The 130898-nt window shown below is 45.1% G+C and overlaps 1 protein-coding gene across 5 annotated transcripts; it reads left to right on the plus strand.

Annotated features, from left to right (window-relative positions):
- Window positions 1-17715: 17715 nt before the first annotated feature.
- CREM (cAMP responsive element modulator) lies at window positions 17716-98453 on the plus strand. 5 transcript variants are annotated; one of them, XR_007354902.2, is made up of 9 exons: window positions 17719-17871; window positions 29368-29491; window positions 57147-57293; window positions 63939-64036; window positions 64345-64487; window positions 73354-73542; window positions 88184-88340; window positions 96923-97090; window positions 97334-97457. XR_007354902.2 is itself a non-coding variant. In XM_048837708.2 (8 exons), the coding sequence occupies exons 2-8, from the start codon at window positions 29372-29374 to the stop codon at window positions 97892-97894; spliced, it is 999 nt and encodes a 332-aa protein (XP_048693665.1). In that variant the 5' UTR covers window positions 17716-17871; window positions 29368-29371; the 3' UTR covers window positions 97895-98453. The 5 variants fall into 5 exon arrangements, 4 of the variants coding, with proteins under 4 accessions (XP_048693665.1, XP_048693664.1, XP_048693667.1 ...); XM_048837708.2 differs by lacking the exons at window positions 96923-97090; window positions 97334-97457 and adding an exon at window positions 97750-98453 and having other exon boundaries at window positions 17716-17871; XM_048837707.2 differs by lacking the exon at window positions 96923-97090 and having other exon boundaries at window positions 17768-17871; window positions 97334-97881.
- Window positions 98454-130898: the final 32445 nt, after the last annotated feature.

Here is a 130898-nt window from a genome sequence, read left to right on the forward strand (position 1 = left end):
CCGAGCGGCAATGTGTCAAGGGAGGCACAATTTATATGCTTTTTTTTTTTTTTTAAAAGAGCTCTGGCTGTCCGGGGGAGGGTGTAAGCGACTACAGACACAAAGAAGGGGGGTGCAATCAAATAAGTTTGAGAACCACTGCGTGTAAGTAAACAAAGATTAAAAATGGTGGCAAGATTTCTAATGGCTGACAAAAGGAAACTATATTGTGAAGGTGGAGGATGAATAGGTCTTCGGTCTGCATCTAGTATTAAATATGGAAGAGAACATAGATATTGCTGCTTTGTCAATGAAAGATGAATTGGACGAAAGTTTGTGATTGTGTAGGGAGCACATATATAGTAGAGTATTGCATATTTTAGAGTACCCAAAATAGTAAGGATGTGGAACAGCGTAGTGGCTCTTCGTGTCAACAATGAAGATGTATGGGATGCAGACATAAGATTGTCTCATGCATTTGGTATAGGGCCAGATTAAAGTTGAATTACCTCTGAATTTTGTAATTTTTTGGTTTTTATTCTTTACATTTTTAACTCAATGGAAAATTGATTGGCTTTCCAATATTTTTTTCAATGTTAACACTCTTGAGGTTTTTCCGCTAAGCAATTAATACAAACTTGACTCCCTCTTAATTTTTTTCTAAATATGATTTTTTCTAAATACTTTACAATATTATAAAAATAAGGAAATAAAGAGAATCAAAAAATGAATAGTATGTGTATAGATGTGAGAACCCCCCAAAGATATCCTTTATCACTGGATACATCCTTTTACACCCATTTAAAGTGGTTTACTTCACACTCTGTTGGACTGTGCTGCTTATGAGTCAGCTTATAAAATAATATTGAGCAATTGTTTGATAACATATATACATTTTTCTCGATTATTATGAGGTCTGTTGATAATTAGGAGCTTAATACAATATCAGGAATCTCCAAGCCATCAAAGTTCCTATCTTCAAACCACCTCAGCTTACTGCAGCACTAAGAACCATGGGATACGCCCCCCCATAGAAGTCCTTGTGCCTCACACAAGTGAGTACAGCACCCAGAGTGGATGCAGCTGAGTGGACACACTCAAATATGGGTTTGCAGTGTAGCTGCTCTCACTCTGGCTAATTTAAACCAGGTGTTACACACCCAAGTTAACTCTGCAGGGAAGACATACCCAAAAAGATTAGTTTAGAAAGTTACCATTTGACAAAACTATAAGCAACTAAAATCACTGTTAGGCAGTCATAATAGTAGGTGTTGCTACACATACTGTCCATAATAAATATCCAGTCATTTTACGAATTCCACTAAGCATATGAACTCAATGGGTACATCTACACTGCAATAAAAGACCTGTTGCACAGCTGCAGCTGGCCTGGGTCAGCTGACTCGGGCCCACGGTGCTCGGACTGCAACTTAACAATTACAGGGTAGACATTCAGGCTCTGGCTGGACTCTGAATCCCTGCATGTGGGGAGGGCATCATAGTCCAGACTCCAGCCCAAACCCAAACATCTACCCTGCAATTTTAGCCCAGCAGCCCAAGCCCCATGACCCCAAGTCAATTGACCTGGGCTCTGAGATTTGGTTCTGTGATTTTTTTTATTGCAGTATAGATATACCCAATGATATCTTGTGTAAGCAGTAACAGCTAATGGAGTAATTGGATATTGATCCTTATCACATGCTATGGGTATAGTGTTTTGGACCCTGACCTAGGGCTTGTGAGTTGGCCCAGGAAATAGAGATCAATTTCTTATCAGCATTCCTGTGTGTTAGACCTTTCATAATTACAACAGTGAGTACCACAGGTCAGTTATGTGTCTCATGAACCTGCAGGCACCTCAATAACTTTAAATAAATAATAGTAAATAAATAGACTGGCTCGGTGCTGAATGTGCCAAGAGCTGTCTGTGTGCCATCCATTGTTTTTGTAAACCTCCTCCTCCCTATCTGGGCTGTTTCCCTCCCACTCCACTTGTGTCTGTCTTTCCATGTTGCTTCCAGGTTGAAGGAGGGAGTATGACATAATGACTAGATTCTGCAGCATGTTACACTCTTCTCTCCTTCCTTCCCCAGTTTCATGACATCAGTATTAGATACTGTGATAAATTGAAAATTAGGCAGCTCCCCAAAATATGTGAAAAACACTCACAGAGTTTTCATTGAAATAAATATTAAAATCAGCAACATAGACAATATTGTTGAAACGTAATTTTTCTAAATATTTATCTATTTCATGTTGCCAGAGTATTTCCAGTTTTCTGCAGAAATGAGCTCCAAAAATCATGGGTCTTGCCACAAAACACAAGTAAAGCGTGTTACAGAGTATAAAGGCTAACATCATATCTGAAGGAGGATGAATCAGGTTCTTAAGAATTTTATGGATTATGGTTTCTGAAAAAATACTGCGTAAATTGCATCACTCACTAGATACGTTGTTTTTTAGTTAAATTGCTTTTCTTTGTTACTCAGAATGTAAAATATCCTATGCCTGTTGCCAGTCCATTTCTGATAGCAAGTTTCTATTTGTTTCCTACTGGGATCTGTACAATATATACTTAATATCCATGGGTCTGGTAGATATTTCTTGGAACTGTTAAGCCAAGGTTTGAGAAAAGAATCAAGAATAAAGTTTTTACAATTCAGTACCCACTTATCCATAGAGCACTTTTTAGAGAACACTGACCCAATGTAACATAAGGCAATAAGAATAAGCCAAGATTTTTCTCCATATGTTCAAAGAGAATTGTCAGGGTTCCCTCCCCACTCTGAACTCTAGGGTACAGATGTGGGGACCCGCATGAAAGACCCCCTAATCTTATTTCTACCAGCTTAGGGTAAAACTTCCCCAAGGCACAAACTCTTTGCCCTTGGAGGGTATGCTGCCACCATCAAGTGATTTAACAAAGAATTAGGGAAAGGACCACTTGGAGTTCCTATTCCCCCAAAATATCCCCCCATGCCCTTACACCCCGTTTCCTGGGGAGGCTTGAGAATAATATCCTAACCAATTGGTTATGAAGTGATCACAGACACAAATCCCTGGGTCTTAGGACCATAGAGAAATCACTCAGGCTCTTAGAAGAAACAGAACTTTATTGGAAAGAAAAAAGGTAAAAGAAGCACCTCTGTAAAATTAGAAGGGAAGCTTAATTCACAGGGCAATCAGATTTAAAACACAGAGCATTTCCCTCTGGGCAAACCCCTTAAAGTTACAAAAAGAAAACCCGGAATACACCTTCCTCTCAGCACAGAGAAAATCACAAGCCAAAACAAAAGTAAACTAATGCATTTCCTTGCTAGTACTTACTAATTCTAATGGAGTTGGATTGCTTGCTTTCTTGATTTCTCTCCGGCAAACACACAGAACAGACCGACCAAGCCTTTCCCCCCATCTAGATTTGAAAGTATCTTTTTCCCTTATTGGTCCTTTTGGTCAGGTGCCAGCCAGGTAACCTGAGCTTCTTAACCCTTTACAGGTAGAAGGATATTGTGCCTCTGGCCAGGAGGGATTGTATAGTACTGTATACAGAAAGGTTGTTACCCTTCCCTTTATATTTATGACAAGAATAATTTCAGAAATTTCTTCCTGGGTTGTAGTTTCAAGTCCCCTCAGTGATTAGTAATGCTTTTGTGGCTTATGATTCTGAAGTTATTAGAAAATGTAAACATTTCAGCCAGTCCAAATAATAAATAAATAGTAATAATAATATCCTCACAAATGATACTGAAATCAACATGTGCCCAATCAAATCAGTCCCTTTCTGAACAGACTAGTCCTCTAATGATTGTTAACTTTTCCGCTCTGTCTTCACTTCTACGTGGTTTAGATTCATTTGAACAATTATTCACTTAAGCCTCAATCCCTCAAGCCAGTGTTTCCCAAACTTTCGAAACTTTCCCAAACTTCAGATATGAGTATCCTTTCAGAAAAATGAAACCTCCCTTCGACCATACCATGTATTGGTAAAGGCTCGCTCATTTTAACTTATATGTCTTACACACCCAAGCTAATCCCTCAAGCCTCTTCCTTCCCCCTTACTTCAAGAAATGCTTGTGTAGCATTTTATAACACGGTGTAATGAGAAGTGATGCAGTTAATGTGGATATTTAAAGTGTGATCATTGGCATCTGAATTAGCACCTATTGAACTAAATGGGGCAGATTACCCTTTGGAGCTCTTGCTTCAGTCTGTCTGCAAACTCAGGAAGACACTGCTGCCTTGGTTACACTTGGGGTCACACATTTTGAAAGTTGTCTTCATAACCATAACAGTTGGAAACTAATTTAAAAAAAGAAGCGGAGACTCTGGAAAATAATCAAGAGGTCTGTGTATGCTTTTCTTATGTCACCCGCCCCCCAGTTAGGCCTTTGGGAAGATGTGTCTCACATGTTGGGAAATGTTTCCATAAGTGACATCAGTGGAAAACACAAGAAATCAGCAGCACAGAACTTTCAAAGCCTCACAAAGAAAACATGGGTTCCTTTTAAAATCTTGTTTTTGTCAGCCTCTTTTGTCCATCATAAGATAACATTTATATAATTAGAGTATAAGTGTAGGACAGATTTTGTGGCTATCCAAGATCCTTCGGAAGAAATGTGTTGTTCTTGTAACTTCTGCCATGGGAAGTCAATTAAGAAGTTAAATAATATGATAATTTCAGCATGCCTTTTTAATGCAAGTTTCTTTTTACTCTTTTCAAGAAATGGTAAATAGCAATCCAGTTATGTCCACTAGATGGCAATACTAAGTAGTTGAGTTGGAATTCAATAAATAGATAGTAAACCAGTGATATAGATATTAAACAGGATATTTACTGTTCATGAAAGAGGTCTGACGAACAATACTGAAATCTCAATCTATTTAGCCACAAAACAGGAAAAGCAGGAGTCCAAGTTTCTCAACTGATGTGAATTAGTCACCCCCATCATCTTTAATGGTGAGAGTGTTAGTTCACTTTCCAGGGCTTCCTCGGTCTCTCTGCTGAGACTGCCAATTAGGGTTCCAACAAACATAATTTATGATGTAAACAAATATCTTTCCTCGTTGAATCTAAGACCACAACTTATTTTACATGGGCCATGTAGTCAGCTAAAGGTTCCATACCTCTTTAGCAACCCCCTGAACTAGTCTCTCCTTGTAATTTCCCCAAATTTTTTATATTGCCAATGAACACAGATCTGGAATATATTCTATTAATGAGTAAATTAGAATCCTTTAGTACCATTGTGTATTTAAGTTGTGTACTTTTAAAATGATAAAACTTTATAATGAAATGCAGTATTGAATTTAAGTGAGCAAAAAGCAGTTTTTAGAGGACATTGAATACATAAAATGCTGTTTGTGCCAAGTTTTATCAGAACTGTAAATGATTTTAGAACTTTCAATTTTCCTATTTCAAATATTTAGATCTTTGCTGCTCTCTGGATATATTAGATATGTCCACAACTGTCTCAGCATGAATGCTCAGTTGCTGAACAAGGTACATTCTGTTCTGTTGAAGCCATTTTAATTTGGTCTTATTACAGTTAGTTGCTTGCCTAGTTCATTCAAGTTCCTGGACAAGGATTGCCGCTATAAATCTTGGAATGGTATAAATATTTACATCGAAAGATCACGGTAACCAGCAGAAAAAAATGCAACCCTCATGGTTCTTCTGAGAAACTTCAATTAGTGAACACACCTTGCTAACACATGCCTGTGGATATACCCCGTAAGTATTTCAAGGGTAAAATTATCCTTCAGCCTTGTATTTCCATGAATCATGCCCAGTATGAGATCAAAGTGCAAAAGCAATTCTGGGTGTATGCAAGACTTCAGAATATAAAGTAGAAAGAATCCACTACTTCCTATCCTGCTATCCCTATTTTAAAAATAATTGTAAATTTTGTTTTAATGATCTTTTAACTACATTTTTTAACATTATTACTTTTCATAATATATTAGAAGGGTTTTTTTCTTGTTCCACAAGGATTGTCCTTTTTTATTTGATCTGTAATCTGAATGGAACTGACATTAAGACAAAATTGTGTAGAAAAACTTGGTTGTTGAAGCCCTGGTTGTAACTAGTGCTCTTAGTCAAATTTCCATAAATTGTGTGCGTGCGTGTGTCCGTCCGAACTCCAAGCCACTTCCCATCTTTTACTTCAGGGCTGGCTTTATTTCAAAACCAGAATGAATCAACTCAGACTACTGGGTAATAACCAACCCAGGCTTTTCTAGTTTCCGTCAGCTGGGAAGAGAGAAGACACACCCTGTCCTTATGTTAGTGTCCATTGCAACAGTTTCTCCTTTCCTTTTATGTCTGCCCAAATCAGCTATGTGACAGACAGGAACCCAGTAGCTTCTTACATGTCAGAGCAAATGTATACCTTCTCAGGTGTATTTATGTAAATTAGATATGTTCAATATCTATTCAAGGGACACCATCATAGGACCTAACCACATCAGCCACACCATCAAGGGCTCATTCACCTGCACATCTACCAATGTGATATATGCCACCATGTGCCAGCAATGCCCCTCTGCCATGTACATTGGCCAAACCGGACAGTCTCTACGCGAAAGAATAAATGGACACAAATCTGACATCAGGAATCATAACATTCAAAAACCAGTAGGAGAACACTTCAATCTCTCTGGTCACTCAATAACAGACCTGAAAGTGGCAATTCTTCAACAAAAAAAACTTCAAAAACAGACTCAAATGTGAAGCTGCAGAACTGGAATTAATTTGCAAACTGGATACCATCAGATTAGGCCTGAACAGAGACTGGGAGTGGTTGGGTCATCACAAAACCTAAACTTAATTTCCCCAATGCTAATTTCTCCCTACTGTTACTCACACCTTCTTGTCAACTGTCTGTAATGGGCCACTCTCTTACCACTTCAAAAAGTTATTTTTCCTCCCTTGGTATCCTGCTGTTAATTGATTTATCTCGTTAGACTGACCTCACATTTGGTAAAGCAACCCCCATCCTTTCATGTATTTATACCTGCTTCTGTATTTCCACTCCATGCATCTGATGAAGTGGGTTCTAACCCATGAAAGCTTATGCCCAAATAAATTTGTTAGTCTCTAAGGTGCCACAAGGACTCCTCGTTTTTTTTGTAAGAATATAGGAAAGCAGGACTGTGCTTAACCTGTCCCAAATGTGGGGGTCACCTTCAGTTGAAAGAACCTCATTAAGCCAGGGTCTTAATGTCAGAGCCCTGTGAAAGTAAGAGGGGGTGGGACAGGTATTCCCAACCAGGAGGCTGCACAGTCTCAAGGGTCCTCTCTAGAGTGGTTTAACCTGTTCTTCCCCACTGCTCAAAGAATAGAGCTAAATAGGTTTCATTAGGAGCCTCTTTGTTAGGTTAAATGCCCAATCAGAGCTGAAATCAGTTGTTGTAGGACTGTGTTTCTGCCCTACCTGCTAAGAGCTAAAAATCACTGAGAGCTGAAATCACTTGAGATCATAGATTAGGGTTGGAAGAGACCTCAGAAGGTCATCTGGGGCAGTGTTTCTGCCCAGTCTGCAAAGAGCTGAAAATTACTTAGAGACTGATGTGCAGAGGTCACAACAGAGAGGCAAGTGGCAGCAGCAGGTGACTGAGAGGCAGCTGGTGAACAAGGGGCTGGTGTGGCAGAGAGGTGTGATATGCGGCAAGCAGGGTCGCCGGCAGAAAGGGGTGGCAAGTGAGTGCCCGAGCAGCAGTGTGAGTAAGGTATCTCTTTACCCCACCCAGGGCGGGAGGTGAACTCTGCAGATGCACCTCTGAAGTTTGGGTCTGCACTAACCAAGGACAGCAACTGTGAGTGGGATGCAGAGAAGGGGCAGGCACATGATAGGGACTTTTGGGTTGCTGGACTTAAGAACCTGAAGGGAAAAGGACACTGCCCGACCTACTTGGAGGGTGGGTCTTTTACTAATGCTTTATGTTTATGAACTCTGTTTGCGGTGTTTTCCAAAATTAATGCCAAATTAGTTCCCTCCTTTAATTCTTTTCTACACTCAGACTCTGTGCTCACGAGTAGGGAAGTATTGTCTCTCAGCTGCGCCCAGGGTTGGTGTGTTAATTTTCCAGGTTACAGTGTGGGAGCTCGAGCCAGTTCTAGGTTGTATGAATGGAAAGGAACCCCTAGATATTGAACCTGGCCCTGGTTGCTGCTGGCTCCACCTGGCAGAAGGGTTACATATATAATCTAGACAATCTCTTCGAGTTTAATGTTCTCATTGAGAATTCTCACACTTATTTACATGAAGCCCATTAGATGTTGGAAAACTCCCCCCAAAATCCTGATTCCTTTCAAAGCATGGTATGTCTGCTGTAAACACTACCCATCTACATATGATCTGTTGAACATGACATTACAAAATTCAAAGCTCTCTCTCCCACCCTCCCCTGCCATTTATTTTTATTAATCTTTTGAAATATTTACAGGTATGCACTCTTTCAAAGGAGAAAATTTTGGCACTGAACAACAAATCATGTAAGTCAAAACCAGGATAAAAAGCTCTGCTAGAAAAATCCAAAACAATGAGCTCCGTAGAAACAGTTAAGTCAGGGGTGGCTAACCTGAGCCTGAGAAGGAGCCAGAATTTACCAATGTACATTGCCAAGGAGCCACAGTAATATGTCAGCAGTCCCCCATCAGCTCCCAGGCGTCCCCCGCACTGACAGCCCTGCTGATCAGCGCCTCCCCCTTCCTCCCGATCAGCTGTTTTGTGGCATGCAGGAGGCTCTGGAGGGGAGGGAGAGGAGTGAGGGCACAGCAGGCTCAGGGGAGGGTGTAGGAAGGGGTGGAGTGGAGGCAGGGCCTGTGGCAGAGCCAGGGGTTGAGCAGTGAGCACCCCCCGGCACATTGGAAAGTTAGCACCTGTAGCTCCAGCCCCGGAGTCAGTGCCTATACAAGGAGTCGCATATTAACTTCTGAAGAGCCACATGTAGCTCCGGATTCACAGGTTGGCCACCCCTGAGTTAAGTGAAGATAAAATACTGGGCATTTTTTGGCGAGCACTTACCCCAAAAAATATAACAGAGGTTTCTGGCATAATAAATAACATAGAAGAAACTACAGAAAAACAAAACATTACAAGATACTCAGGATGCATGATATATCAGACTTCAACATCTGAATTACAGCTGTCTTTTTATCCGAGCAAAAGCACATTTCACAATGTCTTAATGTGTACAACATCTGAAACTAGTTGGAACAGCGGTTCTGTAACACATCTAGCCAGTATAAATTTACAAAAGTATATAAAACTTAAATACTTAAATAAAGTTTGCAGTCATTGAAACAAGCAGCCAGGAAGCAATTACAGTAACTCCTTGCTTAACGTTGTAGTTATGTTCCTGAAAAATGCGACTTTAAGTGAAATGATGTTAAGCGAATCCAATTTCCCCGTAAGAATTAATGTAAATGGCAGGGTTAGGTTCCAGGGAAATTTTTTTCACCAGACAAAAGACTATATTATATATATATATACACACACACAGTAAAAGTTTTAAACAAACAATTTAATATTGGTACACAGCAATGATGATTGTGAAGCGTGGTTGAGGTGGTGAAGTCAGAGAGTGGATATTTCCCAGTGAATGCCTTTCTGCTAAATGATGAACTAGCAATTGGCTGAGCCCTCAAGGGTTAACTCGTTGTTATGTGTAGCCTCACACTCTACAAGGCAGCATGAATGGAGGGAGGGGAGACAGCATGGCAGAAAGAGACACACACCCTGTGTATGAGAGAGAGATGTGTATTGCTCCTTAAAGTACGCTGACCGCGCTCTAAATACATTGCCTTTTTAAGTACATCAGCAAGCTGAGATGGCAGCTGCTGCCAGGAAGCTTCCTCCGTCCTGAGCCCTGTTGTGTGTCCCCCTGCTCTGTGGAAGATGGGGTAAGCAGGTGCAGGAGCAGGGGGGAGGGGGACACCCTGACATTAGCCCCCCTCTTCTCCCTGCCCCCCTGACTCCTTTCCCCCCCCCACACACACACAGCAAGCAGGAGGCTTCCGGGAGCAGCTCCTAGACAGAGGGCAGGAGCAGCACATGGTGGTGGGGGAAGGGACAGCTGAACTGCCGGCAATTGATAGCTTGCTGGGCGGCTGCCACACAGGAAACTTAGGGGAACAGGGAGCTGATGGGGAGCTGCGGGTCCACCCTGGTTCCAAGCCCCCACCAGCTAGCTGCAACGGGCTGCTCTTCCTGCAAGCAGTGGACAAAGCAGGCGGCTGCCAAACGACGTTATAAGGGAGCATTGCGCAATCTCTAATTGATCAGTGTTGCACAATCTCTAATTGATCAGCAATGTAACAACAAAACAATGTTAACCGGGACGACTTTAAGTGAGGAGTTACTGTACTACAATGCATAACAAAACAAAATTCTTTAACACAGTACTGTTGCAATAATAAGCACCAAATCTTTATTTTCCTGTCAAGCATTACAATGCATAATCTCAAAATGGCCAAGAACTGACCCCCTAAATCCTAATAAGAAAAGTCTACAAACAGTGTTTTTATATACAATGTAACCCCTTTTCTAATGCCATGTAACCCTCCACAGACTACAAATTTTCTAGAATATTTTACCGCACCCACATTTCAGCAGGTACATTTCACAAGAGTACAATCAATAGGACCCTTATATGTAATTGAAATATACATGGGTTTTATTAAATTGATTTAAAAATCTGTATAGTCATAAGAACATAACATAACAACATAAGAATGGCCATACTGGGTTAGACCTAAGGTCCATCCAGCCCAGTATCCCATCTACTGACAGTGGCCAATGCCAAGTGCCCCAGAGGGAGTGAACCTAACAGGTAATGATCTAGTGATCTCTCTCCTGCCATCCATCTCCACCCTCTGACAAACAGAGGCTAGGGACACCATTCCTTACCCATCCTGGCTAATAGCCATTAATGGACTTAACCTCCATGAGTTTATCCAGTTCTCTTTTAAACCCTGTTATAGCCCTAGCCTTCACAACCCCTCAGGCAAGGAGTTCCACAGGTTGACTGTGAGCTGAGTGAAGAAGAACTTCCTTTTATTTGTTGTAAACCTGCTGCTCATTAATTTCATTTGGTGACCCCTACTTCTCATATTATGCGAACAAGTAAATAACTTTTCCTTATTCACTTTCTCCACACCACTCATGATTTTATATACCTCTATCATATCTCCCCTTAGTCTCTTCTTTTCCAAGCTGAAAAGTCCTAGCCTCTTTAATCTCTCCTCCGATGAAGTGAGCTGTAGCTCATGAAAGCTTATGCTCAAATAAATTGGTTAGTCTCTAAGGTGCCACAAGTACTCCTTTTCTTTTTGCGAATACAGACTAACACGGCTGTTACTCTGAAACCTGCCAAAATGTAGAAACTCTTAAACCAGTTTAACCCATTGCTTACACTGATTTAGCTTTCTTTGGTAAATTACCAATTAGCACTAAAGCAATACAGAGCCAGATGAAGGCACAGACACTAAAGGCCAGAGGTGGGCAAACTACGGCCCGCGGGCCACATCCGGCCCGCAGAACCATCCTGCCTGGCCCCTGAGCTCATGGTCCGGGAGGCTAGGCTAGGCTAGGCTAGCCTCAGGCCCCTCCCCCGCTGTCCTCCCTCCCACACAGCCACACCGCCGCGTGTGCAGCACTCTGGGCAGCGGGGCTGTCTGCTCATGCAGGGCAGCGCAGCAGCGTGTCTGGCTCTGGCCGGGCGGTGTGGCGGCCAGATATGCTGCTCTGAGCAGCATGGTAAGGGGGCCGGGGGGTTGGATAAGGGGCAGGGCTTTCCGGGGGACAGTCAAGGGACAGGGGGCGGTTGGATGGGGCGGAGGTTTGGGGGGGCAGTCAGGGAATGGGGAGCAGGTGGGGGTTAGATGAGGGTGGGGTCCCGGGGTGTGGTCAGGGGACAAGGAGTTGGGGAAGGAGGTTGGATGGGTTGGGTGCTTTGATGGGGGCAGGCAGGAGGCGAGAAGTGGGAGGGGGCAGATAGGGAGCAGGGGCCAGGCTGTTTGGGGAGGCACAGTCTTCCCTACCTGGCCCTTCATACAGTTCCACACCACGATGTGGCCCTCAGGCCAAAAAGTTTGACCACCCCTGCTATAGGCCATGCTAAGGGCCGTACAACCTACATTTATATGATTACATTGGACGCTTAGCTTTTATTTAATAACAAAAGTTTTTAGCCCTCATCATTGCTCAGAAACTTGAAAACATGGACTGGGTGTTATCAAAGCACTGATGCTTGCCTGAGTGTGCAGAGGCACCCTGTTCATTACTGAGAGCCCCTTGTCTCTCTGTGAGAACAATAAGGGACCTGTTCTGACACTCCTGGGTGGAGGAGGGCAGCCCCTTGCTACTCCAGGCTGTGTGCAGGCCCATGGTGTGCGACTGAGGACAGAGCAATAGCGGGTTCTGTGTTGTGGTGGTACTAAGTTTCCCTCAATCCTGGACATATGGTTACACTGAAGTGAGCTGTAGCTCATGAAAGCTTATGCTCAAATAAATTGGTTAGTCTCTAAGGTGCCACAAGTACTCCTTTTCTTTTTGCGAATACAGACTAACACGGCTGTTACTCTGAAACTGGTTTGAGTGTTGCTATATTAGGAATTTGCACTTATTTGTAAATAGGATAATTTTAAAAGTGATTTTAGTTAAACTGGTACACTTCTCTAGTACAGCGGTTCTCTACCGGGGGTCCGTGGCCTCCTGGGGGGCCACAAGCCCTTTCAAGGAGGCCGCAGGACCCCCGCAGCTGAAACCCAGAGCCTGAGCCCCGGCGCCCCCCACCATGGGGCTGAAACCCCGAGCCCTGACATCCCCTGCCAAGAGGCTGAAACTCCGAGCCCCGGCACCACCCCCCACCACTGCAGTGCCAGAGTGGAGCAGTCCTGGGGGCAGCTCCACACCCCACTTCCTCCTCTCTCCACCCCCCAGGCCCAACCCTCTGGCTAGGTCGGAGCAGTGCAGGCAGCTGCTGCTCTGACTGGTGTCATGAAGCAGGGAGTCATCTGCTGCTGGTGCCCGGGGTTGCGGCTGCTCCTTAGCTCATGCAGCCGGTAAGAGCTGCCTAGGCAGGGGGACCCCAGTCTGTGGCTGGCAGAGCCCTTGGGGAGTATTGCCCACACGGGAACCCTCCCAGTACACAGCTCCTAGCTACCCCCGTCCCTGTACCCTGAGCTACCCTCCTGCCTGCACACAGCTCCTACCTACCCTCTCCCTGCACCCTGAGCTACCCCCCTACCCACACACAGCCCCTCACTACTCCCCTGCCTGCACACAGCCCCTAGCTACGCTCTCCTTGCAGCTTGAGCTGCCCCCACATCCCACACAGCCCCTCGCTACCCACTCCCTGTACCATGAGCAACCTCCCTGCCTGCACACAGCCCCTAGCTAACCTCTCCCTGTACGCTGAGCAGTTTTCAAACTTTTTGAGCTGAATCATCACCACACACAACCCAGACAGGCTGGGTGGCCTGCTGAAGTGAGTCAGGGGGTGAAGGCGGCACTGTGTTTTTGGACCCTGCTGTGCAGAGCTGGCCCAAGCCCCACCGGCCCCTGCCCTTAAAAATAGAAGTCAAACTATGCTTATGCCCAAGGGCCCACCCCTGGCTTGGAGTCCTGAGTTCCCCCCCGTCCCCTGCTGGGTCCAGGAGTTTTCATAGCATGTTGAGGGGGGCCTCAGAAAGAAAAAGGTTGAGAACCCCTGCTCTAGTACATGCAAGGTCTGGGTCTCAACTAAGAAAATACAGATACTGCCCCAAACTTATCAGTGCAAGAATACAGCAATTTTATTCCTCACCACCTTTCCCCCCTGTTCATAGCTCTGATCCTCTTAGCTAAACTTAGCTCTGGCTCTGATGGGCACAGCTCCACTGGCTTCAATGGAGCCGTGCCCATTTATACCAGAGCTGAATTTGGTCCATCCTCTCTGCTGCTCTAGAATGCAATCTCTTTGGTTTCTTGTCTCTTGGCTTTCATTGGAGTTTCAGAGGCTGGGGTCTCAGTTTCCAGGTTACCATTCAAAATCTACATTCAATTAAAAACATCTGAGGCAAGATCATACTGGAATGTCAAACAAAGTGGTATAAATAAAGCTGTAACTTAACTTTAAATTAACTTTTAAGAGCCTAGTTTTGAAAGTTGCAAGGTGCTAGCAACTCATTGGGAAGAGGAGAGATGATTTATATCCATCACTTACCTAGCGTATTATACAGAAGATAGGTGTTTTTCTCTTTTTTAACTTCATACTGAAGGGCAGAAAACCTAAGCCTGGTTCAAGTGAACATGAAACCCACTCAAACTCATTCTTTTATTTAACATTGTCACTTAAATTCCTAACTACATTTCCAAGAAAAAGCTTTTGATGACATCTCAATCACACCCATGTAAAATTTTAGGTCAAGCTTAATATCGCATTAAAGATTCTGCTCTTTAAAACAATATTAAGCTTTACACGTAATGTATAATGATGCCATTTAAATAGCTGACTTCAAACTTTTCAGGCTTGCTAGTTCCTTAGAGTCTTAGCTGCATATTCAGTTAAATATTTTCTAATTGACATAACATTTTAAATCAAATTGTTTGATCCAGAGCTTGGCCTTTCAATTAGTTGCCATAGGGCCTAGTGCAGGGGAAGGAAAACTATGGCCTGTGCGCCGGATCTGGCCCAACAGGGCTTTCAATCTGGCCCGTGGGATTGCCAGCCCCGTGGTGCAGCGGGGCTAAGGCAGGCTCCCTGCCTGCCCTGGCCCTGCACCGCTCCCAGAAGCAGTTGGCACCACGTCCCTGCAGCCTCTGGGGGAATGGGATAGGGGGGCAGGGGGCTTTATGTGCTGCCCTCACCTGCAGGCACTGCTCCCCGCAGCTCCCATTGGCCGGGAATGGGGAGCTTTGGGAGTGGTACCTGTAGGCGAAGGCAGCGCACAGCGGAGCCGCCTGCTCCACTCCAGCCCCAGGAGCCACTGCCGGACATGCTGGCCACTTCCACGAGCAGCGCAAGGCCAGGGCAGACAGGGAGCCTGCCTTAGCCCTGCTGCACAGCACTGCCACCCCAGAGCCACTCAAGGTAAGTGGTGCCGGGCCAAAGCCTGCACCCCAAACGCCTCCTGCACCCCAACCCCCTGCTCTGACCCCCCTAAACTCCTGCCTTGAGTCCCCTGCCACACCCCAACCCCCTGCCCTGAGCCCCCTCTCGCACTCCGCACACCTCCTGCACCCAAACACCCTCTCCTGAACCTCCTCCTGCACCCCACACACCTCCTGCACCCCTTGCCCTGAACCCCTTCCTGCACACCGCACCCCTCCCACACCTTGCAATCCCTCCCGCACCCCAACCTGCTGCCCCAGCCCTACATTCATGGCCCTGCACACAATTTCCCCACCCAGATGTGGCCCTCAGGCCAAAAAGTTTGCCCACCCCTGGCCTAGTGGGTTAAATGACTACTATACTAACAGGAAAAGGTTAGGGTAAGAAAGCAAGGAAACACTAACACAAAACCCCCAAAAGCGAAGCACACAGGAAGTCACAATGAATAAGAGAAGGTGGAAAGAACTGAAAACAGGAAGGGGATGTTGTTCAATATTTCAACAAAGGAAATGTAGGAGGAGAACAAAAGCATTTCAAAAGTGATAATATTTAGGTTACTACAATTACTTTATTTGCATTGTGTTGTACTTTTGACAATTTTACTAAATAACATTTTAATAGAAAAACATCTACTAGGAACTGATTACACAAAGGAAAATTAACAAACCTAAAGCTGACCATTTGATAAATGTCACTTTGTTTGTGCCTCAACAGTGCAACCAGTGGTGGAGCCAGCCAATCATGATCTGTAAACAGGATAGATGCCCAGATTTCTTCTCCCACACTCAGTGAATGAGACTGAAAACCTGACTTACTTTCTTGGGAGGATGGGAATGGACAAAACATAACCAGTCCTGACAATTTCCAACTCATTAATCATAGTAATTTATCTGAAAATTAATTCAGACCTTTGCTTTTTTAAAAAAACCAAACCACTACTGAATAGGTTTTCAAATACTTAAGCAAGCACATAGAAGAAATTCATTATTATTACACACCATATTGGTGGACAGTGCATTAAGAGGTGACTCTTCAGAATAAAAGTTGCGTACTGTATAAACATGCTATGTAAAACATATGGTATAAACACTTGAGTCTCAAATATTACAATTGGCATACTACTTGCAGAGTTTATATCCTTAAAATTTTGTACATTGGGATATTTGTACTTATCGGCCCCCATTAGTGTCTTATCTGAGCTCTTCAAAATCTGTACTGTGTTTACCCTCCCAATGCCACTGTGAAGTAGGGAAGTATTATCCCCATTTTACAGAGGCCTTATTGGAAATCCTGGGAGGTATTTGGGGGACTAACTCCCATTGATTTCATAAGAGTTATGTGCCTAAATATCTTTGAGGATCTGGGCTTAAGTGACTTGTCCAAAGTCACACAGAAGTTGTGATGAAGCAGGTAAATCAACCCCAGGTCTCACAAGTCCCTAAGTTAGTGCCCTAACACAGGATCATCCTTCTTCTCTTTTTGTATACTGTGAAACAACAAACATTTGTACGAGAAGACAAACTAGAACAGTAGCAATAATCTCCATGGCCCAAATATTTACATAGAATTTAGGCATAATCAAAATTAAGGCTACCAATATTATACCTTCCAGAATACAGCAAAGATGTCAAATGCACAGTAAGTACCAAATATTATTTATAGTCACTAAATGTATCTATTTGGTTCTAGGGGGAGAGAACATAAACTTAGCCACCAGTCTCTCTTTTATCTATTGGCAACTTTCTGATATACTATACTAACATTTTGGGATTTTTAAAAAATATAAAATAAATACTGTATTATGTGTGATTAAGACCCCTAAACAAAAACATTTCTTAGTAATGCAGTGTGAATTAAAGGATAATTTTTTTGGTATACAAAGATATTCCACAAGTGTATCCTTGAGCAGGTCACTTAACATCTTGCTGAACTGTCCTCAGTACTTTGATATCTTCAGATGAAAAGAAATATATAAGAACTTCTCAGACAATTCGGTTTCCTAATACAACAAGCAGGTTCTATGATATAGAAAGGAAGTGGCTTCCTGGTGCCCCCCCCCCCCACAAGTATTTTAACGTGCTCAGACATCTTAGGTAAGAGTTTACACCCATTTTACAGAAAGGTAAACTGCGGCAGAGAAGCGATGAGCCAAAGTCACAGAAACCAGCAGCAGAGCTCGGTATAAAACCCAGCAGCCTCGATGCTAAACCCTCTGCCCTTCCCACTGGGGTCCAGGGCGTGGGGTGACTGTGGGGCTGGGGCACAGTTACACCCTCCCCAATGCCTGTGTGTTAGGGGAGTTACACCCTCCCCGGCCTGGCTCACAGAGGAGATCACACCCCCGCCAATGCCCATGGAGGCTGTGCGGGCGCCCCGCCCGCACCCCTCAAGTTACCCGTGCCTCTGAGGAGGGGATGGGGTCAGGCCCCAAGCTAGCGGGGTGCGATGCCCAGAGACACCCACCCTCCCCAAACAGAGAGAGGGGAGTCCTGGGAGAACAGACGCCTCCCTCCCGCAACCAATCAGGTGCCTGGCTGGTGGTCCCGTGGCGGCGGTTGGCGCGGCGCCGGCCGTTGACTCTCGTTTGTAACCAATCGGCGCGGGCGGCTCCGGCTGCCTCGGCCTGGGCTCCTCCTCCTGTGACCGCGGGGCCGGGGAGCCGCCGCGGGCGCCATTTCCTCAGCGCCCCCGCGGCGGCGCGGCTGCATCAGTGCTGACGTGGAGGCGACGTGCGGCTCCGCCCGGCCCAATCCCCCCCACCCCCCTGTGACGGGGGCATCACGTACAGGGCGGCGGGTGAGTGCGGGAGGGGGCGGGGACACGTGTGTGTGTGTGCGCAGCCCGACCCCTTGCCGGCCGGGGGTGGGGGGAGAGGCCTGGCGAGGGAGACAAGCCCCGGGGTGCGGAGAGGAGGGAGGCATGAGGGCAGGCATGGCCGCGAGAGGAGAGGGCGGGAGCGGCCGCCCTGGCTCTGTGTGTGTGTGTGTGTGTGTGAGTGAGAGAGAGAGAGAGAGAGGGAGAGAGCGAGACGCGCTGTGTGTGCCCCCCCCCCCAGTCCCCAGGGGGCTCCGTCCGGAGGGGTTTGTTTACCCAGCCGCCTGCCTCTCCGTAGAGGGTGCGATTCAGCCGAGCAGCTCGGCTCCCCACCGCAGCACTCCCGGGCCCACGCGTGCCTTTCTCCGAATCTCTGGGCTTCGCTCCCTCCCCTTTAAACACCCTCTGTCAGCAGGTCAGTTTCACGGCGATAGGGTGCAGGCGCTTCAGTCTGGTGGGGGGAGGTTCATCGTCACATCACCCGGGGAGGCCGGGAATGGGAAAGTGCTGCTCTTACCCCTGAGGATCGGGGGCGCGGAGAGACTGAGGGTGGGTTCCCCAAAGGGATTTAGACACCGCTGAGCATCACAGCACCTAACATTTAGGTACCTAGAAAATTACAGGAACAACAACGCCAGCCCCAAAGCGGAGTCCCGCGCCTGGACTCCCACTAGGATACACGAGGGGAGAGAGGCGCCCTAGGATGCGACCCACAAACGCCAGCCAGCTAGAGCAAGAGCCGCCTAAGCGAGCCCGGCCAGAGGGGCATGTGCTAACCCCACCCCTGCTCACCGAGCGAGGCACCTCCTAAGGCCGTATCTAGAAGTCTTACAGGGGCACAGCTGCAGCTCCCCTGGAGTAGCGACAGTAGCGGAGACACTGATTACCGTGACGAAAGAGGTTTTCCCGTCACTGTAGTAAATCCACCCCTTCGAGAGGTGGTAGTTATGTCAATGGAAGAATTTTTCCATTGACCTAGCAGCATGTGCGTTGGGGGAGAGGAGGTGTTAGGTCAACCTACTATGTCGCACAGCATGAAATTTCTCACAGCCCTAAGCAATGTGTGTAGACCAGGCATAAGTCAGACTCCTCCCTGCAGATCAATCTCTGTTTATCAGCCCATGAAGGGAAACCAACTGTCCGGGCTCACTGCCTAACCTGTTGCTTGAAGAAATAAGTTAGGTGCCTGCTTCACTCCACACAAACGGCCAGAGGAAGTGGTGTCCCCAACCGTATAACTTTCATCCCAGTGTTAAAAGAAAAGGAATACTTGTGGCACCTTAGAGACTATCAAATTTATTTTAGCATAAGCTTTCGTGAGCTACAGCTCACTTCATCGGATGCATTAACCTCACTTCATCGGATGCATTAACCTCACTTCATCGGATGCATTAATGCATCCGATGAAGTGAGCTGTAGCTCACGAAAGCTTATGCTCAAATAAATTTGTTAGTCTCTAAGGTGCCACAAGTACTCCTTTTTTTTCTTGCGGATACAGACTAACACGGCTGCTATTCTGATCCCAGTGTTAGAGCACTTGCCTGGGATGTGGGAGATTGAGGTTCAATACCAGCCTTCTCTGCTCAGGAGAGTTTTCTAACCACTGAACTGTGGGAATTTTCTGATGTGGGGCTCCCTTAGTGTCTCCTGTTGAAGCTGTTCCCCTATGGATAAATAATGTAAGAGTGATTGGAGCCAGGGGACTGGGCTGAAATCTCCCCCTCTCAAGTGGACGCCCTAATCACGGCATTTCAGTGTCATTCTCTCTTTGGTTTGTTATTGAGAGAGAGAAGAGAGTTATTCCCACGCTGTAGCATGGAGCAATAACAGGGTCCATGCTGATGTAAAGGGTTAGCCTTGGATGCCCTGGCACACGACATGTGTACAACTGGCAGCAGGCCACCAGTACTTGGTGTGATGTGTGTGGGAGGGAGCACAGTGTTTGTATAGGGCAGTGGTTCTCAACCAGGGGTACAGAGGCCTGGGGGGGGGTATACCTAGGTCTTCTGGGGGTACATTAATTCATTTAGATATTTGCCTAGTTTTACAACAGGCTACATAAACACTAATGAAGTGTCAGGGTTCCTTCCCCACTCTGAACTCTAGGGTACAGATGTGGGGACCTGCATGAAAGACCCCCAAAGCTTATTCTTACCAGCTTAGGTTAAAAACTTCCCCAAGGTACAGACTTTGCCTTGTCCTTGAACAGTATGCTGCCACCACCAAGCGTTTTAAACAAAGAGAACAGGGAAAGAGACCACTTGGGAGTCTTTCCCCAAAATATCCCCTCAAACCCTACACCCCCTTTCCTGCGGGAAGGCTTGATAATAATCCTCACCAATTTGTACAGGTGAACACAGACCCAAACCCTTGGATCTTAAGAACAATGAAAAATCAATCAGGTTCTTAAAAGAAGAATTTTAATTAAAGAAAAGGTAAAAGAATCACCTCTGTAAAATCAGGATGGAAAATACTTTACAGGGTATTCAGATTCAAAACACAGAGGATCCCCCTCTGGGCAAAATCTTAAAGTTACAGAAAACAGGAATAAACCTCCCTCTTAATACAGGGAAAATTCACATAAAACAAAAGATAAACTAATCCGCCTTGCCTAGCTTACCTATACTGGTTGCAATATTGGAGACTTGGATTAGGATGGGTTGGAGAAGATGGATTTCTGTCTGGCCTTTCTCAGACCCAAGAGAGAACAACCACGTAAACAAAGAGCACAAACAAAAGCCTTCCCCTCCCCAAGATTTGAAAGTATCTTTTCCCCTTATTGGTCCTTTGGGTCAGGTGCCAGCCAGGTTAGCTGAGCTTCTTAACCCTTTACAGGTAACAGGATGTTGCCTCTGGCCAGGAGCGATTTTATCGCACTGTATACAGAAAGGTGGTTACCCTTCCCTTTATATTTATGACAGAAAGTCGCTACAAACTAAAATTTCATACAATGATTTGTTTATACTGATCTATGTACTGTACACTGAAATGTAAGTACAAAGTATTCCAATTAATTTATTTTATAATTATATGGTAAAATGAGAAAGTAAGCAATTTTCCAGTATTAGTGTGTTACGACACTTTTGTATTTTTATGTCTGATTTTGTAAGCAAGTAGTTTTTAAGTGAGATGAAACTTGGGGGGACGCAAGACAAATCAGACTCCTGAAAGGGATACAGTAGTCTAGAGAGGTTGTGAACCACTGGTATAGAGGGAGTAAGGGCACACTGCCTGCGGGAGGGGCTCAGCAAGGTCTTCTGTGATTAGGGTAGGAGTAACACTGCATATATGCATCAAGAGGGGATGGGGGGCACAAAGGATGGTATTATGTGTGGCAGGTTATGGGGGAAGCACTTTGTGGAAGTGGCTAAGGTAAATTGCAGACTCTCAAGCAATATGTGTGTCTGTGTATTACTGGGGATACTCCTGTTTTGTATAATATTTCGGGTGAATGGCACTGAGTCACCGTTTTTCTTGGTAGCCTTCCTTGGCAATTCTCTGGGAAGGGATCTGGATGGGCCTGATCCCTTTTAACTAGGGTATAGCCTTGCGGGCAAGGGCAGAGAAGGTCCCTGTGGGATTGATAAGAAACAGGTCTCTTTCCGAAACTTTGAGTCAGTGTCTTGGCTCCAACTCTGCTGTTGTCAAGCTTTTATGCAGGCCTGAGTCCAGTTGTATCTCATGCAGCTGAACAGCTGTTCCAACCAGATCTTCACATTAAACGGTAATCTCATCTACACTGTAACTGTAGATTGAACTCCACTTTGTTCTTTGACACAGCTGTTGCATGTCTAAAAATCACAGCAGGCCTAATATTGAATTTTTCTCACCTGTAGTATTAGGTGAGCAGGTGTGTCCTGAGTGACATGTATCATCTTACCTGCCCCAATACCAGTGACTTCCCTCCCTCCCCCTTTTTGCTAAGATTGTTACAGTCCTCAGAGAAAAGGAATAGAATGGAAAAATGTTGGAATATGGGAGAAGATGAAAAGTGGGGAGTGCTACTAAAAATGGAAATTAATCTGAGAACTACTGTCTTGATATGAAATGAATAGAATGATGCTATTAAATAGAGAGAGCTGCAGGTGGTGCTCAGTTTGCATGACAGATACATGTTCCTGAACACTATTTCTGTCTGGTCCCTGCTTGTTGGCCTGAAGAAAAAATAATAGCCTTGAAATCCATAAAAAAATGGATTCTGAGTTTCCTATCTGCAGCTTTCCCTCAAACACAAGGCCTTGCACTCTGTGGATGAAGTTTACAGGGTTGGTAGCCAGAAGAAGAAAACCCTTAAAATGTGTAAAGTTCATCTGACATTTGAAAAATTTGCAAAGGCAGAAAAATGATGCACCCAGTGAGACATCAGTGGAAGTGCTGAATCACATAGCTTATCTGCTTTTTATTTAGTAGCAGTTTCTTTACTACTAAGCAACCTTTGTTGAGAATTTATACATTCTGATATTTTATATCATAAAAGTGTACTGGAATAAACTAAATTATTTTACAATGGCTCTGTGTATTTAATTAAGGTATCTGATGCTTCAGGTCATACTGAATTCTGGAGCAATTTGATTACTGGTTATGCAGCTAAATCTCATCAACAAATATTAAAGATTAATTTTTTGTTATAAGGATTTCAAAATTAAAAACAGCATGCAATTATTTTCCTCAAAAGTATTTTGTTAATCTTTATAGGGCTAAGCTTTTTTTTTTTTTTTTAATCAGTCTCCCTTCAGTGGGAAAGAAAAAGTTTCAAAATAAAGGTTCGTGTCTCCAAATTTGAGTGGCATCTGCCTATCTTGCATCCCATGATTGGAGCCCTGCGCAAAAGGTACAAAATTTGTATCTGCATCCAATCCACGATCCACAAATATGGTCTGTGGATACAAAGTGGATATCTACAGCTTTGCAGGGTTCTAGATATAAAATTTGGATCTACATCTGTCAGGGTTTCCCCTCACACTCTGAACTCTGGGGTACGGATGTGGAGACCCGCATGAAAGACCCCCTAAGATTATTTTACCATCTTAGGTTAAAACTTCTCTAAGGCACTAATTCCTTAGACTGATATTGCTGCTACCACCAAGTGATTTACACAAAATATTCAGGGAATGGTCACTTGGAATCCTTATCCCCCTAAAATATCTCCACGAGCCCCTTCACCCCCTTTCCTGGGGAGGCTTGAGAATAAACTACCAACCAGTTGTCTTAACAATGTGAGCACAGACCAGACCTTTTGTCTTCAGGACACTGAAATCAATCAGGTTTTTAAAAGAAGAACTTCATTTATAAAGTAAAAAGTAAAAGAATCACACCTGCAAAATTAGGATGCAAGTTAACTTTACAGGGTACTAAAAAGATTTAAAACAGAGGATCCCTCTGGGCTCAACTTCACAGTTACAAAAACAGGAATGAAACTACCCCTGTAGGATAGGAAAATTCACGGGCCAAAACAAAAGATAACATGTTTCCTTGCCCTACTCACAGTTTCTGTGGTTTTAGATGGATTATTCCAGGTATATTTTCAGGAGATATTGTACCTGCTTGGCTTCTCCCTCCATCCAGAGAGGGAACAACAAACAAATCCTTCCCCCCCAGTTCAGTTGCCAAGGATACATAAAGGTTGCTACCCTTCCCCCTATATTTATGACAGCATCTATCCACAAACATGATCTGCGGTTATCCGCATCCATAGATGTAGATATCCGTGGATATCTGCAGATTTGCATGGCTCTACACATGATCAGCTTTCCCTTCTAGCAATGCTACTTCTACTTGGCTTTTATCCAGTAATGCTGTTTCTGTGGCTCATAAGGCTGAGGTTTCTGGTGGAATGAATTTTCTGGCTGTGAAGTTTATTTTGGGAGGAAGGGTAGAAGAGGGTTACTTCTGCCTCTCGTTTTTCTCTTTTACATGTCTGACATCTTTATTGATGCTGTTTTCAAGCTATTTCCACATATAAAATCTCTTGTCAGTAACACTCTTAATGTACTGGCATTTTCTCAATTGAGCAGTATGTCAACATAGTTCTGATATGAGGCCAGTGCCAAACATCCATCCCACAAGCTGAAATAAACTTCAAAAACACTCGATTAAAGAAACTGATACATAAACGAAACAAATCACAATGCAATATAATTTAATATGTTTTCAAACAGTAAAAGCATTTCCTTAGAGGAGTTCAGATTTCCTGACACTCTGAGAAAGTTAAGTACTGCAAATTTAACAGTAAAGACACAGATAAACACATTTCCAAATGCAGAGTGTACCTGTTACTCAAACTGCAAAATCTCAATACTAGGTACACAATAAACAATGTCACAATAAGTTATTACAGTGTCATTAGTGAGACAGAGAAAATAGGCATATATGTTTCCAGCCCTGTGATTTTTCCTCACCATCTCCAGGCAAAAAAACACATACGTTTGCCTTACATTAAATTACAGAATATATTTTCAACCATAATTCATGGAAGTGCAGTCATGTAACTTGTGTGTGTTAATATAAAAATCCCGCCGAATTAATATCAATGAATTGCCTCGTAACTTTTGAAAGGTAATAAGCAACCCAGATGAAAAATATAACAATCCTATTAATATTTAATATTGAAATAAATCTCATGATATGTAGCTGATTTGTAATTAAACCATGTTTATATAAAATCAATTTTTGAATTTAGGGTTAAGTCCATATGCAAGGCCTATAAAGTTATAATGGTTTGAAAGATCAGTCTTCCTTAAAAAACAAATAGAAACTGTTTATTGTTCCTGATTTTCCAGACAATGTGATCTCTGTCATCAGGTACCACTCCCAAAGCTCCCCATTCCCGGCCAATGGGAGCTGTGGGGGGCGGTGGCTGCAGGCGAGGGCAGCGCACAGAGCCCTCTGCTCCCACACTCCCAGGGGCTGCAGGGACGTGGTGCCAGCTGCTTCCTGGACTGACGCAGGGCCCGTGGCGCCCTGGGGGCATCAATCCTGGGGGACAGATACAAAGCACTGACGGGCCGGATCTGGCCCACGGGCTGTAATTTGCCCACCCCGATGTAGAGCCTTGTTTTAAATTTAGGAGCAGTGGATCTGCCAATACATTTCCTTTGTCATCGGTGGTTTGCTTCTAATCAAAACTCTGCTTACATTATAGGAAGAAAAAGTCTTCCATTTTGGTAGAGTCTGTACTAAATTAATAACTGTCTGTTTCATGGTTGCTTGATATTGAGAACAGTTTTAATAGTCTTTTGGAAAAACATATCACCTGCCTTGCTATTTTCAGATATGCCAACCAAAATAGGTCCTTTGTCTTGCACTATGTCTTTATATTATGCAGCTGTTATACTGCAACTTTGTTTTTAGTCAGGCCTTTTATACAAGTTTATGTCAAGGGGACTTAAATGGCTATTTACCTTTTTGAAGCTTTGTCTTTTACAGGCCCAAAGTTTCAGGTTTCATTTGACCTTCATACTTGGAGAAGGCAATTTCTGTGCTCAGTTTAACATTTTGTTCAACAAGTGCATGCGTTCACACGCTGTTGACATTTAAATTAATTTCCTCTTGAAAATAATAACAATAATGGCTTGGCCAGAAGTGATGTTTTAGGAGAGCAGTGGTATTAACAAATCTCAGGAATACCAGAAAAAAGACAATATAAACAATTCTAGTGCTATTTAGCTGTGCTGAAGATTAAAAATAGTAAATCATCTGTCTACCTAAAATCCAGAGTATATTCAGCTGTATCTCTGGAGAATACATTTGAATAGATTCCCATGCTTAGGTGTGGCTAAAGTGTATTTTAATTGTGTTCTGCATCTGAGATTTGCGTTCTAATTTCCCATGAGTTTTAACTAAAATCTAGAGCATAATAAAAATACAGTCCTCTTTCTTGTCATATTTTGTAAGGCTGCAGATATCAGAGAGATACTTTTTTAAATTTTTTAGTTGTCTTCACTATTTACAGCAGTACAGTTTAACTGTACATACATCTAATAACAGACACGTGAACTGAAATTAGTTAAGTGTTTAGCTGTCTATACTACATGAAAGACTTGCCCTTAGAAAGATCTGGAAGGATCATGGAGGTGTCAAAAACAAATGGAATAATACAACTTTTCTGTAGGAGGAGCACCTTCAGCAATCCATAAGGGATTAAGTCCCTATCTGGGAAATAAAAGATACTGTCAAGATTACAGAACTAGATAGGCATTTTCCTCAAACACTTTATTGCTTTTGTTTCAATGATACTTAGAGCAACAAGCAATGACATTCAACAGCTAATGGAGACTGTCTTTTCACCAAAGCGAGAAAAGTGCTACATTTCTAACTAATGGATGTATGGGTCCAGACTTAAATCAAGCCCAAAGCAATAAAGTAGTAAAATTGGAAACATGTCACTTTCTACAGCATGATAGATGATCCTTGCCAAGAGAAGCCAATGGAACATTTTCCGTGGGACGGGGGTAAAATTAGTAATTTTGAACTAAACCTTATCTCTGAGCGACAGACAATCTTGGATATGAAATATGAAGGTATGATTTTGGAGCTGCATCGGGTAAAATAATCAGGATCCTACTCTTAATTCCAGAAGAAAGTTTTAGTGACTATGTTGGTAATGCATACTAACTACATTATTGATCCTGGTATTTAAGCTGTTTTGATCTACGGGGACATCCTTTTGGATGTACATATTAAACAACTAGTGTCCTCAAGGCTGAGTCTTGGGCCATAGTGAAATTTCTGGGAGAAAGACTATTTCTTCCCAGATTGTTGCCTATTACTGTACTGGGTATGTGTATAAGAAGTACAGTAATTCAGCAAGATACTCTTCTCACTTACATGTGCTGTAGGAAGAAGTGGCTGGATACAGTAGGAGATCTTCAGAGTAGCCTATGAGTCAATCCAGAATTGCCCCATTTAAAGTTATACACTCTCCTCTGATTAAGTCCTTGGTGCAAACTGAGCACCAGTGCTCTCAACAGCCAAAGATTTTGACTGTACTATTATTTTAGCTTTATTTCCAGGGGAAAGGAATTCACAAGAAGAAACAGGAATGCAGGAGGTACCATCTGGATAAATATTGAATACTGTATTATTATGGATTGAATTAGAACCGCTGTTGATGTATTAAATTTTTCTAACAAACTACACAAAAGATAGACTACTGTAATACATTCCTCATTGTGTATACACTGACACCATTTGGAAACAAGCTCGTTTAAGAGGAACTTTACTTTAACAGTGTATGAATGCTAGCACTCTGTGAGCTGCAGTAGCTTCCTGAGAATTTTCTGATAGAATTCAAGCTGGCAGTTTTAACCATTAAAGCCATAAATAACTCAAGACCTACTTACTAAGAGACTTACTGAAACCTGAGATCAGCACGGGGGGGGCTTGAGATGGAAGGAGGCAGGCATTTTTGTGTATTTGGTCAAGATGGTATTCTTAGAGATACGAAAATTACCTGTAATTCTGCTTCTCTGATGATATCTTTTAACTTGATTCCTTCTCAACCATAGTGGAAGACAAACATTTTGATGACTTATTTTGGACATAAATTATGTGTAGTGTTTAAGGAGCTATTTGTTTCTCACTCCAAGAAATAACAGAGAGCATTGAGATACTAGGAGTTGGCTTGTGCATTAAAAATATGTATGGGTTCTTCAGGGGCCTCAAACCATTGAAACAGGGAGTTCCTGCTTGTCTCACATGATAGCAGAAGACCCAAGAATAGGAACCCTGTCATATTATATCTTCAGAAAAATTAGAACAACAAATAGGTGATTTTCCTTTCCTTGTCTGGTCTTTTCCTGCATTTCCTATAATATTTGGTATGTTTGAACAAGATCTCTCTTTTAATGTCACACTTCTCCTTGAGCCTGCAGTGAAAGCTGTATACTGTTTGTGACATTGGTTTGTTGCTATGGTGATGATTGTGACATCACAACTTCAACATCATAACTTCACTGCAGTGTTCAGTAGGTGAGAAAGTGAGCTGAGGAAAACCAAGCTCTTGTTTTAAACACTCCCACCATCCATTATGAGCAAGTGTGTCAAGAAATATCATGGAAAAACAACTGTAAGGTAATTGTGTTTTTGTGTAGCCGATATATTTGAAAGTTTTCTCCACTAACAGAGTCTTTCGGTTTATGTGTTTCAATTGATGTAAAATACCCAAGTGTAGGTTTAAGATTTACAGGATAAAAAATCACAAGAGAGTTGCTGATACCAATTTAAAAATTAAGTGTTAAACATCTGTCATTTGGTTCAAAACAAAATCAGTTCAGTGTCCTGAATATGAGATCTTCATGTTTGGAATTACTGTTAGCAAAAGAGACAAAAGTACATAATACAATTATTTTTTGTCTAAAGGAGGATGATATTTCTATTTAGTGGGACAGAACAGTAGGATTTATGTACAATATTTCTGTCAACACTTTTCAGATGTCTCAATATTTTAATAATTTCCTACTCTGGTATATCTCTCCAGTGGCTAATTTATACAAATAGGAATTGAATGAGGTTTTGCTTTCATCACAAAACAAAATAAAACACAATCCAGACATGGTAATCCAGAATAAATATTCACTTGTTAGGTATAATCTTGTGGATCTGATTGTGTCCATTGCAGGATACACAGTATTATGACTTATCTAACCCAATTGAATAAAGAAAAGATAAAAATTTCTAACCAATTCTTCCTGGATATCTAATTGTCACTTCCACTTATACTATACTGAATCTATGCACTACTGCTTCTTTTATAGATCTGACTGAATAAATAGTTGCCAGATATTTTTCCCTCAGGGTTCCTCAGAATGGTCCTCTTATTTTTCCCAAAAAGAAAAGGAGTACTTGTGGCACCTTAGAGACTAACCAATTTATTTGAGCATGAGCTTTCGTGAGCTACAGCTCACTTCATCAGATGTATACCGTGGAAACTGCAGCAGACTTTATATACACACAGAGAATATGAAACAATACCTCCTCCCACCCCACTGTCCTGCTGGTAATAGCTTATCTAAAGTGATCAACAGGTGGGGCATTTCCAGCACAAATCCAGGTTTTCTCACCATTTTTCCCAGTTTCTCTTCTCATCTTCAGTTCCCCTTGTTTTAATGTTCCTTCCACTCCCCTTCCCCATATGGAAGGGCTGGATAGGTCTCTTCCTGGAATCAGCAGCGCAAGCTAGTATCTGGACATAATGGGTTGCTAGAGAATGAGGCTTTGATTTCCTTACTCAGTGCTGGGAGTATTGCTTACACGCTGCATCTAGTCCTTGCTAGCCAAGAGAGTGAGCTTGATTCCTAATTTACAGGTCATGCATGGCAACACACTGTGATGCTAGGATACTGTTGGGTTGCTCTTTTGTCAGATATTTTAAAGAGCTGAAATTGGGAGTTGAGGAGAAAAATAATTTAATAGAGTTGAAATAAATATCCCTTCTTCAGGTCTGAATTCATTTCCTTGCACTATATTATTTATTTTTAGACAAATGACCATGGAAATGGTTGAATCGCAACAGGATGGAAGTGCAACAGATTCTGTGGCAGAGAGCGATGCTGTTTGCATACAAAATCAGCCAGGCCAAAGTCAGATTCCCCCCATAGCTCAGGTAATTTGACATACAGGAAGCTAAGAAAAACAAAAATGATCATTTATAATTGTTACTTGCTTTTGGGTGAACATGATACTTTTCTACAGTTCATCATTAAATCCCCCTATCCTGTATCAGTCTTTTGTTCTTGGAGTAGTGATTTCATATTAAAAACAATAAAGATATAGTCCCAAACGATGACTGCTATGTTATGGACATAGCAGAATAAGGGCCACAGGTAGTACAGCACATTATTACAGGTTTCAGAGTAACAGCCGTGTTAGTCTGTATTCGCAAAGAGAAAAGGAGTACTTGTGGCACCTTAGAGACTAACCAATTTATTTGAGCATGAGCTTTCGTGAGCTACAGCTCACTTCATCGGATGCATACTGTGGAAAGCGTAGAAGATCTTTTTATACACACAAAGCATGAAAAAATACCTCCCCCCACCCCACTCTCCTGCTGGTAATAGCTTATCTAAAGTGATCAATCTCCTTACAATGTGTATAATCAAGGTGGGCCATTTCCAGCACAAATCCAGGGTTTAACAAGAACGTCTGGGGAGGGGGTAGGAAAAAACAAGGGGAAATAGGTTACCTTGCATAATGACTTAGCCACTCCCAGTCTCTATTCAAGCCTAAGTTAATTGTATCCAATTTGCAAATGAATTCCAATTCAACAGTCTCTCGCTGGAGTCTGGATTGACCAGAGAGATTGAAGTGTTCTCCGACTGGTTTATGAATGTTATAATTCTATCAGAGGCTCGTTCACCTGCACATCCACCAATGTGATATATGCCATCATGTGCCAGCAATGCCCCTCTGCCGTGTACATTGGTCAAACTGGACAGTCTCTATGTAAAAGAATAAATGGACACAAATCAGATGTCAAGAATTATAACATTCATAAACCAGTCGGAGAACACTTCAGTCTCTCTGGTCACGCGATTACAGACATGAAAGTTGCGATATTACAACAAAAAAACTTCAAATCCAGACTCCAGCGAGAGACTGTTGAATTGGAATTCATTTGCAAATTGGATACAATTAACTTAGGCTTGAATAGAGACTGGGAGTGGCTAAGTCATTATGCAAGGTAACCTATTTCCCCTTGTTTTTTCCTACCCCCCCACCCCCCGACTTTTTTGTTAAACCCTGGATTTGTGCTGGAAATGGCCCACCTTGATTATCATACACATTGTAAGGAGATTGATCACTTTAGATAAGCTATTACCAGCAGGAGAGTGGGGTGGGGGGAGGTATTTTTTCATGCTTTGTGTGTATAAAAAGATCTTCTACACTTTCCACAGTATGCATCCGATGAAGTGAGCTGTAGCTCACAAAAGCTCATGCTCAAATAAATTGGTCAGTCTCTAAGGTGCCACAAGTACTCCTTTTCTTACAGCACATTATTGTAAGTCATTCACAGAAGTAACACTTCAAGAGTTTCTCAGGATAGCACTGTAATGGAAGCCAGTAGGCTGTCTTTCCATGTTCTTGGAAGTACTGCTATCCAGTAGTTAACTGATAACGGTGTCCTATTAAGTTGAGGCAGCTACAGGATTAGAGGGAGGAGATGAACCTCATGTATCCTAGAATTTGGAGATGCTTGATTTAGCAATTTACGATAATGGGTGAAGATAATTTTTGTTTTTTTCCCCCAGTCTTCTTGTTTACTCAAAATGAGTCCAATTCTGCAGGCAAAACATCTTAGAATCATTGCTTATGTTTCTTCCCTATGCACTTGATGGCACTTTCTGGATTTTTTTTATTTTTTAAAAAACTTTAGATATTCTCTGGAAAAGTGTTTTGCTGATTAATAGAATGGAGGTGACAATTAAAAAAATCAAACTTTAGTTTGATATATTAGGTGAGCTCCATAAAAGCTTCAGGTTTTTCTCTATGATCTTCATTTAAAGGAAATTGCTACTAACATTCCAGTATGCTGGTCAGTATTTATATCCTGATCCTTTGGAATACTACAGTACTTCAGTGCCATTCAACTCCTATGGCTTTCCATCACATGTTTATTTTTAATCCAGACAATGCTTCTGAGATGCCTATTTTATCCAAATACAGTTTATTGGCATAACCCCTGTGTGAGCAGGATGCATTCCTGTGTTAGTCTCTGGCTCCCTGTGGACTGTGCCAACTGCTCTGCCGTAGTACCTACTCAAGTGACCTGTCCTTTTTGTGTGCTTATCAGGTTAGTGCTTGTGATATTGTGAAAGGACTCAGATTGGCAGCACCCAGAAGGGTGTTGTATCTGTTTCTCCATAGAAATTGTGTATCAGCTGCAATCCAAACTTCTCCATATTGCCCATGCAGTTTACACACACACCAGACGCACCCATTCATCCCTGTTCTCTTCAATCTTGACTTGGAAAGTCAGGTATAAAGGTTAGAAGGTAGTTCTTTCTGAAAACTCATCCTATTTTTGGCCTTCTCTACTTTAACTAATAAAGGTCCTATTTGTGGTAGTGATTTCTGTGACATGTACACAGTGACAGGGTTGGGCCAGATGACTATAGGAGAGTAATAGAAGGCAGATATATTAGCCCCAGGCTAAGTAGTTCCCTTTTCCCTGAGTAAGGTAACAGGGAAGGTTCCAGAACAATCAGGAACCTTCTGGAGACAATTAAGACAGGCTGATGAGAACACCTGCAGCCAATCAAGAAGCTGCTAGAATCAATTAAGGCAGGCTAATCAGGGCACCTGGGTTTTAAAAAGGAGCTCACTTCAGTTTGTGGTGTGCGTGTGAGGAGCTGGGAGCAAGAGGCACTAGGAGCTGAGAGTGAGAACGCGGACTGTTGGAGGACTGAGGTGTACAAGCATTATCAGACACCAGGAGGAAGGTCCTATGGTGAGGATAAAGAAGGTGTTGGGAGGAGGCCAGGGAGTTGTAGCTTTCGCACAGCTGCTCCAGGAGGCACTCTAGACAGTTGCATTCCACAGGGCTCTGGGCTGGAACCCGGAGTAGAGGGCAGGCCCAGTTTCCCCGCAAATCCTCCCAACTGCTGGTCAGACACAGGAGTCGTCGATCTGGACTGTGAATTCAGAAAAACGGCCAAGCTGAGGGCTGCCGTGAAGCTCCCAGGCGAACAAATCTGCCAATAAGTGCAAGACCCACCAAGGTAGAGCAGGAACTTTGTCACAACACCTATGAATTAAAAACTGAATTGAGACTACCCACTAAATATAGGGCATTGTTTTGGGGTGGTGGCTGCACCCATATGCCTCCTGCTGGCTGAGCGTGGCACTATAGGTTCTTCCTACCTCAATTTCCCGTAAGAATGCCACACAGTCCAAAAGAATGAAAAACAAAGTTCCCCTGTTGTGGTTCTACTTTATTAAATCGAAATATATTTGAAATAGAAAGTCTCTCCTATTGAGTTTGGGGTTTACACAGCCCTCCTCTGTGGGGCTTGTGGTTCTCTGGGTCCGGTCCGGTCTCTACCTTAATCTGCTGCAGCACTCACCTGCAGCCACTTTTGTCCAGCCAGCTGCAGCCCCTCAGACTCCTGGCATTATTCCCTTTCCCTTTTCATTGTTATCATCCCTTCTCCTCCTCCTCCTCCTGCTGCTGAGGAGCTATTCTCTCTGAGAACACCCCATCCAGATTCCTTGCTCTGGTGTGCTCTCCTGAGAGCTACTCTTCTCAGGCACTTCCTGTTTTCTAGAGCCCAACTGAGTGCTAGTAACCCTTAATGAGGCACATTAGCTAAACAACTGGCAATAAGTCACTTAAGGATTTAGTTGGATCCCGGTGGGTATAAGTTGGCTCATTTTTTGTTACAGGAGTTTGTCACAGGTAGGTGGGTCCCTGATTCCCTCTTAAAGGATCAGTCCTGTGACAGGCACCACATAGGCTTCAATTGGTAATTACTTCAATTGGTACATTACCAGCCAGTGAAAGTCACCAGATCCCTAGACATGAATTTGGGTGAAGTCCTGGTTATGGAAACTAGATGGCTAACATAGTCTCTCTCCTACTTCCAGCTCTTTCTGGGTACTAGCTTGTCTGTATTTTCACTGAGCCTTATTTACATCCAGGGAAGTTATGCCCCATACTTTAAGTGTCCACTGGGTCTTAAGTTATCTATATATCACCAAATCTGTTCACAGTTTCTTTCTTCTTTGGGGGCATATGCATATGAGATCAGGAATCTGTCCATCACAGTTCAGAATTTGACTCCAGTGTGACTGTGTTTCAGAATTGCTGTGACCTGGCAGATGTTCGTCCACCAGGAGATATAATATGCCTTCTGATGGTCTTCATCTTAACATTTTGTAAAGCTGCTACTTGAGGCTCTATGTGGGATTTAAACCGTTTTTTCCCCATTCAAATGAAGCCTGATTTGGGAGAATGAGGTTGCAATCCTGTCATGGGGACTGTCCTCCAGCACACACCCTTGTGGCTCCTCACCTCTCTGCTGGTGTATCTCACTCAGCGCTTCCTGGGTTCTTTCAATCAATTACCCAACTAGATTTGTTCAAAACATGTAGCCCCTTTCTGGGGTCTGCTTTATTGAGTGTTTATTAAGTCTACAGTGTAACTCACTCAGTCATCCCAGTTCACACTCACTTTTGGTCTCTTTAAAAATCCTTGTAATCATTCTTGCTCCTTCTGGGAGCTGGGGTAGTACTCTAAGGGTATGTCTACACTGGCAGAGTTATAGCGCCGGCAGTTACAGCACCGCTCAGAGAGCGCTGACGGGAAACCGCTGTTGTGTGTTCACACTGTCAGGTTCCTGCGCAATAGTGTGTTCACATTTGCGGCACTTGCAGCGGTATTCGGAGTGGTGCACTCTGGGCAGCTATCCCACAGAACACCTCTTCCTCTTCAGCTGCTAATAGTTGTGGGAAGGCGGAGAGGGTCATGGGGCATCCTGAGTCCTGTCCCAGTGCCCCGTGATGCATTGCTTTGCATCCCAGCAATCCCTGTGCTTCTGTCTGCATTTGGCGCCATCTTTCAACGGTTTGTGTACTGCGCTCCCTGCCTTTTCGGGCTGCAGGAATGTATCCCAAACTGTTGACCAGTATGCTGCTCACTCTGACCAACACGTCACGCATGGCAGTGGAGTTATTCCTTAAACTACAAAGGCAAGAGGAGTGTGACTGATCTCGCCACGCTTCCTAGCTACAACATGAGATTGCTTGTAGCTTTCACGGAGGTGCTGACCACAGTGGAATGCCGCTTTTGGGCTCGGGAAACAAGCACTGAGTGGTGGGATCACATAATGATGCATGTCTGGGATGACGAGCAGTGGCTGCAGAACTTTTGGATGAGGAAAGCCACATTCATGGGACAGTGTGATGAGCTTGCCCCAGCCCTGCAGCGCAAGGATATGAGAATGAGAGCTGCCTTTCCGTTGGAGAAGCGCGTGGCGATTGCTCTGTGGAAGCTGGCTACTCCAGACTGCTACCAATCAGTCACTAACCAGTTCAGAGTGGGAAAGTCTACCATTGGACCTGTGCTGACGGAAGTCTGCAGGGCCATTAATTGCATCCTGCTCTGAAAGACCGTGACTCTGGGCAACGCGCTTGACATTGTAGATGGCTTTGCACAAATGGGCTTCCCCAACTGTGTAGGGGCGATAGATGGCACACATATTTCAATTCTGGCACCAGACCACCTATCCACAGAGTTCATTAATTGCAAGGGGTATTTCTCAATGGTTCTCCAGGTGCTTGTGGATCACCATGGGCGTTTCACAGACATTAACGCAGGCTGGTCCAAAAAGGTGCATGATGCACGCATCGTTTGGAACACTGGCATGTTCAGGAAGCTGCAAGCAGGGACTTTCTTCCCGGACCAGAAGATCACCGTAGGTGAAGTCGAAATGCCCATTGTGATCCTGAGAGATTCCTTCTAAGCCTTAATGCCGTGGCTTATGAAGTCATACATGGGGCAACTTGACAGCAGCAAGGAGCAGTTCAACAACAGGCTGAGCAAGTGCAGAATTACTGTTGGGTGTCCTTTTGGCTGTTTAAAGGCCCACTGGCGCTGCCTCTATGGGAAGCTGGACCTGGCCGATGACAATATTCCTATGCTTATAGCCACATGCTGTACGCTCCATAATATTTGTGAAGGGAAGGGTGAAAATTTCACTCAGGGCAGGAGCGCAGAGGCTCAGTGCCTGGAGGCTGAGTTTGAGCAGCCAGAGACCACGGCTATTAGAAGGGTGCAGCACGGGGTCATAAGGATCAAGGATGCCTTGAGGCAGCAATTTGACACTGAAAGCCACTAATATTTGTTGCTATGTTTGGGAGTGCAGTGCCTGTAATGCTTGGAGATAATTGGTGCAGACAATGCAATATGTGGGCTTAATATAATTGTATGTTGCTTTGCAGGGCTCTTTTTGCTTTCAATTAATAGAATAAAGATTGCTTTCAAACCAACACAATTTTTTATTAAAAAGCAACAACTGGAGGAGAGAGTCAAACAAACAAAAAAGTCAGCAGTGAGAGGGATGCGGGAAGGGAAGGTCCCAGGAGGAGGTGGGGTCCTGGGATGGCTAAAGATTTGTGTATGTCCAGGGATCAGATCCAGCCTTCTCCTTTGGAGTACAGTGCAGCAGGTACAGTACTTCAGCAGGGCCAAACTGAAGAGTTAAGGGTGTTGAGTGCAGTGTGTACTGGGAATCCACAGTTCTGGCCTGTGAGGAGGAAGGAATGGAATGCTGTGGGTAGAGACTGGAGCCAGAACGTTGATAAGAGTGTGTTGGCGGTATCTGGAGGACACATGGGAAAGAGTTTTGCGACAGCAGCTGCAGGGGAGGACGGGAGCGGAGAGCTCTGCTCGGTTTGCAGAGCTAGTATTGCCTGGAGTGTCTCTGCTTGGCACTCCATAACCTTTAAGAGCCGCTCCATGGCTTCATTCTGGCATGCCGCGTTCTCCTTTCGGTTCCTCTTCTTGCTGTCCCGCCACTCCTTCAATTCCTGTTTCTCGGCGGCGGAGTGCATCATAACATCATGCAGAAAGTCTCTTTAGTTCTTCTTGGCCGCTTTCTAATTCTGTGCAGCAGTTCAGTCGCTGATAATAAAGAAGGAGGCTGGGCTCCCAAGGTCATCTCTGTGAAGTTTAAATGCAACATTGTGCAGAAACCGTATTGTTTGCAACACGGAGAACACTGAATCAGTAATTTAAAATACAGCCAGTACTCTCACACCTGTCACTAACTGGCTGACCCTAGGCAAGCACACATGAGCCACAAGACCCCCAAAATGGTAAGTAGCTGCAGGGGCAAGGTAAATCACTCTTCCCAGACCCTGCTGTACACTGGGCACGTGGCTCTTGGGGAGAGCCAGCACTGTAGGTGAGGCCTGATAATCATTCCTGTCCCCACACTTTCCATAGGATGTGATCATTATGGAAGATATCTCGCTGCTGAGGGTGAGCAGGGAATCAAGGGAGAGTCTTCTCCAAGACTGTGGCTTCTGCCCTGGCCCCTAAGTGGCTTGCCTGTGTGAAGCAATGGTTCCTCCCCCTCACCACCTATAATGGCACAGTGGTGCGGGAAAGTTACCATTAATGGGGCAAGAAACAAAGCAGCTCTGCCGAGGAACTTGTGGCAGCGGGTTGCTCAGTATCTCCACGAGAGTTTCCTGGAGATCTCTGAGGGAGATTCCTATGAAGTGAGGGAGTCTATCAACAGCGTGTTCCGCTGCTCAAAATAGGCATGCGGGGGGAGACAAGCCTGATTTCTGCAACCCTTCTGCCCCCAACAACTCGCTTCAGCGATTTCCCATATCAAATCCACTTACCAGGGGCCTCCTTTCCTGTTTGCACTTCACCAACATCTGACAGCTGTGACTGGCTGGCCTCCTTCGGGGTAGAAAAGAGCTCCTGGCTGCATCTCTGACCTCCAAGTCATTCTCTGCCTCTGGGTCCCCCTCCCCCTCCACATCTTTGTCCAAGATTTCCTCCTCCTGGCTCGGTCCAATCTCAACTGGCATGCGAGCCACCGAAGTATCCACAGTGGTCTTCGCAGTGGACGTGGGATCGCTGCCGAGTATCGCGTCCAGCTCTTTGTAGAATTGGCAACTCGTGGGCGCACCACCAGAGCGTCAGTTTGCCTCCTGCGCCTTGTGGTAGGCGTTCTGCAGCTCCTTCACTTTGACCCTGCACTGCAGTGTGTCCTGGTCAGTGTCCCTTTCTGTCATGCATTGTGAAATCTGTCCGTAGGTATCATAATTCCTATGGCTGGAACACAGCTGGGACTGGACAGCCTCCTCTCCTCTCCAGCAGCTCGGCATTGCTCTAAGCAGGGGATCGCCTAGTGCATGGAGCAGGCATAGCCACCTGGAAAAATGCGCTGAGACCACTGCATGCATCACCGAGCAAACAGGAAGGGACTTTCAAAATTCCAAAGTAATTTAATGGGGTGAGGATGACCGTTGGTCACCTGAGGGCAGAGAAGTAGTGTTCAAACTGATGACCAGAGAGGCGAGAACAGGCATTTTGGGACATCTCTTGGAGGCCATTTGCAGCGCTGTAATCGACCAGGGTGTCTACAGTGGCACCGCAGCCCTGTACCCCCAGCGCAGAAAGCTGTACGCCTCTCGTCGGGGTTTTTTTTTTAAAAGCGCTGCTGCTGCGCAGTTTCTACGCACTAAGTGGCTTGGCACTGTGTACACCTTGGGAGTTACAGTGCAGAAAGCTGCTTTACTGTGCAGAAACTTGCCTGTGTAGGCAGGGCCTAAGGTTGGGTCTACAGTACAATCCAGGGGTGTGATTGCCCTGCTTGGGTACACTCTGACTGAGCTAGTATGAGTATCAATAGCAGTGTAGCCAGGGTATCACAGCAGCAGAGTCCTACCCATCAATTTCAGGTGGGTTTCTGCTCAGCAAGCTTAGCTAAGCCTCTACTACCATGGCTATGCTGCTGTGTATACTCATGCTAGCTTGATGAGAGCTAGCACAAGTAGGTGTACACGAACAGGGGAATCACACCTCTAGCTCATAGTGTAGTGGTAGCCTAAATGGTAACCCTCTTTTAAGACAGAAGTCACTATATCTCCTCCCCAAAATTGGATTGAAACTTAGGCAGTCTCTCTGTTTCTCCTTAAGGTAGGCGTCTCCAGTTCTCCTCCCTGGAGCTGGGTTGTAATTTAGGCCTTCTATAGAACCTTAGCCAGTTTCTCCTCCAGCTGGCCCCTTTCTCCCAATTAGTCCTCGGACTTGGAGGGTTCAGTAGGCAGCCTTCTACTGCTGGCGTCTACCCTGCTGAGGGGTGGAGGTAGCATATATGCCAGTCTCCTTCTTCCAGCTCATCCCCAGTAGGTTGCCTCACCCACTCTGCAAGTTCACTAGTCCTGGACCCTTAAAGAAACAGTTACTGACTTTCTCCCACATTTTGTTTATTGCCAGGACTTCTTCCTCTCCAGCAATACCTCTTATTTCCTAGATCCTTGCATACCCCCAAACCTCTCAAAACATTAAAGGACCATGCCATATAATTGGGTGGTGGGCTGACCCTTTGGCACCACTGCCCTTAAAGGGCAGACTAACCTGTCACAAGTCCCTTCTAATACTCTCTGGACCTGGTATCCAGAGCTGTTGTTCATTTTAGCAGTTCTGAAGTTCTTGTTCACCTAGAACATCTGTGCCCTTTTTTGGGGTGGTACTGTTACCAAACTTCTACAAATGAAAATATGTGGACTACCTCAACGTGACAGAAGTTATATTTCCACAACTATAATTATTAGGCCAGGTCTACACTATAAACTTACATCTGTATAACTGTGTCTCTCAGGGTTGTGAAAAATCCACACCTCTGAACAATGCAGTTATACTGACCTAAGCCACTATGCAGACAGTGGTATGTCAACAAGAGGGCGTCTCCTTTCCATGTAGCTACAGCCTCTCGCAGAGGTGGATTAACTACACCGATGGGAGAAGCTGCTGCAGCATTTTAAGTGTAGATCTGCTCTTAGATAGTGTTACCTCTGCATATTCACATTCCTCTCTTGCTTTCTTAACTTCTTTAGATTTTGGGTTAAGAATTCCTGCGTTAGTGAAAAGAACTAAAGGGTGGCTGAGACCATTTCCCCTTTTATACTTTTGAAACCCTGTGTGAAGCAGTGTGAATAGAAAGAGCGAGTATCTCCAGTAAACACTACTTTCTATGTGATCCTGGAATGTGCAGCGTAAGCACCTAGATACTACAAGTGTAAATAGCCAGAGGGAGCCAGATTAAAGAACTGCAGCTACTGGTATTTTCTCTTTTTCATTTAATATCCTTCCAGGAATGGAAAAGAGTAACAGAAGATATCAAAAACAGCAGGTTGCATCTCATAGGTTTCCATGAGGCTGAAGCAGCTCTTATGGTCTTTTCTGTACATTTCCACTTCACTATCTAGACACAAGTAAGTTGCCAGTGCAAAGAGGATAGTTACATTTACAGTGATTGAAAAACTATATTCTAGCGAGTATTTCAAGTATGTTTTTCTTTTTTCATTCCCACTTTACCAGTGTACCTTTATCAAAGGGAGACTGATCTTGTTAGTAGGTCAACAGAACGAAAAAGCTATATTGTAAAATAACTGAACTCTTAAGGAAAAAACACTCTTGAAAATATATAATTTTTAAAAAGATCTCACTGGTGCTGGAAAAGATGTAATCTTGCAGGTGTAAATTGACAGTTAGCAAGCCATGTTTGAGAAGTGCAACTTTCTCAGGTTACAAGCTGTTGCTCATTTTTTATTAAATCCTTTCTCAGTTCATGCAAGATCTTAAATTCTTTGTGTCTGAAGATGAGATGATGGCCAAACATGCCCTACGAGTTAACATACAATGCCCATTCTAATGCAGCTATTACCATTCACTAGTTCTTTTGGCTGAAGAGCACCACATTGCTGTATGAAGCTCAGACCACAATAGTTCACTTTCTGTGTGAAAAGATCTGTTAGTGAAGAAAGAGATGATAGCTTAAAAAGGTTGAAGACTTTTGGACAACTTTCCAGACATCTTTAGCTACTTTAAATGCCTTCAGTTAAGAGGGTACTACTCCCTTGGATTCTAGAGGCACAGGTCTTCCTTGACCTCCAACAGATTGGAAGTCTGCCCATAGACACTCCTCTTTCAGGCAGAAGTTCAAACATTTTTGTCAGTGGTCTGCCTTATCTCAGTGGTAAGATTGCCTGTTGCATTGAGCACCAGGCAGACAGTTTGATGTGATAGTCAACAGCTTTAACTATTCAGTTTTAGATTTGTACTCTTTCCTCTTCCTCTCCATTTTCAGAGATCCCTCTCATGAGAAGATATTAAGGGAAGAAGTTACCTTCCTTCTCTAAAAAGAGGGTATGGAGATGGTCTTTTAGTAATAAAAAGGAGAACATGTTTTACTCCTATTATTTCTTGTTACGGAAAGAAAAGAGGTTGTGTTGACAGCATCTCTTATACCTGATAATCCATCCATTTTATGAGAAGTATCTCTGGTTTTGTGTAGGAAAAGGCCACTATCATTATGATATCCTACCCTTTGGTCTTTCTAGATCACTGAATGTTTTCACTGCTGAGTCTTCATTCCTCAGACAACACAAGTATCATTGTTTCCCTGTATTTAGACTGTTGACTGATCAGAGTATCATGAGCTCAGGGAGTGTTCTTGTTTCTAGGGAAAACATACAGATAGTTCCAACCCTTGAGGTTTTGCCTAAGTAATGAAGCACCTATTTTTATCTTGGCATAAAAAAGGGGTTATTCCGAGCACTGAGTTTTCCATACCATTTGAGAGATAGTATCCTCTGGGATCCCAGCACCCGAGAAGTGTACTGTTCTTCCTGCAGATGTTAGGCGTAATAGCTTCATGCACCCATGTGACCCCACTTACTAGTGCTATACCCGAGGCCTCTGCAGAAGAACTGGTCCACTGAAGAAGAAATCCTGCAAGGTGATCTTTTTACCACTTAAACTTTCCTAGACAGGATTCCTGCCCAATGAAGACAAGTGGTCTGTACTTTTTGATTTCTCTCATTTTGAGCCCCATATATTCAGACCCCGGCCAGCTAGTCATCACTATAGTTGTCTCTTCGGGGTATGTGTTGCTGCTTCTCCTTTGCTAGACAGCATTTGCTCTGTTTATTAATTCTTCTCTCTTCTGGTACTTTTATATCCCCTGTAGAAAAAGAATCTTCTCAGGAAAGTGCATGTATTTGGTGTAGGGGTGCTCAGACTCCTGTGTTCCTTCAGGCAGTAATTTCAGTCTTCCAAAGATTGAACTGGAAAATAAATAAGCACCACTTACTTGCCCCCCAATTCCTTTTCCTCTCTCAGGTGGCTCAGTTCAAGTTCTAACTAGGAGTAATGGCAAGAAATTAAGAAGTATAAAATCTAGGATGAATATCAGGATAAACTTCGTAGCATTGAGCTCTATTAGCCTGTGGAATAGTATCTCAAGAGAAGTGCTGGAAAGTCTGTCACTTGGGACTTCTGATGGATGAACTAAACAAAGCACTTTCCTTGGTAAAGATTTTTTGTGATTATTTGTGTCACAGTTCAGGGCAACTGCATCTGTATTTCTCCGCCATGGTCCACCAAGGGCATGCACTCTAGGCTCCCGGCTCCTCAGCTGTCACCTCTCTTGGGCAGAGACCCACATTTCTGTCCCTCCTGACCATTGAATTTTGAGGCTGCATAGTTCCCTGCCCACACTGTGATATTTCCAGCATGCCAGACTGCCTATACAGACCAGTGTCTGTGCTTTGCTTTCTCTCTGAAGGCTATGAATAACTAATTGCCAGCAATTACAAGTTACCCCACAGCTCTTAATAAGCAATCACATTTATTCTTAAGTGAAAGCATTACAGAGAAAACATATTAAAAACAACAAAAGTACTTACAAACATGCTAATAAGCTTACCAGAAATCATCCTCCTACTTCACCAAGGTCTCTGATAGGAGTCTGCCCTTTAAACAAGGTCACACGTTCATAACAGCTTAGCTTAGAACTAGCACACCCAAGGATAAATTAGTTTTTCCTTTATATAGCTTGGGCCTTTGATGTTGAGACTCCAGGAACAGGTAATCAGCAGATAACGGTCCTCTCCCCAGGGCATATCTTCAAAAGGCTAGGTTTTTTGCATAAACAGAGCTGGGGAATTTTCATTCACCTCCCTGTAGAGGCTCCTCAGGCAAACTTGTTACTGTTTGTCCCAAAAGTCCATTCCTGTCTGGCACGTTATTCAGTGCCTCCTTTGAAATTCATAACTCTTCCCAGGATTCCCCTCACATCTCCGTGCTGGAGACATTACATACAATCTTGGCCCACAATAATACATAACCTTTGCATTTGATACAATGGATTGCAAAGATACTTAAACTTCATTCATTAAGATTTTTGAAGGATGTTGCAGGAAATTGTCAGATTTGTCACAATCAGCACCAGATGATTGAAGTCACACTAGCTATACACCTTAGTTAGATGTTTCAATTAAAATGATTACCTGTGAAATAGTGAGAAATTTTGGTATATAATTTGACATGGAAATTTATTGTTAAAGCAGTTTACATCTTGTTGTTTTCTGCAGACTCAGGAAGAGAACACAGAATCAGTTCACATTTGGAAAGTTTTCTTTTCAGCAATAAGGGCTAAAACATATAATCTGATCTTCAGAAGTGTTGAGTACTCACAATTCCTGCTGAAGTCAGTGAGAGCTGTAGGTGCTCAGCCCTTCTGAAAAAAATAGGCATTTTACAATTAAAAAAAAGTTTTAAATTCTGCAAAAATTTGTTTGGGCATCAAATAATCAGCAGCAGGAGGAGGGTTACTGAGAGTTGTGAGCAGCCAGAGTGCCGCCCTCGCAACTCTTGCAGATCAACATGCATTTTAGCTGTTTGGCCACCAGGGGCACACTGTTGTAGCTGCATACTGTTTTTGCTCAGCCGGACATTTTTTCTTGACTGTGAAGTTGTTCTAGCGTGTTGTACCTCTGAAGCAAAGCATTATAGTAGACTCTGCTCTTTGTCTCTTGACTGGGCTCTTTTCCACCGCAGCCAGTTAGAACAAGAGTTGGCTGCCATCTTCAGGACCTGGTTTCCCCAACTGCTTCTATCCAGCTTTACATTTTCAGATCAACTTCTCCCAGCTCTTCCTTCTGCAAATCCACAGCCTGGTTCTGTAGCACGGCCTACTTCTGGGAAGGAGTATTAGCATTCCAGTGGTCCCCTTTTTAAATGTCTCCTGACTTAAGATGAGGAGGACTTGGTTAACAAATTTTCCCATCTGGGAGACTTCTATGCGCCAGAGTCTGAAGGTGAGCCACTGTCTTACACTGAAAGTTTAAAGACATTGCTAGTACATTCACTTCCTTGGGAGGTAAGTTCCCTAGGCTGGAGTATCAAATGGATATTTTTGTAGGTATATTGAATGGAAAATGTTGGCATTCTCATTCTATAAGGAATTCATAGACATCATATTTCAGTATGTTAACATACTAATGGATCTGTGGCTCTCACTCAGGTTGCTTCTCTTAGATATTCTGTCTCTGGAGGAATTAAATAAAGAAAAAGCAACTGAATGGAATGTTGCTTTCCCTGACTTCAGAATCATCTCTCTACACCACTCTCTGGCTGCTACCCAAAATTACTGACAAGAAGGATCACTGGAGGGTTTTCACCTTCCTCTGCATCATGGGGGCACACGTCACTTGCTGGTTTAAATCAGAGTAAATGGCGGATTCTCTGTAACGTGAAGTCTTTAAATCACGATCTGAGTACTTTAATAATTCAGCAAGAGGTTCTGGGTGTATTACAGGAGTGAGTGGGTGAGGTTCTGTGGCTTGTGATGTGCAGAAGGCCAGATTAGGTCCCTTCTGGCCTTGAAGTCTATGAGTCTATTATTTAGCTCTTCTCAAGGCATGAGACATTTCTTGAATGGCATTTAAGATTGCTACTCATCCATTCCTTTTTTTCTGTTCTGTCCAGCCAGATGTTTATTGACCTTGCTTCTGATGAACTAAATCAGGAGCATGAGATTTTTAATGAGTTACGCAATATTAATTACTTTGTAGCTTTCTCTGTGCTCTCTCTTTGGATTGAGTATGCCTAGCAACATGGTCAGATGGTCTGACTACTGTGAGGAGATGCAACATCTGGCATTTGGCTGGAATCCAGACTTTACAGTTAAATGCAGCTTTGCTTTATAAAGGGGGACAAGATGTTAAATAAGGTGGTAAGAGTGTCAGGATGGGTGAGGTAGTGTCTTTTATTGGACCAAATTCTACTGGTGAGAGAGACAAGCTTTCGAGCTTACACAGAGTTCTTCTTCAGGTCATCTTCAAGACCTGAAGAAGAGCTCTGTGTAAACTTGAAAGCTTGTCTCTCACAAGCAGAATTTGGTCCTATAAAAGATACTATCTTACCCACCTTGTCTCTCTAATATCCTGGGACCAACACAGCTACAGCAACGCTGCTTTCAACAGTGGTAAGAGTGTGACAGATATTGCAGTCCCATGCAATATCTTTAAGGACCATATTCTATTAAATTTGTGTATCACTGTGGCTAGGGATTGTATGCCACTCCAGTGGGGAGGGTTCCCACAACTTCTCCAGGAACCAAAAGCAGTGGGAGGTGGTGAAGGCAAATTACTCAGATTGTAACCCCCACACGAGAGTTTCCACCACCTGGGGAGGCTCCCATATACTGGTTTAAACTGGATTGTCCAGAGACCTTAAGACAGTGGTGGGAAACCTGTGGCCCATCAGGGTAATGCGCTGGCAGACTAAGAGACAGTTTGTTTACATTGATTGTCTGCAGGCACAGCTGCCCACAGCTCCCAGTGGCCGCGGTTCGCCATTCCTGGCCAAGGGCAGCTGCGGAAAGCAGCAGCCAGAACGTCCCTGTGGAATGCACCACTTCCCACAGCTCCCATTGGCCGGGAATGGCGAACCGCAGCCACCGGGAGCTGCGGGTGTTCGTGCCTGCGGACAGTCAATGTAAACAAACTGTCTCGCAGCCTGCCAGCGGATTACCCTGACCAGCTTCAGGTTGCCCACCGCAGCCATAAGACAAAGAAAGGAGTTTTGGATAAAAGTCTGGGTTAACACTGACTCAGGCCTTCTTTCTGATCCAGAAAACAGAGAGGGCCTTCTGTCCAAGGGCAACTCCAACCCTTGCATAAGGGTCCGAAAGACTTTGGCCTAGTAGCATGGATGACCCCGGGATGTTTATTGTGTATTTAAATCTGTTTGTTGTTATGTTTTCTCTGTAATGCTTTTACCTTAAGAATAAATGTGCTTGCTTAGAAAGAGCTGTGTGGTAACTTGTAACTGCTGACAATACGCTGTTCACAGACCTTGGAGACAAAGTACAGATGCTGGCCTTTAGGCAAATTGGCTTGCTGGCCCTGGGGATATCGCAGTGTAAGTCAGGGAGTTGTTCAGCCTTACAACCCCCTGGTCAGAAGGAAGTCGCACAAGGATCCCTGCCCAAAGACGGGTGATGGCTGGAGACCTGAGACTTGCCTGGGAACTCTTGGAGTGAACTACGGAGTGGGGAATACAGGTGTAGTTACCCTGAAACTGTGACAAAGATAACTACTTATCTTTTCTCCAATCATTGTGTTTCTCAAATGTCTGCCCTGGGAGACTAATGAATCCTGTTGGACTGTAGGAATATAAAGAATAATGGTGATCAGCCACTGGGCCAGTGTATTAAAAGCATACTGGACCATTATACTCTTTTTACTTTGACTATTGAAGCATTGCCATTTAGGTATCCCCCTTCCTCTGCATCTTCACAGAGATGACCTGTGACAAATACATCAATAAGAAAGGAGGCTTATGAGCTAGTATTTGGTTTTTTTCCCAGTTGATTGTAACATAGATTTGTTATATATACATCTTATGCCTTTTCTGTGGTGAAAGTAAAAAAGTTTTTCTTTTCCTAAACCACAGGATCTACAAAGTCTAGACCAGTAAACAGTAAGCAGCCTGTTGGATCCATCTTAATGCCACTTAGAACCAGAATCAAGCATTTCTGTCTCTTGGAGAGTTTATCTAATTGCTGTTAAAATCAGTTGGATTTCTGCAGTGGCTATGTTTCATACAGCTCTGTTGATGGAACTTCAAGATGTTTGGAATAAACTTTTTCAGCCACCTGTGAAATGGGCCTTCACATGTTATGGCTAGTAACAAGTGGGGAGAGCACAGGCCCATTGTGACGGGTTTGGGCCCTTTGGGGTGTCAGCTTATGTGCTGGGGTTTAACTGAGCCTCCTCTGCTCAATCAGCCTATTCTGCCAGCCTGGGTCCCCTTTTCCTGGCCTTGCTGGGCTAGGCTCACAAGCCTCTTCCAGCCAAGCACATAGGCAGGGCCACACCCAGCTGCACAGAGAGAAAGAGATCCACTCTGGAAAGATTCAAAAGCTTTTGGGGCTCTCCCCAACACTCTAGTGCCCTCTCCCTTTAAGGGGTACAAACCCAAAGGTTTTCTGACATTCGCCCCCTCTCTCAATGTGGAGGGGGATATGCACAACTTCTTGCCCCCCCAGTTAGAAATTACATAAACTGGGTTATATTATAAACAAGCAATAAGTTTATTAACTACAAAAAGTGATTTTTAAGTGAATATAAGAGATAACAGACAGAACAAAGCAGATTACTGAGCAGATAAACAGAAGTACACATGCTAAGCTCAATACACTTAAGGAACAGGTTACAAAATGTAATTTCTTACCCTAAGTGTTATTTTAGGCAGGTTGCAAAGTTTCTGTGGTTCAGAGTTCCAGTTATAATTCTTTTCAGTCTGGACTCCCCACTGGTTTCCCTTCAGGTGGCTTTAGCAGACTTTCTTCTTGGGCAGACAGGCCATGGAGAGGAGGAGCCTCGTTTGCTTTCCTCGCCACCATTAAATTGGATTTACATAAGGCAGGAATCCTTTGTTTCCCAAATCTGACCCCCCTCCCTTCCAGTGGAAAGTTACAGAAAGTCCTAGGTAATATTTAGTATCAGGTGACAAGATCACCTGACTATGTAGTATCACAGCATCCATGAGTCAGGTGCAGTATGTAATGTCTGCAGGAAGGCCAAGCCTTTTCTCAGTCCATTGTCCTCGCTAATGGGCCATCTGCCCTGTCTGGCTTTTCCATTGTTGTACCTGAAGTATTAGCAGTGGGCGTCACTCAAAGTAACATAGTTGAAATACAGATACATAGTTAATATTCCTAACTTCAGATACAGAAATGATACAGGCATACAAATTGGATAATCACATTCAGTAAATTATTCAGGAAGGACTGGCAGGGCAGAAAAGGTGGGGGAGTTGCACTGTGTAAGAGAGCAGTATGACTGCTCAAGCACCAGTATGAAACTGCAGAAAAACCTGAGAGTCTCTGGATTAAGTTTAGAAGTGTGAGCAACAAGGGTGGTGTCATGGTGGGAGTCTACTATAGACCACCAGACCAGGGGGATGAGGTGGATAAGGCTTTCTTCTGGCAACTAACAGAAGTCACTAGATCGCAGGCCCTGGTTCTCATGGGAGACTTCGATCACCCAGATATCTGCTGGGAGAGTAATACAGCGGTGTACACACAATCCAGGAAGTTTTTGAAAGAGTAGGGGACAATTTCCTGGTGCAAGTGCTGGAGGAACCAACTAGGGGCAGAGCTCCTCTTGACCTGCTGCTCACAAACCAGGAAGAATTAGTAGGGGAAGCAAAAGTGGAGACGAACCTGGGAGACAGTGACCCTGAGATGGTCGAGTTCAGGATCCTGACACAAGGAAGGAAGGAGAACAGCAGAATACGGACCCTGGACTTCAGAAAAGCAGACTTTGACTCCCTCAGGAAACTGATGGGCAGGATCCCCTGGGAGAATAAGATGAGGGGGAAAGGAGTCCAGGAGAGCTGGCTGTATTTTAAAGAATCCTTATTGAGGTTGCAGGAACAAACCATCCCGATGTGTAGAAAGAATAGCAAATATGGCAGGTGACCAGCTTGGCTTAACAGTGAAATCCTTGCTAATTTTAAACACAAAAAAGAAGCTTACAAGAAGTGGAAGATTGGACAAATGACCAGGGAGGAGTATAAAAATATTGCTTGGGCATGCAGGAGTGAAATCAGGAAGGCCAAATCACACTTGGAGTTGCAGCTAGCAAGGGATGTTAAGAATAACAAGAAGAGTTTCTTCAGGTATGTTAGCAACAAGAAGAAAGTCAAGGAAAGTGTGGGTCCCTTATTGAATGAGGGAAGCAACCGAGTGACAGAGGATGTGGAAAAAGCTAATGTACTCAATGCTTTTTTTTGCCTCTATCTTAACTAACAAGGTCAGCTCCCAGACTACTGCACTGGGCAGCACAGCATGGGGAGGAGGTGACCAGCCCTCTGTGGAGAAAGAAGTGGTTTGGGACTATTTAGAAAAGCTGGAGAAGCACAAGTCCATGGTGCTGGATGCACTGCATTCAAGGGTGCTAAAGGAGTTGGCGGATGTGACTGTAGAGCCATTGGCCATTATCTTTGAAAACTCATGGCAATCGGGGGAGGTCCCAGATGACTGGAAAAAGGCTAATGTAGTGCCCATCTTTAAAAAAAGGGAAGAAGGAGGATCCTGGGAACTACAGGCCAGTCAGACTCACCTCAGTCCCTGCAAAAATCATGGAGCAGGTCCTCAAGGAATCAAATCTGAAGCACTTAGAGGAGAGGAAAGTGATCAGGAACAGTCAGCATGGATTCACCAAGGGCAAGTCATTCCTGACTAATCTAATTGCCTTCTATGATGAGATAACTGGCTCTGTGGATGAGGGGAAAGCAGTGGATGTGTTATTCCTTGACTTTAGCAAAGCTTTTGATACAGTTTCCCACAGTATTCTTGCCAAGAAGTTAAAGAAGTATGGACTGGATGAATGGACTATATAGTGGATAGAAAGCTGGCTAGATCATCGGGCTCAATGGGCAGTGATCAATGGTTCCATGTCTAGTTGGCAGCCAGTATCAAGCAGAGTGCCCCAAGGGTCAGTCCTGGGGCTGGTTTTGTTCAATATCTTCATTAATGTTCTGGAGGGTGGCGTGGATTGCACCCTCAGCAAGTTTGCAGATGAGGTAGATACACTGGAGGGTAGGGATAGGATACAGAGCGACCTAGACAAATTAGAAGATTGGGCCAAAAGAAATCTGATGAGGTTCAACAAGAACAAGTGCAGAGTCTTGTACTTAGGATGGAAGAATCCCATGCACTGCTACAGACTAGGGACTGAGTGGCTAGGCAGCAGTTCTGCAGAAAAGGATCTAGGGGTTACAGTGGACGAGTGGATATGAGTCAACAGTGTGCCCTTGTTGCCAAGAAGGCTAATGGCATTTTGGGCTGCATAGGTAGGAGCATTGCTCCCAGACTGAGGGACGTGATTATTCCCCTCTATTAGGCATTGGTAAGGCCTCATCTGGAGTACTGTGTCCAGTTTTGGGCCCCACACTACAAGAAGGATGTGGAAAAATTGGAAAGCATCCAGCAGAGGGCAACAAAAATGATTCGGGGACTGGAACACATGACTTATGAGGAAAGGCTGAGGGAACTGGGATTGTTTAGTCTGTGGAAGAGAAGAATGAGGGGGGATTTGATAGCTGCTTTCAACTACCTGAAAGGGGATTCCAAAGAGGATGGATCTAAACTGTTCTCAGTGGTAACAGATGACAGAACAAGGAGTAATGGTCTCAAGTTGCAGTGGGGGAGGCTTAGGTTGGATATTAGGAAAAACTTTTTCACTAGGAGGATGGTGAAGCACTGGGTTAGCTAAGGAGGTGGTAGAATCTCCTTCCTTAGTGTTTTTTAAGGCCTGGCTTGACAAAGCCCTGGCTGGGATGATTTAGTTGGGGATTGGTCCTGCTTTGAGCAGGGGGTTGGACTAGATGACCTCTTGAGTTCTCTTCCAACCCTGATATTCTATGATTCTATGATAACCTTTCCAGTGATACCGTACAACACCCATCTTACATAAAGTACATCTCAGTTATGTCGTATTCATATTATAAGCATATTTTCATAAAGAATATGGAGTGAAACATCACACCCATTATTGATCAGAATTGATTATGTCATCTTTTGTGAAAGAAAGCTGGCTGGTGACCTACAGCAGGTAGTGGTTAGGCTCTTACGCAAGAAACCATCTGTTTGACAGGAACAATCTTTCCACTTTAAAGATACCTTAATTGACACGTATGTTCTTTTAGATTCCTGGATTTCTCTGGCTTTAGACCTGGGGAAAAAATTGAAAGAACACGTTTTGCTTTGTTTGGTCATCTTCTGGCAGTGATCAGAGGTCATAGTACATACAATTTTATTAAATTGTATAAGTTTTGATAAGGCTATCCTGAGTTACTGTTAACTTGTCTGTAGGAGCTGATAGAGGTGAATGGGATTGTTTTACAGAGGATCTGTTTACTCATATAGGGAAGACTCAGAGTATTGTGATGGGCAATTGCATGTCCTCTCCTAGTGAAGGTCCCACAGCATTCCATCCTGTCACCCTCATGTATGTAAGGCTGTTGAAGAAAGGCCTTTTGAACTGCAGTATTATCATTAAGTTGATGAAAATGAACTCTGTGTTTCCACATCAAACCTGGAATATTCAGTTTTTCTACTTTCTCAGTGCTTGGTTTAAATTCAATAACGAAAAAATGAAGCTGGTGTTGCTAGGTAGAGGAAAATACATTTGAAAAGAAAGGGAACTGTACCTACTCCCTTGATTGAAAAGGTACTTTCACAATTTTTCTCAGTTGTTTGTGATCTTGGGATTTCATTAAATTGATCATTTGTTTCTTGAGTCCAGACTAGACCAACTTGTTCCTTCCGATGCAGATCTCAACACAGTTATCTGTTCTTTTTGTCACTATATTGGCATATAGTCTTAAGACTGACTTTGAAGAATATAGATAACATTCAGCTAGCCAGCATGCAGGTTAATTGAGGCAAGTCCGTCAGCATTCAGCCTGATTGGGGCAAGTCAACATGAGCAGTGGTTCAGAATTCTTTCTGGAGTGCAGTTCAAGCAAGGGATACCATTATAAAGCCATGAGTGGCTTGGGAGCTGACTGTTTTAGAGAGAACCTCTTCGCTCTTGCACTGTTGCAGAAATTGTGTCTTATCAAAATACCTTTGCTTTCTGTCTCATGGTTTAATTCCTGGGTATGGGCACAGAGCAGTTTTGGTGGAATGCCCTTTGTTCTTGATTTCTCTCCAGTAGTCAGAGCCCCTTTTTTGGCGGGGGGGGGGGAGGTATGATTTATTTTTAATTGGTTGGAGGGCGGATACTATGTAAGATATATATTAAAAATTTGGGCCTGTACCCAGGATATTTATCTCATGAAGGGTGGAACTTGTTGAGGTAGGAATGGGTTTGATTTACGCCAGTTGTTGACAGTTGGTTGTTTTAATTTTTGTATTAGATTTCCAGATACCAGTTGGTGGGGTACAATATAAAAAAGAAAACAGTCATAAAAATCTTCTCTCTGCTGAAGGCCCAAGTCCTTTCAACACCTAAAGTTTTTGAGTCATAGGTGAGGGATTTAGGAGAGCATTTCTGTGCCTTTTTAAAAAATCCTTGTTCAGGAGGAGTTCCATCTTTCATAATCAGTACAGAACTGGGAAGCAGGAGACCTTCAAAACTCCTTTTCCCCATAGCAGTGCCACTACCCTTGGGAAGTATTCCTTTTGAATGGATGCAGGTTCAAGCATCAGAATAGAGATTGTGTGTAGTCCTTCCTACACCTTCTCCTCTCTTTCATGTTGATCCAGAAGTAGGACACAATCTGGCTCTAAATATACAGAAAATGAGTGTCTGTGTAGCGCTGAGTGACCTTGATACCTGTTGACAGTCATTGGCATTTGAGAGAGCTGAGCACCTCAGTGGATCAGATCTCATGATATTACATGATGCAACATTTCCTTTCCTCTGCTTGCCTGGGACAGTGTGAAATGCATTGTAACATTGCACTATTCAGTGTTTTTAAAACTGTGTTTTTCAGGTTGCTGAATTGCCACTGCTGATCATCAGCCTTCAGTAATCGGCAGTCTAGGCAAGCCTTGAAATTCAGATGTTGTAGGCAGCATTGCTCATCATTGACGTAAGGATTGCATGGCTTGCCAAGACTACTTCCATCAGTATCAGTACACAAGTAACCTAATAAACAAGTCAAAATGTTCTAGTATTTTAGTTAATGCAGAAGGCTGCAATTTTGGAACACAGTCAACAATTTAGAATGAAAGAAAATAAATCCAGTGTTACTTGTACAGGATTATTTATACTTTCTTTTTAAAAGATACACAGTATCAGAATGGAAACATGATTGTTAATCTCAAAGTTACAGAAACAAAACTCAATTAAAAATCACAGAAGTAAATCTGATGTGTTGAAATCACTTTTTGTTAAGGTTCTGCAAATCTTAAAAGAAAAAGTCACTCAAATGTAATAATTTTCATGTAATACTAGTTTGATGTGTGGATTATGTTCTTTCTATTTATGTAGTTCTTTCTGTAAATAAGAACAGATTACTTTTAGTTTGATCCAGTTTTAAATGTGCTTGTTTTCACCCGGAACATAATCTCATATATGAACTCATTAGAGCAAAATCATTTTTCCCTGTGAAATTTTAAATAAGCTTTACTCTGGTAGAGTTTTGGATAAATTTTCTTGTGTGGTTATAATCTGGCATAAAATGGACTCTTAACTGTACTTGTAATTGCTATTATATATAATTAGCCTTTAAGTTTACAAGGAAAGCCTGCTCTAGAAGCTTTTATAGTTCAATATTCTAGTTAAGGTGCAGCCTTATAGGAGAGCAGGCAATTCAACCAAATTTTAAATCAAACCGTTATAAGAAAAACTGACTTCCAGAAATGTTGAATTTTGATTTAAATTTTTGTGCTTATTTATTAGGAAAGTATTAGAATATGTATGAAGTGTTACATGGCCAGGTAAAGATTTAGGGCTGTCCAGAGTGTATTTAACCTAAGAAACACCAGTAATTTGCACAAATAGACATTATGTCTATGTTAGGACAAGTGGCTTAGGTAAAACTTGGGCCTAGGTTAGAAGGCTACTTTTTGTGGCAGTGCAGTGCAATCCCAATTTTGACAACTCTAGTTAACTTGAAGTAACTGGTTAAATAATATATGTAGCCGAAAGTTGCGTTGACTGAAGCTCCACTCATGAGGCTTTCTTAAATTCCAAAGGGATCTTACAGAAATTCCTCTGTCTCTCCGTTCCTGGAGAATTTAGTTCAGTAAAATTTAAGAGATCCACAGGACAGGAACTTCATTTAATGCATCTCTAGGGAACATAACTTACACCTTGGTTATCCAGGTATTTCAGTTAATCAGAGCTGGGTTACTCCTGATTATTCAAGCCCCTGTTGTTATGAAAATTCCATGCATCCTACTAATGTACTGGAAACAGGCTGTAATAACTATCAGTTGTGTGATAGAATTTGTTCATATCAGTTATAGTATTGTTTTGTATTACTGGTGTCTGTGCTCTAGCTAAAAATTGAAAGGTTTGTTGTGATTATGTTTGCCTGGCTCTTTTTAGAATCATAGAAACGTAGAATTGGAGGGAACCTTGAGAAGTCATCGAGTCCAGACTTCTGCACTGTTGTAGAACCAAGTAAACCTAAGACCATCCCTGAAAGGCGTTTGTCCAACCTGTTTTTACAACCCTCCAATGATTCCACAACATCCATTGGAAGCCAATTCCAGAGCTTAATTTCCCTTATAGTTAGAAAGATTTTCCTAATATCTAACCTAAAATCTCCCTTGCTGCAGATTAAGCCAATGGCTTTTTGTCCAATCTTCAGTGGACATGGAGAACAGTTGATCCAGTCCTCTTTATAACAGCCCTTAATATATTTGAAGACTATTATCAGGTCCCCCAGGTCATCTTTTCTCAAAACTAAACATGGCTAGTGTTTTAACCTTTCCTTATACCCCAGGTTTTCTAAATCTTTTATCATTTTTGTTACTCTCCTCTCGACTTTCTCCAGTTTGTTCACATTTTTCCTAACCTGTGGCACCCAGAATTGGACATAGCACTTTAGCTGAGGCCTCACCAGTGCCTTGTAGAGTGAGACAGTTACCTCCTGTGTCTTACATATGACACTCCTGTTAATATACCCCAGAATGATATTAGTCTTTTTTGCCGGTGCATCACATTTTGATTTATGTTCAATCTGTTATCCACTAGAACCCCCAGATCGTTTTCAGCAGCACTACCACCTAACCAGTATTCCCTATTTTGTAGTTGTGTATTTGATTTTTCCTTCCTAAGTGAAGTACTTTTCACTTGTCTTTATTGAATTTCATCTTGTTGAATTCAGATCAGTTCTCCAATTTGTCACGGTCATTTTGAATTCTAATCCTGTCCTCCAAAGTGCTTGCAATCCTTCCCAGCTTGATGTCATTTTCAAATATTATAAGCATACTTTCCACTCCATTTTCAAAGACATTAAATGACAATACTGAATAGTACTGGACCCAGGACTGACCACTGTGGGATCCCACTAGATACGCTTTCCCAGTTTAACAGCAAAGCATTGATAAGCACTCTTTGAGTATGCTCTTTCAACCAGATGTGCACCCACCTTTTAGTAATTTAATCTAGACCCCATTTCCCTAGTTCGCTTATGAGAATGTGACATGGGACTATGTCAAAAGCCTTAGTAAAATGAAGACATATATGTACTGTTTTTCCCCTATGCACTAGGCACTGACACTATCAAAGAATTAAATTAGGTTGGTTTGGTATGATTTGTCCTTGACAAATCCATGCTGGCTATTCCTTATGACCCTATTATTTTACAGGTGCTTACAAATTTATTGTTTAATAATTCTGTAGTATGTATTGACAATTTAGAATACTTTGAAAATATTTAGAATCAACCCTTGTTCGTTCCTTGTAATGGCTCTTGTGTGACGCCAATTACATGGAGTTAAAATCTGGATCATATTCTGAGTTCATATTAGAATCATAGACTTTAAGGTCAGAAGGGACCATTATGATCGTCTAGTCTGACCGGCTGCACAACACAGGCCACAGAATCTCACCCACCCACTCCTGTAACAAACCTCTAACCTATGTTTGAGCTATTGAAGTCCTCAAATCATGGTTTAAAGACTTTGAGGTGCAGAGAATCCTCCAGCAAGTGACCCGTGCCCCACGCTGCAGAGGAAGGCGAAAAATCCCCAGGGCCTCTGCCAATCTGCCGTGGAGGAAAATTCCTTCCCAACCCTAAATATGGCGATCAGCTAAACCCTGAGCATGTGGGCAAGACTCACCAGCCAGAGACCCAGGAAAGAATTCTCTGAAGTAACTCAGATCCCACCCCATCTGACATCCCATCATAGGCCATTGGGCATATCTACCGCTAATAGTCAAAGATCAATTAATTGCCAAAATTAGGCTATCCCATCATATCTTCTACAAATCCTATGAATTTGTCTTTGTTCTTTTCTTCTATATCACCTTTTCTTCTTGTGTCCAGGATTAGGGATGATTTGCCAGAGACAGATTCAGATCCATTACAGTGATCTTTAAAATCTTCCTTTTGCTTCATGACTGTTTTCAGTCTTGTTTACCTCTCCATAGGACAATATTTCCATCATTTCAACATCTCTGGCAGCTGGATGGCTGTAGGCATTTCTAAGTGTTCTTTTAATCTAGAATGGCGTATGCTCTAAATTTAGAGGTATCAGAATTCAACAAGATGTCTCACAAAATTTGGTTTTAGAGACCCAGAAAAGAGAAAATTGTGCTGTCAATTATTTAAGGTTTACTGGAGCCTTTTAAAGGGGTTATGACTACCTTTTGGCAAACAAACTGATACAATTTAACATGTTCCACCATAGGGATTAGAATATTCTTCTCCCAACCAATACCTGGATCTCTGATAGGCTTTACTACTGCACCAGAGATTAAAGGAGGAAGATTTTGTTGTAGAATACTGTAAGAAAAAGAGGCCAGCATGATTGCTAATCTGGGTAAGAAACCATATTCCTCCACCATGTCAGCCTTGAGGATTGAAAATCATTAGTTGTGGTGTATTGTTGTTTATATTGCAGTAGTGTTGAGAGGCACTTGCCCCATTGTGCTAGGTGTTTTATGAACATAATACAGATACAGTCCTTGCTTTGAAGAGTTTACAATCCAAGTATCGCTTTAGTGATACAACTGTTTTATTATGGGAAAAAATTGTCCTCTACATTAGAACATCTTCCTGAAGAATACAAGTAGAAAGCCAAAGATTGGATAAAAGGGGACCAAAGGATTTCATACCACTGATTGAGAGTATCCTATCATGATTGGATTTGTTCACCCCATACTGATACTTCTAGCTGAGAGCTCTGTGATTCTGTCCTATAGTACAAGCCATGGGTAGAAGATTTAGTCTTTGAAAGCTTGGAGATCTTTAATAAAAAACAGACGGGTCCTTGAAAAATTGACTAAAGGTCAAAATTTTAAGAAGTGACAAGTGGTTTTTTTGGTCACCAATTTGAGACAGCTTAAAGGTATGTAATTAGCACAAATAGTAATAATTTTGTCCTAGTAATAAGTAGTATAGTGTGTATTTTTTTTCTTGCAGTTTGGCTCAAAATTTTATCATTTAACTTATCTGTGTTATTGCTTTTTGAAGTATTAAATTGAAATCCACAATGCACTTTGTTTAAACATGATTATCATAATTCTTGCAGGTTTCTGTAGCTGGATCAAGTGCTGGAAGAGGATCTCCAGCTATAACTCTAGTACAGTTGCCTTCTGGTCAAACTGTACACGTCCAGGGAGTGATTCAAACCACACAGCCATCAGTGATTCAGTCAACACCAATGCAGGCTGTTCAGGTTAGCTGTCCTTTATATTTTTTGCTGTAGATATTGATTATTTTAAGCTTGTGGTTTCTCCTCCTCCCCCACCCCCGTTTTGAAACCTCCACCTTGGATCTTCAACTTTCCATCTTCTTTCTCACCAGTGGATAGAAAACCCACTTCTACCATGATGCCCATGGGTAATGGCCAACTGACAATAGCTAGGCAGGTGGTGTGTAGAGATTCATTAATATTTCTTGTTTATCTTTTAAAGAAATGATGCCTTGGAACCCTCAATTTGTGCAATAGCAAACTTGTATAATCACATGGTCCTATTTTAATGACTCTTCCACTTTGTTTTCTCATTTGGTTGTTCTGCTCCTCCTTGTCTCAAATGGGATTATTAACTTTTCAGTGCGTAGATTATCTCTTCAATGTATTAGTAGAAAGTCTAGAATAATGGGGCCCCATTGAGAGTATCTGGGAGCAATACAAATAAAAGTATTATAAATACAGCTTCTCTTCTTATTGTTTATAATTAGCAGCATCCATTATTGCATCTGGGTTTGCTTTACATGATATACTGGTCGATAAAAATTAAAAATGGCTACAAAACAGGTAGCATATATTTGGCAAACCTTCACAAGCCTGATCTTGTTTAAGTTAGAGGACGGGGACCAGTGTACTAAGCACCAGGAGTTTTCAGAGCTTCTCATAAGTGAAAAGACTGAATAAAAATATCTTACAACTACTACTGAAGTGGTTTAGGAGTATTTGCTGTGAGTGGCAATACCTTGCCTAATCCTCAGGGCCGGCTCTAGGCTTTTTGCTGCCCCAAGGGGAATGCCGCCAAAGCAAAAAAAAAAAAAAAAAATGGGGGCAGGGGGGCGGAATGCCACGCTTGAAAAGTGCCGCCCCAAGCATGTGCTTGGTTTGCTGGTGCCTAGAGCCGGCCCTGCTAATCCTGTCCTCGGCTCACTCAAATTTTACTCTTGACAGTGAAAAGTGTTCCTTCCAAAGAGAGGTGGTCTCTTAGATAACTGGAATCTAACCACTCTTCTCAAGGACTTGAGAGACCTCAAATTTCACCCAGAAATTATTTGGCAACACATAGAGCACAAGAGCAATATGTTCTCACTGGACTGCTTGAAAGGCAGGCAGCCACATGCTGCATTCGCTGAAGCTTCTGAGTAGCTTTCAAGTTTAGCCCCAGTTAGATAACAAAGAGACGTATAAACATGGTGAGGATGTGTCTGTGAGGGAGGAGTACATTCTCTTAACCAGTGGAAAGTGAAATACTGAACTTCTCGCCCTGCTGCTATCTGGGACATGTATGTAGTATGGAGCCTGGCAAGAACCCAAGATAGTGGACTACAGGAGTAGGAGGCCCAAGCTTTGGGCTGGACCACACTTTGGCAGCCGCACCAGTGTTTGAGTTTCAAAAGAAAATACTGCTTTCAAAAGTAATTTACAGCAGACTCAGCTCTACCAATAAAACAAACAAATATCTGAGAGCCCTTCTCACTTGCTAAATTCACCATTTTTCAACTCAGTTTAGTTTGGAACAAACATAAAAAAATAAAATATTTGCCCCATGGCTTGAAGTCACCCAGCAAGAGAAGCATTTCCCCTGGGTTTCTCACCAACCATCTCTTTTATTAGGGGAATAGGAACCAACTGCTCTCCCGTAACGGGTATTGGGCCAATTACAGCTGCTCTGTCTTCTCCCACAATCAGAGTGGAAGGAAGGAAGAAGTTGTGCCCAGTTAACCCTGGCTGGTTGCTTCCTTTTTTCCTTACCTTTGCGGGGAGGGATAGCTCAGTGATTTGAGCATTGGCCTGCTAACCTCAGGGTTGTGAGTTCAATCCCTGAGGGGGCCATTTAGGGATCTGGGGGGAAAAAATTAGGGATTGGTCCTGCTTTGATTGGGGGTTTGGACTAGAAGACCTCCTGAGGTCCTTTCCAACCCTGATATTCTATGATTCTATGAATATGGTTATTAAAGGGAGAGAGGGTGTTTCTGTCCTGACGGGGTTCTAAAGGGCCAGTATACCCCATAACATGAGCAATTATAGATTTAATCAGATCCTTAAAGTATTCTCCCCATCCAGTCAGCAGCACCTCCTTATTCAGCTGGCTTTCACCCAGGACCCTACTGGACACTGGGACACTGAGGAAATGGTATAATCTGGGTTTCACTAAAAGAAGCTTAATGTCATCTGCATTTTGATGATATGGTGCCTGTACCTGCACACAGTCTCCTGCCCCCTTCTGCCCCGTGGCTTCACAAGAGGTTGAACAAGAAGGGTGACAAAGACTGAGTATTTTGGGATACCGCAGCCTTTTGAGTGAAAAAGCTGTTGCCCAAAATTAGGGATCTTAACTGCTCTGCATTGTGGCGAATGTTTTGCATTTCAGCTCACTCTTTGAAGTTCGTTTCTGTTTTCCACCCAGTCCGCTCTGCATTTTGCCAGGTGTCTACAACAGATTCATAGGAGGGAGGAAGAAAGAGGGACTGAAGGGTCTTTACCCACCCTGCCCTTGAACTTTAACTTGGCCTTGTAATTAAACACCAATCTAGAGCTGTGAGCTGGAGTAGAGCTGGGAAGGAATGGAGATGGTGAAAGCCTGTAGAACCAGCAGCTCTGGCTGCTCTCTAATGAAGTCTTTTTTTCTTCTGGTAATCCCTCACGAAACAGCAAGTGTTAAGTATTTTTATCATATCATTAAAAAAAATCCATAGGTACAGAACTCATTACAGCAACCAAATTGTATAGCCCTTTCATTGGTATAACCCCCAATTATATGTACAGATAGCCAAGAAATTACATGTATTGATTTTGGCCACTTTCTCCACATTTTGAAGATGTATGCTACATACTTGAGACTAGGTCTCCTAGTGCAGGGGTTCTCAACCTTTTTCTTTCTGAGTTGTCCCGCCTCTCCTCTCCCTCCCTCCCCCTCATGCACACACACATGATATAAAAACTCCACGGCCCACCTGTGCCACAACAACTGATTTTCTGCATATAAAATCCTGGGCTGGCACTAGGGGATAGCAAGTGGGGCAATTGCCTGGGGCCCCATGCCACAGAGGCCCCCACAAAGCTAAGTTGCTCAGGCTTCGGCTTCAGCCCTGGGTGGGCAGGGCTCAAGGACCCAGGCTTCAGACCCATGTGGTGTAGCTGCAGTTTTCTGCCGTGAGCCCCAGTGAGTCTAACTCTGGCCCTGCTTGGCAGACCACCTGAAACCTGCTTGCGGTCCCCAGGGGAGCCCCGGACCTCTGGTTGAGAACCACTGTCCTAATGTATCTCAGCAGTGCACATCAGATAAGGGTCCTCAAGGAGACCACTCTGCCTGACATTATTGCTGGATAGCATCATGTTCCTGCCTTGCCCCTTGGACCACTGACATGCCTCCAACCTGCCTTGGAGTGACCCTGTGCCTAGGCTAAGGGAATCCTTAAGGCAACTTTTTTAAGTCGCCTTTGCCAATCTTCGTGATTTCTGTGAGAGAAATGAGCAGAACCTCCACAAATTGATTCTGCTCATCCGAGCTGGGTTTTGCAGTCTAGTTTAAAATTAGGTTTGTGCACAGTTGCAGAAGTACCTCTCATTATGTTTTTGAATTATGTGGATGCTTCATTTTACTGTGTATGTCGCACACTATCCTAGCAAGCGCCATACTGTTTTGAGCAAAATGGTTTTGAGCAGAAATGGAATTGCAGTTAAATCAGTAAAGTAAAAGAGACGTTAGGTTTCTTTTGTTTACAGTAACCTGTAGGTCTTTGAAGTCATGGTCTCTGACTGTTTATACTTTTGGGATGAGGTGCCCTAATGCCACAAGTTTTCAGAATCTTCCAGGAAGTCATGCCCTTTCGGATCCACGCAAGTTCTGCTTTGTGCCACAAGCATTTAGGGCCCTAGGTTATGTGAGACAGGTACAGCAATAGTCTGAGTTCTATCTTTTCTGATGTTAGCTCCAGGTGTAGGAACCTTTACTGTGTCCAAGTCTGACTCTGTTAGACTTCTAGCTCACTTTTGTTGAATTAAGTTAATAGTTAGACTATCTAAATTACCTAATCTACAAAAAATGTAGTTTTTGCTTTTCTCTATGTGAATATGCTATTTTCCATTTAACTAATGTAACTGCACAATTCCACTTTTGTGCATATCCTACACAACTGTGGACTGAGCAGTTAAATGAATCATGTAAATAGTGTTTTGCCTTACTCAGTTAATCGCAGTTTCAGTTTTGCACAAAATAATATCTGCTGGTATAGACTGTGGTTTAGCTGTGCAGTTTTTTGCATTTAAAATCTCCCAACCTGAAATTAATATGTAAAAAATGGTGCTAATGCAACTCTAAGAAAATGTGAAAATGTCAACTCACAAAAGTCAAGAAAGTTCTAAAGTTAAAGTTTGCACACTAATACTAACCTAGCCCCTGTGCACATGTGGTATGTAGTATTTTAGATGATCATTTATGTTTTTAAATGTATTCCTTAATTTCTGGATGGTAACTTAATTTCTGTGGCTGTGGTGAGGTTATCACAGCAACTTTAACTTTTGCATGTCATGTATATTGTGCATTAGCATTGAAGTTAAAATTAAAGTTATGTTAGTATGACATTTTGCATTTAGTATTTAGTTTGACTTTGGTATTAAGTTGAAATTGATTAATGCTATAATTGCAACTTAAGAAATGGTTATGTTTTACTAGCTGATGGCAATCTACATTTTTGAATCGATGTGATTAACAACATGGATGTATGCATTCACCTCTGACTTTTTTTTGGCTAAAATTAGAAATATAGAATTTGGATTACCTTTATTTCTCCAAACTGGAGATCACCGCACAGAAAAAAATTAATGTATGTTTCAAATTGGTGTCCAGTTGGTGATCTATGATGGAAATGTCAGAATTCAAATTTGGGCATAGTCCTATAGTTTATAATGAATGAGCGTACCAAATTTCAAGGTTCCACCGCACTGAACATGGAAATTATTTACATGTAGGGCTCCATGTCTGTCATGGAGGTCGCAGAAGTCACAGATTCCGTGATTTTCCCTGATCTCCACAACTTCTGCAGGGGCCTGTGTGGCTGACCCCAAGGCTGCCCAAGCTGCTGGCCCCTGGGACAACCACACCAGCCACTGCTCTGGCGGCCCCTGGCAGTGGTCGCTAGCTGGCCAGCTGGAGCAATCCCTGCTCTGATAGACCTGGGCAGAGTAAGGCTATGTCTACACTAAAAGCTAGCAGTGTGATTCCTCTGCTCGTGTACACGCTCTTGCGTTAGCTCTCGCCAAGCTAGCGCAAGTATAAATGGCAGTGAGGCTGTGGTAGCACGTGTGGTAGCAACTGAGGCACAGCCCAGATGTGCCAAATATGTATCCACAGCTAAGCTGTGCTTCCATTCCCCCTACCTGTGTTAATGTGGCTATGCTGTTGTTTATGCTCGTACTTGCTCAATCAGAACTAATGCAAGTATGTGTGCATGAGCAGGGAATCACAGCCTAGCTCATAGTGTATACGTAGCCTATAAGTCATTCACCCTTGTGATGGGTTGCCCCCACCCCCGGGATGCCATCTGATACACTGGGGTGCCACTGAGCCTGCCTGTTCCACCACCCTGGACTCCCTTACACTGTCCCGCTGAACCAGGCCCTCAAGCCTTCTCCAGCACACACATAGGTAGGGACACACCCAGCTGCAGAAAGACACAGACACTGAAATCAGCACTGCATGGGAAGGCTTCAGCTAAGGAATTGCCCAGCACTCAAGTGCACACCTCCTCTGGAGTGTAAATCCAAAATGTTATTGTCTTGCACTGCACTGAGAACTGTGCAGCGTAAGCTCATAAAATTCACTCCCTCCCTCCCTCAATGTGGAGGAAGATATGCACAGTTTTTTGCACCCCAGTTATGAATTCCACAAACTGGTTTTAGAGAAAACAAAACAAGGTTATTAACTACAGAAGATAGAGCTCAGTGCTCAGTGCTTCTCCCTATCTCTGTCTTTGTTTCTTAGATGTTTCCAGCAGTCTTCCTGGGCAGGGATTCAGTGAAGAACAACCACTCATTATGTCACTTCCCTGACTTACATAGGTCAGGACTTCCCTGACTTACATATGCCGGGAATCCTTTGTTTTCCAGTGTGGTTCCTCCCCCTCTCCCTGCCATGGAAAAATACTGGTATTCTATCATGGAGTCCAGTACCAGGTGACATGATCACATGGCCCTGCAGTGTCAAAGCAGCCATGAGTCAAAGGTCTTGTTTGTAGCATCCCAGGAATGTGGGAGATTAGCATCTTCAAAGACCTTTTGTTCTCCCTAATGGTTCATTGCCTGGTCCCCAGCTAACCAGCCACACTGATTGCATTTTGTCTGGTGGGCATTCCCCAGGTGCAAACGCTTTTTTGTAGTACAGATGTATAGTCAATATTCCTAACTTTAGATACAAAAATGATACATGCATACAAATATGATAATCCTATTCAGTAAATCATAATCTTTCCAATGATAGCTCACAAGACCCATCTTGCATAAAATATATCTTAGATATGCTATAATCATATTATAACAATAATTCTATGAAGAATATGTGGTGTAGTGTCACAACCCTGTTACCAGCATCTGTATTGTATAAGATGATGAATTTCAGAAATTTTGGAATTATAGGTAACATCAGTTGCAAATGCAGAGGACTCTGCAGACTCGGAGGGTGTAACTGATTCTCAAAAACGTAGAGAGATTCTTTCAAGAAGGCCTTCATACCGGTAAGTTTATGCTTTTTTAAAATGAGCTTAACTGCCACATACTACTCGTATTACTACTGTTATGACCTGAAGAAGAGCTCTGTGTGTGCTTGAAAGCTTGTCTCTATCACCATTCAGAAGTTGGTCCAATAAAGATATTACCTCACCCACCTTGTCTCGCAAATATCCTGGGACCAACACGGCTACAACATTCCATACATGCTACTCATAGTATAAATATCAGTAAAAGACAGTCCTCAAAATGTTTCTCATACGGGCATTGATTTTAAATCTGTAGTTTAAATTAAATTGTTTAAATTATGTTTTAGAAAAATTCTGAATGAACTATCTTCTGATCCTACTGGTGTCCCTAAGATTGAAGAGGAAAAGTCAGAGGAAGAAGGAACACCTTCTGGCATCCCTGCAATGGCAGTACCAACCAGCCTATATCAGACTAGCACAGGGCAATACAGTATGTATGCTAAGATACAGTATAGCATTTTAATTTAAAAAAATCTGATACTATCTTTTGCTGAATTTAAAAATAGCAGAGTGAAAAATAGAGAGAACTATTTGGACCAGGAAAAAGTGAATGAGATTTATCTTCATATTTGTCCAAGAGGATTGCAGATTGCATCTTCTGCCACATCATATTAGCAAAAATAAAACTTTTTCTTGTCTGTTTCCCCCCAACCTCAAAGCCTCTGTTAATTTCCCAAACTTGGGGTCATTTTGAAATTGTACTGTGCTTTAAAGAATGGAAGAACCAGGTATTGGCTGAAAGAGCAAAATGTAGGTGTCTCTCTTGTCTTTTCCATAGACAGGTATTTGTATTTGTATATTATTAGAATTTTTTATAACTGTATTGTTTTAAAGTTGTATTAAATGCGCATGTTGATTGGAAATGTTGATTAAAATATCAATACAGTGCAATACAAAGTTGTATGTGACTATGGCTCACTTTTTGTCTTAAAAATGTAATACCATTTTGCTAATCTAATGCAAAATATCAATACTATCAAATTATGTGGTGTGAAATAGAGTATTCATTGTATTTTAATCTCTACTTGTGTCAGTAATCAAGTCATCTGAAGAATGTGTGTACTGTATGGTAACTTATTGCATGTCACATTGTACAAATTATAGTTTTCATCCTATTTATGGTTAAGGCTAAGATTTTGTCATGGTTATTTTTAATAAAAGTCATGGACACATCATCGGCAATAAACAAAAATGCACAGAAGCTGTGACCTGTCTGTGACTTTTGCTGCTGTGTCTCCGATGAGACACAGCATCCGATGAAGTGAGCTGTAGCTCACGAAAGCTTATGCTCAAATAAATTGGTTAGTCTCTAAGGTGCCACAAGTACTCCTTTTCTTTTTGCGAATACAGACTAACACGGCTGCTACTCTGAAATGTGTCTCTATGGTTTCCCCCGCCTCCATGGTGGCTGGGAGCTCTGGGGTTCCCCCTCTGCCAGTGGTAGCTGGGAGCTGCAGAGTGACCGTATTTCCCAAAGAGAAAATGGCACACCCCAGCCACTTGCCGAGGCGTCCTCCGCCCCTGCACGAGGCTGTTGCCCCGTTGACGGAACCCTGAGGAGGGCCCCCTCAGGAGTCTGTCACCTGTTGCTGGAACCTTGCAGAGGGGCCCCCTGTCACTGCTGTCGCCTGTCACTGGAACCCTGCCAGGGCCCCACTGGCTGCCAACTCGAGTCCCACAGCCCCTGGGGCTGAAGCAGAGAATGACCATGACCTCCATGATATAAACATAACATTGTTTATGGTATGAATTGACATATAATTTGTAATGAGATAGAGACCATAATTTAGGGATAAGCACAGGAGGGAAAGGTACAATGGAACTTTCTCGCTTATCTCTCAGTTTTCTGACTTTTGATTGATTGATCTTCCAATCTTCCTGTCGCATTAATAATAATTTTTCTGTATGGAATTAACCATAAGCTACAATTTCGAACTGCTCATCCTTTTTCTCTAAACAGTGGTAGAAAAAATAGCTTCATAGCTGTATTCCTCAAAGATTTTTTTTGCTTTATTTACGTGTCAAACATTTCACACCTCACTATGAATGTTAGATTTTGCAGTCATTTCTCTTCTGTAGGTTGAATTTCCTTTAATCTTTTTCCTTTTTATATAGAGTTTTTTATAGCATTAAAAACAAAGAATTTACTGTTACAGTGAGTCATTTATGTCTCAGGTCTTCTCGTGTCAAAATAATGAAGATTTTTATTAAAAACAGCAGTGTATTTTCTCCTACACAATGGCAGGAAAATGGCAAGGAGGTCTGCTTCTTCTGGAGCATGTAAATGAGAACAGAGGACTCCTATTAAAATGTTAACAATGGAACTTAGAAAAGGATAGATGGCTCTTTCTAAATAAATTAATTCTTTAAATGTTCTTAGAATTCCTCTAGCTATTCTTTATAATTTGTAAAAGTAAAATGATTTTATCAACACTGAGAAAACAAAATTTACATTTAACACTGAACTACTAATTACTATTCTAAATATTCATTATTACTCTGGTTGTAGAGATGTTAATGGTGATGACCAAATTAAGGTTCTGTAGAACAGTGTTTCAAAACCAGGGGTCTGGGGCCCCGTGGGGGGCTGCAAGCAGGTTTCAGGTGGTCCGCCTAGCAGAGCCAGTGTTAGACTTGCTGGGGCTCAGGGCAGAAAGCTGAAGCCACACCGCATGGGACTGAAGCCCAGGTCCCTGAGCCCTGCCACCCGGAACTGCGGCTGAAGCCTGAGCAACTTAGCTTCGTGGGGGCCTCTGTGGCATGGGGCCCCAGGCAATTGCCCCTCTTGCTATCCCCTAATGCCGGACCAGACTTTTATATGCAGAAAACCAGTTGTTGTGGCACAAGTGGGCAGTGGAGTTTTTCTAGCATGGGCGGGAAGAGGGGGGAGGGCTCAGAAAGAAAAACGTTGAGAACCCTGCTGTAGAATATAAAAGTCCTTAAATTTGTTGGGTCTGAAAAGTAAGGGCATTGATAGTCACTCCTGCTAGATGCTGATTCCTAAATTCCCAGTGACTGCAATAGGAGTGCTCAGGACCTCTTGGGAGCTGCTCACAACTTGTACCACTATTTATTAGTTGTGTTCAGCTTTTCATTTTGGGTCGTCCTGACCAAACTACAGTTTTGTCAAGAGTCTCAGCATTGAAGTTATATTAAAAAATGTGAAGAATTCATTCCAAAACGTAGCCTTTTCAGGAAAACCTGGATAGGCTTGAAGGAATGGAAGTAGCAAAACACAAAGTAATAGAGTTGTTGAATGTATCCAAAACTGAAAAGAAAATAAGTGCCAGAAGAAACTATCTGCATTTGGAAATTAAACACAAATTCAATGATTACTTATGCTACGCAGCAACTTTCAGTACATATAAAAGAAGCTCTATATGAATTATAGTTAAATTTTGCTTTGTTGTAGTCAGTATGAATTTGGATGCTGATCTGAATGGAAACAGAATTGGGCCTTATGTGTAAAGGGTTAAACATTTCCATTAGTATCAAATACTATTACTGAGTGCTACAAAGAATAAATCTTTCTGTGTAAAAATTCCTTTGGTCATGTTTTCAAACTTTTACTTTTCTTAACTATGTTCCCCATGTCTGAAATCATGTAGCCACCATTAATGCCAAAATTATTTTTTCTTCTTAAATATCACCGGTCTGTTAGTTTTGGGTTGGGTTGGTTCTAGTTGCAATGAGACATTTATCATCTTTGTCGTACAAGGGGAACTCCGTAGGGTCTGTGGTGGTGTATTGTAACAGACATACAATGAATCTTCAGTCCTACAGGTTTGCGATGAACTGGGAGTTAAAACATCTTAACTCAACAGCCAGGCAATCTGGGGACCTGTGTTTTCACTAGTCACATCATTGTCTTCCTCCTGGTGGCTAAGATCTGAGGTGTTGTTCAGTAAAGCCTGAAGAACTCCCATAATTGCATTAATCAGGACCACCACCTCCTGGGCTTCAGGATGTCAGCAGCAATCCTGGGCATTCTTGCATGAGTCTACTCCATGCTTTTCCACTTTCATTTTGGGATTCTTTGGAGAAAATACTCTCCACATGGCCATCTTCCCTCTTTTGGCTCAGGGATCGCTCTTGTCTAATCTGAAAGAACTCTTTAAAACTTTATTCTGATTATTTTTGCGACTGTTTAGTGAGTTTCTTTAAGAAATTTAATGTTTTAATATGAAATTAAGTGCAAATTTTAGTAACAAGAATTTTTAAAATTGTAATTGCATATCACTTTCCTTTGTTATAATTCACCAAAACTGTACTGACTAGTAGTGCAGGCGTTTTTCTCTATTTTAATTGGAATATTTGTTCAGTAAGACATCTACTTTGCAATAAGCAAAAGAAATTTATCACCAATGTCTGCTTGAATTAGCAGAGTCCATAAGAAATTTAATTAAATTTTATTTAATCTAATTTTTAAAAGGCTTTGGCTTGAGCCTGATCTAGAAGTGTCCTGCTGCATGCTTTTCTTCCCTCAAATAAGAAGTCATGCTGATAGCTTAGAACAACATGTTCTGCATTTTTAGACTGATTTCATGTACAGTATTTGTTAAATACATTTGCAGCAGTATGCTTCAATATTAGGCACTGTTCAAGAATGCAGATATCAACCTTCATATGTGACGATGAGTCTGGTTTGGGATCTCTGTTTTTAAATCTGTATCTTTTTGCAAGCAGTTTTCTTACTCCATAATTTAATAGTTCATTAACTAGATCTGAAAAAGTTCTTCATTGTATGTGAAAAGGACAAAAACCTTAAAACAAAATCCCGTCCACCTTTTATTGCAGTGAACTCAGTATATTAGATCTACCTTTGTTTAAGGGAATTATAGCAAAATGTTTCTTGAGATGCTTTTCGTTGTTGTCAGAATTGTCATGTGAAAGAAAAGTTAGAGTTGAGAGTCAATCCAAGTTGTAGTATTGATGGTCAGTTCCTGCTAAATAGTGGCAGTTGAAATTTAGGTTTGACCATTTGGAATTTACTATTGTTTTATAAAAATATACCATTTTGCCTAACTACTTCCTTTGGGTCTTGAGCTTCTAAGCACAGATCCTCAGCCACAGCAAGTTTGTCACTTCATTCCAGCCACTTACAATCCTAAGGAGCTGTTATGTCAGCCAAGAATCAACAAAGTGTAAGGATGCCCTGGTCACTTCCCCTTTGTCAATTTCAGGGTGTGTAGGATGGAGGAAGGGATGAAGGTCCCTAGCAAACTGGAGGTTAAAAAAAAAGTCATTTTTGGCAACTAATGCTACCCAGCATAGCGAAGAGTTAAAACAGGACACTGAGAGCCTGTATGCCTTCGCAGCCCTTTGATGAATGAGGACTATATGTCTTCGATGGAAGGTGGAGACAACATCTTGATTAGCTCTTGGAAATATTTCACCTTTCTGTCCAGCATCACATCAGTCTTGCCTGGGCTCAGTTCAGTCCAGCTTCTCTTCATCCAAAAACTAATTTCTTGTATACATTCTGACATGTTAGTAGAGGCAGTGGTTACATCAGCTGAGAATGAGAGAGAGAGTTGAATGGCATCGGCATAATGTTGGCAGCTAAGCCTTTGATGTCTCATTAACTCTCCCAGTGATCTTATGTATTGAAGAGAAGTGGGGATAGTATGGATCCCTGTGGGACGTCACAGGTGAGGGCCTTTGGAGAGGAGGAGCAGTTGTTTATCTCCATTCTCTGAGTTCTGTTGGAGAGGAACAATAGGAGTCTATACTGGCGGCCATTTACTCCTGCTATGTCATGTAGATGTGTTCGTAATACTTGGTGGTCCATTGTATCAAAGTGTGCGGAGAGGTCCACAGTATAAGCATGTTGATTTTACTTGTGTCCATGGCCATGAAGAGATAATCTTTTAGTGCCACTGGAGCCCTCACTGTGGTGAGTCCTGATTGTGAGGTATCCAGGAGATTGGCTGCTGTCACATGTTGCCTGAGCTTAGTGGTTACTATTTTCTAAATTATTTTGCCCAGAAACAGGAGATTGGAGATGGGACAGTAGTTGGAAAGATTTTCAGGGTTGAGTGTTGGCTTCTTGAGAGTTGGGCAAACTATTGTATTTTTCTAGGAGTTTGGTAGATGTGCTTCTCTGAAAGAGGCATTGACTGTTTCCATTAGAACTTTGCTTAATAGTTCTTCACTGGCTTTTACTGGTCGGGAGGGAAATAGATCTGTTTCACTGATTGTGATTCTAATATTTTTTCAGGGTTTCTTGAGTTTTGGCATGTGTGATGGGACCAAACTCGGTCATGGGGAGGGTAATGCAATCTAGTTAGGGGTAGAATTTTCTTTCTCAGTTAGCTGTATGTATGTATTTAGTTAATCTTATAATTAAAGATTGTTGACAGTTCTTCAAAGCTTTATTATTTGGATGTTCAGCCTATGCAGTCTGGGTTGATTAGGCAATTCACTATGCAAGATATCTCTGTAGGCCTTGATTCTGCCATGTTGATTCTGAAGGAGTAGAAAGCTCATTTTGCCATCTTTACTGCAGTGGCATAGTCTTGTAAGTGTTATTTTGTGCTATGGTAGAGGGATTTAAAATGTTTTTTGAATAGCTGGAATTCTACCTTTCTAGATGTGCACTTCATCTGCCATAGCTCATCTGAGACTCATAGTGATCATTGTTGTCTGTGTGAATGGATGGCTTGGGCCAAGCTGTTGATAGTAGTGGACAACACGGTACTGTACTGTTGTACAAACTCATTTGCACCTTGGCCTTGTATTTGGCTGGCTTGTTCTCCTGGGATGAATGGAAAATGTAGGGTGTTCAGGAGTCTTCAGGGGAGGACCAGCTTTGGTTGGTCACTACCTGATGGGAAGGAGAGAAGGGTCTGATCTCTGCCTGGATGAGGTGATGATTGGATCAGGAGATTGGTATGCTGGTGAAGTTTCCAGTTGCCAGTCCAGGACTGAAGATAGGATCCAACTTATCTCTGGCTGCATGCATAGGTCCAGAGATTGCCTGGGAGAATCCAATGGTTTCCATGTAAGCCATTAGAGCATATGCTGCTGTAGAATTGACATTGTCTGTGAATGTTGAAGTTGTGAAGGACAAGAAATCTGGGGTATTCCAATACCATGCTGGGCAGCATCTCTATATGATCCTGCAGGAAGTTGACAGGGTTTCCATTGGAGGGATTGTACAACACCAGGAGTCCTAGGTACCTCTGGTCCTTCATCTCACTGGTCATATGGATGCACTCAAATGTGTTGTTTCTGGGGTGGAACATCTTGTGCATCCCAGGCTTGTGGGGAGCTGATATACCAAACCCATGAAAAAAATGCAGAATTTGGGCTTGTTTTTGGCTTAATTGGCTTGTGAGTTGTTTGTTGGCTAGTTTTTGTCTTGTAGCTTGTTGGGCTTGTAGCTTGTTGATTCTGTTTTTGATCAGCTCCTGGCAAGCAGGGGCAAAGGGGGGAGAGAGTCAGAGGTGCACAGCGAGCCTACCACAGTCCCAAACTGCACAACAGGGGGATCGAGTCACACAGAGTGTTGGGGTTCTTAGGGATTGGCTTGATTTTTGGCTTATTGTGAAAGTCGGGGTACGTATTTACCGTGTGAAAGTTGGCAACAGTGGCGGGAGCAGGACTGCTACTCCACCTCCTTTCTTTTTTCTGGTGCCTTCTGGAGTCTGTCTTGACTTGTGACATATAGAATATCCTGTGTGGACTTGCTGTGCTAGAGTCAGGTTGGATGTGGGATTGAACCATGCCTCAGTGATTCATGCAAGGTCAGCTGGTTCACTCAACGTTCTATACAGGGGGAATTTTCCAATACTTTACAAGCTAGCTGGAGGGCACCTGCACCATCTTATCTGGCCCTTTGTGCAAAGAAACTGGAACACGAACACCCCTACCTTTCAAAAGTTTTAACCACTTGAAGTACCAGTATGTGTATCTTGTGTCTAGATCAACTGTCAGTAATTGAAGGCCCTCTGATATGGGCTAAGCTTAATGCACTGTGTTGCATTTTAAAGAAAAACATCCTGTATTGCTGACCTCAGGTATTCAAAAATCGGAAGTCAAGACCCCCCCAAATCATCTAATATGTTTAAAAATCATAAGATTAAAAAATAATAAATATATTTTTATTTATCTTATACTTTTTGATACTTTAGGTTTCACATTTTACAGCCTTTTTCCACAACCATGAGGGGCAAAAACTTACTTTTTAAAAATAATGAAAGCTGAGATTCTCCTGAACTCTTATGACTCCAGAAGCTGAGACTTTAAGAAACACACCAAGTAACATGAGCCTCACAGTAAAATCATGAGTTGGCAACACTGCTATGCTTATAATAGAATTTTATGTTCTATCACACAGCAACATTTAAATACTTTGGTGATGTGTGCAGTTTAAATACCTGCATAGAAAGAGCATTTACTTCTTCCCGGGGAATGGGTACTCCTTAAATGATGTTTCTAAGTGGGTATTATAGAAGTTAGTGAATATGTTCCTGTTTTTAAATGAGTATTTGTGAACTTCTGCTGAAATTAGCATTTACCCCTTTAATGAATTTGATTTTTACAAAACACTTACTATGCTGAGTATTCTGTGAGTCACATGGAAGAGTTTAATCAAGCTGATATGGGCAAAATGTATACATACATTTTCTTTTGTATTTTTGACTGGATGATAATAGATTCGGATTTTCACATTTTTGGTATCTCAAAACAAAATTTCCCAGTCTTTTCTCAAATAGATAACCTTAAAGTGCAATGTGCCTAAACCTAGACATCCTAACTTGAGAAAAGGAGGACTTGAGAATTTTGAGTTCCTGGGAAGGGTACCCATTTCCCTTCTTCCTGATCCCCCAGTATTTTGCATCTTATGGAAGGGTCAGGATAAATTTGAATGTCTCTTTATTTTTCCCGTTGCATCTGTTATAATTACCCTCAACTTCTTACTCCATTTCCCCAATGGCTTGATGATTTGTCTTTATCAGTCTTATATGGAAATTATTATGGAAGCATTAGAATTGCTGGGATTATAAACTGAAAAAAAATGGGTGAAGTAGTGCATTCTCCGTGTGATTGACCCAAAAGTTGAATAATATAAAACAGGAGTATGACATGTAAGAGACTGGTACAGTTTTTTAAAAATATATTCATTCAGCATTCCACGCCATAGTATTAGTTCTGCAAATTTCTTTAAGCACAGAGATGATTGGAAGTCCCTCTCTGATGGAAAAAAACCTTTCTTCCAAAAGTGATATAGTATAATATTTTGTATATATTTGTTTCTATTGCCTAATCTGTTTTTTTCTTTTTCTATTTAGTTGCCATAGCTCAAGGTGGAGCAATCCAGATTTCTAATCCAGCGTCTGATGGCGTCCAGGGACTGCAGACGTTAACGATGACAAATTCAGGAGCTTCTCAGCCAGGTGCTACCATTGTGCAATATGCAGCACAAACACCTGATGGCACACAGCAGTTTTTTGTACCTGGAAGCCAAGTTGTTGTCCAAGGTATATTTTGTGATCTACTAAATTTTAGATTTATACAAATGATTTTTTCACAAAGTGATTTTTGTTGGTGCGCACTGTGACAGGGTCAGGCCAGATGGCTACAGGAGAGTGTTAGAAGGAAGATATATTAGTCCCAGATTAAGCAGGTCCATTTTCCCTGGGTAAGGTAATAGGGGCAATTCCAGAACAAGAAGGAACTTGCTGGAACAAATTCAGGTAGGCAGGCTAATTAGGACACCTGGAGTGAATTAAGAAGCTGCTAGAATCAATTAGGGCAGGCTGGCTAATCAGGGCACCTGAATTTAAAAAGGACTTCACTTCAGTTTGTGGCGTGCATGCAAGGAGCTGGGAGCAAGAGGCATGAGGAGCTGAGAGTGAGAAGTGTACTGCTGAAGGACTGAGGAGTACAAGCATTAGGAGGAGGCAATGGGGAAGTAGCCCAGGGAGTTGTAGCTGTCACGCAGCTGTTCCAGGAGGCACTCTAGACAGCTGCAGTCCACAGGGCCCTGGGCTGGAACCCGGAGCAGAGGGCAGGCCCAGGTTCCCCCAAACCTCCCAACTCCTGATCAGACACAGGAGGAGTTGACTTGGACTATGGGTTCCACCAGAGGGGAAGGTCTCTGAGCTGTTCACTGGCCCATATGGTGGATCAGCAGAGACTGTGGGGATTGTTCTCCTTCCTTTTTCTCATGCTGGCCAGAGATGAGGTTAGCTGAGTGAACGGCAGGTTTGAGCCACTAGCAAAAGTTGCCAAACTGAGGGCTGCCGTGAATCTCTGAGGCAAGCAAATCCGCTAATATCTGCAGGATCCACCAAGGCAGAGGAGGAACTTTGTCACAACTGGTGTTAGCGGTGGGATTTGGTGTTCACAGCGCAGCGGAAGAAGGAGGGTGTTATTAAAAAAAAGGGGGGGGCGGGGAGAAGGTTTATTTTTTTTCTCACCACAATGGAGGACGTAGTGTGGGCACTGATACAAGCCACGGCTGCCCAGCAGGAGACTACCCATGTCCAGGCAGCCACCCAATAGGAGGCAGTGTGGCCGCAGAAAATGACGCGGGAGGATGATGTAGAGGCGTACCTCCTGGCCTTTGAGAGGACAGCCCTGCGGGAGGCTTGGCCCCAAGAACAGTGGCATCCTCGCTCCATTCCTGTGTGGGGAGGCCCAGAAGGCCTACTATGATTTGCCTGAAGAGGCTGCGGCAGACTACCCCCAGCTGAAAGCAGAGATCCTGCCCAGATCTGGGGTAACGACTGCAGTGCGGGCCCAGTGATATCATGAGTGGAGGTACCAGGAAAACAAAACCCCGCGGTCCCAATTATATGACCTCATCCATCTTGCACAAAAGTGGTTACAAACTGAGTCCCGGGGTCCGGAGGAGATACTAGAGGTTCTGGTCATCGACTGGTACGTGAAAGGACTACCGCCAGACCTTCGCGCCTGGGTAAGCCAGAACGAGCCCTCCACCTACGACGAGGTTGTCGCACTGGTAGAGAGGCAAAGGACGGCGAAGGAGCTGACCTGACCAGTTAAGGAAGAGGCACCCCGGGTTAAACTAGCAGCACCAAGCCCCAGAGCTCGAGCGACTGGGCTGCCAGGAGGGCCCAGGTGGAAAAAGAGAGGGGCTGAAGGCCCACCAGAGGTCACAAAGAGTCAAAGCACTGAGGGGGAAGAGGATCGTGATGTTAAACTGCCCAAACCAAGAGACCAGGGAACGCCTAGGGCTCCATACAGATGTTACGCCTGCGGGTAGTGGGGACACATAGCTGCACAGTGTCCCAATGCCGAGGAGCGTATGCAGTGTAACATGGGGAACGAGGCAGACCCATGCTCCCTAATCCACCTTGTGGGGGTTTCACTAACCCCACATATGTACACCAGACCAGTGAAACTAAATGGGGTAGAGACTACAGCACTGGTTGATTCAGGGAGTGCTATCACACTTATCTCCGGGAAGCTCATAAAGCGTAGTCAGCTGCTGCAGGCTAAACATATGGGGATAACATGTGTCCATGGGACAGTCAGTTACTACCCCACCATCCCAGTAAAAATCGAGATCTAAGGGAACACTACTGAGGTAGCAGCAGGTGTAGTACCTAAACTCCCATACCTGGTGCTCATAGGGAGGGACTTCCCAGGATTTGGAGACTTACTCCCGGTAGGGGGATTAGAGAAAGAGGGGAACCCTGAAATTAGTGAGGCATCTACAGTAGACTGTCAAGCCCCAGTTTTCTCTGAAATATCCCCAGATTTGTTCTGCACTCCCAGACAGGGTAGAAAGATGAAAAGGGAAAGAAGGGCAGCTAAGGTCTTGGGAACCGAATACTGACCCAAAGCCAGAGGGTCGCTCTCGTAGGTAGACGGACCCGAGCATCTGAACAGAGAGGCGCCCAGGAGGGAGAAGCACTCGAGTCTGATCCCCACCCTAATGCCTCTGAAACAGTAGAGGCAACAGAGACTGGCCCCCTAGATCTCAGGCAGATTAGCGCCAGGAGAAGAAATTTTGGACAGGACCAAGCTGCAGACCCAAGGTACGACAACTTTAGGAAAGAGGTGACCGAAATAAATGGGGTTCCTGTGGAAGGGAAAACCCAGGGACCAGGACCCTACTTCATAATGAAGAAGGATCTCTTATCCCAGATTGCACCAGGACAGGGGCAGAAGGTACAGCAGATCCTATTACCTCAAAAACACCAGAAAGTTGTATTAAGTCTTGCCCCATGTCATCTTTTTGGGGGGCATTTGAGGGTAAAGAAGACCCTGACACGGGTCCTATAATGGTTCTTCTGGCCCGGAGTACATGAAGAAGTGCGGAGGAACTGTGCATCCTGCCCACAGTGTCAGCAGCACAGTCCCCGTCCCCACTTGAGGGCACCTTTAGTACCCCTTCCCATCATAGAGGTCCCCTTTGAGCGAATATCCATAGACCTAGTGGGACCCCTGGAGAAGACGGCTCGGGGCCACCAATATATACTTGTTGTTTTGGACTATGCTACTCGCTACCCAGAAGCTGTGCCCCTGCAGAACACAGCCTCTAAAACGATAGCCAAAGAGCTGGTGGGGATCTTTGCCCGAGTGGGGCTACCGAAGGAAATATTAACAGACCAAGGAACCCCATTTATGTCAAAGCTAATGAAGGACTTTTGTACCCTACTTCATATACATACCCTGAGAAGTTCAGTCTATCATCCGCAAACTGATGGGCTGGTAGAAAGGTTTAACCGAGCCCTCAAGGCTATGATAAGGAAGCTGGTAAGTCAGGATGGGAAGGATTAGGACACCTTACTACCTTACATTGTGTTCGCCATCTGGAAGCTACCTCAGGTCTCAATTGGGTTTTTCCCCTTCGAGTTGTTATATGGGCACCACCCCCGTGGTATACTAGATATCACCAAAGAGATCTGGGACGAGGAACCCAATGAGGGGAGAAATATAATAGAACATTTATTGCAGATGCGAGACCGGATAGCCCGGGTCACCCCTATTTTACGGTAACATTTGGAAAAGGCACAGGAGGCCCAGCGAACCTATTACAATCGCCAGGCAAAAGTCCAACAGTTCCAACCAGGGGATTGGGTGTTGGTGTTGGTACCTACAGCAGAAAGCAAGCTTTTGGCCCAATGGAAGGGGCCCTGTGAGGTGGTTGAACCCGTGGGGGAAGTAACCTACAAGGTGTGGCAACCAGGACGCCGGAAACAAGAACAGATTTATCACATTAACCTCTTAAAGCCTTGGCACCAGCGAGAGGCATATATAATGGCTCAAGAGACCCCAATCCAGGGAAATAACCTGCAGGAGCAGCTCAGGATATCCACTGATCTGACACCAAACCAGAAGAAGGAGGTAACTGAGATAATCAACCAATACCAGGACGTGTTTTCAACCAAACCAGGCGGGACGACCGAAGCATATCACCACATTATCACAGACCTTGGGGGCAAAGGTAACTTTAAGGCCCTACCGGGTCCCAACCGCAAAAAGGAAGGAGATCAAGACAGAGGTAAAAAGGATGTTGGAGCTGGGAGTCATTGAAGAATCCCACAGTCAATGGTTGAGACTGATTGTGTTGGTTCCCAAACCCGATGGCACCACTAGGTTTTGTAATGACTTTCGCCAGCTGAATGAGCTATCAAAATTTGATGCATACCCCATACCCCATATTGATGAGTTAGTTGACCACCTGAGCAATGCCTGATTTTTGACCACCCTTGATTTAACAAAGGGATACTGGCAGATTCCCCTTGTCAAAGAGGCAAAAGAAAAGACGGCATTCTGTGTAGCAGAGGGTCTGTTTCAATATACTGTTCTTCCTTTTCGACTGCATGGGGCACCTGCCACCTTCCAGCATCTTGTGGACAAGTTCCTGCAGCCCCATACCAGTTTTGCAGCTGCGTACCTGGATGACGTAATTATCTATACCCCTGAGTGGGAGACCCACTTGGAAAAGGTGGAAGTGGTTCTGGACACACTAAGATGGGCTGGCCTCACAGCCAACCCAGCCAAGTGTGCTATAGGGCTAGCTGAGGCTAAATACCTTGGCTACATTGTGGGACGGGGCATATTCAAGCCCCAACTAAACAAACTAGAGGCTATCCAAAATTGGCCCCGGCAGAATCGGAAAAAGCAAGTCCGGGCATTCCTGGGTGTGGTGGGGTACTACCGGCAATTTATTCCCCATTTCGCTACCAGAGCGAGTCCCCTGACAGACCTGATTAAAGCCCGGGGTCCGGACATAGTGAAGTGGACTGATGCTGTGGAGAACACATTCACGGATCTACGGACAGCCCTCTGCAGTAACCCCATGCTTATAGCCCTGCACTTCAACAAAGAATTCATTTTACAAACAGATGCATTTGAAGTAGGATTGGGAGCTGTCCTATCGCAGAAATAGCTCAGGTGGGAGAGTGTTAGACTGAAGATCTAAAGGTCCCTGGCTCAATCCTGGGTTTCAGCAGACGATTTTTCCAGAGGGAGGGATAGCTCAGTGGTTTGAGCATTGGCCTGCTAAACCGAGGGTGGTGAGTTCAATCCTTGAGGGGGCCATTTGGGGATCTGGGGCAAAAAAAATTGGGGATTGGTCCTGCTTTGAGCCAGGGGTTGGACTAGATGATCTCCTGAGGTCCAACCCTGATATTCTATGATTCTATAAGATGGTCGGAGACGAAAAACACCCAGTTCTCTCCCTCAGCAGGACACTCCTCCTAAGAGAGCAGAAGTATGCCGTGGTTGAGAGTGCTTAGCTTGTGAAATGGGCGATGGAAACACTATGTTATTACCTTCTGGGACGACAGTTTACCCTTGTGACCGACCATGCACCCCTCCAGTGGATGCAGCGAAATAAGAGAAGAGCGCAAGAGTGACCAGATGGTTCCTGTCCCTACAACCTTTTCAATTCACCATACAACACCAGACTGGAAGCCGCCATGGCAATGCAAATGGCTTGTCACACGTACACTGCCTGATGTCCTAAGTTGCCCAACCCTGTGGTGTTGAGCAGAGCGGGGGGATATGTGACAGGGTCAGACCAGATGGCTACAGAAGAGTGTTAGAAGGAAGATATATTAGTCCCAGATTACGCAGGTCCATTTTCCCTGGGTAAGGTAACAAGGGCAGTTCCAGAACAAGACGGAACTTGCTGGAACAAATTCAGGCAGGCAAGCTAATTAGGATACCTGGAACGAATTAAGAAGCTGCTAGAATCAATTAGGGCAGGCTGGCTAATCAGGGCACCTGAGTTTAAAAAGGGACCTCACTTCAGTTTGTGGCGTGCATGCAAGGAGCTGGGAGCAAGAGGCACGAGGAGCTGAGAGTGAGAAGTGTACTGCTGGAGGACTGAGGAGTACAAGCATTATCAGACACCAGGAGGAAGATTCTGTGGTGGGGATAAAGAAGGTGTTGGGAGGAGGCCATGGGGAAGTAGCCTCGGGAGTTGTAGCTGTCACGCAGCTGTTCCAGGAGGCACTCTAGACAGCTGCAGTCCATAGGGCTCTGGGCTGGAACCTGGAGTAGAGGGCGGGCCCGGGTCCCCCCAAACCTCCCAACTCCTGATCAGACACAGGAGGAGTTGACATGGACTGTGGGTTCCACCAGAGGGGAAGGTCTCTGGGCTGTTCCCCGACCCACACGGTGGATCAGCAGAGACTGCGGGGATTGTTCTCCTTCCTTTTTCCCATGCTGGCGTGATGAGGTTAGCTGAGTGAACAGCAGGTTTGAGCCACTAGCAAAAGTGGCCAAACTGAGGGCTGCCATGAATCTCTGAGGCAAGCAAATCCACCAAAAGCACAGGACCCACCAAGGCAGAGGAGGAACTGTCACAGCACATTATGGTGAAGTTAAATCAGTGGGAGAATTACTAATAAAAGGAACTGAGAAAGTTAGTGTTAGGAGAAGAATGGATTGGTTTGCTCACTAAAGGCAGCTACTCTCATTTGAAAATAAATGTTTATGTACTTTAGAGGCAATATAGTAATGAGGGAAGAGTATGATGACATTGCTGGCTCATATGTACACTTTTGTCCAGGCCTTGTGAGAGAGTACTTCATAGTAGCACAACAAGAGTGAAGCTGCTGCAGTGTGAGTTTGATTGGAAGTTCCTGGGTACTTGGAGTAAATACAATGAAATTAAGAAATCTACTTTGAGTGCTTGCTCATGTTGATTCCATTCTAGGTGTGTGCGCGCCCACATGTGCAGTCGTCAGAGATTTTTGCCTTCGCAGTATCCATAGGGCTGGCTGTGGCACCCCCTGGAGTGCCGCACTCATGCGTCGGTATGTTAGGCGCCACTGGTCCTGCGCCCTCTCAGTTCCTTCTTACCAAAGTGCTTTGTCTTGCCTCGCAAGAGTGTTAGCATTTTTTCTAACAGCCCATTGACTGTCTTCTTTGTATATAGTTAGTTAGTTAGCTATTAAATGTTAAGTGTTAGGTGTTAGTTTAGTAGTTAGAGTCCTGGCAGGGACTTCACCCCAGAGTGGGGCATGCTCCATTCCCTGGGCTTTAAACTGTGTTCATCATGCAACAGGCCTATGCCTGTTAGTGACCCCCACAGCAGCTGTTTGAAGTGCTTGGGAGAGTCCCATATAAAGGAGAAGTGCAGGATTTGTAAGAACTTTTGTCACAGAATCCAGAAAGAGTGGGTCATCCGCCTGAAAGCCTTCCTCATGGAGGCTGCACTTTGCCTGGTGTTGGAGCCTTCCCAATCAGACTCTGTGCCCAGCACCTCGGCATTGGTGCGGAGCACTCCGTCAGCACCAGGTTCCTTCTGGCACCATTCCCCCTCGCCAGTGTCCAAAAAGCAGCAAAAGAAAAGAAGCTTCCCAGCGCCATACAAGGAAGGGAAGGGGTCTCTGGGCATAGGTCCCAGTTCGGGCCATGTGCCCTTCATGGAGCTGCAACCGGGTGCCGCTGTGGTCAGACCCCCTAGCCCAACTAGGGATCTGCCTCCGACTCCTGGGAGCGGTAGGGGACCCCGGCACCTTCTGGGGCCTGCAACACCCGAGGCTGCCCAGGTGGCTAAAGACCTGATGGTCCTACTGGTACCGAATACACTGCACCTGGTGCCGGATGTGGCTAAGACCCTGCAACTCATCAAGGGTTGATCTCGGGGTCAGGTGCAGAGGAACCTCAGTCTGGTACGTTCCATGTGTCGCGATCTGGGTCTGTTGATAAACAAAGAAAAATCAACTCTGATACCAGTGCAACGGAGAAAGTTCATTGGGGCAGTCCTTGACTTCACTTGGGCCAGAGCCTTCCTCCGCAAGAGGAGCCATGATAGACCTGATCTCGTACTTGCGGGCTCACCCTCTCACCACCGCTCATATGTACCTGAGGTTGTTGGGCCACATGGCATCCTGTACTTATATGGACTGGCACACGTGGCTCCAGCTCAGGCCCCTAAAGGTGTGGTTGGTGTCAGTCTACATCCCCAACAGACACAACATAGATTGTGCAGTCAGGGTACTGGACCACATACTTTCATCACTCACATGGTGGTTAAATCCCATATCGGTGCTGGAGGGAGTCCTCTTTGTGGCCCCATCCCTGTCAGTAACCCTGATCTCCGATTCCTCGGATCTGGGATGGGGAGCCCACCTGGATGATCTCAGCACACAAGGGTGTTGGTCGAGTCACAATTGCCACTTCCACATTAATATCAGAGAGCTCAGAGCGGTTCACTTGCCCTGCCAAGCTTTCCCTTCGCATCTGAGGGGTAGGGTGGTTTAGATCCTGACAGACAACACCGCTGAAATGTTCTATATTAACAAACAAGACAGAGCCCACTTGTCAGCCCTTTGCCAGGAAGGTCTTCAGCTGTGGAACTTTTGTTTTCATCATGCCATTCATCTCGTAGCCATGCATCTCCCTGGGGCCAGGACACATTGCCAGTTCACCTCAGTAGGATCTTCTCGTCTCGCCAAGAATGGTCACTCCACCCGGAGGTGGTCAGTGTCATCTCCCAAATGTGGGGGACTCCCCGGATAGACCTGTTTGCATCCATGCAGAACAAGAAGTGCCACGTTTTCTGCTTGATTTGGGGGATCGACAGAGTCTCTCTGTCAGACGCCTTTCTGCTCCCGTGGTCGTGGGCACTCATGTATGCCTTCCCTCCAGTGCCATTAATCCACAGAGTCCTCATGAAAATCAAACAGGACAGGGCAAAGGTGATCCTCATAGTGCTGGCTTGGCCGCACCAGCACTAGTTCAGCCCGCTGCTGGACCTCTTGGTGGATGCCCTGCTACAGTTGTTGCTTCAGCCGGACCTGATGTCACAGAGCCATGGCAGTCTTCTGCTCCCCAACCTGGCAACGCTGCACCCGATAGGTTGGCTGCTGCATATGGAGGAGCAGGAATGATCGGCCCATGTCCAACAAGTCCTGTTGGGCAGCAGAAAACTCTCCACCAGGGTGACCTACCTGGCCAAACGGAAGCAGTTCACGTGCTGGGCATTGGACCAAGGTATTCAGCCTGAACAAACCTCACTGCAGTTAATCCTGGACTACGTCCTGCATCTCAAGCTCCAAAGTCTGTCTCTTTCATCTACTAAGGTCTACTTGGCCGTTATTTCCCCCCTTCCATCCCCCGTTCCAGGGTAGGTCGGTCTTAGCTCATGACTTGACAGTCCAATTTCTAAAAGTTCTGAAGCAACTCTACCCCTCACATCTGGGACCCAGTCCCTCCATGGGACTTAAATCTCATGCTGTCTAGGCTCATTGGCTCCCTCTTCAAACCTTTGGCATCCTGTTCCCTCCTTCTCCTCTCATGGAAGGTCTTAGCAATAACATCTGCCTTCAGGGTCTCTGAGATTAGGGCACTTACCTCAGAGCCGCCCTACACTATGTTCTACAAGTACAAGGCCCAGAAAGCAGCCTCATTCTCAAAGGTATAACATTTGTACTCATGGAGTATTGGAGGCTCAGGGCATTGCTAGTCCTTCCTCATTCAGCAAGGATTGTTCCCATCTAATGGATGTTTGGTAGTCCCATATGATAAGAGATTAGTGAGTCCCAGTTTGAGTTCCCATGTCACAAACTCATCACTATGTTTTGCACTACATTGTAAGCTCTTTACGGCAGAGACTGTGTCTTACCATGTTTTTGTACAGTACCTAGCACAATGGGGCCCTGGTCTCAACTGGATCTTCTAGGAAAATCTCCAGCCAGGGGAACAAATACTCACAATAAATTTGTAGAAGTTGGCAGTTCTATAATTGTCACACACGTTGGGGGTGAGCAGAAAGAGTTGAAAAATTAGAAGGCAGTCCAAAATATATGATTTACACTTCTTTTAAAAATCTCTTGATTTTTGGTCTAATTTCACTATTTTTAGGGATTCTGGCTCATGATTTTTGGAACTGGCAATACTAAGATTATGAAATAATTTCCATCAGACTTTGCTGTCAGTATCTTTGAGACTGATTTGCAAGTAAATCTGTGATGAGTGTGGTTTGTTAATTAGGAAAATATGTAAATTGGAATAAACCAAAGCTAGGCTACAGAAATATGAAAGGATGCTTTATCATCAAAAAGAGGTTTTTTTGGGTTGCAGTTTTAGTGAGCTGTTCCAGGACAAAGCATGTTAATGACAGAGGTAGGCCAGTGAGGTCATTGTGATGTCAGTGTTCCTGCTTGTAATCCTGCATGTGCTTGCTAGTTTGAAACATTTCATGCTGGGCTGTGATAGAGCAACAAGAGAATCCCATATGCAAAAGCTGATCATGGCCGTAACAGGAGATGAAACAGGTAGGAGGAATCTCTTGTCAGGGTCTCTGAAATAGCAGGTTCTATACTTTATTTGGAAATCCAGAAAAGATTTCATAGTTAGCAGTATGTGGAACTTGTTTTTAGAACTTGTCGAAGTAGCTCTTTAATTTTACAGTGTAAAGTTGCACAAATTGGTGCCAATTATTTTTATTCCCCATTAGGTAATGCAGCATTTTAGTGTAAATTAACCATTTTTAACAGCACTCTTTAGTGTATCTTTGTTGTTGCATTGCAGCAGTCTCTTTTCTTTATAAATGATAGGTGCAGCTGGTCTGTTGCTTTTTGGTTGGGCAATAAATAAACTATCGCGTCAGATTATTTTAGCCTGTCAAAACTAAAGTGCAGCTGTAAGTGAAAGATGTGCACTGTTCCAGTTATATAAATAAGCCTTTACTATTCATTACTAAAGAAAACAGGGAGCACAAATGCATCTGAAAGAGCTGTAGTGTTGAGTGTTGTAATGCCTACTTGTTTTTTTCCTCCTCTGTTTAAAATGGTCTGTTCCTCAGCTAATTGAGTTCAAAGGGCTGACGTCATTAGATTTCCTGGAATCGTGTTGCAGTAGGGAACTGGAAAAGTTAAACTTCAAACAAGATACACATTGACGTCAGCTCCGAGTCATGCTGTGATTTAGTCAGTTCCTTTCTGCTTCATCAACCGCTGCGGAGTTGTAATGTTATCTAGTTTGCAGCCTGTATCTACGTTCTGCACTTAGCTGAGTAAAGTTATTTCATATACTTTGTTTTATTACTCCAAAAGTGTAAGTATCTTCTCTAGGTCCACACTTTAGGTTCCTGTGCTCACACAGACAGCTATTCAGGAGCTAACTAGAAAGCTTATGGGGGAAAAGTTAAAAACGCTTCTAATAAGGTAGTTACTGCTATGCCTCACAAGGGGGGAGGGATATATAGCCTGTCATTCTTTTTCCTGGATAGTTCTTTATAAGAACTTGACTCTGCCTCCTCTCTAGTGCTCAGCAAGAGAATATTTTTTCAACAGCCTGTTTTTAAAGGGATTTTTATTAGTATGTTGGTCTTATTAAATTGTCCAGATAAGGTTGATTTACAAGGTAAGATAAAATAGTAATTTTTTAGTAATTCAGTCATTTTATAAATTATGTGCCTGAACTCAGATACAGCCCAATGCTTTCAATGACTGCTTTTTACCCAGTTTGCTTAACTAATTTTGCTTAATCTTAAGGAGAAAGTGACTTGCCTGGGGAAATGCAGTAATAGCATGGATCAGCCATTAGGACTATCCTGGTTCCCAATCTTTGGCTGTTATCAATATGTACCAGAGACCTTAGTGTTTGATTTGAGTTTGGTCTGTCTTGTGAAAAGAATTTACAATAACAGTCTACATTACGTTTCTTTATAAAGTCATAATGAATATTACTGTATTTCCTTAAGATAAGTGAATTGAGCACATACTTTTATTGTGAATCACATTTTTCTGGGATTTTGTTCAGGAAGAAACAGAACACTGTGGCTGTAATTCTTCCCTCTCTAATAAAATCCTGCAGTCTGATTTGTACGGTAGACAAAACTCTTACACTTGCATAGAGTACCATTAAAGACAATGGGATTTCAGATGTTCGCAGGGGTCCATCTGCATTGATCAGATTATATTATTTCTTTTGTCCTTTAGGTTGTTGAAATAGTCTCACTGACTCATATTCAATATGATGCTTTGACTTTCTCGGTGATCATACCTGCCATGGAAGTCACCAATAGAATACATGGTGGAGTATCATATAGAGCAGGAGCTGGTGAATCTCTACCACAGGGGGACCAGAAAGACGAAAACAGATTAGTTTAAAGTAAATAATAAACTGAATGACCTTCTTTATTTTGAGGCTTTCCACTTCCACTCTTCCAGTGTTTTAATGGATCATCATTATTATTTTATTAGTTATTGCAGGTATCTGTAACACATCCATCACTATGGAATCTGAGCACATTTCACATAGGTTTGAATGGTACCAAACATCAGCATTTCTAAAACATCTCAGTCTTCCTATTAAAGCTTTTCATAATCCATCCCTACCTAAATTTTAAACCTTGCCTTGTGTCCCCTCTTAACCATTTCACTCTGACAGTGATTCCAGTCTCAATACACAATTTCATTTCTCCCTTCGTGGCTCTGTGCATTTTTCTATATCATCTCAGGAGTAGTAGGTAATGCTGCTCATACCAGCTTTCCAAGTGTAATCCTGTCTTTGCTCAAGTTCCTCTTAAAAACCCATTTTTTTGTGAGTCTCACAAGAAGCATGTTTTTTATTTATAATTAAAACACAACCACCACCCCACTCCAAACCAAATAAAGCCATCCCATCCTCTGAATTTCCCAGTGTGTCCCATCCCCTGGGTCTCCCTTTTAGATTATGATATCTTTGGGGACAGGAACTATATTTATTATTGTGCAGTGTATAGCACCAAAGGCTCTTGATGTGAAACAAATAATAATAAAGAATAGAAAAACAGGTGGATATACTTTACATGTACATCTCTTTATGTCACTTTTTGCAGCTTGTCTTTAAGGAAATTGGCAATTTCCTTTCTGGTCAATTCTAATTTTTTGAGACATTATATAAAATGGTTTGCAGATAGAAATAATCACAGCTCAAATGTAATTTCACTCAGTAAAGTACTTTGAAGACATTTACTCTCCTGCACATCACATTATTCTGTTATAGAGTAATGTGAACTAAAAAATGTTGAGGCTTTGTCTGAGTTTTGGTGTAATGGTCCGATTGCTAGCTTTGCTGGATCAAAAGAATTGTTTTCCTCTAACATCATGCTTTTAGAACTCACTGGCATCTATTTGTTAGGTAGGGAAAGACATTATGCTGACCTGGTCAAGGCATTATTATCATTATTTATTTGAATTACACTAGCATCCTCTAGAGGCCCCAACTGAGATAAGGGCTCAATTGTGCTAGAGCCTTGTGTATATATACATAGGGGCAGTGTGTTCGCTGGAGGAGAAAAGGGTGTTTTTGTCTTGCGTTAGCTGATATGAGTTAAAATCCTGGTGAAATAAAAGGCAGTTTATAGTTTACAGGCATTAACAGGTGATCTTAAAGACTATGGGGAAGCATAGGATTATCTGCAAATTCAAGTAAAAATTACAAACATTCTTGTCTTCACTAGGATTTTGAATCATGCTAGTTAACTAAGATGACACCTTTTTCCTAATGAAGATGCATCCAGTGAAAGACAATCCCTGCCCTAAAGAGTTACAATCTAAATAAACATGACAAATATAGTGTAGGACCACAGAAGTATTACTCCATTTTAGAAATGGTGAACTGAAACAAAATCCATGTGCTTAAGTACCTCGCCAAATCAGGAGCTAAGTGACTTGTCATTGGTCACACAGGGAGACCAATACTGAGCCTAGATCTCTTGAATGCCAATCTGTCCAGTGCCTTACATACAAGGCCATCCTCTCTTGCTTGAATGTGACCTATGTCCAGTGAATTTTGGTGTGGTCTTCCTAGGAGTCTATTATTTTAAATCTATTTTTCTCCCATTTCACAATTTCTGAGTACTGCTTTAGAAGATCCACTGGTGTGAAAAGATGTGGAAGAAGCCTGTAAGAAGGGTAATTATTTATTCATTTAGTTTTTTCTATATTTTCCTCCATATAACTGACTTCTCTATCTTCCCAACCTGTCTCTCTCTCTCTCTCTCTCCCAAAAGAGTGGAGTGTTGGGAGGGAGTTTTACCTTTTGTTTTGTGTTTAACCCATTTCTGAATTTCACTGACTGTTCCATTATTTGGGTACTGGAATTACTTTTTTTAAGGAAACGCAGTACAAAATTTAATGAGATGTAATAACACCTGAAATTTGATCTTCTGTATTCATCTGCTGTGATGAGGGAAAGTTATGCTCTTTGGTCTGCAATGATATAGAAAACATATCAAAATTAATAGGCAAGAACTTGCTCTTATTTTTAAGTGTGAGACACTCAACATTTAAATGTATATTAATTTTAAATGTTAGACATGCCACATACATTAAGACTTACCCAGCTTTAATGACATTTTAAACGTTGCCTCTGTCATAAAAGTAGCAAAAGAACATCTTAGAAATGAATGAAAAATTAGAGAAACTAAGAAAACAAAGAGAGCGCTCAGAAAGGGACTGGTTCCAAGTTAAAAACATAAAACTACTTTTAAAATGTGTTGTGTAACTAATGTGTTACAAAGTAGATAGAAGAATGTCTTAGTTGTATTTGTTAGCTTTTGTGTCATCACATCACAAGCCTATGAAATGTTTGATATAATAGAGATCCTGATTAACGTGTCAGACATTTGTTATTTCAGTTAGATTTTGACAGCTTAAGTTTATATAAAGTAAAAAACGTTCTTCTTTAATACAGCTGCCACTGGAGATATGCCATCTTACCAGATACGAACTCCCACCACAGCCTTGCCTCAGGGAGTGGTAATGGCAGCTTCACCAGGAACTTTGCATAGCCCTCAGCAGCTAGCAGAAGAGGCAACACGCAAAAGGGAACTGAGACTTATGAAAAATAGGTAAGAGTGTGTAACTGTAATATAATTATTAGTTACGGCGGCAAAGTGCAAATGTCAGCTACGATTAATCTTCTTCAAAGGAAAGTATTATAATAAATTCTTATTCTTAAGGTATTGTGGCCCATGATTTGATGGAGGGAGAGCAGAACATTCTTAGCTGTTAAACCACCAAGTGTGTACCTACATAGAACTGATGTATAATGGCCAATAATTACCTAAACCATAAGTTGCTTTTCTTCCACTGAGTCATGAGGAACACCCTTTCCTGCAAAACTGTGTTACTAAATCTAAGCTTTCATTGAAAAATATATTTCTAGCCTTCATGACTGTGAAAATCAGTTTCAATCTTAACTGATCAGAAAGCAATGCAGTGTTGTCTTCCCGAGTCTACAGAGAGCCTGAAACAATAATTCTCAAATCAAAGGCATGAGCTGTCCGACTCATCCCCATGGACTTTTAACACTGAAATATAATTATGACAATTTAAATATTAGTGTTAACTTTTTCATTGCCAGTCATATTTTGTAGAGGTATCCAGCTAGTGTACTTATCACATAGTTATGTTACCTACACTTCTTCAGAAGCCAAAAAGCCCCAGCAATCGTCCACCCCTTTGTTGCTGTTAAATATATCTAAATATAAGATTTCAACATTACATTTACAGTTCTATTCTTTAGTATACATGTATAAACACATTTCCCTCTGATCTTCTTTCAGAGATGATTTCCTAGCTTTTTCTTTGAGTGCTTGTCCATTCCAACCAGGTGTGCATGCACCACATGCACAGTTGCCAGAAATTTTTCCCCGTCGGGTCGGCTGTGGAGCCCTCTGGAGTGGCGCCTTCATGGTACTCAATATATGAAACTGCCAACCCAGCCCCTCCTCAGTTCCTTCTTACCACCTGTGATGGTTGTCGGAACTGCAAGTGGCTTGCTTACAAGTTCTCCTCGCTTCCCCTAGCTTTATAGTGTAGTTTACCTTAGTAGTTTATAGTTGTTCTAGTTTTATTAGTTGCTAGTAGTTCTGTTAGGAATGGGGAGTTTCCCCTCCATCCCAACCTTTCCCTTTGGGGACCTCGGGGCATGCCTTGATCCCTGGGGTTCAAGCCATGCAAGTCCTGCAATAAGCCCATGCCAACAGGCGACCCCCATGATGCTTCTTTAAAGTGTCTGGGGGAGGCTCACCAAGCCGATAGGTGCAGGATTTGCAAGGGTTTTCAACCCAGGACCAAAAAAGAGTGGGATTTCAGGTTGAAACACTCCTCATGGAGGCGGCTCTTAAATTGCAGCCCGCCTTGGCACGGCAGGAGCCAACACCGAGCTCCTCAGTGCAGAGCACACCAGCATCGGCGACAGAATTGGCACTGCAGAAGATCTCCGAGCAAACAGAGACTTGTGGCACCACGCTGATCGCCCGTGCCTAAGACTGTGGGAACTGCCTAGCACCGGTCCCACTCTCCAGCACTGCAGAAGAAGCACGCCAAGCAGGGTAGAGGCGGATCTCCTGTGAGACCCTCCCCTGTGGTCTTTGCCAATGGGACGTGTCCCAGAGAGGAACACCCGGCCCTGAGACTCTTGGAGTCAGCTTTGGGAACTTCAGACACGCAAGGAGTACTGTTGAGCCTGGGACCGTTGGACTCCCCAATCCACATGGTGGAGGAGGTGGGGCTGCCGTCCACTCAGGACACCTTTGAGGCTGCGCAGTTTCCGACTCTCTGTAACAAGCCCCCGGCACCACCGATGGTGCTACCATCCTGTGGCAAACCAACAATGATGTGTTTGGCCGCATCACCAGGTCAGCAATCCCTAGCACTGGAAGGGGGTGCCGCTCGGAGTCCCGGTGCTGGTCCCTGGATCGTCAGAGTCCCACTCCCAGCACCAGTCATCATTGCATCACCGATCTGCTCGATACAGATAGAGGTCTCAGCACAGCTCCCCTTCCATGTGGCACTACTCACCTGGCCAGCTCCGAATGGCACTGCTATGGCCCTCTAGATACTGGTCCCCATCCTCAGTATCAGACATGGGGTCTGGCTACTCACACCGGAGCCAGCACCGCTCAACATATCGACGGCCTGATGTGGGTACAATACCATGGCCGCCCCAATTGCAAGGACCGGCACAGTGGCCTTTTTGGACCCCCTGGGCATATCACCAGTCCCCAGGGTACCTTGTCCAAGGGCTCCCAGTCAGTGGCATCTGAGCCCAGGCTCCCGTGCCCAGAGGTGCTGAAGGGATTCCGGTTACAACATCTTCACCAACACAGACCCCTGCCCCTACGGTGAAACAGGGGATTATCGACCCAGAACAGCAGGTCAATCAGCAGGTCCCCATGGACCAGCAGGCCCTAGATGACCTGGTTCCCCCACCTGCATCCCCCTCTTCCCCAGATGAGGCGGTAGTGGGAACTTTTGTCTCAGGACCACCACCCATAGATAATCGCGCCCACCAGGATCTACTCCGCAGGGTGGCGCTCAACATGGGCTTGCAAGCCAAGGAGGTGGTGGAACAGGAGGACCCAATGGTGGGCATTTTGGCCCCAGAAGGTCCATCCCGAGTAGCACTGCCACTCATTAGGACCATTCAAAACAACATCAGAACTGTGTGGCAGATCACAGCCTCCATCCCTCCAGGGGCCAAGGGAGTAGAATGCAAGTACTTTGTTCCCTCCCAGGATTACGAGTATCTATACTTCCACCCACAGCCCTGCTACTTGGTGATGTCTGCGGTCAATGAACGTGAAAGGCAGGGGCAGCAGGGACCCATGCCTAAGTCCAAGGACTCTAAAAAAAACTAGACTTTTTTGGTAGAAAGGTCTACACCACAGGGGGCCTACAGCTCAGGATCACTAATCAGCTGGCAGTCCTGAGCAGATATAATTTTAACTCATGGAACTCCATGCTCAAATTTAAGGAGCTAATACCATTGGAGTCCAGAGACGAGTTTGGGGCCATTGTGGAGGAGGGCAAGACAATGGCACAGACCTCTTTACAGGCCTGACTGGACGCTGCTGACTCAGCAGCGCGTACCTTGTCCTCTGGCATAGCCATGAGGAGGACCTCATGGCTTCAAGTTTCAGGCCTACACCTCGAGTCCAACAGACTCTGCAAGACCTGCCCTTTAATGGGACAAGATTATTCACGGAGCAAACAGACTCCAGGCTACACAACCTAGAGGATTCGAGGGCAATGATGAAGTCGCTGGGGATGCATACCCCAGCTACTCAGCGAAAACACTTTTAAACCTCAGCCCCTTCAACGTCCTTACCAACCTTGCCCTAGGCAAGACTTTTCTACAAGGCGAGGTAGGAACAGCAGGCATAAGCCACCCCAGCCCGCATCTCCAAGCAGGCCTTTTGAAGGTGCACCCGGGGACAACGTGCCAGACTGTATATCGGATCCTCAACTCTGCTTTCGGAATCATCTATCCCACTTCTACTGTGCATGATCCCAAATAACATTGGACCATTGGGTTGTCCACATGGTAGAAGTGGGATATTCTCTCCAATTGTGCTCCTCCCCTCCCTTCCACCCCCCTTCCCCTTCACGGACCCTTCTCACGAGCAGCTTCTTATCCAGGAGGTGCAATCACTCCTCGCCATAGAAGCAGTGGAAGAGGTTCCTCAGGAGCTAAGGGGCAAGGGGTTCTACTCCCGCTATTTCCTAATCCCCAAGGCAAAGGGGGGTGTCAGACCCATTCTAGACCTGTGTGGCCTCAACAGGTTCATGGTGAAGTGGAAGTTATGCATGGTCTTCCTGAGCACTATTATTCCTTCCCTGGATCCGGGAGACTTGTATGTTGCCCTAGACATGAAAGATGCATACTTTCACATAGCTGTTCGGCCCGCGTACAGACAATTTCTGTGGTTTGTAGCCAGACACAAACAGTATCAGTTCATGATCTTCCCCTTCGGTCTGTCGACAGCATCTCAAGTGTTCAGCAAGTGTCTGTTGGTTGTAGCAGCCTTTCTCCGCATGAGGCAGGTGCAGGTATCTCCCTACCTCGACGACTGGCTAATCAGGGAGCACACCAGCCAGCAGGTGGAGTCTCAAGTCCGACTAGTCAGAGCAATTTTCAAGAGGCTGGGTCTCCTGCTCAACATGAACAAGTCAACCTTGTCACCAACTCAAAGAATAGAATTAATCGGTGCAGTGTTGGACTTGGTGCAGGCAAGGGCGCTCCTGCCAGAGACCCCATTTCAGACCATGACAGATATTATCCAAAGCCTCAGATGGTACCCAACCACTACCGCAAGTGGATGCCTGAGTCTCCTCAGCCACATAACAGCCTGCACTTATGTGGTTCGGCATGCCAGACTGAGGCTCAGACCACTTCAAGCGTGGCTCACATCTGTATACTGCCTGGGGCACAATAGCCTGGAATCTGTGGTCACGGTGCCAGACCAAGTACTCGAGTCCCTCCAGTGGTGGCTCAACCCTTGCACAGTCTGCAAGGGAGTCCCCTTCAACAGCCCCCAGCCCTCCTTGTCCCTAGTAAGGGACGCATCAGCTCTGGGTTGCAGGGGTGCATCTGGGAGAGCTCCAGACACAAGAATTATGGTTGCAGGATGAGCTCTCCCTGCATATCAATATCAGAGAGCTCAGAGCAGTATGGCTAGCATGCCAAACCTTTCTATTCTGGCTCCAAAGCCACTGTGTGTTGTTAATGACGGACAACACCACGGCCATGTTTTACATCAACAAGCAAGGTGGAGCCCACTCTTCCCCCCTATGTCAGGAGGCCCTTCAGCTATGGGAGTTCTGTATAGCCCACTCCATTCACCTGAAGGAGTTCTGTCTCCCAGGTATGCAGAATGAACTAGCAGACCACCTCAGAGGATCGTTTCACAATCATGAGTGGGCCATCGATCCCGATGACATATATTCCATCTTCCGAAAGTGGGGTTTTCCCCAGATCTATCTGTTTGCCATCCGGAGCAACAGGTGATGCCCGATGTTCTTCTCCTTTCAGAAACACAGCCCAGGTTCGATCTTGGATGTGTTCCTGCTCCCCTGGGGAGACCGTCTCAATATGCTTTCCACCATTCCCACTCGTGCACAGAGTACTGCTGAAAATCCGCAGAGACAAAGCTGTAGTAATTCTGCTGGCCCCAGCATGGCCCTGCCAGCATTGGTATACGATGCTTCTGGAGCTGTCAGTGGACACTCCCATCATGTTACCACTCTTCCCCGATCTGATCACGCAGGACCACGGTCACTTTCATGACCCGGACCTCCAGTTCCTCCATCTCACAGCTTGGAAGCTTCATGGCTAAACCCAATGGAGCTCCTGTGTTCGGAACCAGTAAGAAAGGTCCTGCTCGGCAGCAGAAAACCATCCACCAGGGCCACTTATCTCGCCAAGTGGAAAAGGTGCACTTGCTGGTGAGCCGAACATCACATTCCCGCACTCCAGCTGTCTATTCCACTCATCCTGGAGTAGCATCTGCACCTCAACCAACAAGGCCCGGCAGCATCATCCATCAAGGTACACCTTGTTGCTATCTCGGCCTTCCATCCGGGCACGTCTGGATGCTCCATATTCACTAACCCTATGGTAGGATGTTTCCTTAAGGGCCTGGATTGGCTATATCCTTGGGTTAGACAGCCTATTCCAGTTTGGGACCTTAACCTGGCCCTCTCCAGATTAATGGGACCCCCATTCAAACCACTGGCAACTTTCTCCCTTCTCTACCTGTCATGGAAGGTAGCTTTCCTGGTCGCCATCATGTCAGCCAGGAGGGTGTCAGAGTTCAAGGCCCTTGCCTCTGACCCACCCTACACGGTCTTCCACAAGGACAAGGTACAACTCAGACCTCACTGGCCTTTCTCCCTAAAGTTGTGTCACAATTCTGTACTAGCCAAGACATTTTTCTACCTGTCTTCTATTCCAAGCCACACAACACTACCCAAGAGCAAAGGCTCCACTCATTGGATGTTTGGCAGGCATTAGCATTCTACATTGAATACACAAAGCTGTTCAGGAGGTTGAACCAACTGTTTGTGGCAGTGGCGGACTGCATCAAGGGACTCTTGATCTCATCTCAAAGATTATCTTCCTGGATCAAGGCCTGTATCCGCACATGTTATGAGCTGGCCAAGGTCCCAGACCTGCTTCTTAAGGCTCATTCCACAAGGGCACAGGCCTCATCAGCTGCATTTCTGGCCCAGGTCCTGATACAGGAAATCTGCAGGGCAGCTACTTGGTCCTCGGTGCATACGTTGACCTCTTACTATGCCATCACACAGCACGCTAGAGATGATGCAGCTTTCGGCAAAGCGGTGCTCCAATCAGCGATTCCTTGACTCCGACCCCACCTCCAGGGTAGAGCTTGGGAGTCACCTAATTGGAATAGATATGAACAAGCGCTTGAAGAGGAAAAACAGTTACTCACCTTCTTGTAACTGTTGTTCTTCAAAATGTGTTGTTCATGTCCATTCCTATACCCAGCCTCCTATCCCTCTGTTGGAGTAGCCAGCAAGAAGGAACTGAGGAGGGGCCGGGTTGGTAGGGTCATATATTGAGTGCCATGAAGGTGCCACTCCAGGGGGCTCCACAACCGACCCAACGGGAGCTGCTGGGAGAAAAAATTCCGGCAACTGTGCATGCAGTGCGCGCACACCTGATTGGAATGGATGTGAACAACACATCTCGAAGAACAGTTACAAGAAGGTGAGTAACTGTTTTTTTTTTTTTATAGTGTAGTCATAATACGTAATATGTGTCACCTGGACTCTTCAGAGCCGGGGAAGAATGGGTGCATCTCAGTCCTTTCAAATACTTCAGAACCCTGTCAGCAGACAGGCAGTCTGGAAATCTCCATGGCTAGAAGCATTCAGCCCTTGGAATAGGTCTCCTAAATTGCTAGTGAAAAAGAAATCTGTAGCCTGTGGATCCAGAGTGGTACAGGTATTGGGACCCAGCCCTTTAGGAGATACATCTCTCAGTTCTGTTCCTCCCCAGTATGCTTTCATTGGTTCAGCTCTCAGAGAGTGGTGACCTGTCAGGCCAGGCAAATTGCCCACAATGAAAACTTCCTATACAACTTCAGAAAAAGCTAGTGAGTATGTCTAAGTAACTGCCACACCCTATTTCTGAATGTTTCTGGGTCCTTTTAACTAAGTTTCCCCGCATATGCAGAGACACAGTATGCTAACTAAAATCCATGTCTCCCCTCCACTGCTTCTCTCTCCTTCTTGGGACAAACAAGGTCAGATGATGCAGTATAAATAGGGTTGCTAGTTTAGGCTGGATGTATTCCTGAAGGTTTCGTCACATGACATAGTCTTTAGTTAAAGATTAATGTGAATTCCTAGAGTCTCCAGGACAATCTTGGAGGGTTGGCAAACATAAGTATAAAGCATGTGGGTTACAGTTGCTGTCTGCTTGCTTCTTTTGGAAGGAAGCATAAAATTATTGCTGTCTGAAACTCGAATATCTGCATTATTTTCAAAACCTCTACCCAAATGTACATCAAAAATATAAATCCTGCAGGATGAAAAATATTTCTGTGATTAAAATCAGTTATTTTCTCTGTAACACAAATTACATTATCTCCTTTGTATTTTTTTAAATATAAACTACATTTAAATTTGGTGGGTGTGTAATGAAGTATCTATCCAGTGTGTACTGTAAAAGAAACTTTTATTGTACTCTGAAATTATTGTTGCAGACTGTTACATGGCATGCTGTGAGGAAGATGTTTTTCAAAATAAATAAAACTGCCATTGGATAACTTCAGTTTTGGTTGCTTTAGGTGTGACAGTTGGTGCACTGGGTCACTTTGGATATGTTTTTTAATTTTTTGGGATGTACTTTGGTGTGCAGAATAAGCTAAACTATCTTGCTTTCTTCATTCGTTACTCTGACTTCTATAATGGTGTTGTTTTCTCATCTATGGATGTGCATACCTGCTGCTAACCTCAGTGGAATTTAGATGCATGCACTTAGCAGGAAGAAATAGACCCCTATGTAAATCTCTACATTACTGAATTGCTGCATCCTTTCTTATTGCATTCATGATATTGTGTTGCTCTCTTGCCTATCTTCGTTTTAAATCACTCTATGACGATTGTCGTGTTTTCGTACTGCTTCCTTTTCTTTTTAATTCTTTTCTCTTCAGTTTCTGAACTAGTTTCACACCCTCTTCTTCAGAGAATGCAGGAAAGCATTTTTCTTAATATATGATGACAATTTATAACATCATCCCTGTAAATATTAAGGGGTGGGATTCTCAGATGTGTTTAAATATCCAACGAAGTTGGGTGGTAACTCACTCAAGTGCTTTTGAAAATCCTTCCCAAACTGCTTAACTTTTATGTAACAGAATTTTGAACAGATTTATGAAAAGGGTGGTTGTCTTTGCATAAAAAGAAGAATCAGAACTCTATGAGTACAAGTGAATGTTTTTAAAGAAAACAATTATGCCCATGTTGAATTATAACTAACCCTAACCCATAGTTTTGCAAAAGTAAGGTCAAGATTACATTAAATTGAAACTTGGCATGTAATCTGGTGCTTCTACATGAAGTGTTTTGAAAGGTAATTCTGTAACATTTTTGGAGTTAAACTTTTTGATTGCAGAATATGATGCCCCGAATACCTGCATAAGCACATCAAAATGGGATGTAATGGGAACAAAAAAATGCTGTTTTCAGAAATGAAGGCAGAAATGAAGAAATCATAATAGTGCAGTTGAAGGAGGTTCATTAACATCTGATTATTGTCCCCACTGTGTGTGTCTGGGTTCATGTGAGTAAAAGTTCATTCATTGTACTGTAAAAGCTGAGCAAACTATATTAATTAACAAGCTGTTCCTGTTGTCTTAAGTTGCTGTTTAATCGTGCAATTGTCTACAGTTATTGCTTAGCTTTCTTTGTGTCTGATGTATGATTGATTTATTGTGGAATTGTAGGGATTTCAGGTAATTTCACTTATCCAGTCTTTGCCGTGTTGTGGCTGTTCCTGTAGTTATTTGCCTTGTGTTGGTTCTAGGGAAGCTGCTCGAGAATGTCGCAGAAAGAAGAAGGAGTATGTCAAATGTCTTGAAAATCGTGTGGCTGTGCTTGAAAACCAAAACAAGACACTGATTGAGGAACTCAAGGCCCTCAAAGATCTTTATTGCCATAAAGCAGAATAACTGTCTTTGACTTGGACCTTGTTTACTATGAACTTTAATCAAGTCATGAGATGAAGCAATTCTACAGATTGCCATGTGAATTTGAGGAAGGGACACTTGTGACCCTTGTGAACCCAGTTTTGCTTAGTGTTTTCAGACTGATTTGGGAAATTGTTCCAAAATTTGGAATGCTGTCATGGTCTCCATACTATACTGAGCTTTCTTCAATCTGCATTTTCTAATAGCTGCAAATGGCGTTTTTGTTTGCACTCTTTACTTCTGCTTTTTGCAGGGAAGCTGCTAAAGAATGTCGACGTCGGAAGAAAGAATATATAAAATGTCTGGAGAGTCGTGTTGCAGTGCTAGAAGTTCAGAACAAGAAACTTATAGAGGAGCTTGAAACCCTAAAAGACATTTGTTCTTCCAAAACAGATTAGTAGAAATATTTATTATGCTGTGAACTGATTACAACATGTCCAGTTGCTTTTGAAGACAACACCTAGCCAATAAGAATTACGACTTTTTCTTTGTGTCATTTATCTTATTCTCCAACCCCTAACATTCCTGAAATACTTTTTTGCATTTTGTAGATTCTTAGATGTAACTTCATTTTTTTTTTCAAAGGAGACAAATGTTCAGGTGTGTGTAAGATGGTTAAAAGTGCAACATTTATAAGAGCTGTTCCATTGCCCTATATTTGCATTTACTACTTTTTATGTGTTATTGATAGTGTCCTACACACAAAAATATTGTACAGGTGTTTTAAAGTGAATCATCAAAGATAATGCATCCAGTAATACAACAAAATTAAACTACCCAAAGTATCTCAGGAAAGAGTTTATATAAAGTATGTTATGATAACACAAATGTATGAGAATACTAGACTATAAATTAATTTATGGCCTATTTTTCTTAGTTGCTTTGCCAAGAAAATATTGTATTGCTGTCACTGAGTGCCATGGTTGAAGACAGTTTTTAATAGAACCATGTTGTTTACCCTTTGTAGCATTTGTTGTTCATTTAAACATCTGGCACGTTTAAACTGTTTTTAATCTGATGGTGAGATATGAAAAATACCTTGGAGAAGGTTTTAGTATAAACTTTATATAACTTGAGCAAGCTCTTCAATATTATAATACAAATATTTTAAACACCTGGATGAAGTTCCAAATATCTGTTAGATGGCTCCTTGTTACTTATACTTCAAGCATTATACAAAATATCTGATGTATTAGTGGATTATGTATCAGAATTGACTTTGCATCCTGAATGCTAACAGATCAGTGTTCTGAACAGGACCAAGCTGTTCATTATAATGGGGGCTGAGATGTGGAATCCTTTTTGGTTTTTCTATGAGATGGCAAAAGGGACTGAAGATTCTTTTTTTTTTTCTTGGTCAGGGAGGCTCTCAAACCAACACTAGCTCTCTGCTGGCTTATGGTGTTCCACAATGGCCTTTAAGTGAGAGCTGAATGTTTTTTAAAATAAATCCACTCCAAATTGGTTGAAATTTCTGGTAAACTCAACTTTCCATTGTGCCTTGGTGGAAAATAATGCTTAAATTATTACATGTTTACATGACTATTTTATAAAATGGAGACTGTTGTGGGAGTGATCTGATTGTTCAGTGTCAGATCCAAGTTGTGAGTAAAACTGCCCCACCCCCCCATTCAAGTAAATGACAAAACTCCCATTGACTTCAGGGGGCTCAGGATTTCATGCAAGGACTGAAAGTAGGGAGAACATAAGAATGGCCATACTGGGTCAGACCAAAGGTCCATCTAGCCCAGTGTCCTGTCTTCTGACAGTAGCCAATGCAGGTGTTCAAGAGGGAATGAACAGAATAGGTAATCATCAAGTGATCCATCCCCTGTTGCCCATTCCCAGCTTCTGGCAAACAGAGGTAGGGACACCATCCCTGCCCATCCTGGCTAATAGCCATTGATGGACCTATCCTCCATGAATGTATCTAGTTCTTTTTTGAACCCTGTTATAGTCTTGGCCTTCACAACATCCTCTGGCAAAGAGTTCCTATCCTTCCCTATGTCATTGATACCTATTTGTACCACAACCACCGATTCCTCCCAAGCACTACATATAAGTCTATCTAGATGTCTCAAGAGATCCGCAACCTTTGCACCAGACAGGCAAGTCACCATGCAGGTCTCCTGGTCATCACAAACCCAGCTATCTATGTTTCTAATGATTGAATCCCCCATAACTATTATCTGTCTCTTCCTAATAACTGGAGTTTCCTCCCCGGAGAGATATCCTCAGTGCGAGAGGATACCACAACACCCTCTGGAAGGAGGGTCCCAACTATGGGTTTGTTTCCCTCTGCTCCAAAACTTTGGATTAAGTATTTATGCAACCTGATCAGCTAGACTTCAGAGAATGGGATATCCCAGGCAGATACATCAGAGGCCTTAATTCTCAGGGCCCTGATTTCTTTGGGTTTAGAAGCCAGTGTTGAGTAACTACAAGGTTGTGTTTTTGGAAGAAGAAATTTCCATTCCACTGTATCTTCCCAGTGTACACTACTATAATGGAAAACATAAATCATGAATGGGATCAGCAAAACTGATACTTCAAAGTCCCTGAAATGCAAATACCTAGTTTCTTCTCAGTTGAAGGACTGAAATTTTTATATTCCTAAATTCCATCCCCCCGTCTTAAACAAATTCTGTGTTCTAGTGTAGTCATGAGCTACAGGTCAATTAGCTCTTGATTCCATGTCCTTTCCAGTGGACCTTGTTCTCAGAAGAGCCATACTCAGCAACATGCTTACAGTCCTCCCTGCTGACCTGGGGCAAGCCTTTGAGCTCATAACAGACTATGTAAGCAATGACTAAAGTAGTAGGATTCCTGAAGAATAACTTTAAGTTCACTTTCTTTTTCTATGACAATATATTTTATTGTGCTTTCATAACATCTGCAATTAAGATGGTTGGCATAAAATTATAAAGGTTGTGCACAAAGCTTAAACTGATCACCTGCTGGGTCTGGAAGAGCTCCCTCCCTTCACTGTATAGTATTGCAAAATTAATTGCATTGTGTGGTTATGCCAGTCTTTGAAGCATCTGGTGTTGGCTACTGTTGGAAACTGGAACAAATGGATTCCATGTCTGTTCCAAGTCGGTACAGCTTGTACTATGGGCCCTCCTTTGTTCAAGGTTCTAGAAGACGCATTTATTATATGTTCTGTAATTAAAAATTCATTCTTCCACAGGGGAAATTTTTCGGTAAACAATGGAAGCTAAACCTAAAGGATTTTCTGATAGGTAGTTATCCTTCTGAAAAACTCTCATTTAGAGATTATTTATTTACTTATCTGCAGCAATGAAAGGTATCATATTTTTATACCTTCAGGAAAAATCCACTTGGCAAAAAGACTGGTTCTTCTAACTGAAAGAGATTAGAAAAATGGAGAAACGTCCTGTAATTTGGATTGGTATAACACAGAATTAATGTTAATTGAGAATTACAAAAATATTAGCCCTGTATTTTTAAAGACAGAATGAGCCAGTTTCAGATTAACACCTCTGACTAGGACAATTCACATGCAAATATATGGTTGCTAAGAGAGAACAAAGATCCTATGACTGTTGGAGAAGGGAAATGCTTATTTGGAAATAAGATGCAAGGATGGGACTGGAGAGAACTATATGTATATGCTCCCACAGAAGGAATCTGGGTTGTCGAGGTGATAAAGAAAAAACAGGAACCACAAACTGACTATTCAAAACAGCAAATCGAATCCTGAATGGATTCAGGACACATATAATGAACATTTCATAAGAGACTGTCATATACTTCTCCATGATTACATTTATGTAAATATATTTGTGGAGGAGGTTACAGGGGGACTGATCAAGGTACAACTGAGGCATCCCAGAAGGACAAAGCAAAAAGAAAGGAATGATATGAGACACCTAAGATAAAAGGCAGATTCTCTAACATGCTCCCTGGCCAAAGAGTAGAGTGAATAGAATAGAAAGAGAGTCAAGGGACAAGATGGACATTCCTGAGGAAAGGAAAGGAAAAGATTTGTTATTCTCTGTAATGACATGGAATGGACCTATTTAAAATAGTTTTTGAAGAGGGTAAGACTATTAATTTATGTTATGAATGCCATTTTGTTTTAATCTGACTCTCTCTTTCTATTCTTAATACATTTTATATTACTGCAGCCCATGTAGCTTTAGATTACTGTCTGGGAGTTTCATGCAGCCTGTTTTGGTGACATGAAAAAAAAAGTCTTCAAATAGGTGTCAATTGTAGGTATGCATGTGTCTGGAAATTTTTGAGTAGGCCATGCATGTGCACTGTGCTCCTGTGTGAATGCATAAAGGGCAAGAACAACTATGACCCTCCCTCAGTTCCCTCTTCCCCCCTACACCCCCCAGCAGTGAGACAGAACCTGGACAATTTCAGACCTGCTAGTTCTTATCTTTGACTAAATCTTATGCAAACCTTCTGAAGTTCTTGAAGACATCTTTGATTACCTTCATCTTTGATGCCTGTGATCATATTGACCCATCTTGAGTCTGAGTACCAACAGCTAGACCTCCCTATACAGACTCTCCTGTATTGACACACTCCCTATATTGATCCTCGCCCTGCACAGGTCTCCTTAATATGGCAGACTTGAAACCTACAGGCTTCAAGCCTTGTCCATTTTTGCAGTCATTCTAGGAATTCCTTGAGCAGATTGCCAAAACTCTGGAGATAGAGATGGCAGATATCAGAAAAATCCCATAAGCTATTCAACATCCTGTCAGCTTTTGGTCCAGCCAGGATCACTCTCCTTATAAGGGGATTACTGGACCCAGCCAAGGATCTGTGGCTAACATCTCCCATGGAAACACCTACTGTGAAATGGGTTGAGAACAGATACCAATTACCTCCATTGGGTTTTGAGAACTTCTGTTCCCACCGCACTCCAGGCTCCTTAGCTTACCACTCCTCATTGGTGGTACAGGAAATCAAATTTGAGCAAACGTATCCCAAAAGACAAAGACCTAAAAGTACTTGATGTGTCTGGGAGAAAGTCATACTCCTGTGCCTCCCAGCAGCTGCATGTGGCCAACTGACAGGCCTTATTATCCAAGGGTGAAACCCCTCCTTGCAAAGCTCCTGCAAGATAGCAGAAAGGAGCTAAGAGACACAATAAAGGAAGGTCAACTAGTAGCCAAGATGGCACTGCAAGCTGTAATGGATACCTCTGACATAGTGGTGAGGTCTGTGGTCACCACAGTGATGATGTGCAAAGCACCGTGTCTCCAAGCATCAGGTATCCCAAAGGAGGTGTGACAGGTTCCCCCCCAGGGTGACACCTGGAACTGGGGTACCACTGAGCCTCCTGACCCACCAGTCTGGGCTCCCTTTATACAGTACTGCTGTGACAAGCTGCCCAGCCCACACCAGGCTCCAGCCTGCACTTTCACCAGCACACATACAACTAGGGACACACCCAGCTGCAGTTACATACAAACACTATGACCAGCCCCTGCCTAGGAAGGCTCTAGCTAGGGAACTTCACAGCTACTCAGGCATACACCTTCTCTGGAGTGTAAACCCAAATTATACCAGCTTTTCCTGCACAGGGAACTGTACAGTGTAAGATCATGAAATTCACCTCCTTCCTCAATGTGGAGAGGAATATGTGACAACTTTCCAACCTGAGTTCTGATTCCCACACACTGGTTTTAGACAAAGTAAAAATAAATGTACTAACTATAAAAGATAAATTTTAAGTGATTATAAGGGATAGCAAACAGATCAAAGCAGATTACGTAGCAAATAAAAAAATTGCAAACTGAGCTTAATATACTATATAGTTTGGAAATGAATAGCAAAGTCTCACCCTAAGTGATGATACAAGCAGGCTGCAGATTCTTAAGGAGCAAGCTGCATTTTCTTACAGCTTGGAATGCCCAGGTGTTTCATTCACAGGCTAAAAATCCCTTTAGTCTCAGTCCAGCACTTCCCCCAGTTCACTCTGTGTCCCTCAGGTGTTTCCAGGAGCCTTCTTGGGTGGGGAGTCAGTGAAGAACCCAGATGATGTCACTCACCTGTCTTATATAGCTTTTGCATGTGGTGAGAACTCTTTGGGTATGTCTACAGTATGAAATTATTTTGAAATTATTCAGATTTTCAGAAGCTATTTTATACATTCAGTCTCTGTGTCCCCCCTAAAGCACGTGAATTTGGCGGAGTGCGTCCACAGTACCAAGGCTATCATCGAATGTTGGAGTGGTGCACTGTGGGTAGCTATCCCACAGTTCCTGCAGCTGCCCATTGGAATTCTGGGTTAAGCTCCCAGTGCATGATGGGGCAAAAACATTCTCGCGGGTGTTTCTGCGTGTGTGTCATGAGTCGCTCCTCCCTTCGCGAAAGCTATGGCAGACAATCGTTTCGTGCCTTTTTGGTGTGCAGACACCATACTGCTTTCAGCAGACGGTGCACCGCTGCTCTCCTGCTGCTATGAATCCACCTCTCATTTCCTCTCATCTTCCCATGTAATCTCTACTATCTACTCTTCCTCATCGAACGCTTCCACTGCCAACTCTGCTCGGCCATCGTGAACCAAGCAGCACAGCTTCCACCGCCAACTCTGCTCTCCCGCTATTGCAGCGCTTCCGAGCTTCTCCATGTTGTCTGTCCTGGGCTCCCACCTCCATGAAAGCTACAGAAAACAACCATTTACCGCCTTTTTTCAGCTACCGTGAACCGAACAGCACCTCTTCTGCTGCCACTCTGCTCTCCTGTGTTTCATGCCCTTTTTCCAGGATTACCCATCCAGGCACCATAGCCATGGAGCCCGCTCAGATCTCCACTGCAGTTTTGACCATTGTAAATACCTCGCGCATAATCAGCAGTATGTGCAGTACCTGCAAAACCAGGCAAGGAAGTGACGACAGCGAGATTATGACAGTGATTAGGACGTGGACACAGACATTCCGAGAAGCACGGCACGTGGCGATTGGGAGAGCATGGTGGTGTGGGCCAGGTTCATGCCACGGAACGCCGATTCTGGGCCCAGCAAACAAGCACAGACTGGTGGGACCGCATAGTGTTGCGGGTATGGGATGATTTCCAGTGGCTGCAAAAGTTTTGTATGCGTACAGCCACTTTCATGGAACTTTGTGACTTGCTGTCCCCTGCCATGAAGCACAAAGACACCAAAATGAGAGCAGCCCTCACAGTTGAGAAGCGAGCGGCCATAGCCCTGTGGAAGCTTGCAACGCCCCACAGCTACCAGTCAGTCAGGAATCAGTTTGGAGTTGGCAAATCTACTGTGGGGGCTGCTGTGCTGCAAGTAGCCAACGCAATCATTGACCAGCTGCTATCAAGGGTAGTGACTTTGAGAAATGTCACCGGGGTGACCTCCGTTGCTGCCACGTCCCTCCCCCCCTTAGATTCTGGGGCAGCCCCCCCAGCTGGCGGGAAGGGCCAGGGTAGGAAGAAGGGGAAGGGCCCTGCCAAAAAGTCCAGGCCCTCCATGGCAGAGACTGCCCTCACTGCTGTGGCCCCGCCACCGGCCGCGGCCTCCCACCCCGCTGCTCCTTTCACCAGCTCTGCGGGTGTCCCTCCCCCGGCCCCCAGGGCGTACGCCCAGGTGGCGGCAGCCCCCCCGCCTACCGTTACGTCATCTCTCCCGCCCGCCGCCTCCGCTACCAGCTATTGTGGCCGGGGCCACTTTCCCACCATGACCAGGAAGCACGGCGTCCGTTGCCTCCTGGTGCCCACCTCGCCCCACGTGGAGACGTATGTGCGGGTGTTGGCGAGGGCGGTGGGGCCCACGGCCATTGTGGCGGCCTCTAAAAATGTACGGGAAGGTGGTCTTCTTCCTGGTATCGGAGGCCGCCGCCCAGGAAGCGGTGGTGAAGGGCCTGGCGGTGGGGGGCGTGTTCGTCCCCCTTGAGCCGCTGGACAACCTGGGTGTCCGCCTGGTCATGACTTCCGTCCTTCCCTTCCTTCCTAATGCCGCCCTGTTACCTGTCCTCTCTACCCTGGGGAAGCCCATCTCTGTTTTGAGCCCTCTCTCCTTGGGCTGCAAGGACCCCGCCCTCCGTCATGTCCTCTCGTTCCGCCGGCAAGTGCAGCTGCAACTGCCGCCGGCAGCACGTGACAGAGAGGCGCTTGAGGGGTCCTTTTTGATCCCCTACCAGGGGGCCCACTACCGGGTGCATTATTCCACGGGGGAGGCCCGGTGCTACCTCTGCCGGGCAATGGGGCACGTCCGGAGGGACTGCCCCTTGGCCAGGCAAGGAGAGGCATCCGGAACCCCTGAGCCCCGGCAGGGCGCTGGCCCCGTCATCGCCGGCGCCCCTGGCTGCCCGGCGCCCGAAGCCGCCCCTCCTCTCACTCAGTGCATCATTGCTCCCGCTCGGGCCCAAGGGGCGCTCTCCCCAGCATGCCCAGACGAGTGGGAGAGCCCCGCCTCTGCTGCCTACAATTCGGCGGGGCCCCTAGAGGAGGCTGCGGCAGGGATACCGCCAAGCGTGGGAGAGGGCCCGCCCCAGGGGGAATCTTCCCTCCCTTATTCCGCCCCACCGCTGCCTCCTACGGTCCCTGAGCCATCGTCCTTGCCCCCTGACCCGACCCCTGTTAGCCGGCCCCCCGATGATGCCATGGAAGGCTGGGCCCTAGTCCAGGGGAAGCGGGGCAAGCGGAAGGCTCGAGCTCCACTTCTTTCCACTGATGCGGAAGCCCCCCGGAAGACCAGAAGGGGGACGCCGATGCCGAGCCCTCTGCTTTGCCCGCGGACGCATACCATCCCCTGGTGCCGGCTGGGGAAAACGTGGCAGCACGGGAGGGCAGTACCGTCCCTCCCTTAGAGTCCCTTCCCTCCAAGGACCCCGATGGAGCCCCATCTGCCCCATTACCATCCGCAACCCCCGTGAGCCTCGGGGCGAGTGTCACTCCGGGCACTAGCGGGGAGACCTCCGGGGTGGCGGAAGGAGAGCTCCCCTCCATATACGAGGAGATCAAGGCCCTGGGTCTGACCCCAGTCACCCAGGGGGAGGACGACCCTCTGCTAGTGGGCCTTGATCTGAGCGACCTCACCCCGTCCCCGCCTTCCCCATGTCCCCTTCCCCTAACGGCTGTTTCTGCTCCCGCCTCCGAGGGTTCTCCGGGCCCCTCCATCTACCCGGCCGTGGGTGGCACCCTGCTGTTGGCCGCTGAGCTCACCGAGGCGACTGCTGGTGCGCTGCGTCTGGGACCCGAGCCCCACGGGTTGTCACTTGAGGGCATGGGGCGACTGACCTCCTTCCCAGGCGGGGACCCCACCGACGGTGCTCTGACTACTATGCCGGCCATGGTGCCAGAGCCCAGCATCATGGAGGGCCCCCTGCCCCACCCCCACCTCCCAGAGCTTGATCGAGAGGGGCCATTTTCCAACGGCTTGGCTCCTGGGGCCCAGGATCCTACCTTTGCCCCTCTCCCTGGCTCTGCACCCAACCCCTGCCTTGCCCTTACTCTGGATCCCTGCCCTGCCCCTGATGTCAACCCCGCTCCTGTCCCCCCCACCTCCCGTGCTATCATTGCCGCCCCTGGGGCCGTCATCTCCTCGCTCCTAGAGGATAGGCCCTAGGGAGCGGCTTCTGTATTCCCCAGTCCCGACTCACTAGGGGCTCCTACCTTCCCTCCGCCGCCCCCAATCGAGCCAGGGTTTGAGGGGGGCTGAGTGGCGCCAGCCCATCGGGCGCCACATCGGGGGTCTGCCCCTTGCCTGCCCGTTTCGGTGGGCCATGGGGCTGTGTCAGTAGTCCCTCCGGAGGATAGCTGGGGGCTAGTGGCCCTGGACCCCCATATGCTGTGGGAGGAGCTGCGGGAGTTCCTTGAGGACGTCCGGGGCTCCCGTAATAAGGTGCAGCTCGCCCTGCAGTGATGGGGGGATTTCCATCTCATCCTCCGGGCCGCGAGGGCCCTTACAGGGGAGGGTAAAAGGACCGGGAAGCAGGCTGCCACAGCCTACCAGCGGGTCCACGGCTTCCATGACTTGTTACTCACCTAAGGGGTAGGTCACGGATTGTTGCGCGGCCCGTTGGGAACCGTGAATGTCCCTGCCGGCGAGGATCCCCCCCAGCCCTCCTCATGGCACCTCTTACCATCATCACGTTAAACACCCGGGGCTGTAGGATGGGTCTCCGCAGGTGCCAGGTGCTCTCCTTCCTTCGGGAGGGGGGGTACTCTGTGATTTTCCTGCAGGAGACCCATACGGATCCGGCCGCCGAAGCTAGTTGGCGGCTGGAATGGGGGGACAGGGTCTACTTTAGCCATCTCACAGTTCGTACGGCTGGAGTGGCGACCCTGTTCTCCCCCGACCTACAGCCCGAGGTGCTGGGGGTCGCTGAGGCTGTGCCAGGCCGCGTGCTGCACCTCCGGGTCTGTTTGGAGGGGCTCGTGGTCAATCTTGTCAACATCTATGCCCCGACATTGGGCCCGGAGCGGCTACGTTTCTTTCAGCAGGCGTCTGCCTTCCTTGGCACTTTGGATCCTCACGAGTGCCTGGTCCTGGGCGGGGACTTTAATACGACCCTCGAGGAGTGGGACCGCTCGGGGACCGAGCAGTGTCCGGCCGCCGCGGACGTCCTCTGGGAGATAGTCGACCATCACTCCCTGGTGGACGTCTGGCGTGACCACCACCCGGACGACGTCTCGATGTTCACCTTTGTCCGGGTGGAGGCCCGTCGGTCGCGCTACTCCCGGTTGGACCGCATCTATTTATCACGTTTACATCTTTCACAGGCCCACTCCTCCAGCATCCGGCCAGCCCCATTCTCCGATCATCACCTGGCCACCATGACGGTATCTCTCTGTGCAGAGAGGCCGGGGCCGGCCTCCTGGCATTTTAATAACAGCTTATTGGAGGACGTGGGCTTCATGGCGTCCTTCTGGGAGTTCTGGTTGGCCTGGCGAGGGCAGCAGCGTGCCTTTCCCTCGGCGCGGCGGTGGTGGGACCTAGGGAAGGTGCGCACCCGGCTCTTCTGCCGTGACTACACCCGGGGTGCCAGCCGACAGAGGGATGCGGCAATAGGGCAGTTGGAACGGGAGGTCTTAGAGCTGGAGAGACATCTGGCCGCCAGCCCCGAGGACCCATCCCTCTGCGGGGCGTGCCGGGAGAAGCGGGAGGAGCTCCGGGCCCTCGAGGACCATCGGGCCTGGGGTGCTTTTGTTTGATCCCGCATCCGCCTCCTTCAGGAGATGGATCGCGGCTCCCGCTTCTTCTATGCCCTGGAGAAAAAGAGGGGGGCCAAGAAGCACATCACCTACCTCCTCGCAGAGGACGGCACCCCCCTCACGGATCCGGCAGAGATGTGCAGGAGGCCCAGGGCCTTCTATGCCGGCCTTTTCTCCCCGGATCCAACCGATCCTAATGTTTGCAGAGTACTCTGGGACGAACTCCCGACGGTCAGCGCAGGCGACCGAGACCGGCTAGAGCTGCCTCTCACTTTGGCCGAGTTCTCGGAAGCCCTCCACCGCATGCCCACCCATAAATCTCTGGGCATGGACGGGCTGACCGTGGAGTTCTACCGCGCGTTCTGGGACGTCCTCGGCCCAGACTTAGTTACTGTCTGGGCCGAGTCTTTGCAGAGCGGGGTCCTCCCTTTTTCGTGCAGGCAAGCCGTGCTCACCTTATTGCCAAAGAAGGGGGACCTCCGTGATTCACGAAATTGGCGTCCCGTCTCGCTCCTCAGCATGGACTACAAGGTCTAGCGAAAGCCATCTCGCTGCGGCTAGGGTCCGTGCTGGCGGACGTGATCCACCCAGACCAGACCTACACTGTCCCGGGCTGCACCATCTTTGACAACCTATATCTGGTCCGGGACCATTTGGAAATCGCGTGTAGGGACGGTCTGTCATTCGCCCTCCTGTCCCTGGATCAGGAGAAGGCGTTCGACAGGGTGGATCACGGGTATCTCCTGGGCACTCTGTGAGCGTTTGGCTTGGGACCCCAGTTTGTGGGTTTTCTCCAGGTGCTGTACCCCTCCGCAGAGTGTCTGCTCAGGCTCAACTGGACCCTGACCGAACCCTTCAGCTTTGGGCGAGGAGTACGGCAGGGCCAGCTGTACGCTCTAGCAATCGAGCTCTTCCTCTGTCTCCTCCGCAGGAGGTTGACAGGGTTGGCGCTACGGGAGCCGGAGCTGCAGCTGGTCCTGTTGGCATACACCGACAATGTACTCCTCGTGGTCCAGGACCCGGGCGACTTGGCGCGGGTGGAGGCTTGCCAGGCTGTGTACTCGGCAGCCTCTTCCGCCCGGGTAAACTGGGTCAAGAGCTCTGGCTTGGTGGTAGGGGACTGGCGGCAGGCGAGCTCCCTCCCACCCGTGCTTCAAGCCATCCGGTGGAGCGCGGGTCCGCTGCTCTATCTCGCGTTTACCTTTCTGCCACACATCCGTCTCCGCCGGAGAACTGGCACAGTTTAGACGGCAGGGTGGTAGAGCGGCTCCGGAGATGGACAGGACTACTCCAGTGTCTGTGCTCAATCAACTAGTCCTGTCCATGCTCTGGTACTGGCTCAACACCCTGGTTCCGGCCTTGGATTTCCTGGCCAACCTCCAGAAGTCGATTCTGGAGTTCTTCTGGTCAGGACTGCACTGGGTCTCCGCAGGGGTTCTCCATCTACCCCTGGAGGAGGGAGGGCGGGGCCTGAAGTGTCTCTGCACTCAGGTCCATGTCTTCCGCCTCCAGGCCCTGCAGAGGCTCCTTTATGGTGCAGGTAGTCCGGCATGGAGCATATTGGCGCACGCCTTCCTGCGCCGCCTCCGAGGGCTCCGATATGACCGGCAGCTCCTTTATCTCCATCCGAGGGGTCTTCCGCGAGACCTCTCCGGGCTGCCGGTCTTCTACCAGGACCTCCTCCGGACCTGGAAACTGTTCACAGCAACCAGGTCCATGGCGGCCTCCGTGGGGGAAGATCTCCTCGCAGAGCCCCTGCTACACAACCCCCAGCTTCGTGTGCAGGTGGCGGAGTCCCCCTCAGTGCACCAGAGGTTGGTCCTGGCAGAAGTCACCAGAGTCGGAGATCTCCTGGACTACGACCGGGGAGACTGGCTGGATCCCCTGACGCTCACTGAGCGCATGGGGCTCTCCAGACCTCGCACTCCCCTGCGTGTACTTCAGGAGGTGAGGGCCACTTTGCCGCCCGCTGCTCGGGTTTACCTCAACCGGGTCCTGTGAGAGGGCGGGTCCCGCCCACCCTCCACCCCAGGCCCTCCGGACCTTTTCATCAGGCCCCTGCCCCGTGGACCCGACCAAGCCCCCCGCCCCTTCACCGTGAGCCGGCTACGTGAGCTGCAGCCAGTCCGGTTCCAGACCACGCCAAAACAACATCTCTACACACTTGTGCTCCACACCCTTCATGTCCTCATCCTCGCGTCCCGCCCTGACACAAAGTGGCAGGACCTCCTGCCACCTCTAGAGGGTGAGGAGCCCCGGTGGGCCAGTCTCTATTCCATCTTAGTTCCGAGGCCCGCCAGGGATATCAGTTGGTGGCTCCTTCACGGGGCCATGAGCGGGGCGTGTACTTGGCGTGGTTCACCCCAATCCCGAACACCTGCCCCTTTTGCGGTGTGAGGGAAACCCTGGCGTACGTCTACCTGGAGTGTGCCAGGTTGCAGCCCCTATTCCGGCTCCTCCTGGTCAACCTCCTCCTGGCCCTGGCTAAAGTGGCCATCTATAAAACCAGGGTGAGGAGGTTGGCCGATGGCGTCTCCTGCGACTGCGGGGCCTATTTCTGATCCTCTGTCCGTTCACGCCTCCGGGCAGAGTACCTCTGGGCGGCGTCCACTGACTCCCTTGACGCCTTTGAGGAGCAGTGGGCGCTGTCCGGGGTTCTCTGCTCGGTGTTCCCGTCCGGTTCCCTTCGTTTGACCCTTTGACCGCACTCCAGTCCCTGTTGTTCATTAGTTGTCCCCCATAATTATTTGGTTTCCCTGGTCCTGTGGATCCCCCCCTTAGGCTGGGGGGAATCCTTTAGCAGTGGGCGGGCTTCGCCCACCCACTTCCTGGATCCCAATAGGGCTACTTTGCTGTAAGTGAGGAGATTGGCCGATGGAGTCTCCTGTGACTGTGGGGCCTATTTCCGATCCTCTGTCCGTTCATGCCTCCGGGCAGAGTTCCTCTGGGTGGCATCCACTGACTCCCTTGACACCTTTGTGGAGCAGTGGGCGCTGTCCGGGGTTCTCTGCTCGGTGTCCCCGTCCGGTTCCCTTTGCTTGACCCTTTGACCACACTCCTGTCCCTGTTATTTCATTGGTTGTCCCCCGTAATCATTTGGTGTCCAGGTCCTGTGGATCCCCCTCTTAGGCTGGTGGGGAATCCTTTAGGAGTGGGTGGGCTTGCCCGCTCACTTCCCAGATTCCAATAGGGCTACTCTGCTGTACCCAACTGGCTTGGGTCTATCACACCGCCTTCTAATCTGGACCAGCCTCTGGGACGGAGTAGATAGGGGCCGCTTTGAAACATTTGCACCTGCTGCGGGAGGAGAAAAAGGGAGGGTAGTATTTTAAAAGATACATTTTAGAGAATAGAGGGGACACTCTTTCTCAGTGAAACAGGCAATTCATAGTACACAGCACATGTTCTTTCTGTACAAGATCTCATTTTGCCTCTTATACTGAAGTGCCTGCTACTTTGGTGTGAGTAAGCCACGACATGCAGCCGGGTAACAGAATACAGCTTGCAGGCAGCCATGGTAAGCCCTAGGGGCATGCGGGGTTCTGCTTCTTCCGCATTCTTTTCAATGCTTTCAAACAGCCGGGCCCCCTTTCCCATAGCAAGCAATGCCTGGTGGGTTTTCCATATAAAAGGAGGGCCTGCGGGCTCTCTGGGATGATCGCTTCACACAACACCCTCCCCCCTGCCACACCCACCACGTGACTCTGATGAGGCTCTGAGCAGGGATGAGCCGTTCAAACTAAACATGAACAGCCCAGCATGGCTCTCATGAGGCCCTGAGCGGGGATGAGCCCTTTAAACTAAACGCGAACAGCCCAGCGTGGCTGGGTTTCCCCCCACCGCATGGCTCCAATCAAGCTCTCACTCACCAGAAGTGACTTCTCCAGAGTCATGGTCTGGGAGTCTGCATTGGGAGTGGGGGCAGGCTATTGGCTCTAGCGTTAAGAATAGTTCCTGTCTAGGGGGGGAACAGATTCCCCACTTGCCGCCTGTGCACTCTCCTCATCCTCCTCTTTGTCCTCCAAAAACTCATCCTCCTCGCTCCATGCTACGGTCCACGGACAATGATGGGATAGTGTTGGCGTCACCCCCTATAATTGCATGCAGCTCACGGTAGAAGCAGCATGTATGGGGCTGTGGCTTTTTGGTATGCTTGAGCTCCTTGATTTTTGTACACGCTGCTCTGTGTCCCTGGAATAGCCTCTTTCCGTCATGGCCCTGGAGACTTTAGTGTACATATTTACGTTTCTTTTTTTGGAACATAGTTCTGCCATAAAAGATGCATCTCCCCAACATGGAATGAGACCCAGTACCTCCCATTCGGACCATGCTGGAGCTTGTCTGCGAATCCAGGACTGCGTGGATCTCTTGTGATGGTGGACTGTGCTGATGGTCACCTGTGCTGATGATGACCAAACAGGAAATTCAAAAGTTCCTGGGGCTTTTACTGCCTACCTGGCTAGTGCATTGGAGTTCAGAGTGTTGATCCCTTGTGACCGCTCTGGACATTCTGGGATAGCTCCCAGAGGTCAATATTGTCGAATTCCGTCCACAGTACCTGTAACCCGGAACTGCGATCTCAATTTTAGCGCTACTCCACTTGCCAAGGTGGAGTACAGAAATCGGATTAAAGAGCCCTTTAAATCGAAAAAACTGGTTTGGTCATGTGGACGGAATCAGTTTTATTTCGAAGTAACTCGGCTAATTCCGAAATAACCGTGTACTATAGACCAGGCCTCAGTTTCAAAGTTTGGTTCCCATGCCAATCAGTGGAAAAATACTGACATCCCAAGATGGAGTCCAGCACCATGTGACCTGGTCAAATGTCCTTGTAGTGTCACAGCAGCCTTGGAGGCTGTGTGTAGCGTTCTCAGGAAAACTTCCCAGGTGAGAGATAAGCTTCTTCTAAGATCTATTGTTTTCTCTAATGGTCCTTAACTTGAATGGGCCCTTCCCAGCCAGCCATCTAGGCTGAGAGCCTTTTGCGTAGTGGGTTCCCCAGGTGTAAACACATTTGAAATACAAATCAATATTCATAACTTCAGATACAAAAAAGATACATGCATACAAATAGGATAATAATATTCAGTAAATCATAATCTTTCCAATGACATCTCACATGCCTTATCTTGCACAAAATATATCATAAGTATGTCATAATCATAATATCTCTATGAAGAGAATGGGGCACAGTGTCACAGGAGGTACAGAACACAACTGAGGAACTGCCCTTTTTGAGGGCATGGAGCTCTTTAGAGAGCAAGCAGATAGTGCTCTGCACTCATTAGAAGACTCAAAGGTCACTTTATGACCCCCAGGGATTTGCATCCCAACACTGGACCACAAGCTGTAGCACCCGTAGGCCCAGTCGAGGCCACAGACACCAGCCGACCAGCACAAGTATCCTGAATATCAGGCCAAGAAGAAACTAAGGTACATTAGAGGACACTGACCTTCCTCCTTGGCAACACACCTACCCCTGGCACACAACAGCAAATTTGACAGTGCAGTTGGGAGCCACATCAGATCCAATCAAATGAGCTTTACCTTTGGAATCTGCCTCACCCAATTTTTCTGGGCATGATCTGCCCTTACATCAAACAGATGGGTGTTAGGGATCATCACCTATGGCTAACCCATCCATTTTCACTCTTTACTCTCCACCTATCCCCCCTGCCCGTCCTCCTTCAGGGACTCTTTTCATGAGAGCCTACTGTAATCAGAAGTGGCCTCCTTGCTTCATCTGGGAGCTGTAGAGGAGGTAACAGAAAAGTTCAGGAGGAGAGGCTTCTAGTCCCAGTCTAGTACCCTGATTTTGAAGAAAGGGTGTCTTTGTCCTATTCTAGACCTGAGAAGACTCAACAAATACTCTGTCTCATGTTCAGGATGGTAAATCTTGCCTCTATCATCCTCCCTCTCCAAGTTAAAGATTGGTTGATGGCTCTCAACTTGCAGGAGATGTATTTCCATATCCAAATCCACCTGGCCCACAGGAAGTACCTAAGATTGACAGTGGGGCCAAACCATTACCAATACAGAGTTCTGCCTTTTGGATTCTCCAGTGCACCAAGAGTATTCACAGAATGCTTCGCACTAATTGCAGTGTACTTAAGGAGACAGAGCATCTGTATCTGCTTGTACCTGAATGATTGGCTGATCAGAGACAGGTCCCAGCAGGCGAGTGAGATCCTTGGATTACATATGTTAAGGTTCCTTCCCCACTCTGAACTTTATGATACAGATGTGGGGACCTGCATGAAAACCCCCCTAAGCTTTTTTTTACCAGCTTAGGTTAAAACTTCCCCAAGGTGCAAACTATTTTACCTTTTGTCCCTGGACCTTATTGCTGCCACCACCAAGCGTCTAACAAAAATAACAGGGAAAGAGCCCACTTGGAAACGTCTTTCCCCCCAAAATCTCCCCAAGCCCTACACCCCCTTTCTTGGGGAAGGCTTGCTAAAAATCCTCACCAATTTGCATAGGTGAACACAGACCCAAACCCTTGGATCTTAAGAACAATGAAAAAGCAATCAGGTTCTTAAAAGAAGAATTTTAATTAAAGAAAAAGTAAAAGAATCACCTCTGTAAAATCAGGATGGTAAATACCTTACAGGGTAATCAGATTCAAAACAGAGAGAATTCCTCTAGACAAAACCTTAAGTTACAAAAAGATACAAAAACAGGAATATACATTCCATTCAGCACAACTTATTTTATTAGCCATTTAAACAAAACAGAATTTAACGCATATCTAACTAGATTGCTTATTAACTCTTTACAGGAGTTCTGACCTGCATGCCTGCTCTGGTCCCAGCAAAAGCAACCCACAGACAGAGAGAACCCTTTGTTTCCCCCCCTCTCCAGCTTTGAAAGTATCTTGTCTCCTCATTGGTCATTTTGGTCAGGTGCCAGTGAGGTTATCTTATCTTCTTAACCCTTTACAGGTGAAAGGGTTTTTCCTCTGGCCAGGAGAGATTTAAAGGTGTTTACCCTTCCCTTTATATTTATGACACGCCCCCCAAATCACAGATAGGGTGAAATGCTGTCTGTGATTTCTTCCTGGAGCTTTAGGAGAAAACATAGTTAATAAGACACATGCACCTTTAAATATACTACCAAGTATATAAAGACTAACAATATTTTTTACATTTCAAGGACAATTTTAACCAGTTGATTTTGGGAAACTTTCATGGGAGAGTGCATCAGCCACTTTGTTAGAAGCTCCTGAGATGTGTTGGATGTCAAAATCAAAATCTTGCGGAGCTAAACTCCACCGAATAAGTTTTTTGTTATTTTCCATGGCGGTATGAAGCCACTGTAGCGCAGGATGGTCGGTTTGCAGGTGGAAACGCCGTCCCCAAACGTATGGGCGTAGCTTTTCCAGAGTGTAGACAATGGCGTAACATTCTTTTTTACTGACTGACCATCAAGAATTCAGTCCTTCCTGCATTAAAACTGCTCCCACACCATGCTCGGACACATCTGTGGTTACTAGGAACGGTTTGTTAAAGTCTGGGGCCCTTAGCACAGGGTCAGACATGAGTGTCACTTTAAGCTGGTTAAAGGCCTTCTGACACTCTTCGGTCCACTGAACATCATTTGGCTGTTTCTTTTTGGTTAGGTCTGTCAGTGGGGCAGCGATTTGGCTGTATTGCAGTACAAATCACCTGTAACATCCAGCCTAGCCTAAGAAGGATTGGACCTGTTTCTTTGACTTTGGGACAGGCCACTTTTGGATAGCATCCACTTTGGCCTGTAGGGGGTTGATAGTTCCTTGAACCACCTGATGTCCAAAGTAAGTAACTCTGTTGAGGCCTATTTGACACTTTTTAGCCTTAACAGTTAGTCCTGCCTCCCTTATGCGCTCAAAGACTTTTTGTAAATGTTCCAGGTGTTCTGCCCAGGAATCCGAAAATATGGCCACATCATCAAGGTAGGCGACTGCATATTCTACTAATCCTGCTAGGAGACCATCGACAAGTTTTTGGAAGGTGGCGTGTGCATTCCACAGCCCGAAAGGGAGTACATTAAATTCATACAGCCTGACATGTGGTGAAGGCTGACCTTTCCTTGGCAGATTCATTTAGCGGTACCTGCCAGTACCCCTTGGTTAAGTCCAAGGTAGAGATGAACTGGGCCCGTCCCAGTTTCTTTAATAGTTCATCTGTGCATGGCATTGGATAGTTGTCTGGGCAAGTTACAGCATTTAGCTTACGGTAGTCCACGCAGAAACGTATCTCCCCATCTGGTTTGGGAACTAGAACCACTGGAGATGCCCATGCACTGCCAGAGGGGCGGATTACACCCATCTGTAGCATATCCTGGATTTTCCATTTTATAGCAGTTTTCACTTGAGGAGACACCTGGTAAGGTAGGACTTTAATTGGGTGAGCATTACCTGTGTCAATGGAGTGGTATGCCCGTTCAGTCAGTCCTGGGTTGGCTGAGAATGTCTGTGCGTAGCTAGTGCACAGCTCCTTGATCTGCTGTCGCTGCATACGCCCAAGGGTCATGGAGAGGTTCACCTCTTCCACGCCACCAGCACTTTTCCCTTCGTAGTAGACACCTTCAGGCCACTCAGAGTTATCTCCTCCCTGGGTTGTAAACTGACAAACCTTTAATTCTCTGGAATAAAGGGCTTTAGAGAATTAATATGATACACCTTAGGCTTTCGGTTGGAGGTGGGGAATGCTATGAGACAACTAACAGCTCCCAGGTGCTCCTGGACCGTGAATGGCTCTTTCCACAACGCTTCCATTTTATGGGCCTGGAGCACCTTTAAGACTATGACCTGGTCCCCTACTTCGAAGGAATGCTCTCTGGCATGTTTATCATACCAGGCTTTTGGCTCCTTTTGAGCATCCTTTAGGTTTTCTTTAGCAAGGGCTAAAGAGGTTCGGAGGGTGTTTTGTAGGTTGGTTACAAAGTCGAGAATGTTAATTCCTGGAGAAGGTGTAAACCCCTCCCATTGCTGCTTCACCAACTGTAATGGCCCTGTGACAGGTTTCAATCAGTCCACCGAGCCTCTAGGGGGCGATGGAGAGCTACTGTCCCACTGGCAGGCCTTAGTCACACCTTTCGGTCACTGGGGAATTAGCAGAGAAGGTGTGCTGGCCAGAGCCTGTGGCACGCCCCTCAGGCAGGGGAGCGCCGGCCCGAGTCTGTAGCGTTCGGGAATCTGCTACCCAAGGCAGGTTGGCTGGGGTAGGGGAACGCAGGCCCACCCAACTCCACTGCATTCCAGCCCAGGGCCCTGACAGTGGCGGGAGGAGAGGGTCCCACTGCTGGGTCAGTGGGGAATCGTCTGCACCCCGCTGACCAAATACACCAACCACACTGTGCAGTTCTGTCCCTGGGCTACTTTCTACCTGGTCTCTCAAGCGGGCCTCTCCGGTCCCTCCAGCTGGTCCGGGTATTCAGCTGCTGGCAGCTCCAGCTCCCCCTCTGTGTCAGGCTCACACTGGCCCGGGTTACAGCCTGGCCCTCCAGGTCCTCTGGGTACTCGGCAGCTGGCAGTCCTGGTCGCCTCAGTCCTTCCTCCAGGTCAGGTTTCTCCTGGCCCAGGGCCTCCCCTGGGTCAGCAGCAGGGTCCGGAGGGAACAGCCAGCCACCTGTGTCTGTCTCCCTCCCTGGTGCTGCTCTCACTGGGCAAAGGGCCCCGCCTTTTGTACTTCCTGTTCCACCCCTCCCCTTCTGCGTATTGGAGTAAGCTTAGTCTGGCCCCGCCCACTCAGGCTGAGAGGGTGGCTCTTTACCCTCTGGTTCGGAGGGAAGCCACCCTGCCTCCCTACAGGCCCCTTAACCTTGCTGCCATATACAAGTTCAAATGGTGAAAACCCTAAACTGGGATGTGGTACAGCTCTGTAGGCAAACAGCAAGTGCTGCAACACAGGGTCCCAATCATTGGAGTGCTCATTTACGAATTTACGTATCGTGGTCCCCAAAGTCCCATTAAATTTTTTCACCAGGCCATTTGTTTGATGATGGTAAGGGGTGGCAACCAAGTGATTCACCCCATGAGCTTCCCAAAAGCTTTCCATAGTTCCTTCCAGGAAATTAGTTTCTGCATTGGTGAGGATGTTGGAGGGCCAACCTACCCTGGCAAAAATGTCTGCTAGTGCCTGGCACACACTTTTAGCCCTGGTGTTGCTTAGAGCTACTGCTTCCGGCCATCGGGTGGCAAAATCCATGAAAGTCAGTATGTACTGCTTTCCTCTGGGTGTCTTTTTCGGAAAAGGACCCAGAATATCCACAGCTATTCACTGAAATGGAATCTTAATGATGGGGAGTGGCTGGAGAGGGGCTTTGACCTGGTCTTGGGGTTTTCCCACTCTTTGGCATACCTCACAAGACCGGACATAGGTAGAAACATCCTTGCCCATTTCCTCCCATTGGAATGACCTCCCCAAACGGTCTTTGGTCCTGTTCACCCCAGCATGGCCACTAGGATGATCGTGGGCTAAGCTCAAGAGCTTGACCCGGTACTTAGTTTGAACTACCAACTGTCTCTGAGGATGCCAGTCTTCCTGGTGTCCGCCAGTCTTCCTGGTGTCCACCAGAAAGAGTTTCCTCGTATAAAAGTCCTCTTTCTACAACAAACCTGGATCGATTAGAAGAGCTGAGAGGCAGCGGGTTGCTCCGTGCTGCCGTCCAAGTTCTCTGGAGGCTTTCATCTGCTTCCTGTTCGGTCTGGAACTGTTCCCTTGATGCTGCAGACATCAGTTCCTCATTGGATTGTGGACCTAGGCTTAGTCCCTCTGGAAGCGATGTAGGGGATGGGGCTGTTTCTGTTGACTGTGAACCGCTCTCCGCTGGTGCACTATGTTGGGTTTCAGGCTCTGGCTAAGCCTCTTGTGTAGGGTTATCGGCTGCTGCCTGTTCCGGTTCTGGGACTGGCTCTGTCTAGGTCTCTAGGACTGGATCCACTACTGCTGTTGCAGATGTTGGCATGGGGTCCAGGTCCATCGCCTCTGACCAGGTCCTGGTAGAAGTTTCCGGAACAGAGCTAGGTGTGATGGCTTGCTTAGCCTGGCTGCGGGTGACCATTCCCACCCTCTTGGCTAGCTTCACATGATTGGCCAAGTCTTCCCCCAACAGCATGGGGATGGGATAATCATCTTATACTGCAAAAGTTCACGTTCCTGACCAGCCCTTGTACTGGACAGGCAACTTGGCTGTAGTCAAATTGAAAGAGTTGGACTTGAAGGGTTGAATTGTGACTTGGATCTCTGGGTCGATTAAATTTGGGTCCACTAAGGAAGCATGGATAGCCGACACTTGTGCTCTGGTGTCACTCCACGCGGTGACCTTCTTCCCGTCCACACTTACGGTTTCCCTGCGCTCTGAGGGTATCTGGGAGGTATCTGGGCCTGAGGACCTTTTGGTGTGATTCTGGTGTAATCTGTTGGGGTTCTTGGGGCAGTTGGCCTTCACATGCCCCGGCTCGTTACATTTAAAACATCTTCCAGCTGACGGGTCACTGGGGCAAGGTGGGTTGCTGGAGAACAGTGTGGCAGGACGATAAGGTGTCTGGAATATTCCTTGGTGTGTAGTTGGGGCCTTGGACTGCCCCCGGTAGTAGGGTGTGGTCTGAGGGTGTCCCTTCTGGTATCCACTCCAACTGCGACCAGGGTCATTCCTCTATCCTCCCTCCACCCATTTTGTTCCGGCTTGCCCCGCCTCTCTGGTGGTCTGGGACTGCTCGTATCGATCAGCATAAGAAGCAAGACTTTCTGTTGAATCCATTTCCTTATCCCATAAACACTGTTTTATTTCTTCCGTGGACATATTCAGGAATTGCTCCTGAGCTATCAAATCACACATTCTGTCAAAGCTAGTGACACCCCTTCCTTGGACCCATTTATCTAACAGATCCTTCATCTGGTTTAGATAAGCCACATTATTTAGTCCAGGCCCTCTTTTAAGGGTTCAAAATTTTACTCTGTACATTTCAGATGTAATTTGAAATTGCTTTAAAACCAAATCCTTGAACTTATTATAGTCAGAAGCCTCATCAATAGGCATCTTATTGAATATGTCTAGTGGTTTTCCAGTTAATTTTGCAACCAATGTGGTCATCTTGTGAGCTTCAGGAATTTTATGGAGAGTGCACAGTCTCTCAAAGGTGAGAAAATATTCAGCAATATCACTGGATTCATCATACTGTGGACATAGTCACTCCCATTTGTGGATTGTTGGGGAAGGACGGGTAGGGTTATCCAGTAGATTCCGCTCAGTCCTTACCTTCTCCAACTCCAGTTCATGCTTCCTCTCTTTTTCCTTCTCCTCCATTTCTTTTTCCCTTGCCTCCATAGCTCTCCTGTGGGCAGCCTCTTGTTTTTTTTCTGTCTCGCTCACTGCCTCCAGTTCTCTCCTGTGGGCAGCCTCTTTGGCTGTTTCTGCCTTGGGCTCTGTCATGTTTGCCTCTCTGTTTTTAACTAACTTTACACCCGAGAGTTAGAAATAAAACAAACAAACAAACAAAAAAACCAGTTTGTGCTGTAACCGGATACCTATGTTCTCTGATAGTGAATGTCAGCCTACTGAAAAATCATTTAAAAAAAAACCTATCACCTTTGTTTCCAGGCAAATAGACAGGAAAACCCTCTAGTTGCTCTTAGGTAAAGAAAACACAACCCACCTCTTCACGTCTGTGAGGACTTGTGAATTTCCCTGCAGGAGGTTAACTACCCTGTCTTTAGGTAGAGAAAACTCCAGCTCACAAAAGACAATTCCCTTTGTCTCTGCTCTGGCCCCCAGGCAGAGACAAAAAAAAGTCTAACTGCTTTCAGCTTAAAACCTGCTTTCCAACAGCCCAAAGGAAAAAAAAGTCCTTTTTTAAAATCTGTGCTTCTCATTCAAAAAATCTCAAATTGATCTCAAAAATTATTTCAAGTTAATCCCACCGCTCTGCCACCATGTCAAGGTTCCTTCCCCACTCTGAACTCTAGGGTACAGATGTGGGGACCTGCATGAAAAACCCCCTAAGCTTTTTTTACCAGCTTAGGTTAAAACTTCCCCAAGGTACAAACTATTTTACCTTTTGTCCCTGGACCTTATTGCTGCCATCACCAAGCGTCTAACAAAAATAACAGGGAAAGAGCCCACTTGGAAACGTCTTTCCCCCCAAAAACCCCCCAAGCCCTGCACCCCCCTTCTTGGGGAAGGCTTGCTAAAAATCCTCACCAATTTGCATAGGTGAACACAAACCCAAACCCTTGGATCTTAAGAACAATGAAAAAGCAATCAGGTTCTTAAAAGAAGAATTTTAATTAAAGAAAAAGTAAAAGAATCACCTCTGTAAAATCAGGATGGTAAATACCTTACAGGGTAATCAGATTCAAAACATAGAGAATCCCTCTCAGCAAAACCTTAAGTTACAAAAAGACACAAAAACAGGAATATACATTCCATTCAGCACAACTTATTTTATCAGCCATTTAAACAAAACAGAATCTAACACATATCTAACTAGATTGCTTACTGACTTTTTACAGTTCTGACATGCATTCCTGCTGTGGTCCCGGCAAAAGCAACCCACAGACAGAGAGAACCCTTTGTTTCCTCCCCGCTCCAGCTTTGAAAGTATCTTGTCTCCTCATTGGTCATTTTGGTCAGGTGCCAGTGAGGTTATTTTAGTTTCTTAACCCTTTACAGGTGAAAGGGTTTTTCCTCTGGCCAGGAGGGATTTAAAAGTGTTTACCCTTCCCTTTATTTTTATGACAACATACTTTTCCTGTTGTCCCAATTAGGACTCCTTATGACCTACAGAAATTGCCATTGCCCCATCACAGATGATAGAGTTCATAGGAGCTATGACTGACTCCATATCAGCAGAAGACAGATTCTCTTCCATTACTAGTCAATGACCTGAAGTCAAATTCAATTATGGTGTATCTGTGTCTGGGGCTGTTAGCTCACATGTTACCATGCATGTATATGGTGCCGCTTGCCAGACTTCATCATCGGCCCTTACAGCTATGGCGGAGGTCCATGCACACCCTGTCGAGACATCACTTAGACAAAAAGGTCATAGTCCCGTCCCAAGTCTTATGAGAGCTAACTTGTTGGATAGACCCATTGAATATACCAAAAGGCGTCCTTTTGTTTCCTCCCCAACTGTGACACCTATCGTAGATGTTTCAGGGGTGCATTTGGGGTGCCTACCTGAACCTCCTGCAGATGCATAAGGAACATGACCTCAGGATGACCTAAGATTACATATGAAATCCTGACAGACAGCACAGTGATGCACTATATAAACAAACAGGAGAGCACCCGATCATCCCCTCTTTGCCAGGAGGCCATTAGACTATGGATGTGGTTTCATCAACACAGATTAGCCTGCTTTCTAGGGGTCAACAACAGCCTGGAAGACTTTGTAAGCAGGCATGCAGTGACCAACCACAAGCAGTCACTGAAGGAGTCTACCATAGACCTCATATTCCATCACCAATTCCCCTGATCCCCAGGATGCTATCTAACATCGGAACAAGGCTACGGTCATCCTGATAGCCCTTTACTGAGCAAGCCAGTTTTGGATGTCAGACCTGGCCTGCCAGATACAATATCCCAGAACCACAATTAGATCTTGCACCTGTACCCATAGTCGTTATGACTGATGGCTTGGATATTGGCTGCTTGAGCAGTACAGAGAGAAACTGCTCCATACAGGTTCAAAAGATTTTCATGCAAATTAGAAAATCCTCCACCAGAAAGATTTACTTCTCAAAGTGGAAAAGATCTTTCATATGAGCAGTTCCAAATGGTTTGAATCCAGTTAGGGAACTGATACCAAAAATTCTGGTGTACGTTGCTCCTGAAACAGGTGAGACTGTCATTCAGTTATCTCAAAGTCCACTTTATAATTGTTTGGCTCATTGTTTGGCTCATTCAAATGATGCTCCCAACTCCCACCATCCTGAGGAGAAGCTGCTTGCCAGACACCCACATGGACAGAAGCTCAAAGTGCACTGCCCCAATGGACACCACTATGCAAAAATGTCCAGTCTCACACTGATGAGGCTCATGTGCATCCACATGAGGCTCAGTGGGATCCACACTGAGTACAACATCTCCAAGAACCACAGTTGCTGTAAGGTAAGTAACATCCTTTCAACCTCTAAGAAAAAGGATGGAATGAGGTATGTCTGAAGAATTCCTTGCTGGGGATTCTCAGGCAAAAGGGCATGGATGAAAGGGTTCTTTCCCATGAGGAGTGTTGCAGTCTAGCAGCCTCCAGAGGCATGGGAAATGCACGGTGCCCACACATATAGATAAGAAGTAAATATAAAGGTGTAAGAGGACACTTTTAACGTAAGTCTCCAAAGTGAGACATTGAACTTGGTTTTTTGCTTGGGGCTATGCAGTAGCCTGAAAAGAATTCTCACTGTCTGTGAGACATACTGTTCAAACATTTTTTTTATTCCAATCTTGATCTTGCACAGGACAAATATTGAGTGTAGCACAATGTATAAAATGATGATGACAAGGAATAGAGGGGATTGCAAGAATACACTTAAGAGCATTATTGTGCAGCTACAAAGTTATTCCTCTCTTGTCACCGGAATACAGCCAAAGAGGATTCAGCTAAGACCATTCTTCACCTACCTCTGTTTCATTTTTTTACTCTGCCTTTGTGAGTGTAATGGAGAGAGCATACAAGGGGCTTGAAGTTTGCTTCTGGTCATTGCACAAGCTTAATGCTTAACCTCATTTCCACTGATGAATAGCTTCTGCTCACTCTTGCTGTGGGAATGCAGCAGCATTGCACTTCCTGATGTGCACAGTGCAGAGATCTGCGGAATGAAGGTCTGCTTCTTGGGCTATACAAGCATCTTCTATAATAAGTAAGGCTTGGATTTTCAGAAGTCCATTAGGGAGTTATGAGTGCACGATCCATTGACTTGAAAAAACCCACCTTAGTTTTTCTTCTGCTCTGAAAATTAAGTATCAAATGCCTTTAGAGTTGGGCTCACTGATGATGATGTGTTGTGAGATCTGATCAAACTGTCTGTTCGTATCCTCTCAATGAAAGGACTGTAAATACCATTTCCCTTTCCCAGTTTCCCAAAGTGGCCTCTTTTCTGCATATTCCCCTACAAATTACAAGCATAGTTCCCAACTTTCATGGGGTAAATAAGCACCCCCGACTTTCACATTAAGCCAAAAATCAAGCTAATCCCATTTCAAAACAAAGCCAAAATATGTCAATCTCTAAGAACCCCAACACACTATGTGACTAGTGTGTGTGCAGACTGGGACTGTGGTGGGCCCACTATGCACCCGTGACGGCCCCTGCTTGCCTCCCCTTGCACCTGCCTGCCAGGAGCCGATCCAAAAAAAAAAGAAGAAGAAGAAGAAGAAGAAGCTATCAGGCAATTAAGCAAGAAGCCAAAAACTAGCCAATAAGCAACTCATAAAGCCAATTAAGCCAAAAACAAGCCCAATTTCTGCATTTTTTCATGGGTTTGGCATATCTGATTACAAGGATTTGCCCTGTGCTCATCAGAGAAGAGGAACATTCATCCCACTCTGAGCACCTTGAAAGAGAGAAATCAGGTCTTCTGTTTGCCATCTCTTGGTTGAATTAATCCATTCCTTTCTCAAGATAGCTCAATCAGCAATCCAGTTCCCTAGGGCTCATTCAGAATGCAGCAAAGGAAAAGCAGATCATGTTGAGAGCATTGATGACTTGAAGTAACCCAACTCTGACAAAAAGAGAGTGATCAGTGAAGTCTCTACTACCAAATCCAGTGGAATAAAGCCACCAAGTTCTCTCCTGTCCCAAAGATTGACTTGGCCTTCCTTCATCTTAGGGTCAGGTTCACACAGAAAAGGTTTTGATCATAGTCAATGAGGTGGACTTTCACCAAAGGACTTCTTGACCAAAAGATTAAACCCCTTAAAACCAACCTCCATTGTTTTGCCACCACTTCCTCTTCTACTCTCAGAAAAAGAGATCTCTGGAGACCTAAAGAGGGGACTAGAAAGAAACTAGATTCAACCTGACATGAGTTCTTCTATGTGATACCATCTGTTACCTCACCAGATCGCTTCCTTGAAACATCAAAGAAAATTGTGGCTCCAGGCTCTAGATACAGACCCCACTTTGAGAGCAATGTAGTTCAGTTGCCATTTGATGGTATGGAGCTCTTTGGTAAGCCTTGGGAAAAAGGCCTTTTGGACTCATCAAATCATCCATTATTAAGAGATGCTCAAGGAAACTTTGTGTCAGTTGCAACTGCAACTTTAGTCCTACCCAGACTGCCAATCCTGTTACCCTTTGTGATTCACAAGAGCCAGGAAATTCTTCCGCAACACCAGCCATAGAGGCTGCAACAAAGGGGGATTCTCTACAAGAAAGTGAAGCTCTACTGGCTCAAGCTTGCCTTCCCCTGTGGGGTGCAGTGATCACCTCAACATATATCTCCAAGACAAACTGTTGGCAGATCCTCCAGCAACCCATATTGAGGGCTTAGGCCAGTCTGGTGGGAAGAGCTCCTCAGATAGGATTTCATATATTTCAGGGGAAGTGGTGTCCCCACGAATGCCAGGTCAGCATCAGCATCCTAGAGTTGTGGGCAAAAGAGAATGCAATAGTCAGCCTCCTCCCAAGGGTGTTGCTGGGAATTGTAGCCATTTGTATGAAGAGTGACAATAGAATCACGGTGACGTGTCTCACCATACTAGGCTGAACAAAATTTAAAAGTCTAAACCAGGGATCGGCAACCTTTGGTACGCAGCCCGTCAGCGAAATCTGCTGGCGGGCCGGGACGGTTTGTTTACCTGCAGCATCCGCAGGTTTGGCCAATCGCAGCTCCCACTGGCTGCGGTTCGCCGTTCCAGGCCAATGGGGGCTGCGGGAAGTGGCGCGGACCGAGGGATGTGCTGGCCACCACTTCCCACAGCTCCCATTGGCCTGGAACGGCGAATCGTGGCCAGTGGGAGCTGTGATCGGCCGAATCTGTGGAAGCTGCAGGTAAACAAACCATCCAGGCCTGCCAGCAGATTTCCCTGATGGGCCGCGTGCCAAAGGTTGCCGATCCCTGGTCTAAACAGAGAGGTCAGACAAGTTCTTCTGTACTTGGAACACTTGGGTCTGTCCCTTAGTATCACATAAATCCTTGGCCCACTGTCTCAGCTGTCCTGAGCTGGATTAAGTAGAATGAGGGCTAGTCCAGAAAGTTTTGATCATATTGCGTCAAGGTGGTTCTTTTTACAAACAGACCTGTTTGCAAACCAGTGCAACCCAGTCCCAAAAAGATAAATTCTGTCCCCAGCATTTGCACTCACAGGCCTGGAGACCAGATGCTCTCATCAGTCCCCTGGTTGGATTTCCAAGGTTACTTTTTTCTACCTTTTCCCATCATATGTTGGGCAGCCAGAAAGATCAACCAAGTTCAAGTTTAATTAATCCTGATCATCCCTTACTAGTTTATTCTGTTCTATATAGGTTCTTATCAGGGCCGGCTCCAGGCACCAGCTTTCCAAGCAGGTGCTTGGGGTGGCATTCAGAATGGGGCGGCAGTCCGTGTCCCGTGGTGGCAAGTCGGTGGCAGCTCTGCTGCTCTTCCGGGCATGGTAGCAATTCGGCTGCAGCTCTGCTGCAACACGGTGCCGGCTGCTTGGGGCGGCAAAATTTGTAGAGCCGCCCCTGGTTCTTATAATGTGCTCAGCACCTGTCATAACTTAATGAACATACTCTTGGTTTTTAAATTGCTGTATGTGTTTGTCTGCCACAAATAATGTCAGTCTCTTGGGACTTGCTTCACTTGGCTTCCTAGACCTACCCGTCTGAGGCTCACACGATAAAACCTTAGTAGCCGTAGCTCCTAGATCATAGTTACTCTCAAAAGCTGGATGATTTCCTCAAGAAATTCATTAAAGATTTCACTAACTGATCTTACTAAGGTGTGTAGAGGACTTGGTATTCTTGGTGCAAGAAGGACAAAGTCCCCTGCAGTTATCCACACAAGATAATCTGGGCTTCCTATAGATGTTTTTTATAAGGATCTGAACCCAAACTTTAGGAAAATACATGTTGCAGCCCTGGATCCATATCCCAGGGCATTCATCCTGCCCCTCTCAGTTCCTCTCTCAAGCTATATTGATGAAGGACAGTCCAGTGGTTCAGGGCACTAGCCTAGGGACTGGATTCAACCGGAGAACTGGCAAGGTTTAGAGGGCAGGGTGGTAGAGTGGCACCGGAGATGGGCAGGACTACTCCGGTGCCTCACCCTTCGAGGGAGGGCATTGGTGTTCAATCAGCTAGTCCTGTCCATGCTCTGGTACCAACTCAACACCCTGGTCCCAGCCCCGCATTTCCTGGCCAACCTCCGGAAGTCAGTTCTGGAGTTCTTCTGGCCAGGACAGCACTGGGTCTCTGCAGGGGTCTTCCACCTGCCCCTGGAGGAGGGAGGACAGAGCCTGAAGTGCCTGCGCACTCAGGTCCACGTCTTCTGCCTCCAGGCCCTGCAGAGGCTCCTTTATGGTGCAGGTAGTCCGGCGTGGAGCTTACTGGTGCACGCCTTTCTGCACTGCCTCCGAGGGCTCCGATACAACCAGCAGCTCCTTTATCTCCATCTGAGGGTTCTTCTGCGAGATCTCTCCAGGCTGCCGGTCTTCTACTAGGACCTCCTCCGGACCTGGCAACTGGTTTCGGCCACCAGGTCCGTGGCAGCTGCCGAGGGGGTGGACCTCCTCACGGAGCCCCTGCTACACAACCCCCAGCTCCATCTGCAGGTGGCAGAGTCCCCCTCAGTGCGCCAGAGATTAGTCCTGGAAGAAGTCACCAGAGTCGGAGACCTCCTGGACTATGACCGGGGAGACTGGCTGGATCGCCTGACACTCGCTCAGCGCATGGGGCTTTCCAGGCCTCACACTTCCCGGCGCGTACTTCAGGAGGTGAGGGCCACTTTACCACCCACTGCTTGGGTCTTCCTCGACTGGGTCCTGCGAGAGGGCATGCCCCACCCACCCTCCACCCCAGCCCCTCTGGAACTTTTCATCGGGCCCCTGCCCTGTGGACCTGCCAGGCCATCCCACCCCTTTACCGCAAGCTGGCTGCACAACTTCAGTTCCAGACCGCACCAAGAAAACACCTGTACATGCTCATGCTCCACACTCTTCACATCCTCACCCTCGCGTCCCGCCCTGACATGAAGTGGCCTGGGACCTCTTGCCACCTCTGGAAGGTGAGAAGCCCCGGTGGGCCAGCCTATATTCCACCCTGGTCCCGAGGCCCACCAGGGATGTCAGCTGGTGGATCCTTCATGGAGCTGTGAGTACGGGTGTGAACTTGGCACGGTTCTCTCCCCTCTCAGACACCTGCCCCTTTTGCGGCGTGAGGGAGACCGTGGCGCATGTGTACCTGGAGTGCACAGGTTGCAGCCCCTATTCTGGCTCCTCTTGGATATCCTATTACGTGTTTGGTTGCACTTTTCCTTTACCTGTTTATCTACGCACTCCCCATCCGTGCCCCACAAAGTCGCGGGACCTCCTTGTCGACCTCCTCCTTGCCCTGGCCAAAATGTCCATCTACAAAACCAGGGAGAGGAGGTGGCTGATGGGGTTTCCTGTGACTGTGGGGCCTATTTCCGCTCCTCAGTCCATTCACGCATCCGGGCAGAGTTCCTCTGGGCAGTGTCCGCTGGTGGCCACTCTCCTGTTCCACCCGCCCACTTCCTGGATCCCAGCAGGACTGGAGTAAAATCACTGCTCTGCCACCGACTTCCTGTGTGACCTTGGGCAAGTTCCTTTTCCTGTCTGTGCCTCAGTTCTCCATATGTAAAACTGGGATAATAGCACCTCCCTAATTCACAGGATGTTGGGAGGATAAATACATTAAAGATTGTGATGAAATCAGATACTATGGTGTTGGGGGCCATATAAGATAGAGCGCTCCTGTTTTATTGAAAGCAGAAGCATTTCAGAGGATCCCACTCTCATTCTACCTGGGAGTAGCCTCATTCTGCTTACTTAAAACTTTCCTTGTGCTTTGTCCAATTATGGAATTATGGTAATGGTACCACAGTCAAATCAGTGTGAAGGATTTTTTTTCCTTAAAGCAGTCAAATATTACATTGTTGTGTACTGTTGCTGAGCCGTTAAACAATTGATGCAGAAATGGCTGCATTTTAGTGTTGAATAAAGTGATTACTGTGCAATATATGGTTTAAATCAGTTTATAAAGTATTTTGGGATTCTTCTGAATCAAAGGTACTGCATAAACATAAGAACACTTTCATTATTTCAACAACAGCATTAGTATTCATTGGGTAATGGGAGAGCATTAACTTATAACACATTTCTTAAGTTTCAAGATTTCAAGTATTAAGTTTTAGGGCAATGCAATAATTACCCCAAGTCAATCTGGTAAGTGGATAAATAAACTGATCAAATAGATTTTTTCCATCTCTAATCTCTATTATACAGCCTGTCCTCTTCCTGTGTAGTGTTCACAGATTTCTAACGGGCCTCAGTTCTGAACCTCATTGGTGTCCAGCAGGTAATGAGGAGAGTAGTTTATTAGTAATTGTCAGTAAAATGTAGTAACTGTAACTTGCATGGTGGATGTAGTGATGCAGCACTTCAAAGAAGAGGCAGGTTGTTACCATCACAACTTCGTGAATTACAGAGGTTGCAGAGTTCCCATAACCTGGAAATAACATCTCAAGCCTCAGACACCTCAGACAGTCAAAGCAGTTGCTCATATTGTGAGAACTGAATATTGGGTGTAGATTAAAGGGGAAAGTACAGTTTGAAATCTATTAAATTAAATGGAAAAAACAGCAAAGGAAGTGTCTTTGTTCTGTTACCTCCTGAGATATTTTCTGCCCTTTAATGGCCATATGAGTGAAGGATGATGTGGTTAATGTATCCTGTAAAAATGTCACGACTCAGAAGTCTTGTGATGCAGCTAAACTACTGTTTTGTTATGTGGTGCCTGGTTGGTTCAAGACCACAGGTATGTTACAAGCTTCTAATGTGAGCCACTTCCTGGCCATTGAAACCACATTTGATGACTTTCTTCCATGATGCTTCAAATGTGGTTGAACTCACAGCAAATAAAAACTTCACCAGATATAGATCTATAACACTGTTGGATCATATTAAAGAAGTTCTGTATTAAAATCACAAATGAGTTTGATTCCCCATAGTTTAAATTCCAGGGTATTACTAATTAAGAGGTCTCTTGGTTTTTGGTACTGTTTCTCTCCCTCTATGTGTGAAACTTGCAAGCTGCTAATT

Source organism: Caretta caretta, chromosome 2 (assembly GCF_965140235.1).
Source record: "Caretta caretta isolate rCarCar2 chromosome 2, rCarCar1.hap1, whole genome shotgun sequence".
Lineage (NCBI taxonomy): Eukaryota > Metazoa > Chordata > Testudines > Cheloniidae > Caretta > Caretta caretta.

Bases quoted from the DNA above. Each gene is read 5' to 3' on its own strand.
- CREM (XM_048837708.2), top strand. From the start codon at position 29,372: ATGACCATGGAAATGGTTGAATCGCAACAGGATGGAAGTGCAACAGAT. The intron at 29,492-57,146 runs GTAATTTGACAT...TAATTCTTGCAG, and splicing joins AGATTCCCCCCATAGCTCAG to GTTTCTGTAGCTGGATCAAG. The intron at 88,341-97,749 runs GTAAGAGTGTGT...TGCTTTTTGCAG, and splicing joins CTGAGACTTATGAAAAATAG to GGAAGCTGCTAAAGAATGTC.